The sequence below is a fragment of the Strongylocentrotus purpuratus genome, unplaced genomic scaffold (assembly GCF_000002235.5).
Source record: "Strongylocentrotus purpuratus isolate Spur 01 unplaced genomic scaffold, Spur_5.0 spur5_scaffold_4, whole genome shotgun sequence".
Taxonomy (NCBI): domain Eukaryota; kingdom Metazoa; phylum Echinodermata; class Echinoidea; order Camarodonta; family Strongylocentrotidae; genus Strongylocentrotus; species Strongylocentrotus purpuratus.
In genome coordinates, this window is record NW_022145610.1 from 28390940 (window position 1) to 28535118 (window position 144179).

Genomic DNA, 144179 nt, shown 5'->3' on the forward strand with positions numbered 1-144179 from the left:
TGCAGGCCTTTTGCCTCGAATTTATCATTAAAGCATCCATAAGTGTTGTGTTATCGACATTGGTTGGGGTACTTAATTCAGATTCACTTATACGTCGAGTACGTGCAATAGCGAGTCGCAAAAAGAGGGTAAAGAGGGGGGGGGGGGGGGGGGGGCAATGTGGGATTCAATACCCAGCAAGCGTGTTTTCCCCCCTTTTGTGTTATCTCTCAAACATAGACTGATGTTTAATCCCTTTTTTATTTAACTAAAAGTTTACATTTTAATGTTACTGTTTTAATTGATCGATACAAGGTGAACATATACTTGCACAAAGGACAGCAAAACTATTTCGTACATCAGACATAACTTCGAAGGACAGCAATATTGTTTTCTCCATCAAGCATAACTTCATTCAATACTTTCCAGTTCGAATACTCATGCGGGAAAGGCAGAAGTTTTGGGGAAATAGTATGAGTGACAAAGCACCCTTGATAAAGATTGATGATTGAGTAATTATTTACAGATTTACAGCTGGAAGAGGAAAGGGTGCACATTCACACAACGTAAGTTGACCTTCCGGGTTTGTGATTGCAATTGTCGCCCTCTCTTGACTATTTACCATATAGTGCCCATTATTGATTGTGTTATCTTCTTGCATGCAAATTTTCAAGCGCATTATTTTTAATAGGTGCTAGCCGGATATCATACATAAGTAACGGGAACTTCGTTGAGTTTCATATCACCAAAGGCTTTTCTGACGTGGACACTCGTATTTTAGACAATTACCAAGAGCTATTAGTGCCACAGGGAGCTCCATAGCTTTCCAGTATCAGTGCATTTAGGATTTTACCACGATTTTGTGAGAGGTGAGTAGTGGCAAGAACGGCCATTTATTATCTTCTTGCACAGGCTTAGGCCTACATACAAAATACAATGTACTAAAAACTGCTTGCAAATGCATCGGTTTAGTACGGATCCACAATACGTAGACCCGCCGCTCCAACGGGTTCGTAATCAATTGTAAACGCTGTTGTTCTAGTAGGCCTATGCGGGTTCCTCTTGGTTTCGAGTTGTTTGTTTGAAAAATGTGATGACTTTTGTAGGTCGTCTTTTAATAATTGTACCTTTGGCTTTAGCTTTAGTTTCATGTTGACACATGCATGTAGGCCTAGCGCCTATGGCAGTATCCTGAAAAGGGAATTTTTTATCATTGAAATACGACGTCAACCTCTAGAGAGTAGAGTAGACACTCATTCATGATTGAGCATGTTTCTAGTTGGCATTAGGCCCCTATCCGGTTAATTGCCGATAAGGGATACATTTTGCCCAAAAGCAACTGACCTTCTCCGCTACTATCCGGATATTAAATGGCCGTGAGAGCTGTGACGCATTCATGGCCAATTGAATTAACATTTGATTTGGGTTTTTACAGACTTAATTGTAGTTGTATCAATCAGAATATTAACCTTTTACGTCAACATTGTAATGGTTTTATGTCATGTGTGATAATTTAACTTATTATATATTTTGTATACAGCTTGGGCATGATTTATTTGAGCACATCTTTGCCTTAAATCATGTAGAAGGTCTAGATCCTTAATCATCTTGTTTCTGGATAATGTGAGCGAGCAATGCGAGTGAGGGAGAAATAAACTTGTTATCTTTAAAATACTATTTTCTCATGAAACTACATGTATATATTCTAGCAGGTTATATTTTGTGTTTCAAAAATAGACGTTATGCCAAAATCATATTTGATGTACATGTACATGTAACTGCATTTCTCTCGCCGCACTCCAGGGTGCTGCAGCATTCTGGAAGGCTGGATGAAAAAAAAGCTTACCAAGTTAGTACATCAACCCAACGAGACTCAATACAGGAGGATTTGAACAAAGCAGCTTCCTGGGCCAAATCGTGGCAACTCACCTTCAACTCAGCAAAAACCAAAGTTATGCACATTGGAAAGGGTAACACCAAGTCATTGTACCGCATAAACAACCAAATAATTCAAGAAACTGTTGCAGAAAAGGATTTGGGTGTCATGGTAGATGATGAGCTGACTTTTCATACACATATTGACACTGCAGTTAAAAGAGCCAATCAGACGTTAGGACTTATAAAGAGAACTTTCACAAGAATATCAAGAGACACAATACCAATCCTGTTCACGACCATTGTTCGCCCTCTTCTTGAATATGGGAATGTCATCTGGCATCCAATGTTTAAGGCTGAAGCAGTGAAAGTTGAGAAGGTGCAAAGAAGAGCAACAAAGTTAATTCCCGAGATCAGACACCTATCCTATCAAGACAGACTTAAGAACCTCAAAATGTATTCACTGCAATACAGAAGGATAAGAGGCGACATGATTGAGGTCTACAAGCTGATGAACGGACTCGTAAACTCCGATCCCGCAGCCTTCTTCACATCTGCACCTCATGAAGCTACAAGGGGACACCACCAGAAGCTGTATAAGCAAAGGAGCAACACAGTCCTAAGAAGAAACAGCTTCAGTCAGAGAGTAGTAGAATCCTGGAATAGTCTTCCTACATCTGTCATCTCCTCATCCTCAATCACTTCTTTCAAGATTAGATTGGACAAGCACTGGTCCTCTCAGCACCAAATGCTTCCATAAAATTTATTTGTGCGTCCACCCGCCATGCGAGCAAAAATAGTTAAGGGCCATTCCATGAGAAGAAGGACATGACATCAAAAAAAGAAATGTACCTCTTATGTTAAATTTTTGATTTATCACTAACCTTATGCCATGGATGTTCATAAAACATTAGGGCCTTTCAAATTCAATACAATTTATTTTTCATTTTTGTTGATTTCCTAAGATCTCAAACCATCATCAAAAACGTACATGTGGGACTGTAGATGAAAAAAAAACAATTTATTGCAGATTACACAGGATTCTTGTAATATTTTTTCCTGAAAATTTCGCTAAATTGAAAAAGATGAATATATTTCCATATTCTAAGCCTTTTCTAAGGGGTCCTGGGATATTTAATCTATTACATAGGGGTGAAAATGGCCTCCGGACAAAATGTAACGCGAGTTACCGTAACGTGAGTTACCGACATATTTGCTTCCTGCATTTTACTAGTCCATTGTTTCTTATCTTTAATATTGTGATCTTATACTAGTAAGTCTCAACCTACTATCAACGTAGGAAAGATTTTGTCAAGATTGTCTAGTATGAGGAGACTTTGCCAAAAGAGGGTCTCATAGAATTGACCATGTCCTTTTTTTGTAACGCGAGTTACCAAAATTCAATAATCCAAGAATCTAAAAACGTTTGTTCTTCAATTTTCTTTTTTGTTTCATTCAGTTGTTCTATATCTGCCCTGTCCATGTTTGAAAAAAGTATCTTGCAGATCCTAGCAGTTCTAAAGATATAGGCACATTATCGTGTCAATGTACCCATTAAGTGTAACGCGAGTTACCATGGAATGGCCCTAAAGGTTCTTTTTCGAACGAAGCACCACCCAATGAAACGACCGGAAGTTTCAACAGGATCACCTCACACTTCCGTATACTGATGCTGATGCTGAAGGAAATTTTTTTTCTTCTCAAAAGCTTTATAAACTTGTTATAAAAGTGACCTTTTTCTCATTCCTCTTTTCTGCTACAGGTAGAATCTTGAAGGAAGCAACAAAGTTGGATAAATTTTCACCTTACCTACCAGTGACATAACCTAGGAAATATAACCATTGCTCTTCCTGGTCATGCAATGACTTTCATCATGAAGAAGAAAAAGTTCAAATTCCAGGTGAATTTTGAATTGGTGGAATTGTCCTCTGTGCCGCTCATCAACGCTGTGCTCTTTGGCAAAGTCAGGCTCCAGGACGGGGGAAACTTTGCCCAGGTTTCTTCAAGGTGAGCAATACAGAACAAGACCATATTTCCCCCCTTCCCCTCTCCCCCCCCCCCCTCCATCTCACCCTCCCCTGTCGCTCTCTCTCTCTCTCTTTCGCCTTTTAAACAAAATGTAATAAGTATGCTTTCAGGTTTCTGGGTAGCTGAAAAATTAATCCATCTGAAAAAAGATTTTTTTTTGGAATTAGAGAGAGAGAGAGATAGAGAGTGAAAAAGAGAGAGGGAAAGAGAGGGAGGGAGAGAGAAAGGGGGAGAGAGATGGAGGGAGGGAGAGAAGGGGGGGGGGGGGGGGGGAAGAAATAATTTCTTCCACATATTTCTGTCATGTAGCCTGTACATGTACATTTAAAAGGGCAAGTTTTCTCACTCTGTAGTGAGATGAAGCCTTAAAGGCCCACTGCACTACTTGTAGCTACTTGCGCCCTCTATATACAGGGAATAATTTTCCTGGTATCGCATCGCAATTTGCTATGCATTTTTGCATGACTGCTATACAAAATATCTTTTGTGTAGCAGTTTTCTTCCATAGAAATGTACAGAATTTCATTTGAAATATTTATCCATCGGCTGAAATTGCTAATCAAAAAATTTGAGGAAAATTATTCCCTGATATAACAAACCATGTCTAATCGGTGACCATTGGTCCCCCATGATCCTCTTTTTCTTATGTTAACTGAGAGCTGAGTTGATGAGATAACCACCTGTCCAGTGACCTTGCAGGGCAGTCTAATCCCTCCTGTAAACTACGGCAGATACGCTTTAAAAGTGTTTATAAAGAAGGAGTGAATGAATGTAACTGGCCATTTACATTTTTGTAAAATGAGAAAACCCCAAATATTGAATGGCATTGCACAAAATATGTGACGTAGTACATGTACTGTTGAGCTACATGCATTACACATACTTGTTTCAGTGTAGCATAGAAACTCAGACCCCAGGATCCTAAGAGCTGAATTATAAGGCCTGTTTTCATCAGCTCGAGATTGCCAAATAACCTGTTATTTTAACTATCACGATCGCAAATTTTCCAGCTAATTTGGGTCTTCATCCACCCACAGTTGCAATGCCAATTAGCGGGATATTTGGTCGAGATAATCATCCCAAGATAACTTTGGCTACTTTGCAAAATATCCCGCCATTTGTCCGGTGCCTCTTCACCAGCCCAGAGACTCGCACTATGCACAAACACTGAGCAAAATTTCTCGAGCTTGAGTTTAGAGGTGGAGTCTTGAGCTGACGAAGATGCGATTTGTATCGTAGGGCTTATTTCCCAAATCAGAAATAGCGGGCTATTTGGCAATCTCAAGTTAATGATGACAGGCCTATAGAAACCCTAGCTTGGGTACCAACCACCAACAAGGGCAATGTCATTTCAGCAGTCCCAGCTGGGAGTGCGTCCCCTGAACTTTGCTTGAGAGGCGTGGGTAAGGAGCGAGCTAGCTAGCTAGAAGCCTGGCCTGGCACAGTGAGTGTGACTAGTTCAAGGATATCACTTTTAACACATCACTTCCTGGGCTCTTAGAATAGATGCTATTTATTTACACGCTTGTTTGGGAACGAAAAGCAACCTATTTTTTAGACAAATATACATGTACATGTACAGTATATATGGCCGAGTTTACATCAGCTGTACATTTAGGCCCATATATTTGCAGCAAATGCATGTAATATAATATGAGGTGGATTTCTTAATTTGCCTTATGTTGTATAGCCTGGTTTAATGGTTTATAGTTCATAGGCTCCAAGAGCTCACCCCCTCCTATTGGGAATGTTTTGGGATAATAATTAATGTGCTTCTACACCATCTCTTGCAGAGAGAGTGGAGCAACTCATTCAAAATTAAATAATTTAGTGAAAATAAATACTACATGTACTGCTCTTGAAAAGACAGGCTTTTTGTTGTAGGGAAAATGGACAAAATCAGGAATCCTTTATGTTATATTTTCACATAAATAGAGGAAAATCTTGTAGCAAAAATTCTGACTAACTGCAAAATTAACGAAACAAAAATGAAGAAGATGGTGATATTTTGTTTGTTCCGTAATTGATGCAATGATGGCTGGGACAAATGGCTCACCCTATTGTGAAAACAGTGGCTTCATATCAGTTGAGCATACTTTGTTCAAAAATAGTACAAATGTAGCTTGCATGTCAAATGCAATGCCTACATACAAAAATGTCTGATTGTTAGGAACTTAGGGTACATGTTCTGTACATGAAGGTTGCAGTCCTGTGCACAGTACATGCTAATCAAATAGTTATTGCGTAATCTACTGTACAGTAATGTACATGTGTGGCTGTACATGTACATGTAAATTCAAGTTCAGGTGCTCCATCAATTGAGCATCATCCCTTGGGGACTGTACATTCACAGGATATTTGGTTTACAATCAAAGCTATGTAGGGCGTCCACACTCTCTGGCCATTCTTACGTGTCATGGCCATCGTTTCCAGGCCAGGTCATTTGACCGTAGGGCCGTGTGACAGCCAAACATTCTAGGCATATTTGTTTGGTTTAGGATGGCAGCTTCTCAGTCATTTGAATCATTTCCAAATAATCAGCTGCTAGAAACACGCAGAAGCTACTGTTTCCTGGTTAGAGGTATCGTTTACTCATCAAAAACAAACCTAGATGCCGATTTGAAGTGCACCAGTAACAAGATTCTTAAACACACATGTATGAAGACATCCCTGTCAGCCTCAGGCCAACACAAATTTAGTATTATTGCTGACATTATGAATAGTGTTATGTACAATGTACATGTACCTGTATGTACAGTAGATCAATAGATGCTTATTTCAAATTTTATTTGTAGGTAACACTGGACATTATTCAGATGTATGCAGGCTTTTTTTTTACAAAGTTTTAGGAGCATATCACTCCATGAAACTTTGAACGCCTTGACATAATATTAGTCAAAAGGGGTCACGACTCACAGGGAACTACGTTGCAGTCCACCATTACTGCAATCATTGAGATTGTCTGAAGACTGAAAGCTACATGTACAATGTACAAGTGACGCAGGAATGTACTTATCTATGGGGAATATGTGCGTGCCTACTTTAGGATCTGGCATGAGATGGGTCTACCAATCAATATTATCTGGACATGTACAAGTTACCAGAGCTGTGGTGACTGTAACAGCTGTCTCAACAATAAGTTGACAGGCTTGTTTGTGGACTTGATTTTAAAGCTTTGATTAAATAAATCTTTCCTTCTTATCACATTTTTTTAATGTACAGTGTATTCCAAGTGTATAATGCACTACATTGTATATTTACCAAGTATAACTAATTATGCTCAGGTCTATTACCATCTAAGGTTAACATAAACAGGTACTGAAACACTTGAGCTCAGGTTTCCTCTATAAATAATTTGCTAAACTTCTTTGTCCCATGCCACGTCTCTTGTTTTCTGGAGGATGTCCCTGATTATTTACAGAGCTGGCTAAAAAATTTGAAGAAAACTTGCATTTTAAACTTCTCTCCTCCCCCCCCCCCTCTCTCCCCAAAAAGTATGGTTGCAATAGCATCAATGTATATTTACTGTACAGAATTATTGTACAAAATTGTATGCAGATCATGTTTTATTATTTTATGCAATGTCCTACATGTATGGTCATATTGTTTAATATTACCAATTTTGGTGAATTATTTGAAATTAGCAAAATACTGTAGACACTAGACAGACATTATACTTTTCTGCAAATAAAAGAGGGACAATTTACATCTAACTTACAATGGCAGAACTTCATTTCAGACTTTAATTTCAGGAGATCACATGCGGTGGGAAAAATAAACAAAGGAATGGCTTTATTTGCATACCGCACCTTGCCTCAATGGATCAATTTAAACCTGATTGACGCAAGCCCTTCACTGTTGGTCTTAAGAGAGAAGTTAGCCTTTTCACCTCACAATCAGCATACACAGTGTACATTGCCGCAGGGCGTACACTAACGGCTCTTTCAGTTAATGGGACTAATAATGGAGAACCAGGTGGGGTACCTGAGTTTGCTCGAAGCAAATACTGCAAGTTCTTTTGTCACTTGAGTGGTGTCCAGTAATAGCTTTTCTGTAAAGTATACCCATGTACTACATACATGTACATGTACTGCCTGTGTATTAGTATTGTGCAGGTGAATTCACAAAAAGTTCAGCATTTTAGACATACATGTACCGGTACCATTTAATCTACAGTCTATATTTATAAATTATAGAAAAAGAAGAAACCCTATAAAATATCTTGAAAAAGATGAATTTTAGTAAGAGTTTGTAATTGGATGATTCTGAATGAAATCATCTTTGCTGATGTTATGTCCCTTTTCATATAATTTTAAAGCTGTTTGTTACTGTAGTGTTTTAGCAAGAATATAACTTTAATAACCTTCTCCCTTTCACCTTTCCCTTTCACCTTTCCCTTTACCCGATGTGCAATACTGGTATCAGGCTACACTGTAGCAATCCCTAAAAGCATTTTCAATGTACACAGCACTGCTTCATGTAAAATACATTGGTGTTGGTTTTAAATGTAACATATTGCACTGGATTCAGTTCTTTTAATTGGATTCATATACTGAATGGATTATTTAAAAATGATTGCATTGAAACTAAGAAAGTACAAGAAACATACATGGAATACACATCTTTTATGACTAGAACTCTATTTATTTGCATTTATGTACAGTTATGCCATGTATTGTAAATGTACATGTATACCATACAGCTCTAGAGTCTAGTGCATGTAAGCATGTACATGTATGCTACATGCATACTTCATAGTCATGTACTGTACGTGTGTACCTTGCTATTGTTCACATGTGGTGGAAAGTCAATAACTATTGACAAAGTTGAGACAATTCACAAAGGAAGTCACACTTGCATTTTAATCCTGTTCCTAAGAGGATTAAAGGGGATTAATAATGAATGGCAAGCTAATCATGGCTTAATCCATTAAGTGATCCGGAGGAAGTCATGCCCTGGGAACACCAACAATCTCTCATTTAAAAAAGACATAATTGAAAGCTATTTCTCAGAGAAATTTCATTTGATATTATACATGTATGGCTTTAGCTTGTCAGTGGCTCTTTTCTTCCAAGCTCTTTATTTTGTTGTCTCCATGAAAATGATTGTTACCATGGTTACAGACCTCACCCTTTTCAGTTTGAGCCAAGCCTAGCCAGACTCTATTGTGGATGTGATAATTGCACTCCAAACATTGGGTGTTTCCCTACAAGTGTTATGATGAACCTGCCACCTCGGAACGAAACTGACAATGGTGTAAATCATGTTTGGAATGTATGTGGGGGTGCTAATCCTTGCACCATGGAGGGCCATTGAATTGCAGAAGTTTTCATTGTGCCTGTTTTCACTAGCTCGAGATCGCCAAATATCCTGCTATTTGAACTATTCCCAATCGCACACTATCCAGCTAATCAGCCCGAAGTTGCAATTAGCCAGATACATGTATTTGGTCATGATTGTCATCTCAACATATCTAGGGATAGTTTGCAAAATATCCCACTATTTGGCAAAATATCCAGCTATTTGTCTGGTGCTTCCTCACCAGACCGAAGACTCGCAATATATGCGCTAACGCTGAGCAAAATATCTTGAGCTAATTTCTCAAGGTTGAGTTTCAAGTTTTGAGGTCGAATCTCGAGATAATGAAAACACGCCTATTGTAAAGGCCTTTCTATTATAATATAAAGGATGAATGGCAACGAGTAGTCTGGTGGCACAGACTAATTATCATTAAAGTTTTTTTTAAAACCACTGTGCTACCGAAAAAGGTTCTCCACTTTACCAAATCATTTTGGAATATTGATTACATACCGGTACATGTAATTTACATTTGCATGCACTTACCTCGTTGTTGTCCTACATGTAAAGAACACAGCGCTAACGATTTTTGTGACTGGTCATTGCACTGGCTTTGTATTGACTATTGTAACTTCCATGAGATGCATGAATGACTGCTTCAAGCTAGAAAGTTTGTTGAACTTTTATCGATCAGCTCCCATTGTGTCTCTTGCAGAACAAGTTATTTCATTCTTGTTCCAATAGGCTTGGATCTGCATTGAACCAGATATCCCTCAATTGCGCTTTTATAGATTGATAGCAATTACTTAGGTTTTGCTTCCATCGAAATGGAAGGATATCGTCTGTAGATATCTTCTGGTGTGTGTTTCGTTTTGTTGTTGTTGGTCTATTGTTGCTGTTTGATACAATGTAGGTATCGCCAAGTCATAGTGTAGATTACATACATGTCTAGATCATGAAACCCTTCTTGGCACATGTACCGAATATGTGTACTTGCTATGTCATCAATAACATACAGAATGCTAAAATAAAGAATGACTTCACATTTTACTAGATGACAGGTCAAAGTTAGGTTGTTGCTTGTTATAGACAAAATGTGTCAAAATTGTAATCCTTTTCATTTTATCAGTGTCACCTTAATAATAGTAATCGATGTGTACACAAACAGAAAATTGTGTTTGAGGTGAACTTCAAGCGATTATCCCCTCTCATGATATCATCTAGGGTTTAACACCATGTACATGTACAGTACTTGAAGTGTCCTCAACCAGAATTAAATTGGCATTTCCTTGACTACTTCAGAATTGTTGAGTGCCCTTTTGTTAAAAAAAAGTCACCTTAAAATCCTCAAGTGGGTGGACAATGGACATGACATCAGCGTTTTAATAGTCCTTTTGTAGTGTTTAGATTACACCTTACAAAGGTTACAAAAGGCTTGAGAAAGTCTGGAACACTGTGTGGGACTGGAATTTTGGTCGGTGTACAAGATCAACAACACTTTACAAGAGTTACTTGTTATTTCTGTTATAGTTTCCAGATATTACACATGTTCTTTCACCCATGAAATTCATAAAATGCTATGAATCTATGAATATTTCTGAATTTGAATATTTTTTCAGGAATGTAACAGATTTCAAGGGCAAAGCCAATTATTCTGCCACTTTTTCGCATACTACAGTAGATGCATTGCATACTGTACACATTATACATAGGCTGGATTTTGAAGTGTCCAGTCAGACTCGGTCACTCTCGTTTTAATTGTATTGAAAGCGTGTCACCCATTATATAAGAGGCTATTACTATCTACAAAAGGAAGTCTGTAAAAAAAATAGTTCTGGAATGTCTGATATTTACATGTACATGTATATTTCCGGTTGAATTAACAAAGAGAATAAAACCGAATAAGCTCATCGTTCCTAGAAAATAATCGTTCCACCTAGATTTATCAGTCACAAGCGCTGCTGAAAATTTCATTCACTGCATGACGTCAGACTCTCCCATTCTTCTGTATTCTAATGCTCTGAATCATTGAAACTAAAATTATTAGTAAATTTGGAGGCATAAGTATGTTTCACTCTGTATATAGTATAAAATTGACTAAAAGTAAAATTCTATCACCATTTGTGCCAGTTATTTTTCTTGTGAACCATTTGTAAATTTGCTTTCCACTTCTGTGGGGTATGATATTGCAGCTTTTCCTAATAGAAAATGTGGGGAGCTTGGATCCTTTTCTATTTTGTCAAAAGCTCTTTTTGAATATATATATCAGAGTTAAATTGGCATGTGTACTACATGTACCAGTATTTTTTATTTTATCATTACTTTGTTTTTGCTTGCGTGTTGTTTGGTTTAAAGTAGTTTGGTTACTGGCACTAGACGGCAACCTTGATCACAGAGACCACAAGACAGTTTTTTTGGTGTTTTACAATCACTGTATTGATTTACATTCCCTCATGAAACACAGGCGGCTGGTCTCTTTGTCATACACATTGATCTGCACATCCAATGTCAACAGTTGCTAGGATACCATGGTGGACATGTCTAACGCTTGGACAAAACATGAAAGCGTAAACTGCCACACGGACATGGAGACCAACCATGTACAACTGTAATTGTTAGAGGGGAGGGGGGAGGGGGGAGGATGATCTAGTTGTCGCAACAACTACACATGTATTCCTTTATTTATACCTATTAAAATTACCTACATACATGTACATACATGTAGATAATCGTTTTTTTTTCTTTGTAAAAGGGATTTTCAGCAAATTTTCACAAGTTTGTTTACATTTTGCTGTTCCAAACAAGATACACTGTATGTACCTGTACATGTACGTCCCAGTACTTCAGTACGTGTAGCCCATGATGATGATAACCAATTCAGAAGTAGTCAGCTAGTACTGCTATAAACTAGGCCATAACTACATGTACTGTACATTTGCACATACATTTCTCTCAAAATAAAGTTCTTTGAAATTCTATGTGTACCGGTATTATCTTCTCAATAATATTAAATATACAATGCTACTGTATCAGAGAGACCTGTTTTAATTGCACAAGAGTACAGTGTTTTGTGTAGAAGAGCTGACCAGACATATTCCTGCTAAACAGTGCTAATTCCTGTTTTGTATCGGAAATGATCAGTGAAGTTCGTTCTACAACAGGTACCTGCGTCCTATTAATTGGAGGTCAATCAGACGAATTGTCTGTTAATGTTATTGTGTTACAGTGTCTATGGTAGAGGTCATTTAATTTGAAGTCAACAATTGATTATACTTTAGGATGAATGAAATCACCGTGTGGGTTTAATAGGCTTGCACAATCCCTTGGCTTGACAGTAGCAGGGCTGCCAACCTTTGGAAAGAGTTTGGAGTGAGACAATGCGAGGGAGCGGAGCGACCAAGCCCGAGGGCGCGAAGCGCCCGAGGGGGGGATGGTGTGGAAGGGGGGTGTCCCCCCTTCCACGGTAGGGAGCTTTTACAATTTTGCAATTGAAATGGTGCAATCTGGTGCATACTTTAACCCTGATTCCACAAATACATAAGGCAGGATTCAAATAGGTTAATTGATTTCATGAAGTACACTGACCTTGAAAAAATACAAACTTCCACATTTGTAAGTGCATTATTCCAAATCAACTTTCTTTATAAGCTTAGCAGTTGAACCTCAACCTATGATTATCTGTAACAAAATGGACAAATCCTCACTCAACAGGAACATGCATACTGAAAATAATAAATAGATATATAATATATAAAAATAATATAAAAATTAATAAATAGATATATAATGAATATATAACAAATACTAAAAATAAATAAATCATTCTTCAAAATAAGTATACCTCTCATCCAGTTAATCTTGAGATAAGACTGGACTGCTGCTTCCCAAGATGATACTAGAACAAGTGATCATTATGATGTCTGTCCATACTGGATCTAAGATAGAGTCTAGATCTAAGACTAATCTAACAAAAAGTTAGATGTTGGTATAAAATTCAGAAAATGACTTCTTAATTCTTAATTATCTCACCCTTTTTCCTTTCCTTTTCTTTCTTTTTCCCCCTTTTTTTCCTTTTTTTTTTTTATTGGTTTTGGAACTTTTTTGTTGTTTTTTGTGTGGAATGACCCCCAGCCTCCCATCTGTGAAGAAGACCTAACAAATTACGGTCTACCACAAAATTTTCTACTTGTCGGACTAAGCAGACACTTTGTACTAGATCCCATCATACTGACTGTAAAACTTAAAAAGCACTAATTAAATTGTCAATTATGCACTAAAATTGAGTTTAAGATACCAATTCACGAAATTATAGGCTCTTGAATACGCCCCAACGTCAACACAGATAAATAAAATACTTTAACATCTAACGCAGATCGTAAGACAAGAGTTTAAACTCACCTGTACCGGCTGAAGCCTGACGACTTTATCCGATCGCAAACACTGTGAGCCACCCGGGCCGGCCGGGCGCGCTGCGATATGTACAGCGATGACAGGCCATGGCATCGACACTCGCTTGTTTTAGTGTCGCGCACAAAAACCCCGCTTCATAGTAAAGTGACGACGTCACTCCTCGCACACGCAGGATAAGCCAATCGCAATTCACTATCTTGTCTTTGCGCGGCAAACCGAAACCAATTTGCATTAATGGTTTAGCTTTGCGCACGTGTGGTTAAAAAAATGTTGAAACTTTCGGCAGGGATATTGAATATCCGATATAATAGACATTTTTTTTTTTTTAGTTTCTATTTTCGGGGTTCAGCGTGAGAGATCCTAAGATCAGCGTGAGAGCTTGAGAATGGGTTGAATTGCGTGAGACTCACGCAGATTGCGTGAGAGTTGGCAGCCCTGCAGTAGCTGTGCGTATTAAATATGGTCTGCGCTGTATGACTATTTTGTCGGCTTAGAATCTGTAGTTCTGTAGTTTAGCTGCTCCAGACTTAATGTAGCCAGAGACTGGCTTAGCTACGTGTACACGTACAGTAGGCTCTGCTCAAGGATAAAGTTTACAAATTGTGATTAAGTGTCTAATTAGAGTCAATGCCAGCAGATTAATTCTGGCTTAGAAATCAGAAAAATGTTCTGGAACGAGATCTAACAAAAAATAAGATACATTGCTCTCGCCAAAAGACGTATCTGCAATGTTTAATGTAACGTTAGGAGAAAACAAGCTTATATTCAGTGACAACACCAGAGTTCAATCACTTCAGATCACTTCATCATTCCCATGTCTGTTTAAAATTTAAAACTTATATTTCTGATACGATCAAGAGCTTGCTCAGTTTTTTCTGAAAGTTTTATTGTTAAAAAAAAATGAATCCCATACTTACATGTACACCTATAAGAAAGTAATGAGCAGTAATTTTAGTTGGATTAAGCGCATTCCCTGACATCTCTGTCATCAAGGACAAATCATTATTTTACCAACATCATTACAAAGTGATGGTGGAAGTAATCTGTCATCTACATGTATTTCTCATCCACAACTGAACATTTTCAATCGCCCCAACCTATTACAAGGATAGGATTCAAAGATGTTGGCCCAAACTTATAGGGGCATCAAGCTCTATCAGGGAGGGGGGGGGGGTGTTCCATTTTATTTACCAAATATGGGGGTGGGGGACAGTCACCCCTTGCCCCCTTCTGATTGACACCTTTGTTGATTGAAATATATGTACAAGACAATATGGACAGTCTGGTTGCTCTTTGTTGGATATCACGTCCAACATACATCAACTTTTGAGAAGGCTTTATTGTATGTTAATGTAGGCCTACAGTGAATGCTGTCAAGCTATGCATCTTGTACATGACAATGTGTAGGACCAAGTACATAATGTACAGTACATCAACCGACCATGTACAGTACATGTACCTGACCATTTGGATGCACTCAAAATACCTGATAACAAATGAAGTGAGACCGTACTGACTCCTGAATAGAACAAATATGAATATAGGATTCATAAATGGTTATACTGCACTGCACTGTAGTGTACAAAACATCTTGTCTGTACTGTATTTTTAAGACATTTGTATGCACATTGTAATTAACATCAATCAGCTGTGATGGATATAGCTTTCTGCATTTGAACTCTGTCAACTGTAAAGTGTTTCCACAGATGTCACACGAAGGCATCAGGCTCCTTAAACAGTAGTACAGTACGCATTTACATGTAGGCCTTACATGTATGATAATGGTGTTGGACATTGAACAGTTTATTCCCACTGGCATGGTATGGCCTGCTCAGGTTAACACCTGTGTGTAGTACAAGGGGTGGGGAGGTGTTGAAATCATTACGTCTATGTTGAAATGCACACTAATGCTATGCAGAGCTGATGATGATGGTGATGGGTTATTAATTTGGGACCCCATGCTGTGAAAGGCATTGAAAGTGACTGTGTGATTCAAGGCAATATCTGTCACTGTTTCAATGTACATGTACATGTACCGTACATTGTAGGTGTTACATGTATAGTGTTGAGTGAACAGCTACATGTAATATTTTCTCCTTTCTTTTGGTGGTTGGTGAGGGGGTTGGGAGGGGGGGGGGGGGGTAGACTTAAGAGACATACACTGTATGACGCCTATGAAATTACTTTTATAGTGATCAGAATGTGTGAAATTTGAAGTCCACATACATGTATACAGGGTGTAATCTCTAAACGATTTGGATTTTGTTCTTATACGATCATGTTTTGTCTTCTTTTCACCCCCCCCCCAAAAAAAAAAAAGAAAAAAAGAAAAAAGATCAATAAAAGTGAAGTCTGTACTGGTTACTTTGTTGGGGGTACTATTAAAAAATAGGCCCTACATTAGATTTCTTTTGTTAAAATCAGATTCCTCTTCCACTTAAATAAATAATGAAAAAAGCAAATTATAATTTGTGAAGCTTGAATGTCCAACACAATCCAAGTTGCACGGTAGGCCTGCATGTATAATGTACATGTACTTTGCCTGAAGGCTGTACTTATAACCATCATGTCAATTATGCATAGATCTACCGGTATACAAAAAAAGGCACAACCGCAAGATATGCATTGTACTTTTCTCATTTAGGATGTACATGATACGCCCATCCACTTGCTCTTGGGCTGTAGATGTAAATGAGCTGCCTTAATTCCTCTCATTAGTGTAGTATTGAATGATAATCCCACTTGCTGGGAGGGTGCTCATCACTAGGCAGACTAGGCTGGCATTCAGACCCTATATTGCACTTTCACAACAAATATGATAAAGACCCTATCGTACCACCCATAAAGCATTCACAATTGGTTTGTTTATGGGCTGTTTTCAATGTGAACACATTTAATATAATGCAGAGAAATTTGGGATATTTTGACTAAATTCAATTGTAAATGTATGCATTCAATGGCATGTACAGTATGGCCAGCCCTGTGTATTTAATCATATATCTGATCAATACACAAGCCATCTAGTACAGTGTACAGGTGTACTTGTAATTACATGTAACATTCAGAATCAGAGCTGCACGGATACCTTTTGCACAACTATACATTAGCAACCCTGGTGCAAGTTATAAATAAAATATAGAGCTCATTTCACAAATTAAAATCAACGATTTAACACTTGTCTGTTTGCTAATGTGTCACTAATATGACAAAAATTCTCAGTTTGAAAATACAGAAATGCTTATTAAACTTGTCATTTATTTCATCATTAATTTTGCCAATGTTACTGTATTTTTGTAGAAAATAAACATAGAACAGCTTTCCAATTATAGATGAAAAGATCTAGGGATTTGTAGATGGAATTTTTTAAATGTCATCTTGATCATAATGAAATTTTTCTTGCTTCCCAAAATGATTTGAATTTGACTCTTTGGAGGTTAACTCTTACCGACCTAATTGCTAATTCCTGATTGAAAAAAAAAATTAAATTTCTTTTTTTCTTTTCCAAAGCAGTTCATCCATTCACACTTATGAACATCAAGAATTGCATTCAGATGTCTGATTTATAAAATCTGATTGATAAATGCCCTTCCCCCACCCCCCCCCCCTCCCCGCCCCCCCCCCCCCAATGAGAAACAATGTCTGTATAATGTATGGTATTATTCAGTGTTTACAATAGCTGCAATTAAAAATTGATATGTAATATCCATTTATGACAAAATGTAGCAAGGACTTCCCACTCTTGTCATTTGATTTCAAACAAATTGGATTCTAACTCAATTTGGGCTTGAAATGAATTTAATGAATATATATTGCTTATTAGTAGAAACAATGCATGGAGGGGTATTCTACAGAATAACATGTACATGTGCCTTGAGGAATGTGATTTTGGTGATGAAATTTAGTGACAGGAGGAGAAGCGGATGATTTAAATGACAAATTGGGAATTACTGTCGCAGAATAGAGGATCAGGGAGGGATGGACAAATAGAGAGGGGATGAAAGAGAGAGAGAGAGAGAGAGAGAGAGAGAGAGAGGGGGGGGGGGAGGGGGTGGGTTTATTGGTTGTAAAGATACACGTATCTACACATGTACAGTGTACATGTACATGTAAAATGGTTTTTGTTTTGGGGCGGGGGGGGGGGGGGGGGGTCTGCAGAATACAGAAAGGTGGATCCGTGCTATTGTGGTGATCTTAATGGATATTGATGTGTGTATTTTAGAATCATCTGTGGAATGGATAGCACATGAACTGGTATCAAATAGACCTACATTTAGCTTATTGTAGATAGAATTTATTCGTCCGTCTTATTCAAGTGAATGAAGGATTTTATAATTTTGTATTCTCCTTTTTTTGCATGTGCAAGTATTTAGTAATTAGTTCTGAGAATAATGCATGAATATATCATACCAGGTACCTATTTTCTATATCTTGGTTGAAAGTGCCAACCGCACATTGTAGATTCATGACCTGCCAAAGGATGTATTGTTGTGCTGGGGCATTGAACCCATCACCTTTGCATCTGATCTCCTCTCTAGTGCACAAACCACCTAACTAGTACATCTCTATGATTCCATACCCTGTAGAAATCTGTTTTATTATCATCTATTTTTTTAAATCTAACTAGCAAACAAAAATTCTTTTTATTTTGCAGGGAAGAAATTCAAGACCATGTTGTTCATTGGGGAAGCAAGTTTAGCTTCAACTGCCGGATGAGCGCTAACGCCAACACAGGAATCCTGGAACCATGTTCATGCAGAGTGTCAATCAGGAAGGTAAGATCTTCAACAAATCTCCTTTTTTTTTTTTTTATTTTTTTTTTTAAATATTTCTATTTTTTTTTAGAGTTGATAGGTCTTGTATCTCTTTGAGATTAATAAAATGTACTAGATTTTTATAAAAATGTTTGTATTTTCAAGGGCTTATACATGTACATGCACATGTGCACCAGGGAATGAGAATGCATTGAAATTATCACAAAATGATGCATCCTTCCAGCTCTCTCTCACTTTAGGAAGAAGACAACTTTCTCCCCCAAAGTTATGACTTCCCGGCTCATTGTTGGGAAATTCGTAACTGCATTTAGGATGGGTTTTCCATCAATAAATCATTTTAACTTAACTGTTGTTGATTTATCATGAAACATACTACAATGTACCTGTACTTGTTCAGTTTTGTATGTATGTGTACATGTACAATAGGGTGGCAAAAATCATGTACCGGTACAATGCATTTCATAGCAAATTCACTGGATTGAGTTGATATCCTTCCTGTTCGTGCTTTATCATGTAAATATCTAAATTCTGTCAAGGTTGATCAATTAAAATTTGATTTACTTTCACTTGTGATTTCTATGAACTTGGGAGATCATTTGTCTTATAATTCACATGCAAAATTTCACCCCCCCCCCAAAAAAAAATGAACCGTGTGGTCCTCTTCTTTTATAGTCTTTGGTAGTTTTGATGACATTGAAAATGCTGCTTACTGCTTACTTATTAAACAAAAAGGAATTAATTTTTGAGGTTGTAAATTAGAGCTACCCACTAATATCAAATCAGAAATTTCACAAGTTGTTAACAACAGGATGTTCGGGGTAAGATACTTTCACCATGCATTTTAAAGGTTTAGATGTTGAAGAAATTAATTTAGCTGTATGAAACTCTGTGAATCTTGACAACTGACATTTCATGCAGTTTCTGGTTTTACAATAAAATGTTTTTCTTGGGGTCTGGAGTGAATATTGTAGAATCTAATAAATGAACATTTAGAAAACTTTTTTTTGGAAAGGGGGGGGGGGGGGGAGGAAGGTCTGTATTTTAATTTGAGGGGTCCTGAGTGAAATGTAGGGGCTCATGGGTACACTTGACTTCTGATTATTTATTCTTTCATTTTTTTTTTAAAGTCGAGGTCTAAATGTTGCATTCCATCCCCTTTTAAAGTGAAAGTCATTTTTAGGGTCTGTTCCGGATCTTAGCGAAAAGGCATTTTTAGAGGAAGTGTATGTGTCATACCGGCATGTCCGTATTATTTCCTGCCTGATTGCTCGGTGTAGCGCGGTGATATGTACATGTATGCGTTGAGTTCTCTCTGGTTTGATAACTTTTATTTCTAGCTACAAGTAGCTAGTAACTGCTTATCTAATTTTGCTGAAAATAAATAATTTGATGCAATAAATCGGTAAATTATTAGATTCAGTTACAGAACATTATGCTTTATTATATATGTGTACAATTTTGATATTTTCATGAATCTATAATAGTAATACGCTAAGGCTCAGCGGGGGGGGGGGGGGGGGGCATGACGTCTCCGCCGGCCTTTGTATTCTATTGTTTTTTAATGAGATCGCCGACCCAAGTTGGTGCGGCTATCTCCTCCTGAACCCTCCCCTCGGGGTACCGGTGACCGGTGCCGTCGTCTGCGGGAGAGTCTACTCTAGCGAATTGGCTATACTCCGCCCGAGGTCCTCCTCCGTGTCGACGTCCAGGGCGAAAACAGACGCGACATGCATAATGCAGGATATGCGTGACGACAGAGATACCTCATGGATATTCAACATGACATCCGTAGACACACGACCGATGACTATCCGTATAAAATTGTATACACAAAAATCGGTCGTAAAAAAAACTCGAACCATATTCCATACCTTACCTGGCTTACCATGTCGCACGCAAGTACGCCAAAACACGTACATTTTCGCAGTTGCGAGATCGAGACGGAGCGTAGGGCTCGAGTTTTTGGCGGTCGATTTTGTTTCGGTAGAAGCTGAATCTAGACCATGAACCACTAAACATCGCGAAACTGCAATCAATTTCCATCACGAATTCACGATTGCTGCAATATTATAAAGTTTCCATAAATAGAGGTATGAAATTAAAGCCTATTTTGTGATGTTCTCGCCATGTTTACGTAATTTTGATAATCATTTCTTCAAAGTAAAGAAAATCAGACAAAATCACCGTAACTGACACATAGTGCATTGCCACTGTGTAGTGTGTGTGAGATGAGCTGAGTTGCAGTTGAAAGTGTGTGAGTTGAATTCGAGTCGAAGAGATTTGACACTTTGAAATTGTTATCTGTTGGTTTGCATCATTATTGCCGCGATTTCAATATAGTTTCGTGAATAGATTTACGAAACCTGAGCTTAGAATTAGTAAAAGTATTACTAGACTCTAATGTCTACGTTTTTAAAAGACTGTTTGATTTTCCTGTGAAAATTTTACTTTGAAAAATGATTATCGAAATTCATGGTCAGAAATAATCACAATCTAGGGTCTATTATGTTACAGTTCTTGCATCAAATCAATGCATGAAAACTTAGTTATTGAACTAGAAAAATGTTGTTTTTTTTTAAATAGGCAATTATGAAGTAGGAAGCCTGAAACCTAATAGCCTACTAAACAAATCTCAACAAAGTGTAGGCCTATCCTTATATGAATTAATGAAAAAGTAGCCCCAGAAAAAAGAGCCCCCGAAAATTTCCCTAAAATTTGAAATGGAGCCCCCGAAATGAAAAACTTAATTTTTTGCCTGCGCACCCCCTCTAGAATCCCGCGGATTTCCGCGGGTCCTGAGTTGAGTGTATATATAATATAGGCGTGGGGTCCACGGGTTTCAAGGAGCCATAAACCCCCAAAAGCTCGGGGGTTACGTTTTTCAAAGTTGGGGGGGGGGGGGGAGAGATCAGATCGCAGCGAGTTGAGTGTATATATAATATAGGCGTGGGGTCCACGGGTTTCAAGGGGCCATAAACCCCCGAAAGCTCGGGGGTTTTAGGCGTATAGGGTCAGATGAGCATATTTTTAATACTTTATTTGTGACACTTGCGGGTCACTAATTGGCGTGGGGTCAATACGTAGAGTTGCGTAGTGTTGCGTAACAACTACGCTGGCCTACGTTACTATATGCTGAGGGACGGAAAGGGGTACGCAAGATGAACGAAAACAATTCAACCTGTTTAATTTTTTTCGCCAGCCTACGCATAACCTACGCAGGGACTATTTCCCCATTAATACGCAGCCTAATTTCTGCGTAGTCGGTACGCCACACTACGGAACTCTACGCAGTTCCAGTGGCTTAAAGAATAACTACCGGTACAGTTGGATCGTTTTTTTAATTTTTATATAAGGCCAAATTAAAAAAAAAACATGATTAGCTTCCTGTTTTTTTCGAAAAATGGGAAGGAGGAGGCCCTTTTTTTTTTCTTTTTATTTTCTTTCAAAATGGCCGCTCCGTACATTTTTCCTGACATTCAGGCTATTTTTCAAGATGGCGGCCGACAATTTTTTTTTTCTTTTTTAAAATCAGAAATACATTTTAGCAGTGCTTTTCATGTTTTTTTTCTTTCAAAAAAAAATAAATAAATAAATAAAAAAAAAAAAAAAAAAAAAAATAGGAGGCGGCCCCCTAAAAGGAAGCAGGCGGGGACGCTGTTTTTTTTTCTTTAAAAAAAAAACAACTTTTCAAAAAATTTCAAAAAAAAAAATAGGAGGCGGCCCCCAAAAGGAAGCGGGTGGGGACGCTTAACATGTATATTTCTTAATGGCCTGAATGGCAAATAAAGTTCTTGGTGGTTTTAATTTAGACAGTCTCTATATATCTATTTACACCCCCCGCCCCCCTCTAGGATCCCGCGGATTTCCGCGGGTCCTGCTAGTTTGCAGTATATAACAACTGGGCACTTCTACTTTTTTAAGGGTAAACAATACATTTTTAAAAGTACAGTTATCAAAAAGAGAGTGATGTATTTTTTTATCCAAAAAAAAAGATAACAGAGATATGATATGATTATGTGACTTTTTCACATATGTACATAATTCCAAAAGTTACACATGGTTTATTTTTTGCTTGTGTTTACCAAATGAAGTGTACTGTATAAAGCTGTGACTGTAATCATATTGCTATCAACTTCCCATTTTTTCTCCCAACAGTTGAGATGACTTTTATGCCAAAAACCTGAAAATCTCTTACAATCACAATTGTGTCTCCAAAGCATTACTCAGGGATTCTAACTTTCTTCTCTACTAATCACCATCAATCACTGTCTCATGAAGCTGATCTCGGAGATCAGTCGAAGCCTATACCAGGTTAACCCATTCCATTGATGTTAAAAGGATGAAGTATGTTCGGTGTTGATGCCTATGTCACATACAGATCTCCTCGGTGCGTGCTAGAATGTGAGATTGATCTTCCTGGCTGTAATAGTTGATGCCGAACGATAGATCGCTATGCCAACAAGAAGATGATGGCATCATGATGAGAATTCCTGTTGAGAATGGGACATGTTGTAGACCTGTGCACGTATGAAAAGCAGTCTTCCATGACTTCCAGATGGTGGGTTGTACTGTCTACGTGTACGTGTAGGTCATAGTCATGTCGCTTCAGGAGGGGGAGGGGGAGGGGGAGGGGGAGGGGGAGGGGGAGGGGGAGGGGGAGGGGGAGGGGGAGGGGGAGGGGGAGGGGATGGTAGACAAATTATTGCATACTATCATTCATCTCCTAATTCCTAAATGCACACATATTTAAATATGGTGATTATTGTGATGTTTCTACATGTTATGCAGGGATCCAAGCTGAAGTTATTGGAATTGGAAAAGGGTCCAAATTTAACGTCTGTTTGAATGAGCCAAATTTGAAATATTTGGGGTCCAGATTTCGAGTTTAGGTAGTTAGATTTAGTGTTAGGTAGAGAGAAAATGTTGTGCGCACTATAGTGACCCCAAAATCATGTTTTATCAGGGCTGGGATGTTTAGTTGTACCATAGACCATGGTTGTACTGGCGCAAATAATGGGACTTTAAAAGCATGTTTTTTAGGTTTTAAACAGTGAAGATGAGCATTTAATATTAAAGGCAATTTTACACCAATGATCATCATGGCTAGAACAACACAAAAAAGGTTATGTATACTCTGATGCAAAATGTCTTGAACTTTAGTAAATCATTTTGAAAATATGCTCATTACAACACGAGCAGACTATCAACCTGAAAGGTCTGCCTAGACTGGGATATTGAACGTTAGTAGAAGGCTTTGACCCATCTCGAATTGTTCATTAGTGTAATTAGAGTGGCTTGGGAAGACATCAGTGGTTTTAGATGGGACGACTTTCTAAAGATGATGAGAGTTAATGATCCGTGTGATGTCCCTACATGCTGCTTGTCTAAATTAATGTCGTCTTCGTCTGTGAGGGTCTGTGGGAATGCATGTTGGAAAGTACTCTGGTCCCCAGATAAAACTGTTTATTCAACGGAAAATTAAAGAGCAATTTGCAATGCAGCAATTTCTACAATGTTAAATGTACATGTACATGTACAGTGTATTACAAATATTTGAATTTCATATGTGCATTGATACATCCGTTATAAATAATAGTGAAACATCTCTAGCTTTTTCATTAGAACTTTATGGGGATTTACTGACACACTAGTTATAATTTTTTTAATTTTTTTTTTTCTTAAATTAATTGATTTCAGTCAACATATCCGCAGGTATTGTAAAACTTTAGCCTACATACTGTACATGTGGTATGAAAAACAGTATGGTTGCCAACTTTTCTTATTACAAACCTTACGTAAAATGACTTACAATACATGTATATGCTGTACATGTACATGTACAAACCGTGTTCATAAGCAATATTTCCCCATGCGCAGTGTGCAAAATATGAATTAAAAACAAATCTCCTAATTATGTGCTGACAGTGACATGCATGTTCTATGCTAAATTAGTGTCCCACACTCCCAACTGGCAATGGTGTTTTAATTGTGTATGTTGTATTTGAAGGATATGGTTCATTGCAACATTTGTAATATATTGTAGGCCAACATGAATGTATTCAGCTGTCATCGTTTTGTTTTGTTTTCACATAAAAGTTGATAAAACTGAAAAAAGTCAACTCTGCAACAGGTCAAACAGCTGTTCATGAAACTGTTCGAAAACCCCTCGCTCTTTGCTCGCTTGCGGAGAGTGTGTATTTCTCACACTGCCGGGCCAAGTATGTCAAGGTGGCCGGCATCGTACGATATATTCACACTTTCCTTGCAACCCGTCGCTATCAGATAGGCGCTCAGCATAACACAATGTGTAAATTTATTATTCATACCCCCTCTATGTGCCTCCTGTTGCAGTAATAATTATCTCTCAATCTCCCATCTCTCTTCCTCTTCTCTCAGTGGTTCTCCCAGTTTCTGTCGCTCACTCTCCCTGTTTGTCTGTCTCTCTCTCCATTTGTGTCTCTCTCTCTGTCTCTGTCTCTCTCTCTCTCCATTTATATCTCTCTCTCTCTCTTAATGTAGTTTTCTCCTCTCCACTGCTAAGTGCTATCTTTTTTCAAGCTTTGAGATTGAATCTTGCTATCTGTGTGACTACGTAAATGTAGTTGGTCATATTATGAGTCTGATGCTACAGTGTACCTGTTGATAAACCAGCTAATGACATGGTTACTTTTGTTATTGTTGCTTTGATAAATATTACAGGCATCCCTTTAAATGAGGAAATATGGAGAATGGCATTCCGGTTGCCCTGACGATGAATGGAATAGATGATGCCATTAAATACCTGTAATACATGTAGTTGCTTTCATTTATTACGATTAAATAATTAAATAATACAATGTTTCATTTCTAAAGTTTGCATTTGAATAGAATATAGATTCAATCTTGAGATTCTGCAGGGCTAATAATCCAGCTCACATAACTGTAAATTTGAGTATACAATGTGTACGCAAGACTACATGTACAGTACTTAACTCTCATTGTTATACTTGTGATTTTCAAGACTTTAGGCCTACATACATACATGTACATGTACATGTACAATTACATTACGCATACAGCCTACTATTAAAGCTAATTATGCTACAGAACTCGCTGTATAGAAAAAAATATTGATTTTCTGCTTTTGCTATTGTTATTGATTTTTTAATTGCAACTGGAAGCTGACACAACTGGAGGAAATATTTGTATTCAATTCAGAGAGTGATACACTATAATGATGATGCAATATACTGCATAAAAAGGCAGCAGATTTCCATGATGCTCAGCTGGAGACCTATCGCTATGTATGATCATAGTAGTTTATGATCATTGTTTATGATCGATGTTTATGATCGAATAGTAGTCAATAATTTTTTAATCTTCACCAGTGTAATGGGATCTCCTCCTACTTGCTGCAGTCTGAAGATTGCGTGATCCCCAAATTTCTACGCCAGGTGCTACAATGTAGGCATACGTAAGGATTCATGGAAAACACACCATCTCCAGCTTGCAGGAGGTACACATGTAGGGGATATCACAATCATCAAAATAAAATGACATCGCCCAGATTCTGAACTAGACCAATAAAAGCTTTCTGCATAAAAGCAAGGTGATCGGCCATTTGCTGTGGTGACACTTGCTGCAGACTTTTGTTTTGTTGTTGTTATAGGGTTAGGGTTAGAGTTAGGGTAAGGTGTTAATAGTGCGTTGTTGGGTCCAGGGTTGAAGTAAAGAATTCTGTCAAGGTATGAAACTGACCGTTGTGACAGAAGCATGCATGTGTTGTTCAACCTGTTATCATGACCTACAGTCTCGATCTCCACATACCAGAAATTATGTACAGATCCTACACGGAATGTACATGTATATGCCTAGATGTCTGCTACTTGTAAAAGCAAGCCATGAACATGATCTCTACTTCTACATGCCATGTATGTATTCAGCCATCATACAACACTCATTGCCACGAAGCATGATCAACTGTTAGTTCAGGAAGTAGTCCTCTATTAGGTTACTGAGCTGCTAGCCAACCATAGACATTGATAGGCCCAGGGAAGACCTGATATCTATTTACAAAACAAATCATGCTTCCCTGGACAGACGCCATCAGGGACACATTTAATAGCAGTCATATCATTCTCTGAATTTAAATGTACATACAATTGTACAGGCCATGATTGTAGCATCTGTACATGTACATGTAACTTGTGTAGGCATACTGTAAGTATAGCATGAATAGGCCACTTTAGTCTGTGCATGGGTAGATAAAGGTCATTCAAACAAATTTTAAACCCATTAGAAGATCGGGTATGTGCTCATGAAAGTTATATAATCATTATTCATTTATGCACCGATGGCACATTCTATGATACACATGTGAATGTACATGTTTATTTCAATAACTGAAGCTCTTCAGTTTTGTGTGACAAAGTCACTGTCGAAGTGAGAGATAAAAATGCTCTAGAAGTGAGTCATACTCTGCACAGTGTGATCAGGATATCACATTTAGTTTCTTCATAGATCTTGATAAAAGATAAAGATGATATCGTCTCAAGATATCTACTAAGATAATCAAGTATTTGTAGAAAAGATTTTAGATGTTCAGCCTGTATGGTGAGAGATCTAGGCTCACAATTTTCTGACTACATCCTTTTTGAAGGTACTATTCATTACATTTTCCCATAGTTTTTAATGCATGTTGGGAGAGGGAGGGTCGAGTAACATGGTTTTGCAGATCCCCATCCAAGTAGTTCGGTAGCAAGATCACAGGAACATGAATTTACAGTAAAAAATAAAGTCAGGAAGTTCAGATATAATTTTAATTGAATATGAGAATACCGGTACCTCTTTTTGAGCTCTCAAAATTAGACATTATATTGTTGAGATTAAACAAAAATCACAACTTTTGTCTCAATTTACAAGTGCTTTCATTTGAAATCTGCTTTTATTTTATTTAAAACATTTTAGATATGTCTTGGCATTATCCAGTAAGTACTCGAGCATTCGACTACCCGTCGCAGCCTTATTATCCAGCTGTGTATTAGAAATATTTGATATACACAATTTACACATGTAAAACTTTGTTTAGTATAGTGTCTTTGATTCATATCTGTGGTTTAAACTAATACTGACCACAATAACATACTATTCAGTTGACATGAACTTAAAAAAGAGTTCTCCAACAATGTAGACCTTCGTCTCCATATTCATATTTTTCAGATAACTAAAACCTGAAATGTCAGGCTTCTCCTAATGTGATTAAAAAAAATGAGCACACATTTTCTAATATATTTAGAAATTTCATATATTCTACATCTACATCTACATGTACCACCAAAGGTAATTTTGGAACTTGTAGGAATGTATTGTTAGCATAGCTGTGAAAGCCATTACCCAGTTCGTTTGTCAGTGCAGTCTTTTATGAAGTGTGAGTGATATGTTACTTCCTTGCCAATCAATCAGTTTTCACCAAACTTTCATATGTCCTTCAAATATTTTATTGCATTATTCAAATTATAATTTATTAACACTTTCAGTTTCTATAACTGTAGAAGGATTGAAGGTTAATTTATAAGTCTAGCATTGTTTGGCTGAAGTGTCATCCTGTTTATATATGAGTGCAATAATCATTTGGCATCCATGATTTTAAAATGGAATATGCGAAAAACACTTGAAGTAATTTGATCACTGAAGAGCCGATTTGTATTTGGATATGTGAATAACTTCAAGTACAAACAGCATTTGAAAATCAATTTTTATATCAATACAAGTGTGCACCAACAACTCAGTAATGATACATTTTGTAAGTTGATATTGTGTAAGAAAGCAATGTTTAATGTCAATTCCTTCTTTAGATACATCCGTGTCTAAATTAGAGTAATTCTTAAGTATAGATCGTGTTGAAACAGTTTTATCAATGGTTAGTAGTACTGTGAAATATAAATAGAACATAAAGTGTTCTCAATGATGAGATGACCAAGAAAAAAGAAAAAGATAACGCATGCAATATTCTATCCCACCCACCCCCCTCCCACATAAAATAAGGGGGAAAAAAAGAAGGAAATGTGGAATTTCAAATAAAACACTATTATTTTTGTATTTCTGCTTCAATGAAATAGTTCACTTGCTAATCATAGAAGTTGAACTGATTTGATATTTTTAGTGTTAATATTTAGTCTGCTTCAAACATACAAACATGTTTGAAACCTATCGTTTTGCTAATATCTGGATATATTTCACTTGAAATGTTGAAAGAAAACCCCACATTTTAAGCAGATATTACCAGACACCTATATTTAGCAACATGCACATACCAAAAATACGTATTTGTGTAAATCATCCATGGCAACTTTGTGTCAAATAAGTAACAGATTAGAGGAAGAGCCTCTTCCTAATTCTTAGAAAGATTTGTGATTCTATTTCACTCATGATATCACTAGGATGTAGATTATGCTTGACAATGTAATCCTAAGCGAGTACATTGTAGAAGGAAATCCGTGAAAATTCCGGTTTACTGAGACAGATACCAAGATTCAAGTGAATCACAAGTTTAGACATGATATTTCATGTAATGTACAGTCACATTGTTGTGATCAAAATTTAATATTTGCTTGTTTTTTTAATCAAATTCAATGGTGATTTCTTTGTTTAATTCTAAATTCAAAGCTCACTGTTTGTAATGAAAATCTCAACAACTTTTCTTTGACTTCAGTCAGTATTTTATTCCAGGGTTTTTATGACTATATAGCAAATATATGATTCATCTCCTGTCCAAATTTTTTTTCTTTCTATTTTGTTCTTTAATTCAAGCCCCTAAAAAGTATTGTATATTTATTCTTTTGTTGAAATTATCATATTCAAATGGTGTGATTAATTTGTTTAATGAAATAATATAAGAATGTTTTTGGTAATATGGTTGCCAGATTACATAAACACATAAACTTTGCTAATTCATAATGAAATGGGAGAGGATTGGGGGAAGAAAAGCTGACAATGCCTCCAGTTTTAATGTAGTCTATTTTTAGTAGTTAAAAAAATAATTATTTATTTTATTTATGTAATTCAGAGATTGGGAAAGATATATTGTATTCGTCTCAGATAGTTGAAAAGGTTATCATACATAATGTATTATGGAAATCAGTCTACTCCTCTGTACAAAGTGGTACCAAAGGGAAATATATGTATGATCTAATCATGAATAATTGCTACACCCACACGATAACAAAAGGATACAAATTAAGAAAACAGGTAATTTCATATCACAGATTGTCAGGAATGACAAGAACACTTGTAACTTTCCCCTTTTTAACCATTAATGGGGAAGAATTTTAAATCACATTTTGGTTTCTAGTTTATTTATGTCAATATTCTGTTCTTGTATATTTATAGCAGTAATTACGTTTTGATATAACCTCCTACATACTTTCCAAAGTGCTTTGGAAATTACCCTGATTTGAGCTTCAACACACAGTGCAGCTCAGGAGAATAAACCCACTTTACTACCCTGGGTCTAGAGTGGCAAATGCAGGTGAATGCCTTACCAAAGGACATTATGTTTAACTAGAGTTCAAATAAACAAAAAAGCCTTTGAATCTTCAGTTGAATACACCTCTCACTGTATTTTCATGTCTAAAAATAGTAATCAGAACTGACACAACATGGAATTTTTGCGGAAATATCTATTTGCCAAAGTTTCTGGTTTAAGTTTATTACACAGATATCATTATAAATCTGTAGTTACATTTGGTGTCGTAAATGAATATTCTTCATTTTCTTGTCTGATTTTGTGTCTTTGCAGGAGGTGAAAGGAGGCAAGTCCTACACAAAATGTGGGTTTGTGGATATCAACCTAGCAGAGTTTGCTGGAGCAGGCTCGACGTCCAGGAGATACCTTCTAGAGGGCTACGACTCCAAGAATAGACAAGACAACAGTACATTAAAGGTTAGTATCACAAACATTTCTGATGGCTGGAGAAGAAGGGAATACTAGAAACTTTGTTTTAAATTCTTGAAAATGTCATGTCATTTGCGTATGGAGCCCCTTTCTTCCCTTTCCCAAAGAAGTGGGTTCCAGGAGATGTACAGGTGTACCTGGTACATGGTTTAACGTTTGCAGTATCAGGTTCAACGTCCAGGTGATACCTACAGACTTCAAGAATATACAAGACGGGAGTGAAGTAGAAGTAAGAATCACACATACCTGTACTGTACATGTAGGTTGACCACAGGATAATAAGAACTTGTTTTTTCTTGGATTGAATTTAAGAAATTTCTCCCTTCCCCTGTCCCTTCTTCCCAAATCAAGTTCAGAGAACTGAGGTCTCACCTGGTACTCTGGGAGATGTAGAGAACACATGGCAGCAGTACGTTGCAGGTTTATGTAACACAGAATTTAGGCAAAGGGATGGAGAAACAATGTTCTGTGACTTTGAATTCAAGATAATTCCTTATCGTTATCGAGTGTGGGACACCCCCCCCCCCTTTTTTTTTCTCAAGTCGAGATCAGGTGTTGTACACCCAAGCAATTCATTAACTTGAAGGCTATGATTCCAAAAGCAGATAAAGACAACAGAGTACACATATATTATCATTTTACCCTTTAAGAGTTTGGTATTAAGATAACAAGAACTGAGAAATGTCATTTCCTCATAATAAAGGGTTAATAATTAAAAGATGTATTATACATTATGAATTTCACGTAGCAGTATAGACCCAAGGAACTTTTATTTGCATCACTGCTCTTTGGAAGAGTGCAAAGTGGGAATGGGTGGTGATATTGAACATTTCTTTATAACTCATGACGAGGGATTCAAACAGATTGAAACTGAAATTGTTGTATCAAGAAAGATTATGATTTATGATCAGTGCTTTCATATTATAAATGTACCAACATGTTTTTATTTAGACTGTCAGTTTTTATAAGCACTATTAAATGATTTAATAGGTAATTGAGCTTGTACAGTGGGTGTTAAATGTGTCAAGCATATATTTATAAATGTACATACTACATCCCATGATCATACATGTACCTTACATATAATCTGTTGGGAGCCAGAAGGGCATTACTCCTTTACCCGCAAGAAAGGGTTAATGCCATGTTGGGACCTAACAGACGATAAACGGTACACATAGATTATGTTTATGGTATACCAGACTTACCGGTTCATTAAAGGGATCCGGTAACTTTGTCTCTGATTCTGAAACAAACTTCTGGATTTAGCTCATGATGCAATGATAATTATAAACCTTTAGGTCAGTCAGGATGCAATGATAATTATAAACCTTTAAGTCAGTCAGGAATCCCATGACTTTTACAAGCCGATCGCCTGTCTGATTATCAAGATATTTATGATTGGAATTACAAATTTTGAAAAACGTTCGCCTTCACGGTTTTCATAACCCTACAATCTATTGGGGATAATGAGTGTGGTAAAACTGGTCACTCAAAGATTTTTACTTTTTTGAGGCACTTCTTGATCATTTTGAAGCGCAATTTTTTTAGGGCTTCAATATTACACCATATCACAGACACTGATAACATGTAGGGCCGTGTATCTCAGATTAAACATTGTTAAACAATCCCTTTAAGCTTTATCAGGGTCAATGAAGATACAGTGAATACAGTATATATCAACATGTCGTATTAAAAACTAAAGCTTCTACATACATGTGTACATGTAGCATTTCATAACATGGTTTCACATTTGTTTCATACAGCATATATCATCAAGCTACAGAACCGATTTCTGGCCCGATATGCCTACCGGTACATGAAATTGGGGTTTTAGAAATCTATACAATGTTATCCATGCTATTCCAATTTTAATTGAAATTTCAAATTTTATTTTGCTTACCGGTATCTTAACATATGTGGGGGGGGGGGGGGTGCGTTATACAAACATGTAGGTTAAGTACAGATATGAACTTTGAGAGTATAAACTTTTGATGGACAACAAACCAAATAATAGTGTTGGTAAAACATGCCTTGGGGGCCAAACCTACCTGCAACTACGCTTTAGCCTTTCCATGAACCATCAGAGTGTTGTATCCTGAGATTTCTAGCCCTGAAAAGATCCGCCTTCATGAAGTACACTGTAACCAGTAGCCAGGTTCACACAACTGTCTGTTAATTTGATGTTATAAGGTCATTGTTATAAATGTCAAATTTAAAGCTAAACTTTAGTACTGGTAATGCGATTGCATTGTGAAAGAAAAGGTGTGAAAGGATCAGAAACAGTTGATCATGTAGCATGTAAGTATTGGTGTGCACTGCAAGGTTCTGGAGTCATCAAAATCATAATAAATTTGACCGAGTCTTGGTAAAGTAACAAACACTCACATAGAAAGCTATATATGGGACAACACACATCGTGTCGGGGATGGTACTACCTTGGTTTCCTTGTCTTTCTATGCTCATTACTCAGCCAGTATACATTTTCTTCCAAAATTGTTTGGCACATGTCATTTATTTGTAAGCTTGAACATTCAGTGTAAGTTTCGTTTGATTCTGTGAGAATTAATTTTTTTTTTTTTACCAGTACTGGAGTTTATCTTTAACTTGATGTTAGGGACGTGCGAACGCACTTGTAGTTACATAAAAATTATTTTAACTTGAAGTTACAAACCTCGACAGATCTTAAAGTTAGCGGAATAACTATGAACTGCAGGGTCCTCACTCAAAGTTATGTGCCATGCAGACACAATTTACTTCAAGATTACGCCAGCTTGTAGTTAAAAATCAGTAATTTCCCCAGTTTATAGTTAATTTTGAATACTAGTTGTTTTAGTCCCGTGTGAACCTTCGTCAGGGTTTAGTGGAATCATTTTTTTATAACTTTTAGGTTTCGCAAACTTAACGTTTATAATTACGCCCCGGGATCAAGTGAACGTGAAGGGAGTTTTGAATTTCCATTGTATTCACTCTGTCAAATCTTTGTCAAAACACCGTCAATTTATGAGCACCTGATTGATGGCTTGTCAGAGCACAATATTGTACATCATCAGACATTCCTTTGTGTCTTATTATTTTTTAATTGTGCGGATGATTTGTGAAGAAGCCTTTATGATACTCCCATGTGTTGACCTATGTTTATGCTTGAAAAGACAAGATGAATAGAATCCGGGGTTAGGTATAGGCGACCTATCTGTCGTTAATAATGCAGATTTTGCATTGTGTTATCAAGGTTTCATTTTTTTGGAAGGAAACGTTTTGTCATTCACACTAACAAAGTCAAATTTACGGCCTAATAAATTACCGATCAAAACATGTATAGTTATGCTTATGTTCAGAGTTTTATAGGTAGGGGAAAAAAAATGTGATCTGGATATTGTCTACTGAGCACAAGAAAGATGTTAATCATAATTTCTTTAACGCCTTTAATCGCCTGTCTTGTGCGGCTCTCAATCTCAGTAGACACTATAACATCTGTTGAGAGCCAGAGAGTCGTTAACTGCATACTACCCTAAACCCAGAGGAACATGTACATAATGCCTATCTTGTTTTCAGCCGATAAATGTACTTCTTTTGCCCACGGAATAACCAATCCGAACGGTTTCACTGTCATTTCACCTCACTTTTGATCTGCGCCACAGTGTTTGTATTTAAATAATCCCTGAGGAGTGGAAATGGTGCATATATTGTTGTGTCGCTTGTGACTGTTGTGTGGGTATGAATTTAAGGGCTAGGGTTATATACATGTAAACTGATTATTGGTACGTTTGCATTTATAAAACAACACCACAGGTGTACATGTTTGATATTATTTCTTTTTATCAAGTAGCACAAATTTAGTAATTATAAGTATGTAGAAATTATTGTAGGCCCTATTTTATGGTCTGCAACTCATATCAAACACATGCAGAATCTTTTGATGAGTCGGTCTAATTTATTTTCAAAGGGAGGTAGCGCAACAATTGATCTTCTTTAGTTTCTTGCTACTTCCACTTTCATCGCCAACGTTGTGCCTTGAACAGACAGGTACAGTATTAACAACTTATTGACAATCCAAGTCATGTCTCATTGATCCTAAAAGGAAGTTAATTAGCACAAATTTTACAGTAGCTATATGGCTTCTGTTTTTTAATCTTCATTATAAATGATGCAATCTACGACAGTGTAAGTTGCACCTTGAGCCTCATAAAATATATTTTAAGATCTTAATGGTGCATTACAGTATGTACATAATTTATCTTGATAATCACTCACGATGGACAAAGCGGCAATACATTTCAGAGTTGCTACTCTCTAAACCCTGCATTCAGACTATTAGATTTCATTGTATAGCTATACAATATTGGAATATTAATTATGCCCCTAGTCAGGACGTCATGTAAAGAAACGTTGTACAGTCAAACCTGCTTTTGATAATGACCACCTGCCTATAGACTGTTTTTCTCGTCTCCCTTTGGTGGTCTTTATAGACACATTTCACTGTATAGTGATATGATTTTTTAAATATGAATTTTTTCCTAGTCAGAACGTTGTGTAAAAATATGTCATATAATGAAACGTGGTTTGAGCATCGTTACAAATGAAAATTTGATAAAGAATCAACACCCCGCTCTAGTCTAAATGTCATTTCATACAAAAGTAATATAACTGGGCAGGGCTTCGAAATTGGTTTCTTTACACAATGTTGTTTTGTAGTCTGTATGTTCCTTTCGCTATACGATGATTAATGATACTTTACAAGTTTTTTTAAAATAAGAGTTTCATATACATTCCCTACAGTCTGAACAGGTGGTATGTACAGGTATAGGAGTGGAAACCCACTCTTTTAGGAGTCATATTTGACAGGGATCACTTCACTTTAGAGATGAAACCCATGTTCAAAAGTGGAATCCACTCTCAAAGGAGTTATTCAACCCCCGACTTTGGAGTGGATTCCACAATAATTTGGGAGTTGAATCAACTCCATTATGATGTGATCATTAATACTCTTGAAAGAGTGAATTTCCACTCTTGTGCATATTGAGAGTACAGAACATGCACTTGATTTTCAGTAATAATCAGTGGATCAATGTGGGATAAATTATGAGTCTATCATGGGGACGGCTGCAGAGAAGTGGCTTTGGAAATGGCTTTAGCAACAGCATGAATAATTTATGGTCTTGCATGACTCTTGAGCAAGTCGGGACCTGCTTTCTTCTCAGTTCTGCCTTTTAGTGGGCAGTGAAGTGAAAGAGGGTTAATGCGTTTTCATGAAATGTTCGGAGCAATCTGGAAATATTGAAAATGTTTTAAAACCATGATTTGTAAAACATGAAACAAAACAATACATAACATAATTGTGTAGAAGCCTCCTGAGGCTCAGGTTGATTTTACTATGAAAATATCAAACTAGATTTGTTTGGATAAAAGAATACAGGAGGGGGATATTACAAGATTCCATTCCCCACCCCAAAGTTAACACCAAGCTTTTATCAGGTGGTAAATTGTTGGATGAATATGGAAATAGATGATTATCGACTTGATTAATAAAACAAAAATGTCTGCCTCCGTGCGTTATAAAATGCATTCAGGAAGCCATTATCATACTGCCTACTTAGCTATAGTCCTGGCTGTAGCGCTCACGTTGCTCTGCACACGTTGACACGCTATGGAGATGAATATGCCTCCAAGCTTTGTTGGAAAAGAGACACAAGGATGCACTGGTTGGGCACAAATGAAGGGATGTTGTGTCAGTGAACCTTTCCCTGGGGATGTTAAATGCCTGGCATGTAGGATGATTGAGTTGAATTACATACAGAGATACAGGTTATACAATGGATCAATTTCTTCTTTCAGGTGGATTGGGGTTCTTGCTCCCCTATGCTTATAAATTGGGCATGGAGATCACAGCCGCAGCAAAACAATAAAAATGGAATGATTTCATTTCTAAAAAGACCTGGTTAAACCAAAATTTAAAGAACAACAACAATAGAAGAGTTTGTAATGTGGTAATTATCAGACAGACACAATGAATAAACACATATTCCCAGATTGAATTTACAAATGAACAGAAATGATTTTTAAACTGGCATTGCAAGCCTACAATGTGTGAGATAAATTTGCATGGCTTTAATACAGACATTAGTGATAAAATAAATACTGTAATTATGTCCTATTAAAGACTAGAGAATTTAAATGACATTGGTATTTGGTAATCAATGCAACCTGCTGCAATCAACAAAACCTAAACATAGAAATTCCCTGTATTTCCCTGCAATCTTATCTTATTTTGGTCATTGCAACAGTGTGATCTTTGAACAAAGTAAATGTAGGTTTTTAGGATTTGCACACAAATAAAAGAACAAGGACATGATTGTTTTGTAGTGTTATCTTGGACTTGTCTTTCTTTTATTGCAGTTTTAAAAAAGTTTGTAGACCTCGCAGTAACATTGAAGAAGGCAGTAAAGTACATAAAGAAATTTGAACAGTGATTTGAATGGTGCTGACAATATCTCCAGAAATTGTTTTTTAAACACTAATTCTCAAGCTACAATAAAATATTTGGAAGAAAACATCAACCATTATTAAAATGGAAATATTGCCAATATATTGCAAATACCTTTATCTTTAATAACAGGATATTAAGGAACGTTAATTATCAAGTGCAATATGTAAGTCCCACATGTATAGCAAGAAACTACATCTCTTATGATATAGAAGTTAAATGTTACTTAGATTTGGAACATGCTCTTGTACATCCCAGATTCTGTAATGGTTTTAAATTCACATATAGAAATGCCATATCTCATTAAATAGTTTAATTCTTCTTTGGTCAATAACTACACTTTCAAGCCACTTGAGATATTTTATTAAAATGCTACAAAAATACCAGTCCCTACATAATAATCATGCTCAAATCCTTTTACTCAATAACCGCCTGTAGGAAACATGAAGCTTTATTTTACATTTTGCATAAAGATACTGCAAAGTATTAATAAATTATACTATATAAATCATATAATATAAATCATTTTATTAACAGTTTGCTTATTAAAGAATATCCTGTTTCTGTGGCAATTTGCAGCAAAACCTCCCCACTCATATCCCTAATTGTCTCCCCCGTCTTTCTCTTTTTCTTGATAAGAAAAAAGTTTGTAGACCTCGCAGTAACATACATGTACATGTGGATGAAGGCAGTAAAATATTTAAAGGATTATAAACATTGACTTGAATGGTGCTGCCAATACCTCCAGAGAATTTTTTTCAAACACTAATTCTCAAGCTACAATAAAATATTTGGAAGAAAACATTAACATTGATTTAAATGTATATATTGCCAATACCTTTATCTCAGGGGAATATTAAGGAATGTTAATTATCAAGTGCGATATAAGTCCTACATGTATAGCAAGAAACTACATCTCTTATGAGATAGAAGTTAAATGTTCTTTAGATTTGGAACATGCTCTTGAACACCTTAAATTCTGTAATGGTTTTCAATGTGCGTAATATGGACATGCCATTTCTCATTAAATAGTTCATTCTTCTTTGGTCAATAACTATACTTTTAAGCCACTTGAGACCAAAAATTCTACAAAAATACCATTCCCTACATAATAATCATGCTCAAATCCTTTAAACTGCCTGTATGAAACATGAAGCTTTACTTCACATTTCGCATAAGGATACTGCAAAGTATCAATAAATGATATATATAAATGTTATTATACAAATTATTTTATTTACAGTTTGCATAAAGAGTATCCTGTTTCTGCGACAATTTGCAGCAAAATCTCCCCACTCATATCCCTTTTGTCTCCCCCATCAAGTCCCTGATAAAGAATAAATACTTGATTTGTTCCTTATGTATGTTTGTAGGTAGGGTATGTCTGGGCAGGGACTTGTTAGTATCCCAAGTCCCTGGTCTGGGTTTGTCTGTCCAACAATGATTGATAAGATGTTGAAATTCCAAAATTCATTCGGTGGTAAACAATCCTTGAGTTACGTCATTGGGTTAAAGGAATGCAGAGATAAAGATCTATCCAAAGATAATTTTCTAAGCAATCTTCAACTGTTGAAGATTTCATGGGTCATTTGCATCATGTGATAAAAGTACGAGTTTGTTTTGATGATGCTGTGTAATTAACCAAAATAAAAAATGCATTTAGAGAAGTCCATTAAAATATTGTTTTCAATGTTTTGCCTTTGTCCAATAGGGTCATCGAATCATTACACTATTTATACTGTTCCTGCCCTTACACTTTAACTATTCTTGCCTTACATGTATGTTTGACCCTTTTTTTTCTTCAAATATAAAGAATCTTAATTTCTTTTATTGGAATAATTTTGTAGAATATACACACAAGTACAAGTCAGATGTAAAAATCGTTTCATCATGATTAAAATCTGTAAGGGATCAAATGAACATCTCTTCTCATTTCTTGATAGTATGCAAACAGCCAGTTTGTAGCTTATTTTGATTTGATAAATTAAAACACACTGTAGCTGTTGTCAGTTTCAACAACATATTATATAAACACCTATATGTATGTAACAAAACATTGCCCAAATGTTGAAAAATGGGGGAATTGTTTCGAAAGTGTAGACAGAAGATGGTGTTGCAAACTTGCAAAACACATGCCATGTGAAATTTTATGATTATTTTATGAGTGTCAAAGTTTGTTGCTGCTCAAGTGACAAGAGTTGGTGCCATAAATTGAGATTTACATGCCAGAAGACTGTTTCATGTCAAAGTACTAAAAAATGTATCTTTTTTTTTAATGGTTCTTGTTACACTTTGAGAAGAGATGTCCCTAACCTGATCGAACCATGACTGCACTTTGCAGCAGCCATAAAAGTTGTTTGATGCAAAAAAGCTCAAGTCAATTTTCTAAAAAAGTGTTTATCGTCTTCCTGCAATTGAAGTAAAAGTGCAAAATAAAGTGGTTCAATGAGTTAATGCCCTTCCTGTTCTCGACATACCATATTTTATTTTTCGCTTCTCTTCACTTCTGCACAGGCCAAACAGTAATGCAGCAGCTGTATCAATTAGTCCTATGTCGCAAAAGGACTTGGGTCCCTTTTCACCAAAGCATTTTATGATGTTTGTACTATGGTACTAAGAAATACTTTAGAAATAAGAAAACAAAATTCAAACATAAAAAGTTGTCTAATTGTTTGTATTTTCTCTTCCTCTCTTCTCTTTTACAGGTCAACATAGTAATGGTATTAATGTCCGGTGACCCCTGCTTCAAAGCGTAAGTACATAATACACATTTTACAATTATTATTGTATCCTTTTTGTTTTTATTTCGTATAGTTTATGTCCAACGATAAAAGGGGTTGTGTGGTATAGTTGTTCATTCCCTTGACTCTTAATCCTAGGGGTGAGGGTTCGAATCCCGGACCTTCACTATCCTTTTTGTGCACTCTGGTGTAAAATGGTTACCTGGCAAATGCTGGGCTAATAATGATTGCTTGGCCAACAGAGAAGGGGGGGGGGGGGGGTAAACATTAAGAAGAGAGAGGAGCAAAAGAGAGAGCCAGACAGAATGAATGAAGAAAAAGGAAAGAAAATGGGGAGAGAGAAAGATTCTATGAAACAGCCTGAGAGGGTCAGGAAGGCAGGGGTGGGTGGCAAAAGAAAAGAACAGACAGGGCATTACAGAAAGAAAGAAGCAAAGAGAAAGTAGAAATAGTCATATGTGAGATGGGGTCTAATTGTGCTGAAAGACAGACCAAGAACTCTTTTTCTTACAAGAAATGATGATAACAACTATCAGCATATTACTTCCGATACTCCCATGTTCTCTTCAGATACTTCTTAGGTTCAAAAGTTGATAGATAACCATATAAATTTTAGAGAGACCACCATTGCTAGAAACTCGTGTAAATAGATATGTCACGTTTCTCTGTTTTATTATCAACTTCTTTTTGGCATTTGTATCTGAAAAAGTCAAAGTTCGTCCAAAGTTTATGCATTCCTTCACATTTCTTGGCATTCTCTTCTGTATAGCCCTCTTTTATGTCTGTATTCTTCCCCTCATTCTTCTATTGAAGGTGTGAATGATTTATGACCTATTATCTAGGACTGCAGATTGTTTGTTGCTTTTTTTATAACACATCTCTTCATCTATTTTATTGGTATATTCTATTTTCTTTCTAAATGAAAGAAATAAGTTAAGTTCACAGACTCCAACAATACTTGGATTGGTTTGCTATTTCTTTGGATGCTTGGTTTTAAATGAAATAAAATGTAAATAAAACTGTTTATAAAAAAAGAGATTCAAATATATGAATTTGTTTCTGTGTTTAGAGTGTAGCAGGTCATTTGCATGTGTAAACTTTCAGAAGTTTATAGTCATAACTACAGAGCGCTGAATTAATTTTTACTTGGAAAAGATGAACAATTGATTGATCAATATTCAAGTCAAACGTGTTCATAAGGGCCCTTCTGGTGACAGTTAGATATTTACAGTGCCATCTTTGAAATTAAAATGTGGAAATAAGGTGGTCATGTGTCTGGTTTGAGACTAGTTGCAGACAGCAGGTCTTCTTCGAGTCAGGAATTTCATCCCAAGTTAATATGTATCCTGCCCTGTAACTAAAAACTAAAAATAACGTCAAACTGAAGATTTTGCTTTTCCGATCTCTGAAGTCATAAGTCTGCCTTTCCTCCATCATATCCGAATCTGTGTTGGTTAAAACTATATGTAGTTCAGGACTTCTTAGAGGTTACCAATTTTTGTTTTGATTGTTTGAAATAATGGATTAGGGTATTTCTTGGCCAGCCATTGCTATTTGTTGCTGACAAGTGGTTCAAGAAAAGTTCATCTTTAGCCTTACTTCAGTCACTCCATTATGGAGAAAACTACTACACGTACATCAAGTGGCAAAGGTAAAATTGACTTGGTTTTGAACCTCTTGGACCAAGACCTTGCCTATTTTGTTCATTTTATGCGTTAAAGAAGCTTACTGTACCTTGAACCTGAAACAAGACGGCAGATCAAGGTTCATTCTTGAAACTAGACTGGAGCCATTACCTCCGGAGCACTTGCCCCCAAAGGCAAAGGTCTTTAGCTGTCTAGCCAAAGCTTTGTGGATTGCTGATTGGTCATATCTATCTCTTCAAGTCCCCACCAGGTGTTCCAATACGCTGGCCAAGGTTGTCTTGAGCCTCTAGGTGGTTTGAAGGTGAAGGTGAAGGTCGGCTGAAACAGAAAGGCTGGGGAGGGATTAGTTGGTAGCCTGGCCCTTCAGACTATAGTTTCAAAGGCATTTCTAACAGCCAACAGAAGTAGAATGAACTGACAGGTGTGGAAATGGATGAAGTTCTACACCGTCAATATCTCTAGATGCAATATCGAGCTCTGACAATGTCAGAATTATCTTTGGAAGGGGCTCATTTGAAATCCTCAAGTAAAACAATTAATGTGTTTGAATGTGGCAAATATATTAAGTAATTTTTTTTTCTAGTCCCCACATTGTGAAATAGCAACCTACAGGTCTGTTTAAGTTCATCTCACAATATCTATTCTAGATATAAATCTTAAAAAGGAAGTTGTGGGCTCTGGCTTAAAGATGAAGTTGAGTTCTGGTCATGCGATTGCATTGTGAAAGAAACGGTGTGGAACCGACCAGAAAAGGTTGAGCATCTAGCATATAAGAATTTGTGTGTATTGAAAGGTTCTGGAATCATCAAAATGATAAGAAATTTGGCCAAGTCTTGGTAAAGTTACAAACACTTGCACAGAAAGATGTATACGGGACTACACGAACACGTGGCGTAAAAAGCCGCCCCCCCCCCCCCCCCGATTTTTACGATGTTACATGCATATTTAGAATATGAAGGCATTTGAAGAGCCATGCTTTTCAGGGAACATGTCTTAACTGATGTTCTTCCACACTTGCATAATAAGAATAATGCTCACAAATTATTTTTCACCTCTTCCCAGAACTCAACCTTCTCTTTAATGATTACCATGTAGGAATAGATAGTAAGGTCAGCAAACCTAGTAATCCATTGCGACCTTAGTATTGTACAATGTCCAGACTGTCTGTTGGCCTTCCCATGGTTGATGTATATAGATATTTCAAGAAGCGAGGAAACATATAAATAATCTTCATCCTTATCATTGTTTGGGGATTTAGGTTGCCATGACAGTGGTTATATTGTGCTGGATGTTTCTAAGAAAAATGTAAATCCAATTTTTAAAGGCAAGAATGAAGTTACTTTATATGTTGCCAAGTTCTATTATTTTTTTGAAAGACACTCTCGGTTGTAGAAAAGCTATAACCAATTCAGCATTTAAAGACTATTTGTTGGCCTGTATCGCTAAGTCTAACAGATGGTTAACAGCTTATGTAATGCAATGTATCCCTGTGGTTTTACCTATGACAGTTCATGAAGTTTCATGACATTTCATGACATTTCATGACATTACATGAAGTAACTTGTCTGATTGTTTTGGGGTTTTTCCTGCAATTGTGTGTGTTTAATGAATTGAGGATATCCTCTAAATCTGTAGCTATCTGTATAATGGAGAGAAGGGACCGATTCACCATTTTAAGAATCTTTGTTTGACAGATGGTTAAAAGTAATACAAAGTTTTGGTAATGGTATGGGGTCATGAGTTTGGTTCAAATGAACATATTGGAAGCATATATGATCCTAAAATATTCAGTGATCGTTGTCGCGGTTGAAATCGAGTCTAAAGTTATGAAATTGTAAACAATAAACTCTTTATGTTGTATAGCTCCCTCTCAAGGTCAAGATATTAATTATGCTATAAAAGAATGTTTTTTGACTAAAATCGACCGATTAGCTATTCCTGTTTGGTACTTATGTCACAACCACATATTCTGAGATTTTCAGGGTCGCAGCTACCATTATACGGCCGTAGACGCTATTTGAAATTCATCAAAATTTACCTGGAGCACCGGTAAATTTTTATATTCAATTTTTCTTGAAAGTAGAAGTGTTATAGGGGCTAAATTTTCTAACACTTATTATACATCCACAGGGGCATCCAAATATATCAAACGTGTAAAGAATCACTATCCACCCAATTTTTCCAAATTCCCCAAAACTTTGTATTACCTTTAACAGTTCATGTATTGCAATGTACAGGTATCCCTGTGGTTTTACCCATGACATTTCATGGAAAGTTTTTTTTTTTACCGGTAAACAGAATTCAAGTTCATGAAATAACATGTTTGATTGTTTTGAGGGTTTTTCCTGCAGTTTGGCGTGTTTAATGACTTGTGGAAATCCTCGAAGCTCTAGCTACCTGTAAAATGGAGAGAAGGGACTGATTCACCATTTTAAGAATCTTTGTTTAACAGAGGGTTAACAGTTTATGTAATGCAATGTATCCCTGGGGTTTACCCATGCTATTTCATGGAAAGTCTTTTACTGGGCAGCGTCTCACGAAACTGTCATAAGTACAAGTTGGCCGACATCCCATTGTATTGTGTGTATTAAGTTTAACACACGTTTCAATAGGATGTCGCTCAACTTGTAGTTATGACGGTTTCGAGAAACGCTGCCCTGGTAAACAGAATTCAGAAAGAGCCTCTCGTTATCAATTTCATGAAATAACTTGTCTGATTGTTTTCGGGTTTTTCCTGCATTTTTGTGTGTTTAATGACTTGTGGATATCCTCTAAATCTGTAGCTACCTGTATCATGCCTGGAGAGAAGTAGCCTCTTGTCGATGGCCTTACGCTGTTGGGGTCCGAAAATTCTGGGGAGCGAAGCGAGCCAGCTACGAGGCGCTGCCGAGGGCCTCTTAACAAGTGATCTGAATTTCTTATGGATTTTTTTTGTTTGGCAAATATTCCGACCCAACTGAGTTCGGTGAAAATCATCCAATCAGAGAGAGAGAGCTACTATGACGTAATATCTACCGCTCTGTGCTGATTTCATCCGTGAGAGTGAGACTGGCCGCCTATCTCCCGGTGCTTTCATGCATAATTCAGTAGGAAATCAGGTCTCATGTATATATATAATTCAGATCACTTGTTAAGAGGCCCATGGCCCAAGCGCCTCGCCAGAATTAATGGACTCCAACAGCCCCAGGTCCACCAACAAGAGGCTAGGAGAGGAGGGACCGATTCACCTTTTTAAGAATCTTTGTTTGACAGATGGTTAACAGTTCATGTATTGCGATGTACAGGTATCCCTGTGGTTTTACCCATGACTTTTCATGGAAAGTTTTTTTTTTTACCGGTAAACAGAATTCAAGTTCATGAAATAACATGTTTGATTGTTTTGAGGGTTTTTCCTGCAGTTTGGTGTGTTTAATGACTTGTGGATATCCTCTAATCTCTAGCTACCTGTTATCGTGGAGAGGAAGATGATGTGATCAGATAAAAATATTTCCAGTAGCTCTGGCATTCCCTTATTTTAGTCGTTGACTATTAAATGATCCATTGCAGTAAACTTTCTTTGAATTGAATGTTAATAAGTCAAATGAAAGGCAAACATTTTTTTTTTTCATGTAAGCTTTGATAAAAGTGATTGCATATTACAATTATGATTATGCTACCTGCATGTACATGTACATTGTAGTTTGATTACTTCAGAATTTATTTTTGTGCCCTGCTTATGGGGAATGAAACTAAGAATTATCTTTTAAATTTAGGTCTGTAAGAAATGTATGAGACCTAGCTATAAACTGGGTGGCACAGCAAGGGGTCAGTTCTCTAATAGCTCCATATGGTACAGTGTATATTGTACAATGTATCATGTCAGATTCTAGAAGTGAGGTTGAGCTATATGCAAGCAAACCTATGGGGATTTCCCTTGCCATTGACTTTCATGGCATGCAACCCTAGTCTACAAAATACAGACCTGAAGTTGATGCTTCGCTGACAATTGTGCTACTTGAGTATAGACCAAACCAACTTGACATTGCTCGAGTTGTTAAAATATGCGAAGTGTGCTTGAGCATTTTTGCAGTACCTAGTCTTATGGAAGAGTAGTCTGTGACCTGGATCGCAGCTCAGACCCTATGATGTAACCGACAAAGGCTTTGTGCATGCATACTACATCACCCCTCTGTGGCTAGCTATCCCAGCTCGCCCCATCCGATTAATGGATTAAAGGATTAGCTAGTTAGGGATTGGAGTGAGATCTATTTCTGTCCTGCTGGCTGAATGAATTCTCCAAACAGCCGACGTCCTGTCAGCTGTATCCTGGCCTGGTTGTCTAGCTAGGAAGCTTTCGGAAGCCTTGAAGAATGTCCCTAGACGTGTCTACCCACTCATACCACTCAGATTAGGCGCGTCGTCATCATCTCGAGATTGCCGAATAGCCCACTATTTCTGATTTGGGAAATAAGCCTGAAGTTACAAATCGCGTCTTCATCAGCTCGAGATTCAATCTCGAAACTTGAAACTCGACCTTGAGAAATTAGCTCGAGATATTTTGCTCAGCGTTAGCGCATAGTGCGAGTTTGGTCTGGTGAGGATGCACAGGACAAATACATGTAGCTGGGTATTTTGCCAAATAGTGGGATATTTTGCAAACCATCTGGATAGCAAATTAGCTGGATAGTTTGCGATCGGGATAGCTCAAATAGCTGGATATTTGGCAATCTCGAGATAGTGAAAACAGACCTAAGAAGCATGTCAAAGCCATGGGTAGAGAAGGATGAAGGTGCTTCACCATTAGCCCAATTAAAGCAACTTCTGACAAGCTCTGGCTTGAAACATCAGACTGATCAGTGCTTCTCAACAACAACAAAATTTGAAGTTACCATTTCCATGAGCTACGTATATAGTCCAGCAATCCTTGCTTGCTTGAGGAATAAGCTTGAGCTTCATACGTCTAGACGGTCTAGTATATTACTTTTGTCCTAGCTCATCTTGCAAATTAGCCAGTAAATTGGCCAAATGGAGGGATATTTCACAAATAATCTCACAAGCCTACCTGAAGCTGTTTGCTGGGGATAATAGTTCAGCCAAGTGCAAAGATAAAATATTTACTGCTAACTCCCCAGATCAGAATTAGTGGGCTATTTTGAAACCGGGACTCATGAGAGAGTGGTCTTGAGAGCTCATGCAGATCTTGGGGAACTGTAATATACATTACATGTACATGTATTCACCATTACCGCAGAGGCGTTATGGGATCTACTATTAGTGTTGATGATACAAGATGAACAGTGTCCTGCCCTGGAGACCACCCCTTGTACGTAGAACCTTCCTGACTAAACTTGGAACAGCTGATTAGGGCTTCCACGTAATTGAGAGTCATGACACACAACTGATATTCTCATTTGGTTTGTTAAAGGCAAATCTTGAATGCAACTACTGCAAAGATCCAAAGTATTACCTACATGTAGTACCCGGTATAGATTTATATTTGTGTACCTCCTATTTCCTCAAGTTGCAAAGAGTTGCAACTTTTTCATTCTATTCTGATATTTTCCCCATACTTTGTAGGTTCCAGTAAATTTACAAGTTATTAAATCAATACCATTATCATACCCCTAATGGGGGTGGGGGTGGGGGGGGGGGAGGGAAATGTTTAAACTTTTAGGCCACGGAATGAATTTTATGATCAGTTATGTGAAACAAATATTATCTTCTAACTTATGATAATTATGGTTGGAATTGTCAAATGCCTGCAGCCAGCCATTTAAATGATCGACCCTTTTTGGTTATATGTACGTTGTGTGTGTGCTTGGGGGTAGAAAATGAGAGAAAATATTGACACACCCCTCTTCATTCCCCCCCCCCCAACCTTGAAATAATTGATGTATGAATCATGCTCTCAATTTATTGTCTCTTCGGTAAAGGGATAATATATTTTACATGCATAAAAGGTAATTAGTTCTCTGATGGGTGAATAAAAGATTTTTCTAAAGTCACATTTAAAAAAGAGGATGTTTTCAAGACAAATAATCATTGCCTATACTACTTTGAATTTGTATTTTGCTTCCTTCTGTTTGGAAAACCACACTCCATAACAAAGAATGCAAAAACAAGACACAAATTTGCTGAAACCATTTTACAGAATACAATTAATTTTTAACAACTTGATTGAAGGACATTTAACCTTTTGCATTAGTTTTTTGTTTACTTTGGGTTTTGGGTTAGTTTACGTTTTCATTCTACATGTATTTTTGGATATATTAAGGTATACATCATGTGTACCTTTAATATGTGCTGGTCTCCTAAATGTGGATATTCAATTATCTATGGAAACTCAGAGCATTAGAAAGAAAAAGACCAGAATAAATATCAGACACACCCCTTTCTGTCCCTCCTATTTAGAATATTTTGCAAACACAATGTAGAAGTACATGTCTGAACCATTATAAATCATGTGCATCAAACACTTTTTCCAGATCATTTACATGTATCTATCTATATTCTATAGAATGACATTAAGTCTGTATAAAATGTATAATCATTAACACCCTGTTTGCTCATGACAGACATTACATGTACCTTTAAAATAGACTTGTATTTCCAGCGTGCAAAAGGTCAGAAGTTGTACGCAAGTAGGCCTATAATCTAGTCAAACTTGAGTAGACCACAAAATAATCATTGCTCAAAGCTCATGAGTTCAGAACATGCATACATAAATGTGGGTTCCATTGTTTCAGTGTATGTATATTGATATTGTGACTCAGAGTATGTGTCATATTTATATATCAGATTAACGTATAAAAGAGGGGATTTCCTTAATACAGATTAGATACCATCAAGTTCATGGATTTGGGATTTGACTCTCTAATTAACTTCACATCCGAATAGCTACCAAGCAAATGATGCAAGTATCACTCTCATCTTGTTAATTACTTGTGATTTCTAATCGGACAAAGTTAAAGAATGGTCATCTAACTTCCTGTTATCCAATTCTGTTACACAACAGTTTATATAAATACCGGTATATGTAATTAATAATGAATTTTCAAGAGTCCCATTTCAAAATTTTGATCCACTGTGATTTTGAAAGTGGAGTATCTTCCTTGGGAACTAATGTTTTATTACGCGGACATCTAGGCTTACCTGTTCATGTTAAATTGTTTTTAAACTGGGAAGATAAAATGTCTTTAACATGTATTTCAAACATAGGATTCAACGTTCAATTGCTGAATAAGGGTTGATGCACTTTGTAGGTTATGCAACAATTGTAAAGACTTTCTAGAAGTCAATTCAAGGATTATTTCAATTCCTATTGTACATCTCATAGAAAGTAGCGGTATGTTCCAAACTTTGGATCGTGCAATGATACATCATCATAATATTCATGTCCGAAATTACCCTGTGATATTTTTATTTCCTTTCAATTTCTGTTATATCAGGTTTCATGCTCTCACTATTGAATCAGGATGCACTACAGTTTGAAGTACATATTGCACAGAACAGGAATGTTTATTTAATAGGTGGTTTTTAGGAATTTCAATTTTTTGTGGATACTTTATATATATTTGTTCTGACAAATGCCATGACCATTCCTTACATGCATCAGGTGGTTTAATGGGATTTGAGGTTACAGCATAAAAGACCCAACACGATTGTATTGATAGCTTTGACATTGGAATTTAGTTGATGTTTTAACAACTAATAATTGGTAGTTATGAGAAATGATCAAAGTGAATTGACTTCTTTGTTCTGTCCCATGCAAGGATAAGGTTAGTTGGAGAAGTGTCGGGTTGCAAAAATAGCATGTATCTGTAAAATTATTTATTGTTGGAATCATTCATTGTCTAATTTCCAAGTACCGGTATATGATATACCACCAGCATATGTATGTTTTGTGAAATACATTATAATGTAGAAGCAAGAAGTTAGTAACTTCTTGGTAGAAGCAATGGCTTTGGCGTTTTTGGTACCAGACAAAAGTACATTTTACTTTAAGGATTATTTTGTGTTGGTAAAAAGCAATTGATAATTGATACTGCTATCTTTTTTTTTTTTTTTTGGGGGGGGGGGGGGGGGTGTTAGATATTTATTTATCTTAATTCTATCAAGAGTAGTGCTAGATGGTTGAAAGTAAGAAGCACAGGGGGGGGGGGGGCTCTGTGTGTTTGATTTTGATCAGTAGCAACACTATAAATATCTCAATCTCTCACTTTAGTGGCTGGTTGTACGAGTAAATAAAAAGAAAAAAAGAAAAGAATGCTTGTTTAGAAAAGAATGCTCTTGAGCTGTGCAGATCTGAGAATGTGAGAGCTATCATATAGCCTCAGACTAGGCATTGTTTTCCTGTACTAACTGTGATGCGTGACATTGACATTGACATTTACACAGTCCATTCATCTCCATTCTCCCAGCTGTGGACTACTCAAACAGTTACCGGTATTGAGAAGTACAGAGCTTCCAGTTCCACGCTGTTTGCTGAAATTTGCATTATTACATCATGGTTTTATAATTAGCTGGTATTATTTTTTTCTCTTTTCAAGGGCAGCAAACAAAATGCTTGATTGGCAGAGTGGAGTCATTGTTTAATACAAAAAGAAATGTTTGAGGAACCAATTAGCAAGCCAATGTAACATGCTATTTATGGGAGTGGATCAATTATTGGATGGTTTTTTGCTGTGAATGTTTGCTTTGTCATTCACAGAGAGCATCATTAGAAATGGAAAGGGTAGATATTTCAATAGCATATCACCCCCCCCCCTGCTTCTCTGCCTCCTTCCCTCCCTCCCTGATCCTCTCTCTCTCTCTCTCTCTCTGTCTCTCTCTCCCCTTCTTTCTCAATATCCCTCTCGATTTCATTTTGTTTTCTTTCGTAGGATTATTCCAAGGTGGTTCATGGGGTATTTGAACTCTCCTTGGGCTTAGTTCAGGGCTATAGAATGATACTCTATAAATCATTGGCTGGTATATTATGAGATTTGAACAAATTGAACAAAATGCAGCTAAAAGGGAATGATTCCACATTATTTTTGAAAAATCTGATTTTCTGATTGGTGCATGCATAGTTCTGTTTTTCTAAATATTTCTAGCAAAAGGATGCAATGTGATCAAAGATACATGTTTCTCCTGACTCTCCTTTTTTTTCTTTTCCAGTGGACTTTTTAATAGCACGAGTGTATAGAAAACACAGTCAGCAACTCATATCTGTGATTATTTCTCTTTTCTATGAAGAAATATAAAAATATTTTGTTATTCTTCTTGATTTTTGTGTTTTTTGTGTTTTTTTTTTTTTTTGGGGGGGGGGGGGGTTATTTTCTTATACTGGTACATTTTTCTTTACTTTTTTCCTGTTGAGATTTTTTGTAAATATTACATTTTACCTTTGATGGTCCTATTTAAATAGCTCGTGTGCTCTCTCATGATATGTACATGTATGCCCACACAAAGAGTACTACAGTGTATATGAGACCCATTTATTTCCCATCTCACTTGCAATGGGACCTTTATACATAGTGCTCAATAGTATCCGATGACCATGAGTTATCTGAATGTGTTATGTTTACATCCACAGGCATGCAAGCTGTGTTTGGTCAATGGGTCTTAGGAATGCAGAATGGTATGCGTTAGTTTCATGTTCATTACCACTGACCTGCTTGTACTGTATACTGCCTTACGCTCAGTGTGTAAATATAGGGTAGGGGCATTTGAAGGCATTTCTTTTTTTGCCCCTGAAACTACCAAAATAGCCTCCTTCACTGCAGCGTTTGTGTGCACAGAGACACAAAGGACTTGACCCTCATCTACCCCTAATATGAATCTAATAATATGAATAGATCATTCTTATGATTGGGAAGGGGGGGGGGGGGTCAGAACCTTTCTGCCCTTGAAACTTCTGCATACTTTTGAAAAAGTTTGTTGAAAAATCAAAAAGAGCCTCCGGAAAAAAAAATATAGAAACTTGAGGGTTGCTCTGTTATGTTAACAGGGGGATTGCAGGGGTAGATTTTTCACAATGCTGGCTCAAATCCAGAACTAGAGATCCTCAAAAAGGCTCAATATTTAGCACTGACCCATTTGTCAACGCATGGTATACTCATGCTTACTGGTATTTGCAAGACATGTCCATACATGTACATGGACTTAATTTAGTGAACCACAAGATTTATGGTCAGGGATATGTTGTAGGGCCTATGTTTTCACATTAATGTTTTCTTGTAAGTATAAAGCGACTAGGGGACATGCAGACAGCTTTCAGTTCTCTCCAAAGGACTTGGTAATGAGGATTGATGCCTTACCAAAGGACACTAGCACATCGACTTGGTTTTGAACCAAGGACCTCCCGGTAATATGAGACCACTGCTCTACCACTGAGCCATCGCACCTCCTATTATATCTGATCATTAAGGCCAATGTCTTGTTGGTCATTCTAGAAACCTTGTGTCTCTGGTCAATCCAAGAGACGTGACTTTAGTTCAGGTTTATAGGAAGACTGGTTTAAAAAATTAGAGACTACACTAAACCAGCTCTCATTTTTGTTATTCAATTGCTTTGTATGAATCTTATAATTGTAGCAGTGTATCATTATAAAGCAGCATGTCGGCTCCTGCCCCTAGCTCCTCCCTTACCCACTCACTACCTTATTTTATGCCCCCCCCCATCCCGATCCCCATTCGTCTTTAACCCTTGAACTTGGAATTATTTTGAACTTTTGCTTGAACTATTCATAACCTCTTCATTTAAAAAAAAAAAAAATCATAATAATAATAATGATGGTGATAAAATTATCATGGATAGAATGTAATTCAATTATTGATGGAATTCCAGCGGCCACCCATAAAGCTGCTTTTCCTTTGATGCTTCAGTCAGTATTACAATACTCTTGTGGGCCGGTAACTAATGATATATCTTGTTTCATAAAAGCTTTGATTCAAACAAAAACTACATTTCATTGATTTGGATGATATTTCCCTTCAGGGGTTATTTGTTAAAGCACGCTTTATATTCTATTACTATTCCAAATCAGAATAAATAATTCTATTCACTATTGTATGGGCACACGTGCCAATGGTAGAAATAGCAGGTATTTACAAATCTAATTTTTTGAGGAGAAGTGAAAGAAAAAAGTGACCTCTTTCAAACAGGAAAACTACTTGTTTTGATGCTAACCATGCTAAGCTATCAATCAGGATTTTGCTAGGAAAGTTCCCTGAACTATACAAGACCCAGATGTTTGAAAAGAAAGCTATTTGTGAGGGAAAATTCAGTTTACTTTGATCTTTATTCAAAACAAGGCCAGTCTGGCAGTCTGGTAGAAAAAAAAGGTGGATTGGAATGTTTGGCCTGAATTTGAACTTAACCATGCTAACTATCATGGTTTTTGCAAATGAAGATATTGCTGTGTGTTTGATCATAAACCTTTGAGGAGGTTTCCATTGCAAAACCATTCTAATTCTCTTGTTGCTAAGAGATTTGAGTGAAGCATATTTGAAGCAAAAAATATTAATTTATATTGCTGAAAGAGAAAGTTTGCTACTTTGCCAACTGTGTCATTATTTCTGACTGTACTTCATAAAAGCTAATAAAGTCACTTTGTAAGTGACTTTGTGTCATTGCTAGTTTGAAATTCTAGTACTTTAAAGTCTACAAAGTCACTTGCACCATGTTCTATCATTCTCATGAACTTGTACCTCTCGTAACCTAGTTGTTTATTTGCCAGTCGCTCGCCATCTTTTGTGTCATGTTGTATTTGTGAAAGCATAGATCATTAACTTCTAATGGATAAACAAAGAATAGATGCAGACAATAACATCGTCCTTCATGAGTCGATGCAGCAAACCTTTGACCATGACCTTTTCATGAAACATTGAATTTGGTTTACTTTAATAATGTGGTCTCATTCCGTGATGGAATGCGTTGGCAAGTGTTTTGTTTGTGGATTTCATCAAATGATAGTTCACATTTTGTTGGCTGGCAGCAGCTTGGCGGGTTGATCGATTGTGTTGATCGAGTCTGTCAGTCTACATCTTTGTTCTGCTGCTTGATGTCAAACTTCGCCAACTTGTAGTTTGTAACTACTACGGTCCTGAATGAACATACATGTAGCTTATATAGCTGTCAAGAAACATTCCTCCTCACCATCCATCAGAGTCAAACTTCTTGGTCAGACATGGGTGTTGAATTTTGCGTAATTACAGTGTAATTAACACCACACTTACAGGGTTGGGTCTAAACACCTTCAAGGGCTAGCCATTCTTCAGGGAATAATTGGGTGTTGGACACCCTGGGGTTGTTATGACTGGTGTTTACGATTGAGTGGAGTTTTGATTGATTGGAGCCAATAGGGAGTGTCTTTAATGAATGTCTTGAGGGTAGTTCACACACAGAGAAATTAGTGAAGAATGAAAAGAAAAGATTTTTGAACTCCGATTAGAATTTCATTTTGTTTTGTCTTGACAATGACAGTTTTTATTATCTTTACAAGACTGATTGATTGCTGAAATTAGGATGGCAATCTAAACAATGGATATAGTGAATGATGAAAGCAACTTCAGCTATTTCTTTATGCTCTGTGTCGAGATACAGGTCTCTGGATCTCTGACCAAACATAAAATGAAATAAAAAGACTTTAAATATCCCATTTGTGAATCTGTGCAAGAAAACAGAGCCCTTTACAACAATGTTCAAATTTATGGGTGTTTCTTTCCTGGTGACCTAGCGACAAGTTTTTCCCTTAAGATTGTATTCATGAATGAACTACAATATTTGGAATCCAGTCTGCGTACAATATTTGTTGCTATGTCAGGCAAGCATCGGGCAAGCTTTCAGATGATGAAGAACAATGTTTGTGTAAGAAGTATGCTTAAAGTTTGAACGTATATGTTTGTAAACAGGTCTAGATCGAGATGTGAATCATGATCTAAACATTTTTTTCTCTGTGTGAATGGACCTATCAGAACAACGTTTGTGGAAGAAGTATGCTTAAAGTTATATGTTTGCAAACAGATTTAACGAGATGGGTATTATGATCTAAACACCTTTTTTTTTTCTCGGTGAGAATGGACCTATTGAGTCTAGTGTTGATTGAAAGGAAGCAATAGGGAATGACTTTAATTAATGACAATGTGTGTGTGACATTGGAGTAGAGGGTTGGCCGTTGGGGCAGGTGGAATGTGAAGTGACTCCACACCCAACAATTCCAGAATCTGTAAATTGGATGTGCTCCAGAGGGTTTGCAAAGGTCAGCAACATTGTTCTATTGATCTATTATGGCTCCTTGATTTCACATTCAACAACTGGTAATGATGGAATAGGAATTGAAAATGTTTTTATTTCAGAATACAATTAGATGCCAAATGATTATCCATAGGCTTGCGTAAAGATAGTTGATTACCTTTCCCCCCAACCATCAGAAATATATGAGAGTGCATGTAGGCGTGCATAAACTTGTAAGTAGGTCCATGATTAAAGGTTCTGAATAATCCCAAACCCCCTTCTTTGGGACTTATTTTGCTTGAAAATGCAAGAACCGCCCCCACCCTCCTCCTCCAATGTTGGATGTTGAATGTTGATTTAAAACTTCTAGAATTTATAGTTTGTCCATATAAATCATGTAATGTTCACATTTTGTCATTAAACAGCTGGATGGCTTTCGGCAGCAGTCAATCATAGCCCATTCATTTGTGTGGCCCTTTGTTCCTTTAGCTTCCCCATATCGTCTGAATTCAGCTTTCTGATCATTCTTGCGATCTACACCAGTGAGGGCAAGACCAACAAAGCTTAGTTTAAATTTTGTAGTACCAATCATCTCTTTAGATACATGTATGTACCTGTAAGTGATTATTTCAATTGAAGGCCCAAACAGTTTGTTGTGACAGATTTAAAAGGGTGACATACATGTACAGTACATGTACTGACATTTGGGACAAACCAGTAATACCATTTATTTATTCATCACTTTATGTAAGGAACTGTCCATGATTGCAGAGCAGAGCTCTCGGCCTCTCAAATTGCTTGTCATTGGCCATTTTATGGGAGCTGCAATGGTCTTGATCATCACAGGGGGTGGATGGGGTTGATGCATATAGTGACAGAGCATGTTGTTGAATGTTGATATTATATTATCATCAACTTGTACTAGCTCCAGGCTACACTTGACTCCAAGCAGGAGAAATTCTTGTCAATGAAATGGACAGATGAGGCAAGGTTTGTTTGTCCATGGTTTGTCAAACAAACCAGTCACTTCAATTGCATCACTTGAATCACTTGAAGTCGTCTGATTTGAGCCAGAAGGGCGATAACTCATTTTGTTTTAATGACATAGCTAATGCCCTTCTGTCCCTCAAGTCAAAAGAAGGAGTGGGAGAGGGTCTGTTTGTAGGTCCATGGTTTGTCTAACACACCAATCACTTAACCCTATTTAGCCCGGGGGGGGGGGGGGGCTTGAGAAGCCCCCCCCTCGACATTTTTCGCGATAATTTTTTAAAGCAAGAAAATCTTGCACTGAAATTTTGTGACTTTTTTCTTTCGAGTCTTGCGCATCTTTTGAAAGAAATTTTTCGAAAATCGGACCTACCATTACGAAGTCACGTGTCCTTTTGTCTTTGCATGTCAGCCCGAAAATCGCTCATTTTTGTGATTTGTGTACAAAACATATGTAAATCTCATTTTTCAAATAAAGAGATAAAACATTGGTTATTTGGTCTTGTTTATAGTTTAGGTGTTTATTTTTGGGTCAAAATAGTTGAATTATAGTTGGAAATGAAATAAAACAACAAAAACAATAAAATACATAACTTAAAAAAAACAAAGAAATACATAAGAAATTATCAAAACAATAGATAACATAAGGAATAACCCTGGTTTTTTCAATTTTTTGTGTTGTATTATTATTCCAAATGGTCTAACAAATATATGTAGTGAGAAAGAATGCTTAAATATGAATAATGTCTGATTTATGGGCAAAAATGTGAATTTTATGACCTTATTTGCATAAATTACCATAAATATGCAAATGAGTGAATTTTTCAAAAAATTGAAATTACCATAGTATTCTATACACTTCACTTGACATGTATGCACATTTTCGCGGCGATCGGGCGTTTCACGGCCGAGATCATAGGGGGGGGCCTGAGAAGCCCCCCCCTGGGCTATGCAGTTTCAAAATAGCCCGGGCTAAATAGGGTTAAACATGTCTCGTTTGATTTGAGCCACAGGGGCGTTACCTCAGACATTTTACCAACAACTTCAAGGGGGTGTTTCACAAAGATCCTGAGTCGAACTGAACTCTAAGTTGGACTTGAACATTATGGAGAGCTTCAATTGTAGCCTTAAAAAAATATACAAAAAAGCAAAAATTCAAGGATTTTAGATTTTTCATAAATTCAACATCAAGAACACGAAATCTCCTTGATAATAGAAAATATGAATTATTTGAATCAACATTTTAAGCCTTTTAAAATAACTTTTACAAAATATTTTCAAAGGTACTAACGACTCTCCGTAATTCTTAAGTCCAAATTAGAGTTAAGTTTGACTTGTGAAACACCCCCCTGGCCCTCTACAGATGGATGGGCAAGAGGCAGTCCGTTTGTTGATTGGAACGGAGCTACATGTATCACTTGAATATCTGTTGTCTATTCTGAATCAGATGGGCTTTAACTAAGGTAATTCATGTAATGAATAAAGAGTAATTCCCTACTGGCTTAATTGCAACAGATGATATGTTCTTTGCATTGAGTTGATATGAAGACTGTGCGGAAAGATGGATACGTAGAGATACAGGAGCTGGGTGTGTTATCAACAAACTATTTCTGTCTGATTGGTCAATATGATGAATATTTGATGAGAATGAAGTGAATTGGAAAGAAGAGAGATGGATGAGAGAAAGTAATGGCTTATGCCAAGAGGGAAGAAGGTCATGAAGGAGAGTGAAAAAAGGAGGGATAACCCCCATTGCACCACCGTGCCCCTCTGTGTGTCCGATAGATGTTCATACGTTTTCAGTGGATTAGAACATGTGTTTAAACCACATCACCCAACTAACAACATGTCTATTTTTTTTCTTTTATTTCTCAAGAATTGTAGTAAAAGAAGATGTGAAATCATAATGAAAGAATTTTATATTTGTCAAAGTTCAATTCTAATTTTGATGCATTTTTGTATAGACAAAAAAACATTGCTGTACGATGGTATTAGATGTGGATGGAATGTAGATAAGTTTCCATTACAAACTTTGACAAAAATGACACCCGATAGAGAGTAAACATTGTTATGACATACATGTACACATACTACCTGTACATGTTAAAGAAGGTAGATTTCTCAGAAGAAAACTGTGTGCAGTGCACTTGTGTTATCATTGTCATTTTAATTTCTATGAAATGCAACTAAATACTTTCTTTTTTTCTACTACTTTTCTTCCATTCTACAGGCCTGATTTCAAGCAGCATACGTTACCGTGCGACATGACGGCAGAGACCTTACTCATAGGTAATCTATCTGTGCGGAATGGTGACGAGCTGACAAGAGGGGGCAGTATAGCCAGCAGCAGTACGTCAAGTAATAGTACAAGAAGTAAAGGCTCAAAGCACAGACCAAACGTACTCACATCAGGTAAGAGCAGGGTCAGGGCTTGAATATGGTTCTGAAGAAGTTTAGAGATTCAGTGTCAGCGCTTCAAACATTTGGTCTGCTGACATGTATGCTGTGGGCTTTATTTTGTCAAAGATTTAAGGTCGGGTAAGGATCATTTGTTTCATGGTTTCAGGGTAGAGTTAGGGATACGATTAGGTATAGTGCTTGGGTCAGAGTTGAAGTTTAGAATTTGGTTAGTGTAGGGTATAGACAATTGAACAACTGTCACTGGAGCATGTGTTGTACAACCCAATGTCGCACATGTACATTCATGTACTGGGCATAGAAATCTGCTGCTATGTTCATACTTAATGAAATATTTGGTTCGTGAAAGCTTGTCATCCATTTTGCTGTGAATGGTTTTTATAGAGTGAGTGTGCATTTGTCAAATGTTTATAAAGAACATCAGGGCCCCTGTCTTCTAAAAAAAAATTCTGATTGATCCCAATCGATCCCAAATGAACCTAAATTTGATAGTGATGGCAACTCTGCACATAATAAATAGGCGATTGACTGTAGGAATCGCCATAAGTGTTCATCTATTGCTTTTTCTTGAAATAGGTTCTAGTTGAGGCTATAAAACCATACAAAAGTAAGTATCAATAGATTTAATCACTTAGAGAAGTAGTGACTTATCCAACTGCATTTAAGTAAGGCCATTCTCTCTTGTTCGTTGCACACAGGTCTTGTATCTCCTGTCGAGCCCGAACCCCGCATTTCCGAGGAGAGCTTTGAGCTCGGTCATTCCAGGTCTTCGAGCTACAACTCGCAGCAATCTCGGGCGAGCGGGTACAGCAGCGCACACTCAGCATCGTCCGGGGGCTTCACCACGGAGCACTTCTCCAGTGCGACCAGTCTGACGGATCTACCAGAGAAGGAACAGATGAAGGATGCATGGAGGGGGACAGGAACCAATGAAAGGAGAAGAGTACGTTGACCTCAGTCTGTTTCCCACCCATCCCAAGTTGTATAAGTCACTGTTTCAACACTAACTGTTGCCGGGGAGACACGCCCACACCTGGGGGGTGTTTCACAAAGTTTTTTTTCAATGACAAATGACAAAAGTCAGTGGCAAATCTGATGATAGCTAATCAGAAGCAAGGATTTCAGTAGCTTACAACAAAAACTGTCATTTGTCACCAATGACATGTTCTGTGAAACGTCCCCCAGGTCAAATGGCCATGAATATTCATACTCACACCAGTAGGGGCAGGGCATAATATTTTTCAGTGTGTCTTTAGACTCTTTACTTAAATCATTAGATGAAATTGCAAATTACTCTGCATTTTAAAGCTGCATGTAGTTGCCTTTGTGCTGATGTGCATATGGTAATCTAGAGGAAGAATGTAACTCATTTACATTTAATAAATAGATCGATTGGATAATTAGCACAACAATTGCCATTTTATGAGTAGCTATCGATGATACTTGGAACAATTATCATTACTTGGCCTCTACTAAAAGTAATATCTTTTCTGTTCTGTTCAGACACATGCAAAGGCAAATTAATCTCAGAAAGTATACAACATAGAACATCTATGCAAATAAAGTAAATGTGTGTTTTATTATCAGTCGTATTAGAAGTAATATTTTGTGGCCTCTAATCTAAACAATGATGTATTTATTTTATTCTCCAGAAACATGCAGAAGCAGAAGAATCCCAGCGGAGATTAGACAACACGAGAGTAGACGCAGATGAAGTTATCCAGGGCATCATCAACCAACAGGACTTTCAGGCAGATGAGATGTCAGGTGGTGAGTCTAGTCGTTCATTTTCTTTGATTTATAATTTAGAGAAAATATTTTAAAGGAAATTTAAGTTCTAAATGTCCGTAAATTAAATATTCAGTCCATTTTCTTTTAATTAAATTGCATCGATAATGTGTAATATTTATTACTCATGAATACTGTGTACAGAGGGCACAGTTCATAGCAACTACTTGATTTATATCTTTTTCTCAATACGAATGAGCGAAAAATGAGAGGTGAAATGCTTTGATATCGATCACTTATCAAAGATGTTCATCAGTACATACCATGGCCCTGTCTTATAAAGAGTTGATATTAATTGCAACTTATTTGCGATTGATATCAATCACAACTAGTAGATAAGGGACTGCAAACTTGCAATTCATTTGGATCAATCGCAACTCTTCACAGTCAGGTCCCAGAGTTTCGGGCATTATCTTTTTACAAAGAAAAAATGGAATTTTATCATCATTTTCCAGTATGCCACTTGCGATCTTTTATAAGTTGCCAAGAGAATAATATGTTTGTTCATTTGCTTTTGCAGAAGAGGGACTGCAGCTGTATATTGCAAGAGATGGTTCAACAGCACTAGGGAGTCAACAGTTAAAAAATAGGTAAGTAAATACCAGACTTATACGGAACTAAGGGAACTTGTAACAAATGATGCATCAATTTCAAATGATGTGTGCTTTATTGTATTACACAGTTGCCATGTTTACAAAGTTGATACAATAATATGCTTAAGATTTAGAGAATACTAAGTTATGCACAGATAACCTTAGGAAAATGCTAATTCTGTACATACTTAGAGTTAAAATTCAAAGCTTTAAAAAGTTAGTCATTATAATCACTTTAATGGGGAAAAGCTGTACAAATGAATGACAGTGGTGTAACTTATGACTACTGCATACAAGATATGTTGATTATATGAAAACAAAACAAGATGAGCAAACAAATTTCTCTCTCTTTTTCTTTCTTGGTGACAGGATGTCAGCAGGTACCTTTGAACCAGTCGTGATAGACCAGAGATAATACTGCCTTTCTGATTGGTGCATGGACACCTATACTCTGCTGCGATTGGCCCTTTCAAACGTGGACATCTACCAGCGAGAGGCGGAACTATCCATCATCTTTCTCTGTGTAGCTACGTCTGTCTCTCGCCCTGGTGGATCATTGCAATCTTCGACAGTATTGTTCTTCGTAAGGATTGGCTCGTTTGAGTTGGTGGAGGCAATATAATCTCTACCGCCACCTCAAATTGGCAAACTATCATGGAATGTGGCATTTTTAACAATTTGGATCATTCAATGAAGTAATTAATGAGATAGGACTGCGATTACCAGATTTGATTCCAGATTAGTTGTTGAGCATCGACTGCAAGGAGATTGGAGGGGCAAGGAGATTAGGAAGCGCACACACTGCTTTCATGACGTACTGTGCAAGACCCTTTCGGTATTCTAATCATCGTATATTTAGATACCAACGTCCTGTCATGTTGGCGAAGGAATAAGTCATCTGCAAGTCAGCATTTGGTGATGCCTGAATGCCAAGCTTTTATTCTATCAGCAAAAAAAAATTTCAGTGAATAACATAGAATTTGGATGATACTTGATGGGATCATCCAGGCTTTCGCCTTATCTTTGTGTACAAACATTTCAGATTAGTGTCAATGAATGCAGAGCTGATTGACAACAGTAGAAGGTTCATTCACAATCGTTTATCTGCAATTTAAGCTGCCATTACAAGCAGTGCAACCAAATTTAGTAAGAAATGAGCTGTTGGAATATCCTTGTTTTGTTGCAAAAACTTGTGCTAGTCCATGACACTGTTACATGTACCTTTAAAAAAAAGGTTATTGATCTTATCCCAAAGATGGAGATTCTCAGAAATTGCTTCAATCATACATGACACAATAGTTATATCTTAACATGGCTATATCTAAGTTCCCAGGAACCCTAAGTAAATATATCAGAATCAACTTTTAAGGGGCAATATTAGAGGATGTGGATCTCTATACAGTAAGCAGAAATTGTGTACACAGTATTGAGACAACATCTGAATCTTGTGTACATAGTTAAAATGAAACTTAGGTAAGAAAGTGATGGAATGCTAGTTTAAAGACTTTCATTACATTGACTCTTGGGCGGTTCTGTGCAAACAGTGTCCTGTAGGGCATATGGCATTTATCAATGTATTTCATCCACGAATGATAAATCTTGTGATTTGACTTTGACATAGTGGTAGTGATACAAGAAAGCAGCATTGTTCAATGGTCGTATCGAGACATTCTTAACTTTGGGATGAAATATGTGTGAAAAAGACCTGTGTTATATGGGACACATAATAATAATATGTCTTGTTTACCCAGGGTAGCCTCATCAGTATTCATACTGTTCTCCCTGAGGGCCCTGCAATCATATTATTACCCCGGTCATCGGATTCAGGCTTACCCGCACACAATGTATGCACATTCTCCACTCCCTGGGGAACATTCCAGCCAGTGCATATAATCTGTTGAGAGCCAGAAGGGCGTTAATCCATATATCTTGACACAGAGTTAACAGCCTTCTGGCTTTTAACCAACATTAATACAAGATTGTGGTCGTAGAGGTACTTTTTTGGTGAACAGTTGCTAAAATCGATTTTGATTTATCATTATTGATTTACCTACATGCTATCATTTGTTATTACAAGTATTCAGTCGTATGCTATTTCTATGAGGATCGCTGTACTTAAAAAAATCCTCTGTTTATTCTATCAGTAATCCAACTAATCTAGCTTCTTTCCTTCAACTCAGAATTTATCCCTACGCAGGATCCAATTGAAGCTTGGATAATCCCCAATATCCATTGTAATCTTGTTTTTCTAACAGTAATCACACGATACAAAAACAACAACTAGTCAAATCAGAAAACAAAATTATTTGCATCATTGAAAGACGTCAGTTTGGATGCATGTATTAACAGAGTTTAGGGCACATGAAAGAATTAAATTCATGCAAAGCAATGCAGTTTTAAGCGCTTCATTCTGTTACACTTCTACTTATACCTTTTTAAATATTTTGTTTTAAAGCTTTTGAGCTCTCTGTTTGGGATTCTTTTGAAAATTACATTTGCTTGCAGTTTCGACATTTCTGTTTTGTTTCCATGCATTGCTTTTCAAAGTAACAGCCTTTATATTCTTTTTGACATTGGATTTATATCATATGATTTAGAACTACACTGTAGTGCACACCTGGGCTCTGTCCTAAACAGTTGCAGTTGAATTAATCATGACTCTGGACTAAAGAGGTAAAGAGTTTGGAAGTTTGCGATTGATTAGAGGATTTGCCTCTTTTTTTTTGGAGGGGGGGTGCAATCAATCTGGATCAATTAAAACTTTTTATAAGACAGAGTCCTGATATGCTTGTAGTCTATGCAGGAGAAGGATTTTTTTTTTTTTTTTTTTTTTGGGGGGGGGGGGTGAATTAGTTTCTGAAATTTCTGTTTCTACGATGAGCTTGAAACACAAGCAAATACAATCTTTCAGTTGCCAGATTTTGGATTCCAAAGCTGCACGATATGTGGTATAAATGCTTCCATTTTTGTATTTAATTTTTTTAATTGCAATTTCTCTCTTTTGTTGTTTAATGTCCATTTTGATGTTTCTTTTTTTTTTTGTAAGAATTTTTTTTTTTTGCTGTGAATTATGTGTGCTTGATAAGAAACAAAATACATATACGTGTAGTTTGGAGAAGTATGTAAAAAAAAAGAGTAGGACTTTTGGCATATGTTCTGTGTTATTCGATTTAAACAAATAGTTCTTGCATAGGAAAGCGTCTTCTTTATTATGTTAATATAAATGGTGTATACATGTATATGCTGATTACAATCTCATTCAAAGATATAGTTGAAATCAATAGGATCAAATCATATTTGCTAGTATTAAATTATGTTATCTCTTTTATAGCTTGATGCAAGTACATGTTCAGATATAAACCCCCTAAAATGTTGTGCTGTTCAAGTTGAGCATTTATATCTCTTTTGTTATTGTATTATCATACTTGATGCTGGTTTCTTGGAAAGCCTTTACTATGATGCCCTATTTGTAATGATTTTTTAATCATGGAATGTGCAGGACACTGAATACGAGGCAAAATTAAAAGTGAAATGTTGCAAAATACATGAAGAATTCCCTTATGACAATTGCAATGCATTTTGCATCATTTTTGACTTGGGGCCAATATTCATGTGTCCTTCGCAGTTCATGATTACATGCATGTGATCATTGCAAATGGGGCATCATTGTGAAGGGGAACAAACAGGCTTTCTAATGATACCAACATCAAGTATTGACATACTAAACAAAGATATATACACCCTGTATGTTCAAACTTGAATTCCTGAACTTTTCTTTGAGGGGTTTATTTCAAGTAGCAAGATATTAATGTTTCTGCAGGCAGGGACATGATATTAATCTTTGTTTATTTTGTATGTAGTAAAAATTAGATATGAGTATAAATTTGCTATCCATAATCCAGGATTTTCTATGGGAGGATTGACCTTGGGACATCCGTCGTCAAAGTTATAACAAAAATCAATCTAGAGACGTGTGCAGAATGTAAAATTCATAATTGGTGAAAATAATAATTTTAATGCATAAAAGTAGACGCTTAACATTAGGATTTAGCAATGGCCAATAACTCGACTCCCATTATTTGGCTTGATTTAACTATAACTGTCGATAAGATTTATCACATAAATACTAATAATTCATGCTTAAAATTAACAATATTGCTTCATGCGTTCCAGATGTGTCTTTCCGCTACTTCACTCAGCTACACTGTACATATAAATTAAAGACGGGCTTGTTTTCGTCTGTTTACAATCTTTGAACCTCACACCGATGCTACCACCTTTATTAGTATATTAAATCATTATTATTTAAATCACTGCCCAGAACTAGAGGTTGCCCTTTTAAAGCAGAGCAAACCAAAGACCAATATTCATATCATGAATTTTTGTTTAAAATGAATTTGCTATTGCTTTCATGTAAAGGGCGAGTACTAAATCCTGTATTTCTTATTCTTCGTATCAGTTTCCATCGTGTGATCTACATTTGTACATGTTGTTTATGTACCTTTCCTAATTCCTATGATAGGTTATTTTTAATATATTTCTGCCAGTTCAATCAAACATGCATTTAACATGTGGTATCAAATATATTTTAAAGGTGTATAAATAGTATATTTTCAAATTAATTTTCCCCTTTTATAAAGTAGCACACATGTATACTCTATTGTTCAAAGCTCCATTATAAGTGATAAACTTTAGGTTCCATCATATTTAGAGTTGTTTGCTACTGAATTGTGATATATTCCTTGTAGCTTTGATACAGGAATCGCACGTTTTGATTAGACAATGTGGTGGTATACATGTAAAAGGTATATTTCAAAGTGATGTATTCTGATATATGTTGGATCTTTATCCGATCTTGAATCAAAACAAGAGCTGTGTCTTACAACAGATGTACCTCATGCTTTTGAGTAAATTTAATCAGGGATTTTTTTTTCTCCCCTTTTTAATACAATATTCTAAGGGAACTTTATGAAGAATGGACAATTTGCATATTTCAAATTAGATTCTGTAAGCATTTGCAGTTATTAAAATGATGATAATTGGAACTTGATGGAATAATAACGCAGAAAAAGAGATTTCTAAAAAAGAACAAAAAAAAACTTAATAAAAAAAAAAATCATTAGGAATGGATTGATACCTTGGACAGAAAGGAAAAAAAAGATGAAACTTATTTTTATTTAGAGATTAATTTTTTTTGTACCATAAGATATCTAATAATGCTCGTGTAAATTTTGTATGAAAACACAAAAATATAGTTTTATTTATTGATCTGTATAGATTGACTATTGAAATGTATAGCTGTCTCGTGTGTCTAATCACATTAATGAATTGTATAGATGTAAGAAGACAATTTTGTATGAAAAATGAATTGCACAGTGTTTGTATTCTATGAATCAGGTCTAGACTGTTATATATTTTTCCCCTGTTTCGTCTCTTCAAAAATATCTTTTATGTATCTTTCCTTTGTCTGAGCAGATGTCAGTCTCAAATTAAACTTAACAAATCAGTCAAGAAATGTGTGAGAAATGTCTTTATTGTGTTTTCCGGTTGTTATCTAATATAAAGTTGGCAAGGGATCTTTTAGGGATTCTGCCATCTTCCTCACGGTAAGATGTCCGAGCCATTCAAGGCCATCTAATATTATAAATCAGATGCAAATTCTAGATACGGTTTTGAAAATTGGTTGAAAGTGAATTAGTGTTGGACTCTTTAAGGTGTGGCTAACCAGTGGCAGATCCGGCTCCACCCCCACCTACATGTATACAGCCAAACCAAATCTTTCATACTTTAATTACACATTGAAGTTTAGTCACGTCTCTCCTTTAATTTTCTTTACTCGACATTGCACATATAATTTATTTCCGCCCCCCCCCCCCCTCCTTTGAATTCATCATTCTCAACTTTCCTACTGTAAAGCCAGGAACTGTTGTAAATTGTTAAGACAGCCATTACTGAGGCAACAAACTTTTTGCAAATTGAAAAGAGAACTCCTTGTTGTCATATTTTGCAGCATGAAATTTGGTGAAGCTTGACAGCACCTGTACGTTTCTGGCTTTGCACTTCCATGTCTTCTGTGTGGAGCCAGAAGGTCATTAACTCATTGTACACAGAGTTAAGACCCTTCTAGCTCCAAACAGAGAATATATTCTCTGTAGCACTCTCACACAGGCACATGTATCTATCTTGTATTTGAGGAAAATGTATATATTCCACAATCTGTTATTCTTTCTTACAGATCCAAGTACATGGGTCTCTTCCATATTAAGTTCATAATCTCTCTTTCTCGTAAATGTATGCATTTTAATAAGGTTGACAATATCCCTCTCTCTTTTTCACTGTCTGTCTCCCTCCCTCCTCTCTCTCTCATTCTTTTTCACTGTCTGTCTTATTCCCTCCCTCCTCTCTCTCTATTTCTTTTTCACTGTCTGTCTTATTCCCTCCCTCCTCTCTCTCTCTCTCTTTCTTTTTCACTGCCTCTCTCTCTCTCTCTCTCTCTCTCTCTCTTTGTGTCTCTTTCCCTGTCACTTTCTCTTTTACAAACTCATCACAATGTATCTATATTGTATATCTAAATCCCTGTCTCTATCAGTGCCAACAAATACACATATACGCCTTCACACATCTCTTGCCCTTGGCCTACTTGTAGCACTAGAATCTTCCCAGTTATTCTGTGCCAATTCTAGTCTCCCGTTCTCTCTGTCTCTCTCAACCACCCCCCCCCCCTCCCATGTCAATCTCTTTTTCTCTTGACTCTCTCTCTCTTTCAATTTCTCTCTCTCTCTCTCTCTCTCTAACATGCAGTAATGCCATAAAACGAAACCGGAAAACAATGATTTTGGTTTTACATTTTTATATAGTTTTACATTTTTATATATTTTTTTGACATTTTCATTTTGAATTTTTTTTCAACATTTTCATTTTGTATTATTTTTTTGACATTTTCGTTTATAATTTTTATGGGTTTTCATATTTTTGAGATATATAGATAATTTGATAGTATAACCATTCATGATATAGAATAGGAATAGTCACTTTTGTTTTAGTCAGATTTGAGGAAATATACTACTTTGCTCACACTACTTGAAGAGTGTTTTCAATATAATATTCATAATTCATATTCATAATGAATCTTTCAACTAATTCATGCTGAAGATAATGGTAGTGATTATCCAGCAGTAATTTTTGAGTTGTTTAGAGATAGGTTGTTGTTGATGGTTGCTATTAATCCAAAGGTTTTTAGGGCACCTTTGTTTGCAAATATCTGACAATTGACAGTAGACACATGATATGAAACAACTGCACCACAAACTGTAATTGTGCAGCTCAACTTTTCCAGTAATAATATTGTTTTGTTATATTGCTATGATGAAATTCATAATATGAGGGTCTATAGTATAGACCAATGAACCAGTAGTACTGTAGTACTTTGTATAACAAGGCAAGACTTATAAGCTGTTACTGGAAGAGAAAGATATGGCATCAGTTACCTCTAGGACTTGATCTGCAGTCACTAGATGTAGGTCTCAAGTCTTTAGAACCAGTTGTTCAGTTCTAAGACCAGTTTCTTGGAACTAGTTGGTCTGTCCCAAGAGCATGCATACCTGTGTGTGACTTTGCTGTTGGGGTGCAGTGCATAGTCCTACGATAGACTTGATGTTCAGTCACAAAACATTGGTATTCTGAACAAGATGTTATGTTCTTGGACCAAAGTTAAGTTCTTAGACTAGATGGTCAGTCTCAAGAGTGTGCAGCATATAGTAAGTGACTCGCTACAAAGCACTGCTGGTGGAGTGCAGGATAGACCTCTACAACTTGATGGACAGTCAATAGATGTGTCCCCCTAATTCTCGGAACAAGATGTTATGATCCGAGACAAGGGTTTCTTGGACTAGGTGGTAAGTCATAAGATATCTGTATGTGACATGCTGTAAGGCACCAATGTTGGGGTGCAGTGCAAAGTCTTCTATGACTTGATGTTCAGTCACTAGGTGTGTCCCCCCCCCCCCCCCCTAATCCTCAGAACAAGATGTTATGTTCCGAGAAAAGAGTTTCTTGGACTAGGTGGCAAGTCTCATGACCACATCTGTATGTGACATGCTGTGAGGCACTGGTGTTGGTAGCGCAGCAGGATAGAGTACTCTAGGACTTGATTTTTAGTTGATTAATTTATCTCACTGATATTCAGAACAAGGTAGTAAGTTCTGTACCAGAGGGTATTTGGTTACGTATTCACTTTAAGACTAATTTTTTTGTTTCTTTGATTAGGTATCTAATCTTGAGTTCTAGATTTTAAGCGGTCTTGGTGGTACGCTGCTCAGTACTGACTGTTAAAGGGAATGACAAGGTCTAAGGCATTCCAAGATAAACTGTTGCTCTCGACTAGGTGTTCAGTCAAAAGAGCTACATGCAGCTCATCACTGACAGTACAGGGATGGTAAATGCAGCACAGGCTCACCGATGGCAAGGGAGACGCTGGTCAAACTAAGACTAAACCTTCAGTGTCTTGGACATGATGTTTGTCCCAAGAATCAATCGTCAAGATTGCAAAAGGATGCAGTCAACATTAATTGATGCGACTGCTTGAATAATGAGGATTTTTAAAGAAATATTAGTGTTGGCGAAATATTTTACCATTTGTCAGCACTGGTAAATATATATCGAGTCAGTGCCTAAAGTTGCAAGCTAGTGGGAGTTCCTATTGAATTTATTTGAAAATAGATAACTACACACCCCCCCCCCCCCCCCTAAAGAAAAGGGGGAGAAGGCAGTAATACATTATTGGTTCATTATAAGAAAAATGCCTAGATATCAGACTGGTTCATGAATGCAAAATGACAGCTACAAGGGTCATAGAACACTGTCCAGTCTAACTACATAGCTTCAGTTTACTATCACATGTTAACCGCCCTCCTAACTCTCCTCTGCTAGCTAGTAGGTTAGACTAGACCATATATCCCAGAGCCCCACCCTAGAAAGTTCCAGATGTTATTGCTTTACCTTATCCCTCATAGCTGTCATTACCCCCCCCCCCCCCCCCACACGATTGCTGTTACATGTACTTTTCTCCCAAAGTACCATGCTCTTTAGTTATTGGTATAATTTGCAGGACTGCCAGTGTTCCTGTTTCTTAGATTGCTTGTGTACCCCCCCCCCCCCTTACATATTTTGTTGTCCTTTCCCCTGTTAAGTATCAGGCTCTTTTGTTATTGATTTAAATTGCAGGATCGCCCAAGTTGTCCCAAATATTTGTGACCCCCCCCCCCTCCCCCAACCTAACTTTTGTTACCGTACATTAAGATTTTAATATGAAGTTCACAGAAGTATCAGAAATTACATGGATAGTTGATGTTAATAAACAGTGTTGCAACTATAAGAGGAGCAGGCCATGATTGCATTAGTCTAAGAACTGTGCTCCAATTACTTTCAAACAAAAGCCATCTTCCTGAAATACCTCTTCCAAAGCACAGAACATTAGACAAAACATGATGAACTATAGGCCCAACCTTATACAGATCTTAAGACCAGCTCCCTCCTAATAGTTGCTTTGCTCCTCAAATTTGCAATGTTAAGTACAGTTGGTTATTATTTCAGATCTCTTTGTAAAGCCTGGAGGATTTACTAAGCAGCTACAAAGGTCATGGAAAATATGTTCGGTCTAACTCCATTGCTTCAGTTTTCTATCCAACTAAAACAGGCCTCCTAACTCTCCTCTCCTAGCTTGTACGTTAGACTGAACATATATCCCAGAGCCCCACCCTAGAAAGTTCCAGATGTTATTTCTTAACCCTTTCCCTCATAGCTGCCGCTTTCAAGTAATTGTTTAATTTCATTAAGACACTCCTTCCCATTCCCCCTAAGGAGAAAAAGTACATTTACTTCACAGAAGACTTTCCTTTCCTAGCTGATGTTATTGCCTACAAGCCAGAAATGTTCAAGTATATACATTAGCTCTATCCTATCCTTAACTGCCGTAAGTGACAACTTGAAGTTGACTTAATTGCCACTAAAAATTGGCAATCTGAAGTTCTGATCTGTTTTGTTTTGGTAATATTACATAGTGCACACTTCTTGTAAAGCCTGGTGGAGTTATTTTGCAGCTACAAAGGTCATGGAATATAATATCCAGTCTAACTACAATGCTTCATTTTACTATCCAACTGAAACCAGCCTCCTAAATATCCTCTGCTAGCTTGTAAGTTAGACTGAACATTATTTTACAGAGCCCCACCCTAATATCCAGATGTTCTTTGCTTAACCCTTTCCCTCATAGCTGCAAGTTGGTAATAAATTCATATATAGCTAAGTGGAACGTAAAAATGGTGGAAGAAAGTTCAACAGGAAGAGAATCATTCTAAGTTTTCAAGTAGTAAATAATGCTGTGTATGATTGCTATCATAAGAGAAATAATTACGGTATATACTATACAGAACTGCGTTTTTCTTTTTTTAAATCAATGACGTATTAAATCTTACAGTAAGACGTTTCTCAAAATACTCAATCAATTTTTTCCTACGTTTATGCATTATTCAGATTTTCAGCTTTTTAACTGCAGTTTTCCTAGCCCAGCTATTGCACAATTCATTACCACAAAGTTTCTTTGTTTGCTCTTCTCTTTCTTTTGGCATCAACATGCTTTCTATTCTCTTCTTCTTTTTTTATTTTATTTTATTTTTTATTTTTGTTTATATATATCTGGTAAAGTGTTGTTACCATCATATCAAACAAAAAATGAAATTGTCCCTCGTGATTGTGAACTTTGGGGAGGTAAAGAGACTTTCTCAATGAATTGAAGAATTGTGCCTGTAATACTACTCAAATCAAGATCTCCTAATACTTGTTTCTTGAATGGTAAAGAGGCTTTCTCAATTGATTTGAAATTATGTGTCTATAATACTAGTGAATCTACCTTGTACTACTACTTGCTTTCTTTTTTAGGGTTAAGAGACGTTATATGCCTCTAATATTAGATTCAAGATTCCCTGCTCCATGTTTCTTGATCATTAAATAGAGTCAGTCAGTGTTATGAATTCATATTCAATATTACTAAATTTAAATTGTCCTACTAGATATTTATTGAATGATAAAGAGACTTTCTCAATGGATTTGAAGTTACTTGCTTATAATACTACTAAACCCAAGATGCTGTACTAGTTATTTCTTGAATTCTAGAGAGAGACTTTCTCAGTAAATTGTAGCCATTTGCCTATAATACTATTAATATCAAGATGTCCTAAACTTGCGGTTTGTGTGTTAAAGAGATTTTTTTCAATAGATCAAATTTATGTGCCTCTAATACTATATATACTAAACAAAAGGTGCCCTTCCATTTGTTCCTTAAAAGGTAAAGAGGCTTTCTCAGTGTACTAAAGTTCAATTATAATACTTTGTAAAACCAAAGATGTCTTTCTAGATATTCCTCAAACATTTATAAGACATTCTAGGTGAAATGGAGCTATTTGCCTCTAATACTACTAAACCAAAGATGTCCTATTTGGTGAACCTTGAGTGGTAAAGAGACTTTCTCAGTGGACATTTTTTTCCTCTTCATTATATCCTTTAATACTGTAGAAATGTGTACATGAACAAGAACTAAACCTTAAAGTTACAGTTGCTTTAATAGATTTTTTTTGTTTTTTGTTTAGATTGCATTAAGTTTAATTAGTTGCTATTCTCTAATAAAATGGACTAAAAGGATTTTCCACAAAAAAAAGGAATTGCATGATTGGAATTTCCTCATAATAATATTCCTGAGCTATTTGTAAATAGCTGTCTATTCTGGTAAGGTAGTAATACATATAGGCGTCTCTCTCTCTCTAACAGAATATGGTAACGAAATGAATCATTGACTTGCTTTCATTGTCTGATTGTGATCAGTTTGAATTTCTACTGAATTTAAGATTACTTTAGAGAGTCATGGATGATGTTACACTGCCATGATCCCATTTTTTCTCAATTGAAATTAATTATACGCTACTTGTTTATAAGTTCTACCATACTGCTTTTTAATATGGAATGTGTCAAATTAAGGTTAGACACATACCTCTTTCCTCTCACTGATTTTGGTTTCATGCAGCAACTATGAGAGGCGCAAGAAAAAATAATCTCTGTGCTTATAATACTCAGAACATCCAAAGAGACATTTGTCTTGCAGATCCACCCTATAAATCCAGATCTTAAAAGCTTAACCCCTTCCCTCATAGTTGCTGAGTAGACTGTAAATATTTGTTATTAGTTGCAGTGTTAAGTTAGCCATACATATTTCAATCTAATTTCCATTAGGGGATTTGGAACTATCTTTAAGAGCTCCCTCCCTCTCTCTGAAACATATAGTTCTTGCCCCAACCGGTTTATTTCTATCTTCGAAACATGCCAGAAAATATTTTTCAGATCTTAATAGCTAACCCCTTCCCTCATGGTTGTATTGTTGCTAGTCTGTTCCATTATTGGTCTATTTTTGTTTATTGCTTGCAGTGTTAAGCTAGCCATGCAATCTTGTTTCAACCTAAAATTTTTAGATAACCAGGAGCTAATTCTTCAAGTCTTTGTCCATGTATTAATTCAAATATATTTCTGGTTAAAATCTGTGTCTGTCTTATTGATTTGATTAAGAAAACACTCAATTGCCATGGATTCTTTTCCTTACTAATATGTTACCGTCTTGATGGCAAAATCCATCACTTGTTGCCCTTTCTGTAGAAAATATATCATATGAAGCAGGCAATGAGTTTGTTTTATAAGATACATTTCAATGCAATTAGGTTTTAGACCTTTTCTCTTTTAGTTGCTTGTAGCAGAAGGCGACTATAAGATATTATATAAGACCTATCTAGCTTGAAGTCTGTGCTTCTAATACTATCTTGATAATGCACTTGACATGAACATAAAATCAAACTAAGCGTCTTACAAACCCACCCTATCCAGATTTAGATTAGCTTACCAATATCCTTTCCTTCTTTGTTACTTAGTTGTATTTAAACAAAAGAGAATTGCAGTGTTAACTTAGCCATATATGTTCATACCTTATCTACTATTCTTTAACTTTAATCTCACTTTCTTTACTCTGCCCTATTTGATTTTTGTACTTTATTATTATAATATTAATAATAATAATAATAATAATAATAGTACAAACAAACAATACTAATTGCTTATTGTGTTTTTACTGTTGTTACATATTCAATTTTGCTTTGGTTAAATATAACTTTTGCTTGCTTGTTTGCTCGGTGATACTTATTACTCTTGTGTTTTTACTGTTGTTACATATTCAATTTTGCTTTTGGTTAGAGATAACTTTTGCTCGCTTGTTTGCTTGTTGATACTTATTACTCTTGCGTTTTTACTGTTGTTACATATTCAATTTTGCTTTTGGTTAGAGATAACTTTTGCTTGCTTGTTTGCTTGGTGATACTTATTACTCTTGCGTTTTTACTGTTGTTACATATTCAATTTTGCTTTTGTTTTTAATAATTTTTACTTGCTTGCTTGTTTGCTTGTTGATACTTATTACTCCTTTTGTTTTTGCAAAGATACTGATATTGCAACTCCAATTCCGTTTCAGTTACCAGCAACTTTTGTATTTGCTTCGTTGTTAGAAGTGAAAAAACATTTAGTTTATATTATTATAAACATGCAAATTTAGTTCCTTTCAGTTGCCTTCAAAATATACCTATCTTCAACATGTTTTTTTCCTTTGCAGTCACATTTTGTTGTTCTGTAGTTATAGTTGTCTTGCCCCTATAAATCCTTCCTTGTGTATTCAATAACTTTGTACATTAATGGCCAAGTTAACACTGCATTCAGAAATACGAGTAGATAGAGTACAGTTACATGTTGAATTACCAACATTGCACCAGTGTTAATGCTACTCCATTCTTAGTCTCTAATAGTATACACATGTAGTTTTTCAATTTGTTTCTACTTCTTTTTGCTCTACACTATTTCTACTTTGTGTTTTTGCTTTGAATTTTACTTTTCCTCAAAACATTTCTTAATCTAAAATATACATTCTCAGCACTTCCCCACCCACATTAAATTTGATAAAATCTTGTGGTTTTTACCCCATGCCCTTACCCTTAATTCCTTATGTAAATACTTCATATTCTTTGAAAATTAATGGCTTACTTAACATTGCATGCAGTAATACATGATTACACATTTAATCTTTAATATTGGATATGAGTTAATAAAATCTAATAACTAATTCTATGACTTCCTCTTTAGAGTGATGCAATTACCAACCTTTTCTTTTTTCTGATATATGTGCTGCTACCTTTGTGAGATTCCTGTAATTGTTTTGATTACACTTGCGTTTTAGTTTTAATTTTACTGCTCCCCTAGTACACGTTTCATTGTCTTGTTCATATTTCTATCAGTTTCTCTGCAACATTTCCGTGCTGGAACACAGATTGCATATTTGTAGATTGCATATTTTGGTAAAGTAATGGCCAACTTAACACTGCATTCAAAGACAATATACCTTGAATAATATTATATGCCAAACATCTAATATTGCACATGAGCTTATTTCTTTGACTTAATTTTTTTAATTTTTTTTTTTTTTACTGCAGTCGTTAAATCTTTTCTTTTTATTCTATTTATGTTTTGTTATCTCGCTCTCTCTCTCTCTTTTCAAAATCACTGTCTTTGTAAGTTTAATTAATTACTTCTTTCTGCTTTGTATTTTACCTTTGCTGCATTATCTTTTGATGCTAGTTGTTATCCCCTACCCCATTCACTTACTATTTGTTAAAGTCTTGCATTTTTTGACCACATACCCTATCCACTTTTTAATTTTTAGTTGCTTTTTTTTTGTTCTGTACTTACTAAACCTGATTTACCATTTGAGTATTGCACAGTTTATTTAAACTAATGTATTCCCTCTAGATAGGGCACACTTGTCGAACACATTGAACCTCTAATGCACTTCATAAATTTGGAAAGTTATGGAAATAAGGTTCATGTGCCCATAATCTACCAATGTATATGACAGAATACCTTCTAATTAAATTCAAAATGCAAATTCAGAGTACATGTAGAAATGCAAACTTATTCTACATAAATATGAATGGCTCATTGAGCTTCATTTGGAGTATTAATCATATATTTGTGTTCTTCCACTTCTGGTGGTTTGAACCTTATATGAAATTCAATATTAAACATTGCTACATTGCACTATTTCTGCCAAAAAGATTCTGCTTGTAGTTTTGACCTGCCAGAAGTTTGGCAAAATTAGTTTTTTTTTCTTCATATTTTTGATGTGTGTAATACATTAAATTACCAACATCATTTTTTAATTTAAATTAACCGGTACATTCTACTAATGCAGTCTTTCCATTCAAATGAAAGATGTGCCTGTTTTTGTTTTTTGTTTTTTTATTGAAGAAGGATTTTCATCATGATATTATATACTGTTTAACTTAACTTTCTTTCTTGACATGAATTATGCGTTGCAAATTTAGCTTCCATTATAAATTTTTTCCCACTGTTTGTTTGAAAAAAATTATTAAAATTATAATCTAATACTTAACAAATTTACTGTTGTCAGTAATGCCCTAATGATAAAGACATTCAGTGCAGAGATTGCAAATCTGAATTTTGTGTCCAACTTTTGTTCCACTGAGAAAGCCTCTCAAAAGTAATTTTTATTGATCAAATTCAAGTTTGCTTATTTACCTAGCTCTTGAATTCTCCTATACAGTTAATTGGGATATTTACTGCCACAAATCATAGTATTCTACAATGAAATGGTTTTAAAAAAAAAACATTTTGGAAACCTTTTCCTATAAGAGAACTTGGTTTTTAGGAAATAAAGAAGCTGGTTTTCTAATTTTTAATTTCCTATCAACAAACTTGCTTATAATTCATTGATGATAAATAATGCATTTAAATATAAGGTGCATACTGAAATTTAACAGACCTGTCAATTCCACTGAGAAAGTCTCTTTATTTCAATAATTGAGTTGCCTCTATATTTTTTTTCTTCGTTATCTATTCATTTTCTTACACCTACTAATAATGAATGCATTTACTTTCAAATCTAATATTTGTTTCAACTTTTCTTGCCATAATTGATCTAAAAATATAACAAATTGGTCATCTAAAAGTAATTTACCCAATTTTTCTTTTAGCTTACTATGTTTTAAAAATTGAATATTGTCCTGACTTACACAATCAGTGCATGTATTTGAATTCAGATTCATGTGCTTTCCCTCGAGAGTTTCTTCTAAAGACTAATCATAACAAAACTATGAACCAATTTGAATGTTCTTGAACACCTCATAAATACTGGCGTAGAGTTAAATATTGAAAGGCAGTTCTAGATTTTTTTTTTTTTTTTTTTTTTTGGGGGGGGGGGGGGGGGAGTATTTTTTGCGGAACTCAACTGTTAAATGAGATGTTCCTAAATGTTAACTTTTACACTTTTCAAAATACCTAGTTAAGGAGCAAAGGTGCTGCTCAGCTGAGTGCACTAACTCTTTATCATTACAATACTTGCATATGATGTATCTTAATCTTCCTTTCAAACTTTATACTCTTCTCAAGCTCAGTTGGTCCCTAATTTTGAATGAAGCCTGTAAAATTGCGAAAAAATAGACCAATACTAAAATAATGATTTTAGTCAAGTATTTGAGCTGTAAAGGTCTTTATTGTTGGGAGGGTCATATCCTGTCCTATTGCTATTGCACTGAAATATGTTTTCATTAACTAATCATTTTTACACAGCTACATTTATTGCACTTTGTAGTTAAAGATTTAAATTTGCAACTAATTGGATATTTTTTCTTCCTGTTGAACTTCAAATACAACATTTATTGCACTTTTTTGTTAAGAATTTAAATTTGCAACTAATTGGATATTTTTTCTTCCTGTTGAACTTCAAACAGATCATTTATTGAACTTTGTTGTTAAGAATTTAAATTTGCAACTAATTGGATATTTTTTCTTCCTGTTGAACTTCAAATAGATCATTTATTGCACTTTGTTGTTAAGAATTTAAGTTTGCAACTAATTGGATATTTTTTCTTCCTGTTGAACTTTAAATAGATCATTGATTATTGGAAAGGTCATATCCTGTACCATTGCTATTGCACTGAAATATGTTTCCATCAGTTAATCATTTTTACACAGCTACATTTATTGCACTTTGTTGTTAGGAATTTAAATTTGCAACTAATTTCATATTTTTTCTTCCTGTTGAACTTCAAATAGATCATTTATTGCACTTTGTTGTTAAGAATTTAAATTTGCAACTAATTAGATATTTTTTCTTCCTGTTGAACTTCAAACAGATCATTGAATATTAATTAATTAATTTATCACTTTTACACAGCTACATTTATTGCACTTTGTTGTTAAGAATCTAAATTTGCAACTAATTGGATATTTTTTCTTCCTGTTGAACTTCAAATAGATCATTGAATATTGGAAAGGTTATATCCTGTCCCATTGCTATTGCACTGAAATATGTTTCCATTAATTAATCACTTTTACACAGCTAAATTTATTGCACTTTGTTGTTAAAGATTTACATTGCAACTAATTGAATATTTTTGTCTTCTTCCTGTTGAACTTCTAATAGATCTTAAGCCCACCAGCCAGCCTAAGTAGGCCATATAGAGACCTTACTCAATTTGAGCAGAATTGAGTGGTAAGTTGTTGCATGGTTCATACTCTCAAACCATCCTGATCTGACTGGTTCAATAAATCGCAAAGTCGCAATCGTTAGGCATACATAGCTGCACACCTATTGACATGAAAAAACAATAAGTCAATTAGGAATCGGGCAACACCACACCACACCAACCCAATTCCTAACTGACTTGAGATCAAAAGGTGTGCAATGCCCTGCAATTTTAGATTTTCAATTAATACACCTAGCCAGAGCCTCCAAGCAAGATTGTATGCTGACGTATGAGTGACCCACCCTAAGTGGGTTGATCAGAGTTTGGTTCTTAGTTGAATTGGGAGTGCATTTTTACATCAACTCTCCTGTAAAAAAGTCAGTGAGACTTTTAATAAACTTGATGACTAAAGTAATTGTGCACAACGGCACAATGGACTGTTATTTTCCCTTTTAATAAACCTGAATTACTTTTACATATTTGGTTAGATATCTATTAGGTGAGTTGAGCAGTAACTTCAAACCTGTTATTTCTGATACATTCTGTGGAACTTCAACTAACTTCTGCATGAACATTAATTAACTTATGAAATTGTGCACATACAGTTAATGGTATTTATTTCCCATTGAAAAAAACCCCAATCAAAATGAACATTCTAAATTGGGTCGGAGATTTGTTACTACTTGAGTTTACTAGCTATTTCTTACTTATTTTGTGAAACTGGTTATTTGTTCCTTATTTACCCTTTGAATATCTGCAAATCTAACTTCAAAAGTCCAAGTTATTGGCTTCACTTTGAGTTTGGATTTGCTCATAAATTTCCTCCAGTTTTGACATTTGGTGAAACTGGTTATTTGTTCCTTATTTCCCCTTTAAAAATCTGCAAATCTAACTTCAAAAGTCCAAGTTATTGGCTTCACTTTGAGTTTGGATTTGCTCATAAATTTCCTCCAGTTTTGACATTTGGTATTCCCAACATTCTACAGAACTTTAAATTAACATTGATACAATTCACAAGTATGCATGTTGCTTATTTCCCCCTAGATATACTTGATATCATCTTAGCTTTTGGTATCCCAAGGTATTTAAAAAAAAAATTGTTTTTAGATTTTCAATGAACCAGTACAACACAAGATTTGGTTGAGTTACTAATATATCTTTTTCTTATTGGAGGCCAGCTGGTTGAAACGCCAGTGGTAAATTAGTTTAAATGAATGCCAAGGCTATTGAGAAAAGGGGCAGTCTCTGGGTAATTGAATTCCAAATTTCATCAACAGAAAAAATGAAGTTAAATCTGATCACTCAATCAATGATTTGCAAAACTAATGATTTGATTGACTAGTACATTAATAAATGGATTTAAGAAATGGATCTGAGAAATAAAGTTTAACTCAGCTAGGAACTCCCACGGCGCTGCGACTCTTTGCTATGTGCAATTTGGTTTGCTGGTTTTGCTGCAGATGTATGACATTGGGCAATGAAGTATGGGAGACCATGTCATTATACAAAAGTCACACTGCTCAGCGGATCGTTGATAGGCATGAATACAGTACATGTAGCTTAGTAAATAGTTGTTGGATGTGCATTACACTAGCTTGTCACAATACAGATATTGCCATACAGCAGTTAGTCAGTTGACAATGGAATGCAGTTGCTTGTCACAATACAGACTTGGATGCACGGTTGTTGGACAAACATTGTTTGTCACAATGCGGATGTAATGCAAAGATGGAAGTCACTGGACAATGAAATCCACCAGCTTGTCACAAAACAAATATTGCTGCACACAAGGTAATTTGTAGGACTATGCAATACACCGCAGCTCGTCACAATACAGTTGCATGTACCTACCATGATGCTCCTCTCTCCATCTGCAACAAACTTATAAGCCTTGCCTTGTGTTAAACCTACTTTGAATGCAAAATTGTTTGAAAAATTGTTTGTAAAACACATAAATATATGATTTTGGTATAAATTCCTTAAAAACGCATATCATAAGTCTTTGTGTCATAATAATAATAATAAAGCTACGTTATTTTTTTAGGGGAGATTTCTTCGGAGATGAAAATCTAGTTTTCTTGACCCCCTCCAATTGGCCTATCAAAAAAGTCGTCGTAATTTTCAGGACGCTCGACGGGGACAAGACATGCAAGAGTCCTGTAGTACACCGGAGGGCTCTCGTCACCATTGACGCTGCCCTCAATGCTGCGTGCACTGCCCCGTCTGCTGCTGTTTGTGCTGCTGCCATTGTAAGTGCTTATTTTGTCGTAATCGACGTCTGGGCACTCTTGCTGTAAAAGGAAGGATTACACATGTACTTTACACATTCCTGTCATGCAATTATCAATTATGATATTCTCAAAAATTTCCATTTGTCTGATAAATGCCTATGTATAGTACTGGTACTTGGCATATAGGTCAAACAATTATTTGCATAACAGGTCACCTTTTAAATCAGCTTTACATCTTTTTTTTCCATCTTTGTCTGTCGCTCTGTCAAATCTTTACATCTATGGTACAGGATTTGAAGTAAACTGCACATTTTGTGATGAGTAAGGTTACATGTAGTGGTACTGGTTGTATTTGGCTATACTGTAGAAAGCCTTTGATGAAAGAAATAATATTTTCACACTTGACCCAAGTCTGACACTGATAATAACACACTTTAAATGACAATATAAAAGAAAACAAGTGCTGACTGGCAGAAACTTCAACCAACATTATACACTCTCAATAGCCTAAAAGGTCTTAATGGTCAATAAACTTGACCATCGCACTTACGCAGCAGCACCGGCTACGAACATCCTCCCTGTGCTGCTTGGCGGCCTCTGCTTTGGCCAGTCGGTTCTCTGTGGTCAACAGACGGGCGCTCTTAGCCCTCTCAACCTGACGGGCAATGTACTCTGCAGCATCCTTCCTCTTCTGGTCATCAGCAGCGGCCACGAACTCCACAGCCTTCTGCTGTTTCTCAAGCTTCTCCCTCTTCTTTTGGAGACGTGATTCTCTCATCTCCTGGAATAAAAAAGTAAGTAAGTACATAAATGATTTCAATATAGAATTCATTACTATTAATATAATGTTTTTAAAAAAATCATAAAGTGCCTATTTTACAGGACAAAAGGAATTTTTCTTTTATATCTACATATACATCGAATGTCCCAATGATGCAATGCCATTAAATTTATTCTGGTACCACGATATTTGCAACTTGTGTACTCACGTACATTTCTCAATTCAGAGGTCATGTGTTCATTCACTATAAAATAAATACATTTTTAACAATGGGAACATTTGTGAGGCTTAAAACAACTCCTCTTTCTGACTGATCTTATTTTGATAGATTTGTTTCATTAAACAAAATTCTTCTTCAGTATCAAATTGATATTTTTGTCTCACATGATGCTAATAAATGTATTGGAGGAATTACCTTTTTTTTTAGGGCAGCCTTCTCCTGCTTGTCCTTGATTTTCTTCGCAATTTTCTTCTCCTCCTCCCCTACGGCGGAAGGCTTGACCTCCAGCCTCTCGAGGCGGCGAGGTGGCTTAGGAACCCGGAAGCCCTTGGCTGTCTTTGGGCGCTTTGAGCGCACTCGGACGTTGTCCAGTTCTATATCAAATGCCACGCCATTCGGTTTGACCTTTCCGACCACCAAGTCTGCGACCAAACCAGTGTCCCTGAACTCCTGGATTATCTCGTTATTTGTTTTGGTGTCCAGAGAGCTGCTGCACTCGTTGGGCTTAGGCAGCTCTGTGATTGGGACCGTCAGTTTGGCTACCGGACCAAAACACAACATCAAGTAGATATATTTAGATTATTCATTCAAGTTTACATGTAGTTGGACTCTTTTTAAAGAATGTACAGTCTTGTACTAAATAATTGTAATGTAAGATTGTGTTAATAGAAATTTGGGATCATAAAGGACACTTATGAAACTATTCAACATAAACCAAGCTATTCTTATTAAATGCCTTTACTATTATTACACTTGTTAGATCTATGTTAGATATCAACTTAGTAGCACTGGTCTAATGGCACTGAAGTAATGGCCTCCCAAAGTCTAATTCCTATAATGTACCTCCTTCCCATAGTTATATTTAGCTGCTATAAGAGGAAGATTGTGACTCTACTCCTACAGAGCTGCATAAAGTCTTGAGTAAAACAAAACAAAAAAGATTTTTTAGTGCTCACTATCAGCCCTAAATAAAAAAAATCTCCCTCCAAGCAGTTCCCCAAATTGACAACCCGGTCTTAGGTAGATATCAACTCAGTATCTTAGGTAGATATTGACTTAGTATCTTAGGTAGATATCGAGTAAGTACCTTAGGTAGATAGCGACTTAGTATCTTAGGTAGATATTGACTAAGTATCTTAGGTAGATATTGACTTAGTATCTTAGGTAGATAGCGACTTAGTATCTTAGGTAGATATTGACTAAGTATCTTAGGTAGATATCGACTTAGTATCTTAGGTAGATATTGACCTAGTATCTTAGGTAGATATCGTCTTAGTGTCTTAGGTAGATCTGGCACACAAAAATCAAAATAATGATTAACATTTAATAAAAGAATAAAGTGATTACATGTACTCTTATTTTGACCCGGGGGGGGGGGGGGGGGGGGGTCAAGAGTACTAATTGAGCAAAAACCAAATACTTTTTAAAAGTACTTTATTGATTATGTGGATTTAGTGCATGATAAAAACAATGATTATTAATAGAAAAACAAAGAAAACAAAAATTAAATCAGTACGGTACACACATATTACGGAGATTATTTTGAGGGCTGGTTGAATTACCCTACAAAATCAAATTAATTTGATTGATAATTTGATAGATATCGTCTTTAGTTTAATCAACTTCTTAAATGAACAGCCTTTCTAACCGTTATTTTCTTGAATTGCTCCCAACAATGTGAATGTGCTTAAAAACTCTCCATAAAAAAGGCAAATGTTCCCCTACTCCCTTTCGTATTGCGTATTACTTGTTCAATGAATACAATACCATATTTAATCTAGATCTAATTTAGATTATTATTAATCTCTTTACCAAATACCTCTAAAATCCTGCTTTTCTCACAACACTCAATGCACTCACATGACTCAACAGGCAATTGCTTAAACTTTGCCATGATTTACAGTACTCTAAGTCTACCAGTCAGTGCCACAACCAATTCTAGTGTCTACTATTTTTCAAGTGACAAATTCCCTAGAGGTCTAGATTTACTAAAAAATCTTTACAACATTCCTAAACAAAAAGAGTATCCATCATTTTCTCACCTGCAGTTGGCTCGGTTGCTTCGGATGCTTCGGTACCGGTAATATCTCTAGTTTCTGGAGTTGTTTCAGCCCCTTCTTCAGGTTGTTTAGCCATGGCCAACTCGACCTCCTGAAAGCCCCGTCTAGCAAGCGGATGGTCCTCCTGTCCCTCCTCGGTCTCCTCGTCCGAGGAATCCGAGTCTGGTTTATCGGCGTTGCCGTACATGGATTCTGGAGCCACCGAGTTCTTGAATGGGGTCGCATTTGTAGATGTTGCCTGAGAGTAGGAGACACATCACAGTGAAACAGTTCAGTTCGGGAAATGTACGATTTCTGCAACGTTGAAGAAATCGTACATTTCCCGAACTGAGTTAATGCCTTAATGGTCTAAAAACTAAGATTAGATGGAGGAAACTTTGACTTAAAAACACATCAGACAATCTCATATCACAGTCACACGTACACTCACAGTCACACTGCAATGCACCGTACCCAATGCAAGTGCAATGTAGACTCTGCACTCCTCTCGATGTCTAGAACTAGAAGTCTACGGTCTACTGTTAGAAATCTAGTCTGGCTTCTTCACAAGCAAGCAGGGTTCAAGATCAGAAACGTTCGGGCTCAGGCCTTAATTAGTCAAAGCGGGCATCTAACCTTACCTTTAGATTCAGATCAGAAATAAGATATTCTTTCACCAAAGACAAAGTTAAGACACAAAAAAAAGCCAACAAAATTAATGTGCAATTATTCCAACGAGTACAGAGCTGCATAATTTTATGCAAAAAATCTATTCGCGCGCGCGTTATACGCGCTGCTAATTTGCTGCATAATAATGAGCGCATTGCACATCTATCAACAAAAACAACAAAATCAATAACAACACAAGCATGTTTACGTACGTCACAACGGTATTGCGTGGCCATAGCGTATTGAGAGAGATAGTTTTCAGACGTGCACGCGCACACGAACACGATCACAGGTCAGTTCCCTCTCACATACAAACTATGTATTGTGAGCTCCATGAATTGACCTTTAGGCTTCGATCGTGTGTGCGTGTCACAACTTTCTCTTTTAAATACGCCATGGGTGTAGTCACAGGGGCGGGGTCCGGTGGGCATGCATGGAGACGGGGAAAACCGTAGCGCTTATTGTATGGAGACAATTAAAGCAATGTAGAAAACTAATGTCATGGTGACAAGCTGTATTGTGCATCCTTTGCGATGTGAATCTAATGACCTTTTGACCTAGAATGGCATTTATTGCTTCAAATATTTTTGATATTGATGATAATAATGACATTTTTAAACATTTATTTAAATTCCCTCACTTTTTCTCACAAACCTTCATAATCATATTCACAAAACAGATTCACTTTAAATTGCCTTTACTTTTATCTTTTATAGATCTATATATGTCTGTTTAACGTGACATTTTGTTATTTATATCTAAAATATAAAGTGTGTTCTTACACAAAGAATCCCTGCAAAGAATCCTGTGAACAGTTTCCAAAATCCCTTCCCTTTCTTGGACTTTCGTCTCCTGACTTTGGCTCTGATTGCTTTGGGTGGCAGGTCATTTTCGGTCCCGGGGTTCAGTGGTTTCAGTTCGACATCCACCACGGGCATGACACGGTTGCTTTTGGGGAAAAAACCCATCTTGCTTTTTATATTAATCACCAACGATGCTTTGTACTGAAAGATTCAACAATTTTCTCTCTTTTTAAGCATGTGCAACTTGGATGCAAAGGTAGATTAGCTTGTGAAGGGCAAATCTCTCGCACGCTACTTATATTTGTTTTGGTGCGTGACGTCATCGTCTAGTCATTTCCCACAGCGCGTAAGCTGGGTGCTGTGCGCGCTCGCTTATAACATTGCTTCTAATGCATTTTTCTCGATGTTTCTACCAACAGTGTGTGCGCGTAAAGTAACCCTGCCAACTTCTAAGGGTTAACGCCCACAGACATGCATTGACTTGGAGCATACCATTTAAAAGGAGGTGTTTGATATTCAAATAACACTCTACTAATATTGAACAATTCTAAATCATAAAAAGACCCTTCCCTTTGGAAGAGCTTCTAAGAATTTGACACATTCTTTATGATTTGAAGGAAATAAATTTAGGGTTTTATGTCTCATTTCGTGCTGTTCTACATTTACTTGCGATGTAGTCACCCCGGGATCCTTTCCTTAACCGTGGATATATTCTTCCTAATGTTTATTCATTTGTCTCATTAGTATTCATTTTTGGAATATTCAACTTTTTGGAAGGTGAATGACCTACTTTTATTTATGAGGTTTTGTTTACGCAATTTCTGTTTCCAAATCATAATAATAGTTGTTGTTTATTACCAATTCTTTAAATTTCCACTTGATTACATGTCTTAAAAAGACTGGTAAAGCAATTTATTTGAATCTTTTATAAAAGTTTATATTCCTATTCCTATTCCTATTTTAGTAAAAAGAAAGGAGCCTTACATTATATGCAACATGATGCAGTATTCATTTTCTTATTCTCTGTCAATCATTGCAAAAGCTCATATTAAAGTACGACGATTCTCCATTGATTGATAATACTTTGCCCTTTGTCTCTATTCTCATATATTTTTTAAAGAGAACAGAGACCAGTTTAGGCTGTATTAAAGGGCATCATCATCATCATCATTATCATCATTCGACCAAACCTCCCCGCTCTCATTTAAAAATGCAGTTACTAAAGAACTTTTTTTCCAAAATGTAATCGTCCACCCTCCACCACCTTCAGTCAAAACTCTTCTTCGGAGTATTTAGGAGGAAAAGAATCCAAGATCCAAGATCATCATCATCATCAACATCATCATAATATTGTCCTTTCTGCTCAATAATTATGTTTGTCTAATCAATAACATTTGTTTGGGGCAATTTCCTTCAATGGCAGTCCTCCTTTCTCAAATAAGGCCTATACAAAAAGATATTGTATTGCCCTTTAGGTGCCAAAACATGGGTCGATCGGTCGGATTTATTATTGTTTGTTTTTTAAACTTTTTTTTAAAACTCCCTCTTTGGGCTGATATTTCTCAATTTTGAATGCTTTGAAACATTTTGTTTACTAAAAAACGGTTTTTAAAAAAAGCCGACCGTAGATTTTAAATTTTTGGGTCGGTCGCAAAGGGCAATACAACATCTTTTTTTTAGGCCTAATTCATAAAGTTTTTATAAAATATGATAAATTGATGTTATCTTTCTTTTCATTTTTTCTATAATAATCTTATCTATGATTGATTGTCAAAAAAAAGTATTTCTAAGATTTTCATGTTCGTTAAGTTACCGAAAATTGTTAATATTTATATGGAATTCAGAAGAAAATAAATCAAATCAATTAAAGAACTATAACCATGAACAATTCTTGCTTGAAAGTTATCTGTTTGTTCTTTAATTGTTTTTGTTCGTTTTTTGTTTTGTTCTTAGGAAAGAAATAAGGAGTCTAAGTGACACAGTTTTTAAACAATCATTCTCACATACACATTGAACGACGTCCTTTTAATCAACAATGCGGATAGAATTTATTTTCAAGTGAGATATTTTTCACATAATGATGAAACGATTACAAAAGGCGAAAACAGATTACCAAATTTAGAAGATTTTTTTTCTTCCATACATAGCTTTCTTTGAAAGAAAGTTTAATGTCATGTAGGCCTATGGATAATAACAATTGGTTTTTATTCAACGTCGATATTGCAGTCACTCTTAGCACAATTTAATAACAAACTGATAATTGCAACGACAGCATCCTACCAAATGGAGCAATGAATTAAAATGAAGCTAAACATCATGGCATAGAACGTTTTCTTTTATAAGCGTAAAAAAAAAAAAGCGTAGATGCAGGAAAAAAAAAACAGTCAAAAAGAGGTGACAAAGATGGTAGGGAGCGAGGGAATGCGAAGTAGCTAGAGAGAGAGAGAGAGAGAGAGATACAGAGAGAGATAGAGAGAGAAAATGTAGGAAATAGTGTGGGAAAGAAGAGGGGATACATAGTGGTATAGGATACATTGATACATACGTACAGTATATCAAAAATTAGAATTAATAGACAATGAGAAGTAAAACAAATGCAGACATACATTGCTCAATCAACTTTTTCTTGAACTTCATTTGGAGTACATAATTAGGGGAGCAGCATTAAAACCATCAACAAATTTTACAGAGTTTATTTCAGTAGTACGTTTCCAAATTCTTGCAGGAGGTCTACCAAGTTAAGCATTTACAATCGTTTGTAATAATTACATAGCCGGAAATGTCACTATCATAGACGTATTCACAAAAGTTGTTTTTATAAAAAGATAGAGGTTAACTGAAATACAACTGTAGACATTTTTATTTTAATTTTCTAAATCTGTATATAATCATTATTTAATTTTGTTTCAAAATACAAATTATATATGTTATATTACTCTTTAATGATAATTATGCATGATAATCGAGAGATATGCCATTTGTGAGGTATTTAATTAATGCCCAGAAAAGCACATGTCATCACGAACTTTATTTCTCTTTAGTCTTCTTCTTTATCATCATTCATCATTCTCCTCTCTTTTTTCTTCTTTCATCTCCTCCTCTCCCTTCTCCCTGTTCTTCTTCCTTCTCCTCTTTCTAAGCTTCGATTTCTCCCTCAGTCTGCAGACGGCTGTATCCTTTGGAGGCTTTAGAACGTGATCTCAACTTTTTCACCGTTACCATAGCAACCATGGTGATGAAGAAACCAGCGGCTGCCACCAGCATCATGTTGACAGGGTTCGCCAACCATGGAGGAGAGAAAAAACAATGATTTAACTCGATAGTTTTTAAAGTAACAGTAACAGTTTTTATTCTCCTCCACTCTGAATGTTTTGTGATCAAAATTGTTTTCTTGTTCGTTAATGTTCTTTTTTGTCCCGTAAATGTCTGAACGAATGATAATAGGAATGACAGCAATACGTGTCACCGTCAACGTAGAAACGATGATTGTTGTTTGGCATAAATTTCACAGTTTAAATTTGAGCACAAAGGTGGCGCTATTTCAACAAAACTATTAAGAGATTCTATCATAATTTATACGTTATCATATTTTTTTTAATATATAGACAAAGGGAGAAACTGATGATCATTTAGACCTAGTAACTGTTATTTTTAAAACAAAATCCATTTTCATTAAAATCACCTTTCTCTTTTTCCCCCCCCCCCCCCCCCCCCCCCCCTTTATTTTTTTTTATTTTTTTATTTATTTATTCATTTATTTTATTTTTTATTTTATATATCGTCCTTGTTTTCACGAAGTGACGGTAGCGAGGAAAATCGTAACGCAAAGTGAATGCAATTTTTTTTCACTACCGTCACTTCGTGAAAACAGCGACGATATATATATATATATATATATATATATATTATTATTATTTTTTTTTTTTTTTGGGGGGGGGGGGGGGGATTTGTGTGCTTTGTTGTTTAGAAGCAGATGATAACACTATTCTGATAGTGTTATCATCGCTCCTGTTTTCGAGTGCAACTCACCCATTGAGCTTGAACCAGCAGCTGCATGATCAGACATGGGTCCGTTAGAGATGGTGTGTGGCTTGGAGCTCGAACCCCGAGGCTGCCCGGCTGAGCTACGTTTGGCCCTGGTTACACAACCCTGTGAACAGCGGGATGCGGGCCCTCGGTATCACAAACAAGCACGTCACAATGAAGGTAAACCTGTATGATAGGATGATCAAAGGTTACAGTTTTAACTGTCAATCATGAAAATATAGCAGTTAACTTCTTTTTCAGCTATGTCCTTTTCAGCTATACGACGTCGTTGACGTTTTCCTTAAAAAGGGGGTGTTTTTCAAGCACTGAAAAAGGGTACGTTTTCAGGTTCACAGGTTTCAACGTTTTCTTACATAAACGATTAGGGTAATTTCAGTAAAGGTGTGATACACTGACTTCAAGATTTATAGACTAACCCATCTTTAACGAACGTAAATTCGATCGGTTTCATCGGGTAGACATCGGGCGTTGCCCAGCAGCGGTCAAGAAACAACGTCAGGTCAGAATTCGCGTCTAGGGTCACTCCGAAGTACAGCGTCTCCCCCAGATACACCAGTGCGTCAGATTTGTTTGTGGGAGCAGTGACCTTGGGGTATCCATTCTCATACTTATAACAAAAATGAATGTTCATCATTCTGATTGCTTGTGGGTATAAGATAGATTATTGAAATGTTATGACATGAAGACATGTGCAGAATGTACGATTCATAATTAATTGGTAAAAATCATAATTTTAATACATAAAAGTAGTACCTTATTACGATTTAGCACTGGTCACTAACTCGACTCCCTTTATTTGGCTTGGCTTGATATTACTATAACTGTTGATAAGATTTATCAAATAAATACTAATAATTCATGCTTAAAATTAACAATATTGCTTCATGCGTTCCAGATGTGTCTTTCCGCTACTTCACTCAGCTACACTGTACATAAGGCAGGCTTGTTTTCGTCTGTTTACAATCTTTGAACCTCATATCGATGCTACCACCTTTATACTAATAAATCATTATTATTTAAATCACTGCCCAGAACTAGAGGTTGCCCTTTTAAAGCAGAGCAAACCAAAGACCAATATTCACATCATGAATTTTTGTTAAAATGAATTTGCTATTGCTTTCATGTAAAGGGCGAGTACTAAATCCTGTATGTCTTATTCTTTGTATCAGTTTCCATCGTGTGATCTACATTTGTACATGTTGTTTATGTACCTTTCCTAATTCCTATGATAGGTTATTTTTAATATATTTCTGCCAGTTCAGTCAAACATGCATTTAACATGTGGTATCAAATATATTTTAAAGGTGTATGAATAGTATATTTTCAAATTCATTTCCCCCTTTTATAAAGTAGCACATGTATACTCTATTGTTCAAAGCTCCATTTTAAGTGATAAACTTTAGGTTCCATCATATTTAGAGTTGTTGACTACTGGATTGTTGTGATATATTCCTTGTAGCTTTGATACAGGAGTCACACAGTTCCCGTAGAAAATGTGGTAATATAGATTATAGAGGAAGAACTATATTTCAAAGTGATGTATTCTGATATGCATTGGTTCCTTATCTGATCTTGAATCAAAACAAGAGCTGTGTCTTACAACAGATGTACCTCATGCTTTTGAGTAAATTTAATCAGGGATTTTTGTTCTCCCCTTTTTAATACAATATTCAAAGGGAACTTTATGAACAATGGAAAAGTTGCATATTTCAAATTAGATTCTGTAATGCATTTGCAGTTATTAAAATGTTGATAATTGGAACTTGATGGAATAATAACACAGAAAAAGAGATTTCTAAAAAAGAACTAAAAAAAAAACTTAATACCTTGGACAGAAAGAAAAAAAAAGATGAAACTTATTTTTATTTAGAGATTAATTTTTTTTGTACCATAAGATATCTAATAATGCTTGTGTAAATTTTGTATGAAAACACAAAAATATAGTTTTATTTATTGATCTGTATAGATTGACTATTGAAATGTATAGCTGTCTCGTGTGTCTAATCACATTAATGAATTGTATAGATGTAAGAAGACAATTTTGTATGAAAAATGAATTGCACAGTGTTTGTATTCTATGAATCAGGTCTAGACTGTTATATATTTCCCCCCTGTTTCGTCTCTTGAAAAAATAAAAACTTCTATGTATCTTTCCTTTGTCTGAGCAGATGTCAGTCTCAAATTAAACTTAACAAATCAGTCAAGAAATGTGTGAGAAATGTCTTTATTGTGTTTTCCGGTTGTTATCTTAAATAAAGTTGGCAAGGGATCTTTTAGGGATTCTGCCATCTTCCTCACGGTAAGATGTCCGAGCCATTCAAGGCCATCTAATATTATAAATGAGATGCAATTTCCACATAAAGTTTTGAAAGTTGGTTGAAAGTGAATTGGTGTTTGACTCTTAAAGGTGTGGGTAATCAGTGGCAGATCCAGCCTCACCCCAACTATACAGCCAAACCAAATCTTCCATACTGTAATTACATATTGAATGTTAGTCACATCTCTCCTTTACTTGCACATATAATTTATTTCGGTCCCCCCCCCCCTTGAATTCATCATTCTCGGCTTTCCTACTGTAAAACCAAGAACTGTTGTAAATTAAGACAGCCATTATTGAGGCAACAAACTTTTTGCAACTTGAAAAGAGAACTCCATGTGGTCATATTTTACAGCATGGAACTTCAGTGAAGCTTGACAACACATGTAGGTTTCTGGCTTTGCAATCCCATGTATTCTGTTTGGAGCCAGAAGGGCATTAACTCATGTACAAGGAGTTAAGACCCTTCTAGTAGCTCCAAACAGAGAATATATTACCTATTGCACCCTCCCACAGGCACATCTTTCTATCTTGTACTTTAAGAAAAATGTTTATATTCCACATTCTCTTGTCCTTTCTTACAGATCCATATACATGGGTCTCTTCTATATTAAGTTCATAATCTCTCTTTCTCGTAAATGTATGCATTTGAATAAGGTCAGCAATCTCTCTCTCTCTTTTTCACTGTCTGTCTGTCGCACCTCCCTCCTCTCTCTCTCTCTCTCTCTCTCTCTCTCTTCTCTCTCTCTCTCTCTCTCTCTCTTTGTGTCTCTTTCCCTGTCACTTTCTCTTTAACAAACTCATCACAATGTATCTATATTGTATATCTAAATCACTGTCTCTATCAGGGCCAGCAAAATAATACACATATACGCCTTCACACATCTCATGCCCTTGGCACTAGAATCTTTCCAGTGTTCCTGTGCCAACTCTAGTCTTCCTTTCTCTCTCAACGCCCCCCCCCCCCAATCTCTGTCTGTCAATCTCTTTTTCTCTCGACTCTCTCTCTCTCTCTCTCTCTCTCTCTTTCAATCTCTCCATCTATCTCTAATAAAAAGAAACCCGAAAACAAATATTTTGGTTTTACATTTTTATATAGTTTTACATTTTTATATATTTTTTGTCATTTTCATTTTGAATTTTTTTTCAACATTTTCATTTTTAATTATTTTTTTGACATTTTCGTTTATAATTTTTATGGGTTTTCATATTTTTTTGAATATATAGATAATTTGATAGTATAACCATTCATGATATAGAATAGGAATAGTCACTTTTGTTTTAGTCAGATTTGAAGAAATATACTACTTTGCTCACACTACTTGAAAAGTGCTTTCAATATAATAAACATAATATTCATAATTCATATTCATAATGAATCTTTCAACTAATTCATGCTGAAGATAATGGTAGTGATTATCCAGCAGTAATTTTTGAGTTGTTTAGAGATAGGTTGTTGTTGATGGTTGCTATTGATCCAAAGGTTTTTAGGGCACCTTTGTTTGCAAATATCTGACAATTGACAGTAGACACATGATATGAAACAACTGCACCACAAACTGTAATTGTGCAGCTCAACTTTTCCAGTAATAATATTGTTTTGTTATATTGCTATGATGAAATTCATAATATGAGGGTCTATAGTATAGACCAATGAACCAGTAGTACTGTAGTACTAACAAGGCAAGACTTATAAGCTGTTACTGGAAGAGAAAGAGATGGCATCAGTTACCTCTAGGACTTGATCTGCAGTCACTAGATGTAGGTCTCAAGTCTTTAGAACCAGTTGTTCAGTTCTAAGACCAGTTTCTTGGACTAGTTAGTCTGTCCCAAGAGCATGCATACCTGCATGTGACTTTGCTGTTGGGGTGCAGTGCATAGTCCTACTATAGACTTGATGTTCAGTCACAAAACATTGGTTTTCAGAACAAGATGTTATGTTCTTGGACCAAAGTTAAGTTCTTGGACTAGACGGTCAGTCTCAAGAGTGTGCAGCATATAGTAAGTGACTTGCTACAGGGCACTGATGGTGGAGTGCAGGATAGACCTCTACAACTTGATGGTCAGTCAATAGATGTGTCTCGCTACACCTCAGAACAAGATATTATATTCTGAGACGAGAGTTTCTTGGACTAGGTGGTAAGTCTCAAGATATCTGTATGTGACACGCTGTAAGGCACCAATGTTAGGGTGCAGTGCAAACCTTTCTAGGACTTGATGTTTAGTCAATAGATGTGTCCCCCTAATCCTCAGAACAAGATGTTATGTCCAGAGAAAAGAGTTTCTTGGACTAGGTGGTAAGTCTCAAGACCACATCTGTATGTGACATGCTGTGAGGCACTGGTGTTGATAGCGCAGCAGGAAAGGGTCCTCTAGGACTTGATTTTTAGTTAACTAATTTATCTCACTGATATTCAGAACAAGGTAGTAAGTTCTGGACCAGAGGGTCTTTGGTTAAGTATTCACTTTAGGGCTAACTTTTTTGTTTCTTTGACTAGGTATCTAATCTTGAGATCTAGATTTTAATCAATCTTGGTGGTACGCTGCTCAGTACTGACTGTTAAAGGGAATGACAAGGTCTGAGGCATTCCAGGATAAACTGTTGTTTTCGACTAGGTGTTCAGTCAAAAGAGCTACATGCAGCTCATCACTGACAGTACAGAGATGGTAAAGGCAGCACAAGCTCACCAATCGCAAGGGCGACGCTGGCCAACCTAAGACCCAATCTTCAGGTTCTTGGACATAGGATTTGTCACAAGAACCAATCATCAAGATTGGAAAGGATGTAGTCAACATTAATGGATGCGACTGCTTGAATGATGAGGATTTTTAAAGAAATATTAGTGTTGGCGAAATATTTTACCATTTGTCAGCACTGGTAAATATATTGAGTCAGTGCCTAAAGTTGCAAGCTAGTGGGAGTTCCTACTGAATTTATTTGAAAATAGATAACTACACCCCCCCCCCCCCCCCAAGAAAAGGGGGGGAGGCAGTAATAATTTATTGGTTCATTATAAGAAAAATGCCTAGATATCATACTGGTTCATGAATGCAAAATGACAGCTACAAGGGTCATAGAACACTGTCCAGTCTAACTACATAGCTTCAGTTTACTATCACATGTTAACCACCCTCCTAACTAGCTATCCTCTGCTAGCTTGTAAGTTAGACTAGACAATATGTCCCAGAGCCCCACCCTAGAAAGTTCCAGATGTTATTGCTTTACCCTATCCCTTGTAGCTGTCACTACCCCCCCCCCCCCCCACACGATTGCTGTTACTTTTCTCCCAAAGTACCAGGCATTTTAGTTACTGGTATAATTTGCAGGACTGCCAGTGTTCCTGTTTCTTAGATTGCTTGTGAACCCCCCCCCCCTTACACAATTTGTTATCCTTTCTCCTATTAAGTATCAGGCTCTTTTGTTATTGATTTAAATAGCAGGACTGCCTGAGGTTTTCCAGATATTTGTGACCCCCCCCCCCAACCAAATTTTGTTACCCTAGTTAAGATTTTAATATGAAGTTCACAGAAGTATCAGAAATTACATGGCGAGATGATGTTAATAAACAGTCTTGCAACTATAAGAGGAGCCGGCCATGATTGCTTTAGTCTAAGAACTGTGCTCCAATTACTTTCAAACAAAAGCCATCTTCCTGAAATACCTCTTCCAAAGCACAGAACATTAGACAAAACGCGATGAACTATAGGCCCAACCTTATACAGATCTTAAGACCAGCTCCCTCCTAATAGTTGCTTTGCTCCTCAAATTTGCAATGTTAAGTACTGTTGGTTATTATTTCAGATCTCTTTGTAAAGCCTGGTGGATTTACTAAGCAGCTATAAAGGTCATGGAAAATATGTTCGGTCTAACTCCATTGCTTCAGTTTTCTATCCGACTAAAACAGGCCTCCTAACTCTCCTCTCCTAGCTTGTACGTTAGACTGAACATATATCCCAGAGTCCCGCCCTAGAAAGTTCCAGATGTTATTTCTAATAACCCTTTCCCTCATAGCTGCCGCTTTCAAGTAATTGTTTAATTTCATTAAGACACTCCTTCCCATTCCCCCTAAGGAGAAAAAGTACATTTACTTCACAGAAGACTTTCCTTTCCTAGCTGATGTTATTGCCTACAAGCCAGAAATGTTCAAGTATGTACATTAGCTCTATCCTATCCTTAACTACCCTAAGTGACAACTTCAAGTTGACTTAATTGCCACTGAAATTGGCAATCTAAAGTACTGTTCTGTTTTGTTCTGGTAATATTATTATTGCACGCTTCTTCTAAAGCCTGGTGAAGTTATTTTGCAGCTACAAAGGTCATGGAATATACTATCCAGTCTAACTACATATGCTTCAATTTACTATCCAACTAAAACCAGCCTCCTACACATCCTCTGCTAGCTTGTAAGTTAAACTGAACATTACTTTCCAGAGCCCCACCCTAATATCCAGATGTTCTTTGCTTAACCCTTTCCCTCATAGCTGCAAGTTGGTAATAACTTCTTATTTGGCTATGTGGAATGCAAAAATGGTGAAAGAAAGTTCAACAGGAAGATACTTATTTTAATTTTTCAAGTAATAAATAATGCTGTGCTATATTGCTATCATAAGAGAAATCACTATATACTATACAGAACTGCATTTTTTTGTGTTTTCCATTTTTTAATCAATGATGTAATCTTGTAGTACCGGTAAGACCTTTTTCAAAATCCTAAATTCCTACCGACATGCAATTTTTTGATTTTCAGGCATTTAACTACAGTTTTCCTCGCCCAGCTATTGCACAATTAATTGCCGCAAAGTTTCTTTGTTTGCTCTTCTCTTACTTTGGCATCAACATTTTTCTCTTTTCTTATTCTTCTGTTTTTCTGTTTTTAATTTTTATATATATCTGGTAAAATAATAGCTTAACATGTTGTTACCATCATGTTAAACAAAAAATGAAATTGTCCCTCCTGATTGTAAACTTCTGAGTAGTAAAGAGACTTTCTCAATGTATTGTGCCTGTAATACTACTCAACCCAGGATGTCCTAATACTTGTTTCTTGAATGGTAAAGAGGCTTTCTCAATGGATTTGAAATTAAGTGCATGTAATACTAATGAATCTAAGTTGAGCTACTGCATGTTTTCAAATGGTAAAGAGACTTTCTAAGGAAATTGCGTTATATGCCTCTAAAACTCAACTCAAGATTCTCTGCCACATGTTTCTTGATTATTAAAGAGACCCTCTCAGAGTAATGAAGTTATGTGCAGCACTACTACATTTAAATTGTCCTATTAGATGTTTCTTGAATGATAAAGAGACTTTGTCAGTGGATTGAAGTAAATTGCTTCTAATACTACTAAACCCAAGATGCCATACTAGTGAATTCTAGAGAGAAACTTTCTCAGTAAATTGTAGCTACAGCCTAAATATCAAGATGTCTTATACTTGCGGTTTGTGTGTTAAAGAGACTTTTTTCCAATAGATTGAATTTACGTGCCTCTAATACTACATGTACTAAACCATTTGTTCCTTAAAAGGTAAAGAGGCTTTCTCAATGCACTAAAGTTCAATTATAATACTTTGTAAACCCAAGATGTCTTACTAAATATTCCTAGAGCATGTACTGAAAATGGAGCTATTAATTTGCCTCCGATACTACTAAACCAAAGATGTCCTATTTAATGAACCTTGAGTGGTGAAGAGACTTTCTTAGTGGACAACTTTTTTTGTTGTTGCATTATATCCTTTAAAGGAAATGTGTACATGAACCAAAACGAAACCTCAAAGTTACAGTTGCTTTAATAGATTTTTTTTTTTTTTTTTGGGGGGGGGGGGGTTAGATTGCATTAACTTTGATTAGTTGCTATTCTATAATAAAATGGACTAAAAGGATTTTCCACAAAAAAAGGAATTGCGCTATTGGAATCTCCTCATAAAAATATTCTCTCTCTCTCTCTAACAGAATATGGTAACGAAATGAATCATTCACTTGTTTTCATTCTGATTTTGATCAGTCTGAATTTGTACCAAATTGAAGATTACTTTAGAGATTCATGGATGATGTTACAATGCCATGTTCTCATTTTTCTTCAATTGCATTTAAGTATACGGAGCTGGCATCAGAGGTTCATAAGCCAAATGTTTATAAGTTCTACCATACTGCTTTGAAAATGGAATGTGACAAACTAAAGCAAGACATACTTCTTTTCTCTTACTGCTTTTGGTTTCATGCAGCAACTATGAGAGGCGCAAGACAAAACAATCTCATTTGAGTCCTGTGCATCTAATATTCAGAACATCCAAAGAGATATTTGCCATACAGACCCACCCTATATATCCAGATCTTAAAAGCTTAACCCCTTCCCTCATAGTTGCTGAGTAGTACTGTAAATATTTTTAATTAGTTGCAGTGTTAAGTTAGCCATACACATTCCAATCTAATTTTTATTTAGAGATTGGGAACTATCATTAAGAGCTCCCTCCCTCTCTCTGAAACATATAGTTCTTGCCCCAACCAGTTTCTTTCTATCTTCGAAACATGCCAAGAAATATTTTCCAGATATTTATCCAGATCTTAATAGCTAACCCCTTCCCTCATGGTTGTATTCTTGCTAGTCTGTTCCATTATTGATCTATTTTTTGTTTATTACTTGCAGTGTTAAGCTAGCCACACAATCTTGTTTCAACCTAAAAGTTTTAGATAACCAGAAGCTAATTCTTCAAGACTTTGTCTTTGTATTAATTCAAACACATTTCTGGTTAAAAGCTCTGTCTGTTTAGGATTGATTTAATTAAGAAAACACTTGATTGCAGTGGATTTTTTTCCTTACTAATGTGTTACTGTCTTGATGGCAAAATCCATCACTTGTTGCCCTTTCTGTAGAAAACATATCATATGAAGCAGGCACTTAGTTTGTTTTTATAGGCAACTATAAGATAATATATAAGACCTATCTAGCTTCTAATGCTCTTGACATGAAAAAAAAATTAAACTAATAAGCGTCTTACAAACCCACCCTATCCAGATTGATTAGCTTACCAATACCCTTTCCTTCATTGTTGCTTACCGGTAGTTATATTTAAAAAAGAATAGAATTGCAGTGTTAACTTAGCCATATATGTTCATACCTCATCTACTATTCTTTAACTTTAATCTCACTTTCTTTACTCTGCCCTATTTGATTTTTGTATTTTATTATTATTATAATAATAATGAAAATAATACAAACAAACAATAATCATTGCTTCTTGTGTTTTTACTGTTATTACATATTCAATTTTGCTTTGTTTAAATATAACTTTTGCTTGCTTGTTTGCTTGGTGATACTTATTACTCTTGTGTTTTTACTGTTGTTACATATTCAATTTTGCTTTTGGTTAGAGATAACTTTTGCTTGCTTGTTTGCTTGGTGATACTTATTACTCTTGCGTTTTTACTGTGGTTACATATTCAATTTTGCTTTTGTTTGTGATAAATTTTACTTGCTTGCTTGTTTGCTTGTTGATACTTATTACTCCTTTTGTTTTTGCAAAGGTACTGATATTGCAACTCCAATTCCATTTCAGTTACCGGCAACTTTTGTATTTGCTTCGTTGTTAGAAGTGAAAATACATTTTGGTTATTATATACATGCAAATTTAGTTCCTTTCAGTTGCCTTCAAAATATTCCTATCTTCAACATGTTTTTTTCATTTGCAGTCACATTTTGTTGTTCTGTAGTTAGTTGTCTTGCCCCTATAAATCCTTCCTTGTGTATTCAATAACTTTGTACATTAATGGCCAAGTTAACACTGCATTCAGAAATATGAGTAGATAGAGTACAATTACATGTTTAATTACCAACATTGCACCAGTGTTAATGCTACTCCATTCTTAGTTTCGAATAGCATACACATGTAATTTCTAATTTGTTTCTACTTCTTTATGCCCTACACTATTTCTACTTTGTGTTTTTGCTTTGAATTTTACTTTTCATCAAATTATCTCTTAATCTAAAATATTCATTCTCATCATTTCCCAACCCACATTAAATTTGATAAAATCTTGTGGTTTTTACCCCATGCCCTTACCCTTAATTCCTTATGTAAATACTTCATATTCTTTGAAAATTAATGGCTTACTTAACATTGCATGCAGTAATACATATAGTTCAGTATACAAATAGCATGATTACACATTTAATTTTTAATATTGGATATGAGTTAATAAAATCTAATAACTACCGGTACTTCTATGACTTCCTCTTTAGAGTGATACAATAACCAACCTTTTCTCTTTTCTAATATATGTGCTGCTACATTTGTGAGATTCCTGTAATTATTTTGTTTACTCTTGCTTTTTACTTTGAATTGTACTGCTCCCCTCAACTTTAATCAATTGAGGATTGATTTGTACACCCTCCCCCCCCCCCCCCCCCCCCCAATTAAATCTTGCTTCCAAATTTAGTCACATTTCACTGTTCAAATTTCTTTTAGCTTCTCTGTAACATTTCCCTATGGAACACAAATTCCATATTTGTAGATTGCATATTTCAGTAAAATAATGGCCAACTTAACACTGCATTAATTTACAAGATACCTAATATGATTATATGCCAAACATCTTATATTGCACATGAGCTTATTTCTTTGACTGATTTTTAATTTTTTTTTTTTTTTTTTTTACTGTAGTCATTAAATCTTTACTTTTTATGTTATTTATAGTTACTTTTTGTTGTTCTGTAGTTACTACAACCCGATTTACCATTTGAATATTGCACAATTTATTTAAATTGATGACTATAATAATGCTGTATTCCCCTCTAGAAAATTGAACCTCTAAAGCACTTCATAAATTTGGAAAGTTATGGAAATAAAGTTCATGTTCCCATAATCTACCAATGTAAATGACAGAATACCTTCTAATTAAATTCAAAATGCAAATTCAGAGTACATGTAGAAATGCAAACTTATTCTACATAAATATGAATTGCTCATTGAGCTTCATTTGGAGTATTAATCATATATTTGTGTTCTTCCACTTCTGGTGGTTTGAACCTTATATGAAATTCAATATTAAACATTGCTACATTGCACTATTTCTGCCAAAAATATTCTGCTTGTAGTTTTGGCCTGCAAGAAGTTTGGCAAAATTAGTTTTTTTTCTTCATATTTCTGATCTGTGTAATACACTAAATAACCAACATCATTTTTTTAATTGAAATTAACCGATACATTCTACTAATACACTCTCTCCATTCAAAAGAAAGATGTGCCTGTTTTTGTTTTTGTTTTTTAATTGAAGAAGGATTTTCATGATGATAATATATACTGTTTAACTTAACTTTCTTTCTTGACATGAATCATGCTTTGCAAATTTAGCTTCCATCATGAAATTTTTCCCACTGTTTGTTTGAACAAAATGAGTTATAATCTAATGCTTCAAAACTTTACTGATTTGAGTAATGCCCTGGTGATAAAGACATTCAGTGCATAGATTGTAAATCTGAATTTTGTGTACAACTTTTTTTTTCCACTGAGAAAGTCTCTCAAGTTTGCTTACTTACCTAGCTCTTAAATTCTCCTAAACAGGTAATCAGGATATTTACAGCCACAATCACAGTATTCTACAATGAAATGGTTTTTAAAAAAATATTTTGGAAGCCTTTTCCGATACGAGAACTCGGTTTTTAGGAAAAAGTGAAGCTAGTTTACTAATTTTTAAATTGGTGAGTTAGCTAAATATTTAGTTTCCTAATTTTGTTCCTATCAACAAACTTGCTTTTAATTTTCACCTGAATTTGACCTAAATAAAGTGGAAACCTTGACAAATATTAATTTTTTTTTATAATGCATTAAAATATAAGGTGCATACTGAAATTTAACCGACCTGTCAATTCCACTGAGAAAGTCTCTTTTATTTAAATAATTGAGTTGCCTCTATATTTTTTTCGTTACCTATTCAATTTCTTACACCTGCTAATAATGAATGCTTTTACTTTCAAATCAAATATTTGTTTCAACTTTTCTTGCCATAATTGATCTAAAATGTTAACTAATTGGTCATTTCAAAGTAATTTACCCAATTTTTCTTTTGGCTTACTATGTTTTCAAAATTGAATGATATCCTGACTTATATCACACAATCAGTGCATGTATTTGAATTCAGATTCATGTGCTTTCTCTTGAGAGTTTCTTCTAAAGACTAATCATAACAAAACTATGAACCAATTTGAATGTTCTTGAACACCTCATAAATACTGACGTAGAGTTAAATATAGAAAGGCAGTTCTAGAATTTTTTTTTTTTTTTTTTTTTTTTTGGGGGGGGGGGGGATTTTGCAGAACTCAACTGTTAATGAGATGTTCCTAAATGTTAACTTTTACACTTTTCAAAATACTTAGTTAAGGAGCAAAGGTGCTGCTCAGCTGAGTGCACTAATTCTTTATCATTACAATACTTGCATATGATGTATCTTAATCTTCCTTTTAAACTTTATACTCTTCTCCAGCTCAGTTGGTCCCTAATTTTGAATGAAGCCTGTAAAATTGCTAAAAAATAGACCAATACTAAAATAATGATTTTAGTCAAGTATTTGAGCTGTAAAGGTCTGAATTGTTGGGAAGGTCCTGTCTCATTGCTATTGCACTGAAATATGTTTTCATTAAATAATCATTTTTACACAGCTACATTTATTGCACTTTGTTGTTAAAGATTTAAATTTGCAACTACTTGAATATTTTGTTCTTCCTGTTGAACTTCAAGTAGATCATTGATTATTGGAAAGGTCATACCCTGTCCCATTGCTATTGCACTGAAATATATGTTTCCATTAGTTAATCATTTTTACACAGCTACATTTATTGCACTTTGTTGTTAAGAATCTAAATTTGCAACTAATTGGATATTTTTTCATCCTGTTGAACTTCAAAGAGAATATTTATTGCACTTTGTTGTTAAGAATTTAAATTTGCAACTAATTGGATATTTTTTCTTCCTGTTGAACTTTAAATAGATCATTGATTATTGGAAAGGTCATATCCTGTCCCATTGCTATTGCACTGAAATATGTTTCCATTAGTAGATCATTTTTACACAGCTACATTATATTGCACTTTGTTCTTAAAAAATCAAATTTGCAACTAATTATTATCTTTTTCTTTTTTAATTGAAATTTTTTTTTCCCTTTCTGTTGAGCTTCGAATAGATCTTAAAGCCTACCAGCCAACCTATACTAAGTAGGCCATAGAGACCAAATTTGAACATAATTGAGTGGTAAGTTGTTACATGGTTCATACTCTCAAATCATCCTGATCTGACCGGTTCGATAAATTGCAAAGTCGGAATTGCAAGGCATATCTGCACACCTAGTGACAAGAACAAACGATAAGTCTGTTAGAAATCAGACAAGACCACATCACACCAACCCAATTCCTAAATGACTTGAGATCAAAAGGTGTGCAATGCCCTGTAATTTTGGCTTTTCAATCAATACACCTAGCCAGAGCCTCCAAGCAAGATTGTATGCTGACGTATGAGTGACCCACCCTAAGTGGGTTGATCAGAGTTTGGTTCTTAGTTGAATTGGGAGTGCATTTTTACATCAACTCTCCTGTAGAAAAGTCAGTGAGACTTTTAATAAACTTGATGACTAAAGTAATTGTGCACAACGGCACAATGGACTGTTATTTTCCCTTTTAATAAACCTGAATTACTTTTACATATTTGGTTAGATATCTATTAGGTGAGTTGAGCAGTAACTTCAAACCTGTTATTTCTGATACATTCTGTGGAACTTCAACTAACTTCTGCATGACATTAATTAACTTATGAAATTGTGCACATACAGTTAATGGTATTTATTTCCCATTGAAAAAAACCCCAATCAAAATGAACATTCTAAATTGGGTCGGAGATTTGTTACTACTTGAGTTTACTAGCTATTTCTTACTTATTTTGTGAAACTGGTTATTTGTTCCTTATTTCCCCTTTGAATATCTGCAAATCTAACTTCAAAAGTCCAAGTTATTGGCTTCACTTTGAGTTTGGATTTGCTCATAAATTTCCTCCAGTTTTGACATTTGGTGAAACTGGTTATTTGTTCCTTATTTCCCCTTTGAAAATCTGCAAATCTAACTTCAAAAGTCCAAGTTATTGGCTTCACTTTGAGTTTGGATTTGCTCATAAATTTCCTCCAGTTTTGACATTTGGTATTCCCAACATTCTACAGAACTTTAAATTAACATTGATACAATTCACAAGTATGCATGTTGCTTATTTCCCCCTAGATAAACTTGATATCATCTTAGCTTTTGGTATCCCAAGGTATTTAAAAAAAAAAATTGTTTTTAGATTTGGTTGAGTTACTAATATATCTTTTTCTTATTGGAGGCCAGCAGGTTGAAACGCCAGTGGTAAATTAGTTTAAATTAATGCCAAGGCTATTGAGAAAAGGGGCAGTCTCTGGGTAATTGAATTCCAAATTTCATCAACAGAAAAAATGAAGTTAAATCTGATGACTCAATCAATGATTTGCAAAACTAATGATTTGATTGACTAGTACATTAATAAATGGATTTAAGAAATGGATCTGAGAAATAAAGTTTAACTCAGCTAGGAACTCCCACGGCGCTGCGACTCTTTGCTATGTGCAATTTGGTTTGCTGGTTTTGCTGCAGATGTATGACATTGGACAATGAAGTATGGGAGACTATGTCATTATACAAAAGTCACACTGCTCAGCGGATCGTTGATAGGCATGAATAAAGTACATGTAGCTTAGTAAATAGTTGTTGGATGTGCATTACACTAGCTTGTCACAATACAGATATTGCCATACAGTAGTTAGTCAGTTGACAATGGAACGCAGTTGCTTGTCACAATACAGACTTGGATGCACGGTTGTTGGACAAACATTGTTTGTCACAATGCGGATGTAATGCAAAGATGGAAGTCACTGGACAATGAAATCCACCAGCTTGTCACAAAACAAATATTGCTGCACACAAGGTAATTTGTAGGACTATGCAATACACCGCAGCTCGTCACAATACAGTTGCATGTACCTACCATGATGCTCCTCTCTCCATCTGCAACAAACTTATAAGCCTTGCCTTGTGTTAAGCCTACTTTGAATGCAAAATTGTTTGAAAAATTGTTTGTAAAACACATAAATATATGTTTTTGGTATAAATTCCTTAAAAACGCATATAGTCTTTGTGTCATAATAATAATAATAAAGCTACGTTATTTTTTTAGGGGAGATTTCTTCGGAGATGAAAATCTAGTTTTCTTGACCCCCTCCAATTGGCCTATCAAAAAAGTCGTCGTAATTTTCAGGACGCTCGACGGGGACAAGACATGCAAGAGTCCTGTAGTACACCGGAGGGCTCTCGTCACCATTGACGCTGCCCTCAATGCTGCGTGCACTGCCCCGTCTGGTGCTGTTTGTGCTGCTGCCATTGTAAGTGCTTATTTTGTCGTAATCGACGTCTGGGCACTCTTGCTGTAAAAGGAAGGATTACACATGTACTTTACACATTCCTGTCATGCAATTATCAATTATGATATCCTCAAAAATTTCCATTTGTCTGATAAATGCCTATGTATAGTACTGGTACTTGGCATATAGGTCAAACAATTATTTGCATAACAGGTCACCTTTTAAATCAGCTTTACATCTTTTTTTTCCATCTTTGTCTGTTGCTCTGTCAAATCTTTACATCTATGGTACAGGATTTGAAGTAAACTGCACATTTTGTGATGAGTAAGGTTACATGTAGTGGTACTGGTTGTATTTGGCTATACTGTAGAAAGCCTTTGATGAAAGAAATAATATTTTCACACTTGACCCAAGTCTGACACTGATAATAACACACTTTAAATGACAATATAAAAGAAAACAAGTGCTGACTGGCAGAAACTTCAACCAACATTATACACTCTCAATAGCCTAAAAGGTCTTAATGGTCAATAAACTTGACCATCGCACTTACGCAGCAGCACCGGCTACGAACATCCTCCCTGTGCTGCTTGGCGGCCTCTGCTTTGGCCAGTCGGTTCTCTGTGGTCAACAGACGGGCGCTCTTAGCCCTCTCAACCTGACGGGCAATGTACTCTGCAGCATCCTTCCTCTTCTGGTCATCAGCAGCGGCCACGAACTCCACAGCCTTCTGCTGCTTCTCAAGCTTCTCCCTCTTCTTTTGGAGACGTGATTCTCTCATCTCCTGGAATAAAAAAGTAAGTAAGTACATAAATGATTTCAATATAGAATTCATTACTATTAATATAATGTTTTTAAAAAAAATCATAAAGTGCCTATTTTACAGGACAAAAGGAATTTTTCTTTTATATCTACATATTCATCGAATGTCCCAATGATGCAATGCCATTAAATTTATTCTGGTACCACGATATTTGCAACTTGTGTACTCACGTACATTTCTCAATTCAGAGGTCATGTGTTCATTCACTATAAAATAAATACATTTTTAACAATGGGAACATTTGTGAGGCTTAAAACAACTCCTCTTTCTGACTGATCTTATTATGATAGATTTGTTTCATTTAACAAAATTCTTCTTCAGTATCAAATTGATATTTTTGTCTCACATGATGCTAATAAATGTATTGGAGGAATTACCTTTTTTTTTAGGGCAGCCTTCTCCTGCTTGTCCTTGATTTTCTTCGCAATTTTCTTCTCCTCCTCCCCTACGGCGGAAGGCTTGACCTCCAGCCTCTCGAGGCGGCGAGGTGGCTTAGGAACCCGGAAGCCCTTGGCTGTCTTTGGGCGCTTTGAGCGCACTCGGACATTGTCCAGTTCTATATCAAATGCCACGCCATTCGGTTTGACTTTTCCGACCACCAAGTCTGCGACCAAACCAGTGTCCCTGAACTCCTGGATTATCTCCTTATTTGTTTTGGTGTCCAGAGAGCTGCTGCACTCGTTGGGCTTAGGCAGCTCTGTGATTGGGACCGTCAGTTTGGCTACCGGACCAAAACACAACATCAAGTAGATATATTTAGATTATTCATTCAAGTTTACATGTAGTTGGACTCTTTTTAAAGAATGTACAGTCTTGTACTAAATAATTGTAATGTAAGATTGTGTTGTGGTAAATTTGGGATCATAAGGGACACTTATGAAACTATTCAACATAAACCAAGCTATTCTTATTAAATGCCTTTACTATTATTACACTTGTTAGATCTATGTTAGATATCAACTTAGTAGCACTGGTCTAATGGCACTGAAGTAATGGCCTCCCAAAGTCTAATTCCTATAAAGTAACTCCTTCCCATAGTTATATTTAGCTGGTATAAGAGGAAGATTGTGACTCTACTCCTACAGAGCTGCATAAAGTCTTGAGTAAAACAAAAGAAAAAAGATTTTTTAGTGCTCACTATCAGCCCTGAAGAAAAAAAAATCTCCCTCCAAGCAGTTCCCCAAATTGACAACCCGGTCTTAGGTAGATATCGACTCAGTATCTTAGGTAGATATTGACTTAGTATCTAAGTTATATATCGACTTAGTATCTTAGGTAGATAGTGACTTAGTATCTAAGTTATATATCGACTTAGTATCTTAGGTAGATATCGACTAAGTATCTTAGGTAGATATCGACTAAGTATCTTAGGTAGATATCGACTCAGTATCTTAGGTAGATATCAACTAAGTATCTTAGGTAGATATCGAATTAGTATTTATGCCTGGATTACATTTGCCGCGGTCGCCGTACGATAAATTAGTCTACGATATTTTGTGTGATTTTGGGGGCATCGTAGGAGGCTACGGGCTACGATGTTTGTGTTTACATTATCTACCTGCATCGTACCATTTCTTGTACTGGCCCTCGGTGGCAGGCCGGGGCATATTCGTTCAGAGGCTGCTCGGAGATTGTACGGAAATCATGCAATTTCAATGCAGTAGACGTGCAGTCTCCGCAGCCTCTGCACGAAAGTCGTACGGAGCCCTTACAGCTTTCGTGCAAAGGTTGGGCAGAGAATGTGCAGTGACCGTGCAGTGACCGTGCAGCCGCCGTGCACTTTTAAAGCGTTTTTTTGCCTCCATGTTCACCAAAAAATTGTGCGTTGGACGATCAGCGCGCACACACTGTCGGTAGAAACATTGTAAGAGGACACTTTTTTTTTTTTTTTTTTTGTCTCGAAATCCGGTGGGGGGGGGGGGGGGGGTAAGGTCAGCTTTTTTAGGTCAGCCATGATGGGAATATTTTTTTTTTTTTTTTTTTTTTGGGGGGGGGGGGGGGTTTACACACAAAAAATACCAAAGGGGGGGGGGTTTAACCCCCAACCCCCCCCCCCCTGTGTACGCGCCTGTATTGACTTATTATCTTAGGTAGATATCGACTTAATATCTTAGGTAGATATCGACGTAGTATCTTAGTTACATCTGTAGATATCTTCTTTTCCTGTGGTAGTTACAAATAGAACTTGAGTAGTGTGGTTGAAGGATTCACAGATTTTCATCTGGCAAGGACCGTGACGTGTACGCTCTTTTAAATGGCCCCACACAAAAATTAAAATAATGATTAACATTTAATAAAAGAATAAAGTGATTATAGACTAATAAGATAGACTCTTATTTTGCGCGGGGGGGGAGGGGGGGGGGGGGGAGGGGGGGTAAGAGTGCTAATTGAGCAAAAACATGTACTTTTTGTGAAGTACTTTGTTGATTACGTGGATTTAGTGCGATGATAAAAACAATGATTATTAATAGAAAAACAAAGAAAACAAAAATTAAATAGGGGGTCTAGACCCTATACACAAATATCAAGGAGATTGATTTGAGGGTTGATTGAATTATCCTACAAAATCAAATTAATTTGATTGATAAATTGATAGATAGCCCTATTGACTTTAGTTTCATCAACTTCTTAAATGAACAGCCTTTCTAAACCTTTCTTTCTCGGATTGCTCCCAACATAGACCGAATTTTCCGTCTCTTTCGTTCGTTAGCCTCTTATTGGGGTAGGGTCGGCTCTCTCTTTAGAGACGGAAGCCGTTTATACACATGTCCTTGCTAACGCCACGGCCAGTTCTGGTCGTAGCGTTTTGCCCCCAAAATCCCCCAAAATGTCATTTTACCTCGAGCATGTTATATTGTAAATTAGGCCTAGGCTATAATAAATCAGTTCCACTTACCAACTTGACTGAAATAATCAGTTTAATAGTCCCTTTTTAGGAAATTATGGGTCAAAATCGGAATCCATTTTGAAAATCTTTTTCAACATGGATTCCGATTTTGACCAATAATTTCCTAAAAAGGGACTATTAAACTGATTATTTCAGTCAAGTTGGTAAGTGGAACTGATTTATTATAGCCTAGGCCTAATTTACAATATAACATGCTCGAGGTAAAATGACATTTTGGGGGATTTTGGGGGCAAAACGCTACGACCAGAACTGGCCGTGGCGTTAGCAAGGACATGTGTATAAACGGCTTCCGTCTCTAAAGAGAGAGCCGACCCTTCCCCAATATTTAATAAGAGGCTAACGAACGAAAGAGACGGAAAATTCGGTCTACTCCCAACAATGTTAATGTGCTGAAAAACTCTCCACAATAGAGTCTAGATCTAGGCCACTGTAGGCTATTTAATCTAATTTTAATAGATAGATCTAGATCTAAGGTCATTAATCTCTTTACCAAATCCCTCTCAAATCCTGCTTTTAACACAACACTAAATGCACTCACATGACTTAATACTAATAGATCTAGGCACTTTTCTTAACTTTGCCATGATTCACAATTAGTCTACTCTACCACTCCAGTAGACCAGTGCCACCACCAATTCTACTTTTTTTCTAGTGACAAAATGCCCTAGACTAGAGTCTAGATTTACTAAAAAAAATCCTTACAAATACAACATTCCTAAACAAACAGAGTGTCCATCATTTTCTCACCTGCAGTTGGCTCGGGTGCTTCATGTGCTTCAGTACCGGTATCTCTAGTTTCTGGAGTTGTTTCAGCCCCTTCTTCAGGTTGTTTAGCCATGGCCAACTCGACCTCCTGAAAGCCCCGTCTGGCTAGTGGCTGGTCCTCCTGTCCCTCCTCGGTCTCCTCGTCCGAGGAATCTGAGTCTGGTTTATCGGCGTTGCCGTACATGGATTCTGGAGCCACCGAGTTCTTGAATGGGACCACATTTGTAGATGTTGCCTGAGAGTAGGAGACACATCACAGTGAAACAGTTAATGGTCTAAAAACGATGGAGGAGCTTTGACTTAAAAACACATCTGACAATCTCATATCACAGTTACACGTACACTCACAGTCACACTGCAATGCACCGTACCCAATGCAAGTGCAATGTAGACTCTACGCCTACTGCACTCCTCTCGATGTCTACGGTCTAACTTAGAAATCAAGTCTGGCTTCTTCACAAGCAAGCAGGGTTCAAGATCAGAAACGTTCGGGCTCAGGCCTTTATTAGCCAAAGCAGGCATCTAACCTTACCTTTAGATTCAGATCAGAAATAAGATATTCTTTCACCAAAGACAAAGTTATGGCAAAAAAAAGCCAACAAAATTAATGTGCAATCTATTCCAACGAGTACAGAGCTGCATAATTTTATGCACAAAAAGGTATTCGCGCGCGCTATACGTACGCGCTGCTAGCTAATTTGCTGCATAATAATGAGCGCATTGCACATCTATCAACAAAAACAACAGAAACAATAACAACACAAGCATGTTCACGTACGTCACAACGGTATTGCGTGGCCATAGCGTATTGAGAGAGATAGTTTCAGACGTGCACACGAACACGATCACAGGTCAGTTCCCTCTCACATACAAACTATGTATTGTGAGCTCCATGAATTGACCTTTAGGCTTCGATCGTGTTTGCGTGTCACAACTTTCTCTTTTAAATACGTCATGGGTGTAGTCACAGGGGCGGGGTCCGGTGGGCATGGAGACGGGGAAAACCGTAGCGCGCCTATTGTATGGAGACAATAACATTAAAGCAATGTAGAAAACTAATGTCATGGTGACAAGCTGCATTGTGTATCCCTTGCGATGTGAATCTAATGACAACAGAACTTTTGACCTAGAATGGCATTTATTGCTTCAAATATTTTTGATATTGATGATAATAATGACATTTTTAAACATTTATTTAAATTCCCTCACTTTTTCTCAAAAACCTTCATAATCATATTCACTCAACAGATTCACTTTAAATTGCCTTTACTTTTATCTTTTATAGATCTATATATGTCTGTTAAACGTGACATTTTGTTATTTATATCTTAAATATAAAGTGTGTTCTTACACAAAGAATCCCTGCAAAGAATCCTGTGAACAGTTTCCAAAATCCCTTCCCTTTCTTGGACTTTCGTCTCCTGACTTTGGCTCTGATTGCTCTGGGTGGCAGGTCATTTTCGGTCCCGGGGTTCAGTGGTTTTAGTTCGACATCCACCACGGGCATGACACGGTTGCTTTTGGGGAAGAAACCCATCTTGCTTTTTATATTAATCACCAACGATGCTTTGTGCTGAAAGATTCAACAATTTTCTCTCTTTTTAAGCATGTGCAACTTGGATGCAAAGGTAGATTAGCTTGTGAAGGGCAAATCTCTCGCACGCTACTTATATTTGTTTTGGTGCGTGACGTCACCGCCTAGTCATTTCCCCCAGCGCGTAAGTTGGTTGCTGTGCGCGCTCGTTTATAACGTTGCTTCTAATGCATTTTTCTCGATGTTTCTACCAACAGTGTGTGCGCGTAAAGTAACCCTGCCAACTTCTAAGGGTTAACGCCCCCAGACATGCATTGACTTGGAGCATACCATTCAAAAGGAGGTGTTTGGTATTCAAATAACACTCTACTAATATTGAACAATTTCTAAATCATAAAAAAGACCCCTCCCTTTGGAACAGATTCTAAGAATTTGACACAAAGTCATTCTCTATCATTTGAAGGAAATAAATTTAGGGTTTTATGTCTCATTTCGTGCTGTTCTACATTTTGCTTGCGATGTAGTCACCGGCCCGGAATCCTTTCTTTAATCGTGGATATGTTTTTCCTAATGTTTATTCATTTGTCTCATTAGTATTCATTTTTGGAAGGTGAATGACCTACTTTTATTAATGAGGTTTAGTTTAAGCAATTTCTGTTTCCAAATCAAAATAATAGTTGTTATTTATTACCAATTCTTTAAATTTCCACTTGATTACATGTCTTAAAATAGACTGGTAAAAAATTTATATTCCTATTCCTATTTAAGTAAAAGAAAGGAGCCTTATATATGCAGCATGATGCAGTATTAATTTCCATATTCTCTGATTTTTTTTTTTATTCGACAAGCTTCCAATATACAACAATATACAATAATAACAGATCAGAAATAAGTCAGCTTGAACAGGATAACCCACGAAAGCTCGAGAGCTTATTTCCAGTGGGGTCCCTTACAGACATGTATACAATTAATAAATTAAAATAGTAATATTTACAGACAGATAAGAAAATTAAAAGAACTACTTATTAAAGATAATAATAACAACATTAAACTGATGATAGAAATGATATTAAGTACAAGAAGAAAAAGAAGAAGGAGAAGAAGAAAAAGAGGAGAAGGAAGAAGAGGAAAATAATGATGAATTTGTAGAATTTCTATAACGTACGAAAACATAAGTATATACAACATGAAAAAGTATGAACCGACAGAAGAATAACAATTTCAATCATATAACATGTCATTCACTTCTCTTCTCTGACTGTCAAGTATTAGGTATTCCTTTAATTTCCTCTTAAAATGATCATAGTTTCCTATTTCTTTTACACCATTGGGAAGGGAATTCCAATGTTTTATGGCATTGTAATAAAACGAATTTCCAATACTACCTACTCTTTCTGGTAAGTTAAAGTTGAATCGTCTATTTCTTGTATTATAATCATGTACGTCAGTAACAAGATCGAAGTTGGATCGAATATAATGATTCGCCCTAGTATGATATATTTTATGCACGTGATGCAATGCGAGTTGTTTTGATCTTTGGTCGACTTCAAGAAAACCAGCTTTAGAAAGTTCGCTATATAGCCAACATGAGTTCTTGGACCAGAACAGTTGATAAATCTCACCATTTTGTTCTGTATAATCTTCAACTTCTTTTGATCTGACTTGTTTATGTTACTGTACCATGCAGGGTTAGCATAGTCAAATAAACATTGAATAAGAGCAAAACAGAGTGTACGTCTTGCTTTTAAATCCATACAACTTTGATATCTGTACAAAAATTTCAGACGAGAATTTGCTTTTTTTACAACTGATTCTACTAAAGATGAAAATGAAATTGCGCTAGCCAACTCAATGCCTAAATACTTCACAGACTCTTTTCTCTTGATTGCTTGATTATTGTGTGTCACTTTGAATTCAAATGACTTTTTAGAACTACTTTTAGAACAAAATAAAATGCTTTCTGTTTTTCCCAAGTGTAAAGAAAGCTTATTATCAGTCATCCAATCGACACACGTAGACTTGCTGTTCACTGAGCTTTTCCTCAATATATTTAGGATCAGGATTTGAATAGAGTAGTACGCTGTCATCTGCGTACAATAATAGTTTGAAGTCTTTTATACAAATACACATATCATTTATATAACTTGAAAATAGAATTGGGCCTAAAATACTTCCCTGAGGAACACCGCATGTTATAGGCATTAGTTTGGAACGAATATCATGAATGGCCACTACTTGGTGCCGATTAGATAAGTAGGATCTGAACCAATCTAAACTTGCCTTATCAAAACCCATTAGTTGTAACTTCTTCAATAAGACGCAATGATTAACTGTATCAAAAGCTTTTTGCAGATCAAGGAGCACCATACCAAGAAAGCGTCCTTGGGAAGTTTCTCTCCTCAAATAATCAGTCAAATGAATTAGACATGTTTCAGTCGAATAATCATGTCGAAAACCAGATTGAAATTCATAAATTATATCATTTTCTTTGAAGTATCTTTCAATTTGAACACAGACCGATTTTTCTAGAATCTTTGATGCTACGCTTAAAACACTAATAGGTCTATAGTTGCTAACATCAGTTTTATCTTTCTTTTTATAAAGTGGAGTCACTTTTGCTATTTTCATATCTTCTGGAAAAGTACTCGTCAAGATAGATAGGTTCATTAAGTAACTTAGAGGCTTAAATAAAACCTTCGCACCATCTTTTAGAAATTTAGCTGGAATCAAGTCTAACCCAGTACTTTTTGATACATTCAACTTACGTAACTCTTTGAAAACAAATTGTTCACTGATTGGTAATAACTCGAAGCTGTTTTCACGTACACCTTTTCTTTCGTAAAAGTCACGAATACAATCATTGTCTGCGCTGAAAAAGTCTTTGGAAGGGGGGAGTTTGTCTACTAATTTGGCAGCCACATTTGTGAAATGAGAATTGAATTCATCAGCGATGGCCATCTTATCATGACATAATTCCCCATCAATTTTAATGACAGATTCTTGTTCTTTTCGCTTCTTATTTTTCAATCCTAAGCTTTTTAGATTCTGCCAAAGTTTTTTCGAATCTTGTTTATTTTCTTCTATCTTGTTTTGTAAGTAATCGAGTTTAGCCTTTTTCACCTCTCTTTGGACCATATTTCTTAATACTCTGTATCTTTTATAGAGCTTCTCATCTTTTGCTCTTTTCCTCCATTTTTTGTATACTATATTTCTCTCTTGAATTAGGGAAAGAATATCTTTAGTCACCCAAGTTTCTGATCTTTGTTTTATTCTTATCCGTTTCAGTGGCGCTATCATATTCAAATTTGAGATAAAAACATGTTGAAATATTGACCATGCCTCATTTACATCTGTACAGTCAGTTATTCGTGACCAATCAACAACAGATAGTTGAATCATTGCAAAAGCTCATATTAAAATACGACGATTCTCCATTGATTTGATAATACATTTAGAACAGAACAGAGACCCGTTTAGGCTGTATTAAAGGACATCATCATCATCATCATCATCATCAACATCATCACAATATTGTCCATTCTGCTCAATAAATATAATTATATTCGTCTAATTAATACAATTTGTTTTGGGCTGTCATATTTCCAAGCAATTTGCTTACAATGGCAGTCCTTCTTTCTCAAATAAGGCCTACAAAAAAGATGTTGTATTGCCCATTAGGTGCCAAAACATGGGTCGGTCGGTCGGATTGTTGTTGTTTTTTTACTTTTTTTTGTAAACTGATATTTCTCAGTTTTGAATGCTTTGATACATTTTTTTTTTTTACTAAAAAACGGTTTTTTTAAAAAGCCGACCGTAGATCTCGAAATTGTTGGGTCGGTCGCAAAGGGCAACACAACATCTCTTTTTTTTAGGCCTAATTCATAAAGTTTTATGAAATATGATAATTTGATATTTTATCTTTGTTTTCATTTTTTCTATAATAATTTTATATATGATTGCTTGTCAGAAAGTATTTCTTAGAATTTTATGTTCGTTAAGTTACCGAAAATTGTTAGTATTTATATGGAATTCAGAAGAAAATAAATCAAATCAATTAAAGAAAGTATAACCATGAACAATTATTCTTGCTTGAAAGTTATCTGTTTGTTCTTTAATTGTTTTTGTTCGTTTTTTGTTTTGTTCTTAGGAAAGGAATACAGATTCTATAAGTGACACAGCTTTTAAACAATCGTTCTCACATACACATATTGAACGAAGTCTCTTTAATCAACAATTCGGATAGAATTTATTTTCAAGTGAGATATTTTTCGCATAGTGATGAAACGATTACAAAAGGCGAAAACAGATTACCAAATTTAGAAGAAAAAATCTATATTTTCATACATCGCTTTCTTTGAAAGAAAGTTTAATGTCATGTAGGCCTATGGATAATAACAATTGGTTTTTATTCAACGTCGATTTAATTATTGCAGTCACTCTTAGCACAATTCAATAGCAGACTGATAATTGCAATGGCAGCATCCTACCAAATGGAGCAATGAAAAGGAAACTAAACATCATGGCATAGAACTTTTTTTTATCAGCGTCGAAGAAAAAAAAAGCGTATAGATGCAGTAAAACACTGTCAAAAAGAGGTGAGAAAGATGGTAGTAGAGAGCGAGGGAATAAGAAGTAGCTAGAGAAAGGTAGAGAAAGAGAGAGAAAGAGAGAGAGAGAGAGAGAGAGAGAGAGAGAATATGGGAAATAGTGTGGGAAAGAAAAAGGGATACATAGTGATAGGATAGGTACACCTTCTTGCAGGAGGTGTACCGGCTTAAGCATTTCGTTAATCGTTAATCGTTTGTAAAAAAACTACATAGCCAGAAGTGTGACTATCATAGACGTAATCACAAAAGTTGTCTTTATAAAAAGCTAGAGGTTAACTGAAATATAACTGTAGAACGTTTTATTTTTATTTTCGAAATCTGTATATAATCATTATTTAATTTCGTTTCAACATACAAATTATAAATGTCATATTACTCTCTAATGATATATGCATGATATTCAAGAGATATGCCATTTGCGAGATAATTGATTAATGACCAGAAAAGCATGTGTCATCCCAACTTGATGTCTCATTAATCTTCTCCATCATTTTTATCATCATCATCATCATTCATCTGATCTCCTCTCTTTTTTCTTCTTTCATCTCCTCCTCCCCCTTCTCCCTGTTCTTCTTTCTTCTCCTCTTTCTAAGCTTCGACTTCACCTTCAGTCTGCAGACGGCTGTATCCTTTAGAGGCTTTAGAACTTGATCTCAACTTTTTCACCGTTACCATAGCAACCATGGTGATGAAGAAACCAGCGGCTGCCACCAGCATCATGTTGACTGGGTTCGCCAACCATGAAGTGTCTAGAGGAGAGCAAAACAATTATTAAATTTGGTGTTTTTTAAAGTAACAGTTTTAATTCTCCTCTACTCTGAATGTTATTGTGATTAAAATTGTTTTCTCGTTCGTTAATGTTTTCTTTTGTTCCGTAAATTTCTGAATGAATGATAATAACAAATGACAGCAATACGTGTTATAACGTAGAGACGATAATTTTTGTTAGACATAAATTTCATATTTTAAATTTGGGCACAAAGGTGGCGCTATTTCAACAAAACTGTTAAGAGATTCTATCATACGTTATCATATTTTTGTTAATTCAGTGAAGTAGACAAAAGATGAAACCGGTTATCAGTTAGACCAAGTTACTGTTCTTTTTAAAAACAATATCCATTCTATTAAATTGCCTTTCTCCCCCCCCCCCCCTTGGGGAGGGGGGGGGGGGGGGGTGTGCTTTGTTGTTTAGGAGCTGATGATAACATTATATTCTGATAGTGTTATCATCGCGACATCGCCCCTGTTTTCGAGTGCAATTAACTCACCCATTGAGCTTGAACCAGCAGCAGCTTGATCAGACATGGGTCCGTTAGAGATGGTGTGTGGCTTGGAGCTCGAACCCCGAGGCTGCCCGGCTGCGCTACGTTTGGCTCTGGTTACACAACCCTGTGAGCAGCGGGATGCGGGGTCGGTATCACAAACAAGCACGTCACAATGAAGGTATACCTGTATGATAGGATGATCAAAAGTTACAGTTTTAATTGTCAATCATGAAAATATAGCTGTTAACGGTTATTCATATTATTTGAACAAAAATTCCCGTAAAGCATTGATACACACCTTTATAATGGAAGCTCTTTCCATTATCAGTGGCTATGGTGCAATATAGTGCATAATTATATTGGACTAGTTGTTGCAATGTCGTACAAACTTCAAATTTAATTTGAGTCATTCCTGGTTATTTTTATCTTTACTCTTACACCCTATGTTGCACTATAACTTTGAAATTTGTTATTAAATCTAACAAAAATGAGAATGATTCTATCTGTTTGGATTGAAATCAATAAAATTAGAATTTGAATGAATTGAATATAATTATATTGTTAATACAAAATGGTGGCGGCACCAAAGGAATCCTCTCAGGCAAATCCATGCGCCTTCCAATATCCCCCTTCTCTGTGTACAAAACATGGCGTATTTTAAAGTGAAGATGCATCAACAAAAAAGGCACTTTCTGAAATAAAGGACTGGTCAATTCCAACATAACTGGCTAAGTGGCTATACGCACCGGCGTCCAGAAAAATCGTCGAAAGGATCCCGCCTCCGTGTATCCATTTCTGGATATGCCCTTAAGCTGATATTTCCCCCAGAATTTCCGAATTAGATATGATGTGTATTCTTACCTCTGGATATTCGCCAATGAAAGCAAAAGCATCGATAGAGAATCCTTTAATTAAACGCTGTATGTCATGAAAGCCTACGGTAGGATCCAGTCCACATCTGTGTAAAAAAAATGAAAGAATATAGAAATAAAAATTAGAGCAAAAAACATGTAAGAGTTATCGAAAGGGACTGATAATTGTTTTTTCTTAAAATGAAAATAATAACTACAGAGAATCAGGAGTAGAAATGAATACAGCAAAGAAAAAATAGATGCGATTTCTCGAAAGAGGAAGAGGAAGAAATAAGAAAAAGGGAGGGAAATCAGTGCATTAGTATAAAAAAATCAAATTAAAAAAAATCAACAAAAAAAAAAATCAAAAAAAAAAAATCAAAGGCTAACTTTATTTAGAAATATAATGTAAAAAGAAGTAGAAATCGGAATGATGACTTGAAATTAAAAACAAAATAAGGAGAAGATTATGAAAAATGGAAAGAAGATAAAAATAGAGACTAAAATTAAATGACATCAAAGGTGAAAGACAAGAAAAGAAGTAAGTTTGTATCTTATACCAGAGAACGTCTTGTGCACATCGTATGGTCACAATTTCAACAAATCTACCCCCCCCCCCTTTCTCAATTAAAATAAAAAATAAAAAATTAGAAGCAGAAGGAAACACTGACTTTATTATACTTACCCATCTTTAACGAATATAAATTCGATCGGGTTCATCGGGTAGACATCGGGCGTTGCCCAGCAGCGGTCAATAAACAACGTCAGCTCAGAAACCGCGTCTAGGGTCACTCCGAAGAACAGCGTCTCCCCCAGATACACGAGCGCGTCTGGGTCGGGTGCCGGCGAGGTGAAGGAGATATCGGAGTAGCGGTCAAGAGTGAGCGAGAAGTTACCGTAACCAGTCTCGCTGAAGCTCACGATGCCGAGTTTGGGCTTGAAGGAGCTACCGAGTAGACTGCGGCGTTTGATCTCGCAAGTGACGGGGATCTTGAGGCGGAAATCACGCGTGATCAGCGATCCGTTTTCACCCGTCGGTTTGAAGTACGTCACGACGTTGGAGTACTTGATGACATCAGCAGTTTGCTTAGGAAAAAAAATTGGGAGAAGATAACAAGAATATCAAGTTAGATTGAGTTGGCAATTTATAGCCAATAATGTCAATGTATAGGGCCTTTAAATAGTCTAATTTTGCCAAGGCAGCATTTAGAGCAGTATAATGTACAGCACGCGGGTTGTCCAGATACCGGTTTAGGGGCCACCATCTAGAAAACAACCCCCCCCCCCCCCGAGTATTAAAATCTAGTGAGGTTATACGCAACAGCTTCCTACATGCTCTCTAGAATGCAAACGTACTACTACACTCTTATCTCCACGGCGTCAAATTTCACTCTAAATTGCGTCAGCTGGGAGTCAACTCTATTCCTAGTTAAAGTGACACGGATTCCGAATCAATTTGACTCGGATTGTGTGGCATCAGCTGAGAATTGACTCAATTCAGAGTCAAGATGACTCCTTTTCCGTGTCACTTTAACTAGGAATAGAGTTGACTCCCAGCTGACGCCATTTAGAGTGAAATTTGACGCTGTGGAAATAAGAGTGTATTCCTTCTGATACCCGCCACCCCCCCCCCCCCCCTCCCCCACATCACAAGTTAATTGTGATTCTCCTCAGATTACAGGGCAGGTTATTAAGAATCCTATCTTACCTCGGACACTGTATCGCAGTCGTCATATCTGGTCGTGACCGCTATGCGACCTCCGGTGTAGTCGTAGCCGACACAGCTCTGGTCTTCGTAGTGGACGTCAGTGGCATCACCGTTATTCTCGAGCAGGGCTCGGTCGAGGAGAACCGTCATGGATGTGCTCTCACAAGATACGGTGGCTCCTGTGGATGATGGTGGTGGCCATCGGAGAAAATTCAGATTGAAATTCAGATTAAAATGTTGATTTAAAGCCCCGCTGCACTACTTATAGCTCCTTGCGACCTCTTATAGCAACGATGCCTAAGTGGTGATCATTGGTCCCCCATGGTCCCCTGTTTCTTATGCTAATTGAGAGCTGATTTGATGAGATAACAACCTGTCAGTGACCATGTAGGGAGGTCTAATTCCTCCCGGCCAAACTAGTGCAGATAGACTTCAAATTTAAATTCCAATTACAGCACGGGGAATAATAATATTAATAGCTCATATTTATAATGCGCCTAATACCTTGTTTCGAGGCGCGGAACATAATTATTAACCCGGTCATCGGATTCAGGCTTACCCGCAACACAATGTATGCACATTTTCCACTCCCTGGGGAGCATTCCAGCTAGTCGCCATTTTACAAGCGCCCCTCCCCCTGCCTTGAAAGAAATTGATACATTTTAGGCGCTCTGATCAAACCTTATCAATTGCCAGTTGATGTCGGAAAGTTAATCTTATTTATTAATTCTTAAGCGATAGAATATCAGACGCTTTAGTTAAGGAAATCATCACAATGCACGTGACGGAGATTAATGATATAATTTCTTCATTCATCTTACCTGAAGGGGTGATGGTGGTTGGGTCGGGTTGTGGCCCATCTGGAAGGGGAACAAATTGATTAGGCATAACTCAATGAATATTTATTGTGTTAATGTTATTATGATATCCACCTATGCTAAACAACCGTAGAAGTTAGTAATCTGAATCTTTCATTGGGAACTTTTTCATCTACTCATTATTTTTCTATACAATACACACTCACTAAGTTGTACACATAGTCTACTGCCCTTTGTCTTGTCTCTTAGAAGCCCCCATAAAATGAATATTCTCTCTGCAGCAATCTTCTCCTTTTTACTGTCTAAGGTTGGATACTACATGTATATTCGCTGTACAATCGTAGAAGTCACTGTACAAAATTTTAACCCAATATTGGGTAGAATTTACCTAATGTTGGATTTACCCCAAAACATGCATGTTTTATTCATTTTTTTTTACATTTTTTTTTTTAGAGAGTTAATGGAAACTATAAAATAAATTGCACATCGTTGTGCATTTATTCTTTATTTTGCAGGCCTATTGAACTACCCCTAGTGTATTGTTAATGATTATGTCTGCCCCCAAGATTTTACAAGATTTGCGCATCTACGCACATCTGTATGATTTTAAGTCTTGTTTTTATTAATACGTCCTTTTCACTTCATTAACATACCAATGATTGTATTTGTTCAACGATTTGTTATCTTACATTATAATTCTTTAGCGCTCTTACTTTTTTCTTCTTTTAGAAATGCAAAAAAGTTACTTGATACTGTATTTGTGTGTATATAATCTATGTAAATACAAAGCAAACAAGTTATTAGAAGCATATGTTTTAAAAAAAACTTGCCAAAGAATGGAACTGGGCTCGACTAGCGCTTGTGCTAACTTCTAGTCCCCATTAACGACTTCACCTATTAGTAATACATTATTATGTGTATATCTTGTGCATTAAATAGTATGCATATCTATGTCTAAATATCGTTTTAAAACCATTACTGTTCAATCAATATTACTCTTCCTTTATGTATATTCTTTGCATTGTATGATTGCTCATAATTATAATGTCATTATTATGATGTGTTGTTGTTAATAAACTAAAATTCAGTTCAAAAGATATAGCGAATCATTTCGGAATATAAAATTAATCTTACCAGTTGTCTCTCTGTCAGTAACGAGGTTAGTGAATGGTATAAGAGCTGAAATATCAAACAAGTCACATATAATTATTATGCACAAAGTATGCACTGTATGGAATAAGTACCAAATGGTACTGCGTGAGATCAAATTCAAATATCATTTTATTTTTCTTGCTCGAATATTATTAAAACTTTTCACAAAAATGAAGTTAGACAATATCAAATTAAAAATGGGGTGGGGGGATCGGGGGATGCATAATGACGGGTTGGCATATTACCTGCCTTCCCAGATCACCTATTCGTCAGAGTATTTATTCTGGCACCTGTCTCCCAATTTATTCCCTTCTCTCTCTCTCTCTCTCTCTCTCTCTATCGTTTCATCAAATCATTCGACTTTATATCTCCCTCTTTACAGTCCATTTTTGTTTAACATACTCTTAGCTCATACATTCTCAGGTTATAAATTCACCAATTGCGCTGCTTATACAGTGCGTCCCAGAAAAAACGAAACCGAGAATTAGCGATGTTTTATCATAACTTATTCACATTTATAATTAATAAATGACACATATCTGTAAATCTTATATCCTCCTCTTTCATTTAATTCAACTCTGATGCATATTTCACGCATAAGTGATTAAGATCAATTTGAAGAGAGGAAACCAAAAGTCATTTGGAGGACGGTATCTGAATTTCAAAGAGAAAATCAAATTTCTAGAAGGTTGAGTTTCTGCCATTTCATATGACACGTCAATCAGGAAAATTGAGCAAGGAATGACAAGATTCTGTTTGTTTATAAAAGTAGTGCTTGCATTTCCATAATTTTATCAAACGAATTCGTTTTCACTGGCTGCCTGCCGTAGCAACAAACGGAATTAACAAAAGTCTTAACTCCGTTTCGTTGACAATCAGCCATGCATGAAGTCTTTCGTCTACGGCTGATTGTCAACGAAACGGAGTTAAGACTTTTGTTAATTCCGTCTGTTGCTACGGCAGGCAACCAGTGAAAACGAATTCGCTTAAAGGTGAAATTCAAAGAAGATCACAAATATGTCAACTAATGTATCACTAGAAACTGGTAAGCTCACTGATGACCATCGTACAAGTTTTAGGTCAACTACATATCGGGTGATTTATAAAAAATAAAAATACAACCACCTCCATAGCAGCTGGGATATACGAGAGATTCGCCGGAAAAATAACGATGTTTTAATGACGTCACTATTATGGACCAACACTGCCCAAGCAGACGACATCCCATAGAGAATGAACATAATTGCAAAGCTATTATTTCTCAAATTATAATGAGTTTAGTGTATATAAATGTAATGGCATGTCAAACCATTCAAAGGGGATATGACCCGATTCTGATAACTAAAATCTTTTGCTTGTAATACACAGGATAGGGGTTAATTAACGATCAAATAAACCAGACTTTCAAATTGAAAAACCCCCGGAATGATAATTAAGGACGGCATTTGTTCCCTCTTGAAACGCCGAACATACCCCGGTGTGTGCAGCTGAATATACATGGCGTCTTATTTTGTTTACAAGCGACAGATTCCTTTATTTTTGTAGCGCTGCATTTGTCATCAAAATAAAACCATGCGCGGGGTTTAGAGTGAGGCAATAGATTATACATTTAGCCTGACGGTATTGAAGTAAGAGAAAGAACTCAAGAGAAGATGAAAACACAGGCACTGAAAATTTGTGAGATGTCATGGGACATCGTCTGCTTGTGCAAGTCATGTCCATACTGTGATCTCACACATCTCAGCAGCGTTCGGAGAGCTCTTCAGGTGCTATGCCGGGGCTGTATTTAAGCGTTTTTGTTATTTATAATAATCATTACTTCGAATGTTTCCAAGCATTGAATTTTGATATCCTTGTCGAATCAAAGTTTCAACTTTGCAATAATGAAAATAAAGTTAGTTTTTAAAATCAATGAATATCTACTTTAATACAATTATGGTAATACAAGCAGTGGCGGATCCAGGGGGCCCGGCCCACCCCCCTGGGATAAAAAAAACGTGTAAAAACACGTTTCAATTTTACCTTTTTTTGGAGGTTCTCCCCCCCCCCCCCCCTGGCGCTCAAGGGGGGGGGGTGGTGCGATTTTTCACTTACCTCTCTCTCTATAAATATCTTCCTCTCTCTCTCTCCTATGACTTATCAACATTCTTTATTAATATCTTTTCTCTAAAAAAAAATTAAAAAAAGTTGTATACTTACGGTAACTGGAAGAATACCACCAAGCGTCAGCATTAGCATCTGAAATGTTTGAATAAAAGAGCAGCTTTTTGATTGATACATTTCCCATTAATGTGAGTCGAACGCATATTAGTGACGATGTCAGATGAATTCGATAAATGATTTTTCATCTTTGTCATGATTGACTAACTAATTAAGCGTTTAACTAACAAACTAAAAATATTAACTAAGTTTTTGTTCGTTCCTTTTTTGTTTGTTTGAATTTATTTCTGCGGTCAATAATTGTGTATTTTCTTTATGTGTCAAACGCAATTTTAATTATGGTAAATTAACATTTTACAATTAACAGAATTTGTAAACACGTGACACCACCATCATGAGCGAGTCGCTTGATTTTGATGGCGGTGTCTGAACTTGACACTGTCTTGATACTTGATGAGGTAATCCCTGTAGCAGCTTTCCAAGCTATACTGGGATGGGATGTGTTGTGACAGCAGGTGAAGGTGCAGACAACAGAGAGGTGTACAACTTCTATCGGTAGTAACCAACAAATTAACTAACTGACTATCTAGGTTACCTAGAATAAGAACTGATAGGTTCGGCAGGTCCTTTCTCCCAAGTGCAATGAAAGTGTTTAACAACAATTTCTGTAGATGAATGACCCTGTCCACCCCCCGAGTACGATCCCCTACCCTCTCGTTCTATCTCTCTCTCTCTCTCCTCTTTCTTCTTCTGCTCTCTCTCTCTCTCTCTCTCTCTCTCTCTCTCTCTCTCTATCCTACATAATATCTCTCCACCCCCCCTCTCTCTCTCTCTATGTCTCTCTCTTTCTGTCTGTCTGTCTCTCTCTCTGATTTTCTCTCTCTCTCTTCATATCCTGGAAGTACAGGGGGTGAAGATGGGTCGGCTTTTATAAGGTCAAGGGGGAGGGGGTTCTCCCTGCTGTTATGTGGTTGGGTGGTTGGTTGTGAGTGACATGTGGACTCATCAATTCAATTCAATTTTCAATATCTCACACCGCACTTTTCCTCCTTTTCCTCTCTTTCCTCTCTTTCCTCTCTTTCCTTTTCTCCACTTTTCTTTCTTCTTTCTTCTTCTTTCTTTCTTGTCTCTCTTCTAGCCTCTTCTATCTGACATCAATTTTCTTCTTTCAACTGTACAATGTATCTACCATCTATATGTACATGTTACTAGCATACAGTTGTATTTGTACTTCTTGGCATGCATAGCAGCGTTTCATATAATATGTAACAGTACTAAGCACAGGTGCAATATAAATAATGTCTATTACAAAGCAATGTTTTGAGTGAAATTGTATATGCCTCATATCACACTGAACTGTTCCTCTCTTCCACACACTCTCTCTCTCTCTTCCCCCTCTCTCTCTCTCTCTCTCTCTTCCTTTCCCTTTCTCCCTTTCTCCCTTTCTCTCTCTCGTTCTCTCTATTGTCTTTCCTCTTTGCCATCCAGTATGATGTACATTTAGTTTATGTCTGCTACCCAAAATAAACAGTTTTTATCTGGAATTTTTTAACAGTTAATGAATAATTGATTTGAGATCTTTGTTGTGACTTGTTCTATTTATATGTGATATGACATTGATTGTTGTCATGTACATTTTCTGCAATGTATTTAAGTCAGTATTGTCTGTTGGGAGCCAGGGGAGTACAAATAATCAAATAATTCCCCTGGCTCTCAACAGAGAGGTTAAATTATATTACATTGTTATGTTATTTATGTTATTTGTAGTTATTTGTTTATGACATGTTAATGTTATATTTTATACAAATGTGAACCGTAAGACGATTTTTATGCCTTCATTTTATTTTGTGCATAACAATAAAGAAATTCAATTCAAATTCAATAACTAACTAACTTATTAAACTACTAACATTTTTAAAAGCATGATTGATTACCAATCACAATATAGGAAGTATTGCAGGAAGGATAACACTGATGGTTATGTATCTTCGGAAACTATGAGGGATAACGGTGAAGGTATCAAAGACAGCTTACCATTTTGTGCTTGCAGAGAATTCCCCGCACTTACGACGAGCAGGAAGCATAGTAAGATTGCCTTCGACATGATGGCTCTTCCTGAGCTGTTAAACTTCACCAACAACCTCTCGACTCTTGAAGAATACACAGCTGTTACCTAACTCTAAACGCGACGAATGCAACAGATCAGCTTAATCGAGGACTCTTTAAACTCTTGTGATCATCTGGTCTGTAATATTTCTAAATATATCAGAGAGCCGAAGTCGTTTATTTTTCGCAGCTGATTCCATCCACTCCATGTTCTAATCTCAACTTCGCGGAATGATATCAATACCCGTGAAAGGTTCAGCCAATCGGTGACTCAAATTCTGCGCATGCTCAGATCTGTAGTCTTTATAGGACAATGCTCCAGAAATGGTATAAAATACCAAGGGGGGTGTTTCATAAAGAGTTCGTAATATAACGCATGACTTTACGAACGACTTGTATATGAAGTGCCAGATAGGATGCCCAAAGTTTTTTCTGATATTTCCAATAACCTCAATTAAATTATGGCAAAAAATATACTTTGCATTAAAAATGGTTGTTATAATAAGAATGTTAATCTACATCTGCACAGTTCAACTTAATAAATAATAATCAATAATGATTGAACATCCCATTTGGCTTTTCATATACAAGTCGTTCGTAAAGTCATGCGTAACTTTACGAACAGCTTTATGAAACACCCCCCAGATCAGCATTTTTTAGGTACTGGTGTTCCTGTTCTATATTTGGGCCATCAATGAATAAAATGAGACTTACCAAAGTATAATGCAAAAATTAAAAGAGAAGAAATTTCAAAAGAAAGGGAACGGTTTTTCTCGGTAATATTTTTTTTTTTTTTAAATAACAATAATAATGTTGTTTCGAAGCCTCAGCAAAACCATTGCTGTTCTTCCTGAGAGGCCTGTAATAATTATTACCACCAGCAACGACAAGGTACCCATTTACACCATGATGGAGAGTGGCACATGTGGATTAATGTCTTGCCAAAGGACGTTAGTGCCGGGCTATGATTTGAACCCTCAACCCTTGGATTGAGAATCAGGTGAATAAACAACTCTACCACGAAGCCTCTATAACCATTGATAGCCAAATAGAAGAGGAAGAAGAAGAAGAAGAAGAAGAAGAAGAAGAAGAAGAAGAAGAAGAAGAAGAAGAAGAAGAAGAAGAAAAAGAAGAAAGAGAAGAAAAAGAAGAAGGAGGAGGAGGAAAACAAAAGATTATGATGAAAAGGAAAAAGTATATAAAGAATAAGTAGGAAAAGAAGAAATAGGAGGAGAAGAAGAAAAAGGTACAGAGGAAAAAGGAGAAGAAGAAGAATAAACATTTTACATCAGCAGCAGCAGGAACAACAGCAACTACAACAGCATCATCAACAATTAATATGATATCAAATTATATTAATTGGCATACTAGTACAATGCTTCTGTAAAATCTAATTTTAAATACGAAGGGTTTATTTACCGTGACTGACTATAGAAAACAGTATTATAACTCTTTCCTGAACTCGACTATATTTATTAATTTCAAATAATTAACTTTGTCGTTAGGTCGGAAAATTTCAACAACTGAAATATTCATAAAACCAAATGTTTCAGCCATGCAAATATTGAAATTTGATTAATTATTGAAATTAAATGAAAACATTTAACTGTGAGTGACTGAATGATGAATGAATAAATGAATGAATAAATGAATGAATAAATGAATGAATAAATGTCTTCATTCAAGACTACTAACCATTTCAGTACCGTCGGCTCGATTCAACATTGATCTGGTGACATTTTGCCATGGGTTTCATTTCGTCACATATCACGTGCAGGGTTAGGACTTAAGTTCTGATTTGCTTTAGGTTCGTTAGGGTTAGGATAAGGAATATCGGATATAGTTTTGAACTAGAGGTTCGTCTAAAATAGGAAACTGACTGAAAAGAATTTTTTTGCTTCGTTCAATCCATTTGATCAATATTACAAAAAGTGCTCAGAGAGAGCAAGAGTTTAGACTGTTCGAGTTCCATGTCTTTAAAATAAAAACTTTGAAACGATAGAGATCACAGATTTCTGTCATCTTAATTCTTTGTAAAAAGAATAGGATAGATCACTGTATACATATTTGACTGATCGCAAATACAATCGTATCTGTTATTTTATCTCAAGCGGAATTCGCCAATCAAGCAAACATTAAATAAGTCTAATCTTCAAGTATTTGCTATAGAATCTCGGGGGAAACTTGATTAATTCGTCCCTATTTTCACGAAGTGACGGTAGTGAGGAAAATCGTCACGCAAAGTGAATGCAATTTGTTTTCACTACCGTCACTTCGTGAAAACAGCGACGAATTGTTGGCGACCAAAAGCAAATAAGAACAGCTAATTCGGGTCACAATTCAGAAGAAAATTCAATAACCATATTTATGGAGATGCTGGAAAACTGCACGAGATGTTTGTCATGTTTAACGATTAAATGGTTCTGGTTCTGTTTCTGGTTCTGGATTTTACTCCGACAAAGCGGGATCCCGCATCGCGTCAGAGGGCTGACCTGGGGGTTGACCTGGTAGAATTATTTCCAATTGGTGTTTGTGAAAAAATCGCAGAGCCTTTTCTTAAAAATATCTATGTGATGAGGCAGGTCGTTCCAATATTTAACAGTCCATGGGAAGAAGCTATTTGAGTAAATTGTTGAGTTGGTTCTAGGTCTCTGGAAGTGTGCGTTCCAGTCAACGTCTACGAGGTTTGCGTTGATTTTGTACATCATATTGAGTCGGGCAATCTTTCGTCTGGTCTCGAGGTCAGTCAACTGGAGAGAGGTTATCAATGGTCTGTTGATCTCTAATATTTTGGTGCCTTGAAATGAAAGAAAAACATACGGGATACAATAAACTAGCTAGGATTTTTCTTAAGTGTAGAATACTACCTCGAAATGCTTCTTTGGGCATCCAACATTTTACAGTACCTATTCCGTACTGCAATATGATCTCCTGAATTATCTTTAGAAATGATGACATCACGATATAGTGGCGCAACAGGGCAATATACAGAATCAGAATTAAGTTGGTCTATTTGTGTTAGTTGAAATGGGAACCTCATTAACTGCAGATTAAGAACTACATAGAAAAAAAACTGGAATAGGAATGGGAAATTAAGACAGAGAAGAAGAAGACGAAGAAGAAGAAGAAGAAGAAGAAGAAGAAGAAGAAGAAGAAGCGGAAGAAGAAGAAGAAGAAGAAGAAGAAGAAGAAGAAGAAGAAGAAGAAGAGGAAGAAGAAGAAAAAAAGAAAGAAAAAGCAGCAGATGGAGAAGGAGTAGAAGAAGGAGAAGGAGAAGAAGTCAGACAAAATGTAGGAGTTTTTTTTCTTTTCGCGCCGATGAATATCATTTTATGTATTAAAATTTAAAAACAGAAGGACTGTCTATATAACAGCAAAAATATTCTCTGGCTCTCAGCAGACATATGGTAAATTTGCAGTTCACTCGGTGAAATCTAGAAAAATATTGTTATCAAAAACACGTATATACAGTCCTCATTGATAATCAAACTTAATCAAACTATAAACACGGATGTTTCGTGACAAAGATAACATTGTTACTTAAGCTGAACTAGTTTCTTTTGCGTAAGAATATCGCAGAATTTTGTTTGCGATGCCCCTAAACGTACGGAAAATAAAATGATATGAACAAGAAAAGTAAGATGCGAATAAAGACTAAGAAAGGGTTTTGTAATGACTGTAAGATAAGAGCACTGTATTATATGGGTGTACGTGGTGTTATCCATGCATTCCAAAATATATTTGTTTAAAGAAGACATTGAGTGAAGCAAGCATTAAAACAGCACGTATCATTATGTGGTAAACGTTAAAGTGCTCAGACAGAATGGCGACACATCTTACTTTCTTCCACGTTGGTCTACTGATCTTTCTCTTTCAAAGCGGTAAGTACTCACAAATCCTTTTTTCCAAGGACAATACAAACATTTAAAAGTGAAGATTAATAAGTTTTCATAGGTGTACGAGGCATGGGGTAGAAGCGGCCGAACCCCCTCCCCCAAACAAAAATAAATAAATACATTAAATAACAATGGAATGACCGATAGTCGGGCTACCGCTATCCCAGTTTCGGCTGACAAGACAGAACGCTTTTAATTTCTTTTGCTGTATAGTTAATTTTGTTGACGACATAGCAGATTTACTATAATATCATCTTAATTATCTCGCTCGCAGAATTTGAAAACTGGAAAGTACATATTTGGACAAGAGTCTTTGGTTCCCATGGCAAAATTTTGCCGTAAACCTCTGAGGATTTCTCTTAAGAATAAGATATTTATATATGTTCTGTCTTACATGCTAGCAATGTATTTTTTTAACTTTTTATTCCAAAGGTTTGGAATATAAAGTGTTTTTTTAGATTAACCATTACCTGTATAATAAAAAGTAGTTATGATAGTAAATAACTACTGCCCCCTCCTTATAAATCACGTAGCAGATGTGTCTGAAACCGTCGCTAACTTGTTTACTTTTATCTTCATCTTTATAATCAGAAGTGGATAATCAATCAATGCAAATAGTCCAATATATTTCATTTTGAAAAACAAAAAACACTCAAAACCGAGCGATGCCCGCTAGGTGTTAGTATCACGATTCCAGGCTTGTAGTAGGTATAGCACACCAAAAATAAGTACAACAAACACATGTTATTTGATCAAGCTTTATGAAAGCTTCAAAAAACAAAAAACAGAATAGAAATCGGTCAATGCGTTGTGATTTTATACCATTTTTTTGATATCGCAAAATTACCTAAAAACCTGCCAGAAATGGTCAAATTGGCAAAAATGGCAAAACTCGACAAAGTTGACAACTTAATTCATCACTTTCTTGGACACAAATGATAAATTAAATTATCAGACATTAAAATATCATCTTTGTGGTAAAAAATACAAAAAAGAAAATTCATATATCTATTACCGTTTTGAAAACAGAAGCAAACAAAATAAGTAATTTTTGCCATTTTTGCGAATCTGCAGATATGAAAAAGTTGTGAAAATAACTAAGTCCGTCTAATTAATATGCGCATAATGTAATCAAATCAAAACCGAACATGATACATCAATGAAACCTATGTATATCAGACAGGTATGGATTTTTTTTTTTTTTTAAGAAAACAAAAATTATGAATATTCATCAAATATGCAAATTAGGTCATTTTAGCTAGTTTTATATATAGGAATGTCAAACTGTTCATTTTGTTGGCATTTTTTTAAATCATATATTTATAGATCATATTAACACCAAATATTAACATTAAATTCCAAATATTTTTGCAATGCCAATAAACTATGGCGATGGTAATTACTTGGATCACCGTTACAGCTATCTCCTCATTATGTTTCACAAATTATTCAGAAAAACCGAACATATGATAAGAATCTGCTGACTTTCAGCTACATGTACATCACAGTATAGTTTCTTTTAAAAAATGTCAGATTTGAGGATTTATGACGATTTTCCGAGAAACCATTCAATTCAACAGGCCATAACATTCCACAGGGACTGAATTTTAGAGAAAAAGAAAATTTGGTGAACCCAATACAGTTGTGGCTACCTTGAGTGTAAATAACAAATTGATTTAATGAGTGAAACACATGAGGATATTGCATTTTTGTAGGGGAGTTTTATTCATTGAAGTGCATTTTCACCAAGCAGAATAACAGTCAATGGGCGATCAGCGGGCCATGTCACACATGGCTGAAAAGACAATATTCTAATTAATAATTTAACATATTTCCAACATGCATATAACAATGAAACTACACAGAATTGTAGTTAAAGGTAAGCTTGAAAGATATGTGAAATAAAAAATTAAAAATATTGTTCAGTTTTTTTAAAATACATTTACCAAAATTGCTATTTCTACCAACTGACTGCTGTTGTGTGTGTGTATGTGCATGGGGCAGACTGTGTGCACAGGCAGTGTGATCACCCTACTTGTAGAGACACCACCATAACCTTCAAAGACACCACCATAACCTTCAAAGATTCTAGAAAAATCGGTCTGTGTTCAAATTGAAAGATACTTCAAAGAAAATGATATAATTTATGAATTTCAATCTGGTTTTCGACACGATTATTCGACTGAAACATGTCTAATTCATTTGACTGATTATTTGAGGAGAGAAACTTCCCAAGGGCGCTTTGTTGGTATGGTGCTCCTTGATCTGCAAAAAGCTTTTGATACAGTTAATCATTGCGTCTTATTGAAGAAGTTACAACTAATGGGTTTTGATAAGGCAAGTTTAGATTGGTTCAGATCCTACTTATCTAATCGGCACCAAGTAGTGGCCATTCATGATATTCGTTCCAAACTAATGCCTATAACATGCGGTGTTCCTCAGGGAAGCATTTTAGGCCCAATTCTATTTTCAAGTTATATAAATGATATGTGTATTTGTATTAAAGACTTCAAACTATTATTGTACGCAGATGACAGCGTACTACTCTATTCAAATCCTGATCCTAAATATATTGAGGAAAAGCTCAGTGAACAGCTGTCTACGTGTGTCGATTGGATGACTGATAATAAGCTTTCTTTACACTTGGGAAAAACAGAAAGCATTTTATTTTGTTCTAAAAGTAGTTCTAGAAAGTCATTTGAATTCAAAGTGACACACAATAATCAAGCAATCAAGAGAAAAGAGTCTGTGAAGTATTTAGGCATTGAGTTGGCTAGCGCAATTTCATTTTCATCTTTAGTAGAATCAGTTGTAAAAAAAGCAAATTCTCGTCTGAAATTTTTGTACAGATATCAAAGTTGTATGGATTTAAAAGCAAGACGTACACTCTGTTTTGCTCTTATTCAATGTTTATTTGACTATGCTAACCCTGCATGGTATAGTAACATAAACAAGTCAGATCAAAAGAAGTTGAAGATTATACAGAACAAAATGGTGAGATTTATCAACTGTTCTGGTCCAAGAACTCATGTTGGCTACAGCGAACTTTCTAAAGCTGGTTTTCTTGAAGTCGACCAAAGATCAAAACAACTCGCATTGCATCACGTGCATAAAATATATCATACTAGGTCGAATCATTATATTCGATCCAACTTCGATCTTGTTACTGACGTACATGATTATAATACAAGAAATAGACGATTCAACTTTAACTTACCAGAAAGAGTAGGTAGTATTGGAAATTCGTTTTATTACAATGCCATAACACATTGGAATTCCCTTCCCAATGGTGTAAAAGAAATAGGAAACTATGATCATTTTAAGAGGAAATTAAAGGAATACCTAATACTTGACAGTCAGAGAAGAGAAGTGAATGACATGTTATATGATTGACATTTTTATTCTTCTGTCGGTTCATACTTTTTCATGTTGTATTTACTTATGTTTTCGTACGTTATAGAAATTCTACAAATTCATCATTATTTTCCTCTTCTTCCTTCTCCTCTTTTTCCTTCTCCTCTTTTTCTTCTTCTCCTTCTTCTTTTTCTTCTTGTACTTAAAATCATTTCTATCATCAGTTTAATGTTGTTATTATTATTATTATCTTTAATAAGTAGTTCTTTTAATTTTCTTATCTGTCTGTAAATATTACTATTTTAACTTATTAATTTTATACATGTCTGTAAGGGACCCCACTGGAAATAAGCTCTCGAGCTTTCGTGGGTTATCCTGTTCAAGCTGACTTATTTTTGATCTGTTATTATTGTATATTGTTGTATGTTGGAAGCTTGTCGAATAAAAATCAATCAATTACGATAGATAGTGATGATTTATATTTTATTTTCATGAGCAATGATCAATATGTGAATGCAATGAGGCATATTCATAAAAGCTCTTGCCTTTCATCCAAGATGTTCTGGGTTCGATCTTCGCCCGGGTATTTACATCCTTGGAAATGGTAATTTTGCTGACATAATATTATAATTTATGTCCCTCTCTGGCTACCCAGGTAGTAAGGTACCAGGCAATTCTGGGGTAACATTAGTTGCAGGGCTTGTAGGGCTTAAAAAACGGTATTAAATCGATGCAGCTACCCTGAGTTAATAAGACTCAATTATTGTTATTACATTTCATATCATCATTATTACTTAGCACACAATAAATGCAAACATACTTAATCAATGTTAATACTTGTACATAGTTCTCGTATTTCTAAATATATCAAAGAGCCGAAGTCGTTTATTTTTCTAAGCTGATTCTATCCACTCCGGGTTCTAATCTCAACTTCGCGGAGTGATATCAATATCCGTGAAAGGTTCAGCCAATCGGTGAATCAAAATCTGCGCATGCTCAGATCTGTAGTAATTTTAGGACAATGCTCCTAAAATGGTATAAGATACCAGACCAGCATTTTAAGATAATTGCGTGCCTTTTCGATATTTTGGGCCATTAATAAATAAAATAAGGCTTATCGAAGTATGATGCAAAAAAAGAAAAGAAAATTAAATTAAAAAGAAAAAAAAAACGGTTTATCTCGGTAATGTTTTAAGAGGGAAGAGGACATTTTTTTTTTTTTTTTGTTGTTCCCGAAATTTGAAAATTTGACCGATCGAGACATTCCGTTCCGTTGGGGGGGGGGGGGGGGGGGTCAGCGCATCTTTTTTAGGTTATCCATCTGAACTCAAAAGGGGGGGGGGTTCCCTAAAAAAATACACATAAACAAAACTGAAGGGGGGGGGGTTAATTCCAACCCCCCCCCCCCCCCTGCGTACTCGCCTGACTATAGGACAATGCTTCTGCAAAATCTAATTTTAAATACGTAGGGCTTACTTACCGTGACTGACTATAGAAGACAGTATCATAACTCTCTCCTAAATGTGACTATATTCAGTAATTTCAAATATTTAACTTTTGCATATAAAGGTCGGACAATTTAACAACTGAAATATTCATAAAACCGAATGTTTCCTATTTATTTTGTCAGTCATGCAAATGTTGAAATTTAATTAATTAATTACTGAACTTATGTGATGAACGTAAAGCCATTGTAATGACATAATAATGTAATGAAAGTAATCAAGGATATAATAGTAATTGCTCCAACTATTGTTATCCTGATATATATATATTTATTTATTTTCTCATATTGTGAATTTTTATTCTGTTCTTTACTCTTAATTTTCCAGGATGCAGACTGTGGGGGGTGACATGCTTTCGAGTAATAGCAATTTAAATTGCTTTTGTCACCCCTGACCAGCAGATTGTATCCTTCTCTCTATCTCCTCTCCACTTTCCTAAAGCTGTTTGAATGTACATGTACTATGAAATGTCTATGTATTATCTGATTGTTATACTCACTGTATGTTTTCCGATTGGTCAAATAAATAATAATAATACAAAAATGGGAAAAAAATGAAAAGGAATTGATGTGAGTGAGTGAGTGAGTGAGTAACTGAATGATGAATGAATGGATGAATGAATGAATAAATGTCTTCATTCAAAACTACTAACCATTTCAGTACCGTCGGCTCGATTCAACATTGATCTGGTGACATTTTGCCATGGGTTTCATTTCGTCACATATCACGTGCAGGGTTAGGACTTGAGTTCTGATTTGCTTTAGGTTGGTTAGGGTTAGGATAAGGAATATCGGATATAGTTTTGAACTAAAGGTTCGTCTAAAATAGGAAACTGACTGAAAAGCAATGTTTTTGCTTCGTTCAATCCATTTGATCAATATTACAAAAAGTGCTCAGACAGAGCAAGAGTTTAGACTGTTCGAGTTCCATGTCTTTAAAATAAAAACTTTGAAACGATAGAGATCACAGATTTCTGTCATCTTAATTCTTTGTAAAAAGGAACAGGATAGATCACTGTATACATATTTGACTGATCGCAAATACAATCGTATCTGTTATTTTATCTCAAGCGGAATTCGCCAATCAAGCAAACATTAAATAAGTCTAATCTTCAAGTATTTGCTTTATAATCTCGGGGGAAACTTGATTAATATTATTGTTGGCGACCAAAAGAAAATAAGAACAGCTAAGTCGGGTCACAATTCAGAAGAAACTTCAATAACAATATTTATGGAGATGCTGGAAAACTGCACAAGATGTTTACATGTTTAACGATTAAATGGTCTGTTGATCTCTAATATTTTGGTGCCTTGAAATGAAATATAAACATACGGGATACAATAAACTAGCTAGGATTTTTCTTAAGTGTAGAATATTACCTTGAAATGCTTCTTTGGGCATCCAACATTTTACAGTACCTTTTCCGTACTGCTTTATGATCTCCTGAATTATATTTAGAAATTATGACATCACGATAGGGGCGCAACAGGGCAATATACAGAATCAGAATTAAGTTGGTCTGGAAGAAGAAGAAGAAGGAGAAGAAGAAGAAGAAGAAGAAGGAGAAGAAGAAGAGGAAAAAGCGGCAGATGGAGAAGGAGTAGGAGAAGGAGTAGGAGAAGAAGTCTGAAAATTGTAGGAGTTTTTTTTTCTTCGCACCGATGAATATCATTTTATGTATTAAAAGTTAAAAAAAGACCAATCGTAATTGGTTCAATCATAACTCTGGACTAAAGAGGTAAAGAGTTTGGAAGTTTGCGATTGATTAGAGGATTTGCCTTTTTTTTTTTTTTTTTTTTTTTTTTTTGGGGGGGGGGGGGGGTTGCAATCAATCTGGATCAATTAAAACTGTTTATAAGACAGAGTCCTGATATGCTTGTAGTCTATGCAGGAGAGGGATTAGGGGGGGGGGGGTGATGAATTAGTTTCTTAAATTTTTGTTTCTACGATAAGCTTGAAACACAAGCAAATACAATCCTTCAGTTGCCAGATTTTGGATTCCAAAGCTGCACGATATGTGGTATAAATGCTTCCATTTTTGTATTTAATTTTTTCAATTGCAATTTCTCTCTTTTGCCGTTTAAAGGTAAAGACCAGTATTGGAAACGCCCCAATTTCAAAAAAATGAAATGGAAGCTCTCATTACCAATCATGTGAAAGAATATGTTTTGACTAATACATGATGATAAACAATTTGCCGGGAAACCGCCTACTAATTGATATATTTGGTAAATTATGATATCTATTTGACTGTGAGAGATATAGGGTAGTCCCATATACATCTTTCTGTGTATAGGGCTTGTAACTTTACGAAGAATGGGCCAAATTTCTTATCATTTTGATGATTCCAGAACCTTACAGATGCTAGATGCTAAATGATCAACCTTTTCTGATCGATTCCACAACGTTTCTTTCACAATGCAATCGCATGACCATAACTGGTCTTTACCTTTAATGTCCATTTTGATATTTCTTTCTTTTTTGTAAGAATTTTTTTTTGCTGTGAATATTTGATCAATATTACAAAAAGTGCTCAGACAGAGCAAGAGTTTAGACTGTTCGAGTTCCATGTCTTTAAAATAAAAACTTTGAAACGATAGAGATCACAGATTTTTGTCATCTTAATTCTTTGTAAAAAGGAACAGGATAGACTGTATACATATTTGACTGATCGCAAATACAATCGTATCTGTTATTTTATCTCAAGCGGAATTCGCCAATCAAGCAAACATTAAATAAGTCTAATCTTCAAGTATTTGCTTTATAATCTCGGGGGAAACTTGATTAATATTACTGTTGGCTATATTTTGATATTTGATTCTTTGATATTTCTTTCTTTTTTGTAATTTTTTTTTTTGCTGTGAATTATGTGTGCTTGATTAGAAACAAAATACATATACGTGTAGTTTGGAGAAGTATGTAAAAAAAAGAGTAGGACTTTTGGCATATGTTCTGTGTTATTTGATTTAAACAAATAGTTCTTGCATAGGAAAGCATCTTCTTTATGTTAATATCAATAGTGTACATGTACATGCTGATTGCAATCTCATTCAAAGAGATAGTTGAAAACAATAGGAACGAATCATATTTGCTAGTATTAAATTATGTTATCTCTTTTATAGCTTAATGCAAGTATAGGTTTAGATATAAACCCCCTAAAAAAAGTTGTGCAATTCAAGTTGAGCATTTATATCTCTTTTGTTACTGTATTGTCATACTTGATGTTGGTTTCATAGGAAAGCTTGTTTAATCCCCTTAACAATGATGCCCCATTTGTAATGAGTATTTAATCATGGCATCTGCAGGACACTGAATACGAGGCAAAGTTAAAAGTAAAATGTTGCAAAATACATGAAGAATTCCCTTATGACAATTGCAATGTATTTTGCATCATTATTGACTTGGGGGCCCAATATCCAGGTTTCCTTTACATACCATGATCATACATGACTCATTACAAATGAGCATCATTGTGAAGGGGAATAAACAGAGTTAGTTTCTAATGATACCAACACCAAGTATTTGAAATAGTAAACAAGAAAGATATATATATGCTCAAACTTTAATTGCTGGACTTTCGTTTGGAGGGGTTTATGTCAAGTATCAAGATATTAATGTTTCTGCTGGCAGGGACGTGATAATAATCTTTGTGTATTTTGTATGTAGTAAAAATTAGATATGAGTATAAATTTGCTATCCATAATCCAGGATTTTCTATGGGAGGATTGACCTTGGGGCATCCGTTGTCAAAGTTATAACAAAAATCAATCTAGAGACGTGTGCAGAATGTAACATTCATAATTGGGGAAAATGGTAATTGTAATGCATAAAAGTAGACCCTTAAAATTAGGATATAGCACTGGTCAATAACTCAACTCCCTTTATTTGGCTTGGCCTGAATGATATTACTATAACTGTCGATAAGATTTATCAAATAAATACTAATAATTCATGCTTAAAATTAACAATATTGCTTCATGCGTTCCAGATGTGTCTTTCCGCTACTTCACTCAGCTACACTGTACATATAAATTAAAGACGTTCTTTTGTTTGTTTACTATCTTTGAACCTCATATCGATGCTACCACCTTTATTAGTATAATAAATCATTATTATTTAAATCACTGCCCAGAATCTAGAGGTTGCCCTAAGAGCAAATCAAAGACCAATATTCATATCATGAATTTTTGTTAAAATGAATTTGCTATTGCTTTCATGTAAAGGGTGAGTACTAAATCCTGTATTTCTTATTCTATGTATCGGTTTCCATTGTGTGATCTACATTTGTACATGTTGTTTTAATATGTACCTTTCCTAATTCCTATGATAGGTTATTATGATATACTTCTGCCTGTTCAATCAAACATGCATTGGAAAGTCATGCCATAGCACTAACATGTGATATCAACTATATTTTAAGGTGAACCGTATACGAAAAATGTATTTTTCAAATTCATTTCCCCCTTTTTTATAAAGTAGCACATGTATACTCTGATATTGTTCAAAGCTCCATTATAAGTGATAAACTTTAGTTTCCATCATATTTAGAGTTGTTGACTTCTGAATTGTTGTGATATATTCCTTGTAGCTTTGATACAGGAATCACAAGGTTCCAGTAGACAATGTGGTGATATAGAAAGTATATTTCAAAGTGATGTATTCTGATATACATTGGATCTTTATCCGATCTTGAATCAAACAAGAGCTGTGTCTTACAACAGATGTACCTCATGCTTTGAGTAAAATTTAATCAGGGATTTTTTTCTTCTCCCTTTTTAATACAATATTCAAAGGGGAACTTTATGAAGAATGGAAAAGTTGCATATTTTAAATTAGATTCTGTAATGCATTTGCAGTTATTAAAATTATGATAATTGGAACTTGATGGAATAATAACGCAGAAAAAGAGATTTCTAAAAAAGAACAAAAAAAAACTTAATAAAAAAAAAAATCATTAGGAATGGATTGATACCTTGGACAGAAAGGAAAAAAAAAGATGAAACTTATTTTTATTTAGAGATTAATTTTTTTTGTACCATAAGATATCTAATAATGCTCGTGTAAATTTTGTATGAAAACACAAAAATATAGTTTTATTTATTGATCTGTATAGATTGACTATTGAAATGTATAGCTGTCTCGTGTGTCTAATCACATAAATGAATTGTATAGATGTAAGAAGACAATTTTGTATGAAAAATGAATTGCACAGTGTTTGTATTCTATGAATCAGGTCTAGACTGTTATATATTTTTCCCCTGTTTCGTCTCTTGAAAAAAAAATCTTTTATGTATCTTTCCTTTGTCTGAGCAGATGTCAGTCTCAAATTAAACTTAACAAATCAGTCAAGAAATGTGTGAGAAATGTCTTTATTGTGTTTTCCGGTTGTTATCTAATATAAAGTTGGCAAGGGATCTTTTGGGGATTCCCATCTTCCTCACGGTAAGATGTCCGAGCCATTCAAGGCCATCTAATCCTGTAAATGAGATGCAAATTCTAAATACGGTTTTGAAAGTTGGTTGAAAGTAAATTGGTGTGTGACTCTTAGAGGTGTGGCTAATCAGTGGCAGATCCAGCCTCACCCCAACTACACAGCCAAACCAAATCTTCCATACTTTAATTACACATTGAAGTTTAGTCATGTCTCTCCTTTACTTTTCTTTACACATATCATTTATTTTGGCCCCTCCCCTCCCCACCTTCCCCACCCCTCCTTGAATTCATCATTCTCAACTTTCCTACTGTAAAGCCAGGAACTGTTGTAAATTGTTAAGACAGCCATTATTGAGGCAACGCACTTTTTGCAAATCAATTAGAGAACTCCATGCTGTCATATTTTGCAGCATTGAATTTGGGTGAAGCTTGACAACACCTGTACATTTCTGGCTTTGTTAACCCATGTCACTGTGTGGAGCCAGAAGGCCATTAACTCATTGTACACAGAGTTAAGACCCTTCTAGCTCCAAACAGAGAATATATTCACTGTAGCACTCTCACACAGGCACACGTCTCTTTCTTGTATTTTAGGGAAAATGTATATATCCCATAATCTGTTATTCTTTCTTACAGATCAAAGTACATGGGTCTCTTCCATATTAAGTTCATAATCTCTCTTTCTCGTAAATGTATGCATTTGGACAAGGTCAACAATCTCTCTCTCTCTCTCTCTCTTTCACTGTACGTCTGTCTCCCTCCCTCCTTTCTCTCTCTCTCTCTCTCCCTCTCTCTTTGTGTCTCTTTCCCTGTCACTTTCTCTTTTACAAACTCATCACACTCTGTAGATGTATCTATATTGTATATCTAAGTCCCTGTTTCTATCAGTGCCAGCAAATACACATATACGCCTTCACACATCTCTTGCCCTTTGCCTACTTGTAGCACTAGAATCTTCCCAGTTATTCTGTCCAATTCTAGTCTCCCTTTCTCTCTCTCTCAATCCCAACCCACCCCCCATCTCTGTCTGTCAATCTCTTTTTCTCTTGACTCTCTCTCTTTCAATTTCTCTCTCTCTCTCTCTCTCTAACACGCAGTAATGCCATAAAAAGAAACCGGAAAACAATGATTTTGGTTTTACATTTTTATATAGTTTTACATTTTTATATATTTTTTTGACATTTTCATTTTGAATTTTTTTTCAACATTTTCATTTTGTATTATTTTTTTGACATTTTCGTTTATAATTTTTATGGGTTTTCATATTTTTTTTTTGAATATATAGATAATTTGATAGTATAACCATTCATGATATAGAATAGGAATAGTCACTTTTGTTTTAGTCAGATTTGAAGAAATATACTTCTATGCTCACACTACTTGAAGAGTGCTTTCAATATAATAAACATAATATTTATAATTCATATTCATAATGAATCTTTCAACTAATTCATGCTGAGGATAATGGTATTGATTACCCAGTAGTAATTTTTGAGTTGTTTAGAGATAGGTTGTTGTTGATGGTTGCTATTGATCCAAAGGTTTTTAGGGCACCTTTGTTTGCAAATATCTGACAATTGACAGTAGACACATGATATGAAACAACTGCACCACAAACTGTAATTGTGCAGCTCAAATTTTCCAGTAATATTTTTGTTTTGTTATATTGCTATGATGAAATTCATAATATGAGGATCTATAGTATAGACCAATGAACCAGTAGTACTGTAGTACTTTGTATAACAAGGCAAGGCTTATAAGCTGTTACTGAAAGAGAAAGAGATGTCATCAGTGATCCCTAGGACTTGATCTGCAGTCACTAGATGTAGGTCTCAAGTCTTTAGAACCAGTTGTTCAGTTCTAAGACCAGTTTTTTGGGACTAGTTGGTCTGTCCCAAGAGCATGCATACCTGAATGTGAGTTTGCTGTTGGGGTGCAGTGCATAGTCCTACTATAGACTTGATGTTCAGTCACAAAACATTGGTATTCTGAACAAGATGTTATGTTCTTGGACCAAAGTTAAGTTCTTGGACTAAATGGTCAGTCTCAAGAGTGTGCAGCATATAGTAAGTGACTCGCTTCAAAGCGCTGATGGTGGAATGCAGGAAGTCCGCTTGCTTGGACTTGATGTTCAGTCACAAAACATTGGTATTCTGAACAAGATGTTATGTTCTTGGACCAAAGTTAAGTTCTTGGACTAGGTGGTCAGTCTCAAGAGTGTGCAGCAAAGCAAGTGACTCGCTACAAAGCGCTGATGGTGGAGTGCAGGACAGTCCTCTATGATTCGATGGACAGTCAATACACGTGTCTCGCTACTTCTCCGAACAAGATGTTATGTTCAGAGACAAGAGTTTCTTGGACTAGGTGGTAAGTCTTAAGATATCTGTATGTGACATACTGTAAGGCACTGGTGTTAGGGTGCAGCGCAAAGTCTTTTAGGACTTGATGTTTAGTAACTAGGTGTATCTTACTTATCTTCAGAACAAGATATTATATTCTGAGACCACAGTTACTGGGATTAAATGGTCAGTCTCAAAAAATCTGCAAGTGACGCTATAGGGCACTGATGTTGGTTGTGCAGGACAGTCATCTACGACTTGATGGTCAGTCAATAGATGTGTCTCCCTAATTTTCAGAACAAGATGTGATGTTCTGAGAAAAGATTTTCTTGGATTAGGTGGTAAGTCTCAAGACCACATCTGTTTGTGACATGCTGTAAGGCACTGATGTTTGGGTGCAGTGCAAAGTCTTCTACGACTTGATGTTCAGTCACTAGGTGTGTCCCCCTAATCCTCAGAACAAGATTTTATGTTCTGAGACAAGACTTTCTTGGACTAGGTGGTAAGTCTCAAGATATCTGTATGTGACATGCTGTGATGCACTGGTGTTAGCGCAGCAGGGTAGAGTCCTCTAGGACTTGTTTTGAGAGTCTTTGGTTACGTATTCACTTAAAGAGTAAATTTTTGGTGTCTTTGACTAGGTATCTAATCTTGAGTTGCAGATTTTAATTGGTCTTGGTGGTACGCTGCTCAGTACCGACTGTTAAAGGGAATGACGAGGTCTAAGGCATTCCAGGATAAACTGTTGCTCTTGACTAGGTGCTCAGTCCAAAGAGCTACATGCAGCTCATCACTGACAGTACAGGGATGGTAAAGGCAGCACAAGCTCACCAATGGCAAGGGAGACGCTGGTCAAACTAAGACCAAACCTTCAGTGTCTTGGACATGGTGTTTGTCCCAAGAACCAATCGTCAAGATTGCAAAAGGATGCAGTTCACATTAATGGATGCGACTGCTTGAATGATGAGGATTTTTAAAGATATATTAGCGTGGGCAATATATTTTTACCATTTGTCAGCACTGGTAAATATAATAGGCAGTGCTGGTAGTTGCATGCAAGCTAGTGGGAGTTCCTACTGAATTTATTTTAAAATAGATAACTCCCCCCCCCCCCCCCCCCCCCTCAAGAAAAGGGGGAGAAGGCAGTAATACTTTATTGGTTCATTGTAAGAAAAAAGGCCTATAGATCATACTGGTTGATGAATGCAGAATGACAGCTACAAGAGTCATAGAACATTGTCCAGTCTAACTACATAGCTTCAGTTTATTATCACACGTATCCTCTGCTAGCCAGTAGGTTAGACTAGACCATATGTCCCAGAGCCCCACCCTAGAAAGTTCCAGATGTTATTGCTTTACCCTATCCCTCATAGCTGTCACTGACACCCCACCCCCATGATTGTTGTTGCCTTTCTTCTAAAGTACCAGGCTCTTTAGTCATTGGTATAATTTGCAGGACTGCCAGTGTTTCTGTTTCTCAAATTGCTTGTGACACCCCCCCCCCCTCACCCATAAACACAATTTGTTGTTGTCCCTTCTCATAAAGTATCAGGTTCTTTTGTTGTTAAATTAAATTGATAAATTGCAGTACTGCCCATGTTTTTCAAAGCATTTGTGGACCCCCCCCCCCGCCCCAACTTTTGTTACCCAAGTTAAGATTTTAATATGAAGTTCACAGAAGTATCAGAAATTACATGGCTAGTTGATGTTGGAACTACAACTACAAGAGGAGTAGGCCATGATTGCTTTAGTCTAAGAACTGTGCTCCAATTACTTTCAAACAAAAGCCATCTTCCTGAAATACCTCTTCCAAAGCACAGAACATTAGACAAAATATGATGAACGATAGGCCCACCTTATACAGATCTTAAGACCAGCTCCCTCCTAATAGTTGCTTTGCTCCTCAAATTGGCAATTTTAAGTACTGTTGGTTATTATTTCAGATCTCTTTGTATTAAAATCCTGGTGGATTTACTAAGCAGCTATAAGAGTCATGAAAAATATGTCCGGTCTAACTTCATTGCTTCAGTTTACTATCCAACTAAAACAGGCCTCCTAACTATCCTCTGCTAGCTTGTACGTTAGACCAGACATATGTCCCAGAGCCCCGCCCTAGAAAGTTCCAGATGTTGTTTCTTAACCCTTTCCCTCATAGCTGCCGCTTTCAAGTAATTGTTTAAATTCATTAAGACACTCCTTCTCCCTTCCCCCAAAGGAAAAAAAGTACATTAGTTCACAGAAGACTTTCGTTTCCTAGCTAATGTTAATGCCTACAAGCCAGAAATGTTCGAGTATATACATTAGATTTATCCTATCCTTAACTACCGTAAGTGACAACTTGAAGTTGACTTAATTGCCACTGAAATTGGCAATCTAAAGTACTGATCTGTTGTTTTTTTTTGGTAATATTATTATTGCACGCTTCTTCTAAAGCCTGGTGAAGTTATTTTGCAGCTACAAAGGTCATGGAATATACTATCCAGTCTAACTACAATGCTTCAATTTACTATCCAACTGAAACCAGCCTCCTAAATATCCTCTGCCAGCTTGTAAGTTAGACTGAACATTATTTTCCAGAGCCCCACCCTAAAATCCAGATGTTCTTTGCTTAACCCTTTCCCTTATAGCTGCAAGTTGGTATTAATAACTTCTTATATAGCTTGTTGGAATGTAAA

General features: G+C 36.0%; 2 protein-coding genes across 3 annotated transcripts; one reads left to right on the forward strand and one right to left on the reverse strand.

Annotated features, from left to right (window-relative positions):
- Positions 1-647: 647 nt before the first annotated feature.
- LOC100890710 (protein FAM102A) lies at positions 648-61369 on the forward strand. Of its 2 annotated transcripts, none has more exons than XM_003724849.3 (10): positions 648-848; positions 3617-3861; positions 18242-18362; positions 30139-30282; positions 39481-39527; positions 57577-57758; positions 58463-58707; positions 59417-59534; positions 60073-60142; positions 60515-61369. In XM_003724849.3, the coding sequence occupies exons 2-10, from the start codon at positions 3716-3718 to the stop codon at positions 60558-60560; spliced, it is 1119 nt and encodes a 372-aa protein (XP_003724897.1). In that variant the 5' UTR covers positions 648-848; positions 3617-3715; the 3' UTR covers positions 60561-61369. The 2 variants fall into 2 exon arrangements, with proteins under 2 accessions (XP_003724897.1, XP_030852949.1); XM_030997089.1 differs by having other exon boundaries at positions 3621-3861.
- Positions 61370-114538: 53169 nt separating this feature from the next.
- LOC757132 (ZP domain-containing protein) lies at positions 114539-125125 on the reverse strand. The gene is made up of 9 exons (XM_011677553.2): positions 124906-125125; positions 122911-122949; positions 120694-120738; positions 119563-119601; positions 118742-118920; positions 117719-118119; positions 117044-117140; positions 116186-116366; positions 114539-115666 (listed from the first exon to the last, which is right to left on the reverse strand). Exons 1-9 carry the CDS (start codon positions 124973-124975, stop codon positions 115506-115508), a joined length of 1212 nt encoding a protein of 403 aa, XP_011675855.2. The 5' UTR covers positions 124976-125125; the 3' UTR covers positions 114539-115505.
- Positions 125126-144179: the final 19054 nt, after the last annotated feature.

Excerpts from the sequence above, each read along its gene's own strand:
- LOC757132 (XM_011677553.2), bottom strand. The coding sequence starts at position 124,975 with ATGTCGAAGGCAATCTTACTATGCTTCCTGCTCGTCGTAAGTGCGGGG. Across the intron at positions 120,739-122,910 it reads GTGGTATTCTTCCAGTTACC|CTCTTATACCATTCACTAAC; the intron begins GTAAGTATACAA and ends TTGATATTTCAG. Across the intron at positions 117,141-117,718 it reads TTTATATTCGTTAAAGATGG|ATGTGGACTGGATCCTACCG; the intron begins GTAAGTATAATA and ends TTTTTTACACAG.
- LOC100890710 (XM_003724849.3), top strand. The coding sequence starts at position 3,716 with ATGACTTTCATCATGAAGAAGAAAAAGTTCAAATTCCAGGTGAATTTT. Across the intron at positions 3,862-18,241 it reads TTTGCCCAGGTTTCTTCAAG|GGAAGAAATTCAAGACCATG; the intron begins GTGAGCAATACA and ends TTTATTTTGCAG. Across the intron at positions 18,363-30,138 it reads GCAGAGTGTCAATCAGGAAG|GAGGTGAAAGGAGGCAAGTC; the intron begins GTAAGATCTTCA and ends GTGTCTTTGCAG.